The sequence below is a fragment of the Mytilus californianus genome, unplaced genomic scaffold (genome assembly GCF_021869535.1).
Source record: "Mytilus californianus isolate M0D057914Y unplaced genomic scaffold, xbMytCali1.0.p SCAF_6, whole genome shotgun sequence".
In the NCBI taxonomy this organism is placed as follows: domain Eukaryota; kingdom Metazoa; phylum Mollusca; class Bivalvia; order Mytilida; family Mytilidae; genus Mytilus; species Mytilus californianus.
The window spans coordinates 66,018,314-66,154,714 of NW_026262712.1; the positions used below are offsets into that span (position 1 = coordinate 66,018,314).

The 136,401-nt window shown below is 32.0% G+C and overlaps 1 protein-coding gene across 1 annotated transcript; it reads left to right on the plus strand.

The window, feature by feature from the left end:
- The first annotated feature begins 13,482 nt into the window (after positions 1-13,482).
- Positions 13,483-73,622, plus strand: LOC127706577 (uncharacterized). The gene is made up of 9 exons (XM_052211233.1): positions 13,483-13,545; positions 40,783-40,922; positions 59,022-59,146; positions 60,194-60,648; positions 63,049-63,102; positions 64,888-65,026; positions 69,468-69,583; positions 71,464-71,536; positions 71,966-73,622. Exons 1-9 carry the CDS (start codon positions 13,483-13,485, stop codon positions 72,541-72,543), a joined length of 1,743 nt encoding a protein of 580 aa, XP_052067193.1. The 3' UTR covers positions 72,544-73,622.
- Positions 73,623-136,401: the final 62,779 nt, after the last annotated feature.

A 136,401-nucleotide genomic window follows, 5' to 3' on the forward strand; every position in this document is an offset into this window, starting at 1 on the left:
ACTGTTTTTTCCACCAATTTTCTCAAAAATCTTTTTGCCTGAAATAATCTGGCCAATTGTAATCAAATTTGGTAATATTTATCCCTAGTACATCACATTTAAAAATAATATCTGATGTTTCTTTGACAAAACCAGGAACATATATATTGACATATATTGTTAGATATACTGTTCCCAGACAAAACCCAATGGCTGCCTCTATTGTAAATAGACCATAGGAATAGGAAAGCTAACATTAAAGGTTAGGGAGGGTTGACCACTCATAAATATGTTTAACCCCGCCACATTATGTGCCTGTCCCAAGTCAGGAACCTTAAGTTCAGTGGTTGTCGTTGGTTCATGTCTGTCATATTTGTTTTTTGTACATTATTTTGTTATAAATTAGGCCGTGAGTTTTCTCAATTGAATTGTTTCATATATTTCATGTCAGGGCCTTTTATAGCCGACTATACGGTATGGGTTTTTCTCATTGTTGAGTCTGTGGTTGCTATAATTGCTTATAGTTGTCTCATTGGCAATCACACCACGAAAGTCGCGGAAAGTGAGACATAGGGATTGCTTTTCCGGCGACGGCTGTGGCGACAGCTACGGCAGTGGCGTCAACAATTGTTAAGTTTTCTGCTTAAGTTAGTTTGATAGGAACTACTTGTGATAGATCATTGATATTTAATATAAAGTTGCATTACAATCAGTACATATCAGTTTGACGACTATTTCGAAGCCTTGGCCCCTAGGTCATGGTCCAGCAACTTTGAATTAACTAGCAATTTTCAATGTTTAGTTTTCTGCTTAAGTTAGTTTGATAGGAACTACTTGTGATAGATCATTGATATTTAATATGAAGTTGCATTACTATCAGTGCATATCAGTTTGACAACTAATTTGAGGCCCTGCCCACTAATTCATGGTCCAATGGCTGAATTAATAAGCAATTTTCAATATTAAGTTTTCTGCTTAAGCTAGTTTGATAGGATCTACTTGTGATAGATCAATGATATTTTGTATGAAGTTGCATTACTATCAGTACATATCTGTTTGACGACTATTTTGAGGCCCTACCCCCTAGGTCATGGCCCAGTGACTTTTAATTAATTAGCAATTTTCAATGTCATGAGGGGCAATTCAGGTGCTATTTGTTCAGTTAGCTGATGACATCTGTTGCATCAACATCTAATCATGACTCACTTTTCTTATAAGGTTCAATTCATAAAGACTAATGATGAATCCTGGATATTTGGTAAACATGTGTTTACATCTGAGTCATGGTCGAATTTTGACCTCTGGTCATAAATTATTTACAGTTTTTTTTTGTATAAAAATGAGGAGGTGTTGTATGATTTTCAATGAGACAACTATACACCAGATTCCAAATGATGTGGATGTAGGTCACTACGTCCTTATCAGGTTTGTCTATGAAGGGGTTCTTTTGATAGATCTTTAATATATGACAAGCTTTAAGTGTTTGGTTTCAAAAAAATTTATCAAGCAATATACGAAGATCTATTACCCCAGTGATACTTTATTACTTTTTATTAGATCTATTTATTAAGAATAATTTACATATTGTTTACCTTACATATTCGGAGTTTTGTTGCACCAGCGGTCATGCATTTCAGTTTCAAGCAGAATTTGAGAATCCATTCATCAGTCTTGCTTAAGTCCCAAGGGATTAAATCATGTTATGTCCCCTCTACACACTTTAACAAAAGAAGCAAAACAAAACCTGATACGACTTTTTTACAATGCCTTAAGATAAGTGAAGAGATCAAATTAGGTATTCCTTTCACTTTACTTATGTACTTTTGTATTCTGTTTTTCAAAGTCTCGATTGAACATTAAATGTTAGTATTGGTTCTGCTTTTGAGACGTTCTATTACATTCTGCTCATCTAATTTAAGTATTGAGATGTGATTGTTGTGGCTGAGTCAAGTTGCTGTCTCTATGTCATTCTAAAATTAATAAATTTAACTCTAAAATCATACATTGGTTAAAAAAAATACAATACCATTTTTATAAACTGGGGTTGTTACTACATCTGTATTATATAAGTAACAAGAGCTTTGATACCAATATATTCATGAATCTTTTATCTTTTGATTCGTAATATTTTTTTCTGCTAGTTTAATTTTGTCTCGTCAACGATAAAATTTGTATGGAGGAGAAGATTTTATGATAAACCATTGATATACGGCACTTGGATGTTATTCCATTAGCATCCAATCACTTAAGATTCTGAGAGAATATGATATTCTTTTCTACACAAAAACCACCATTGCTGCAACTTGTATGTTCTTGATGACAATGTCCGTAAACTTATTTTACTATTCTTACAGAAATGGAGGAACAGAGATAAGTGAAAAGAAAGCAATTCCTCATGATGATTTCTAAGCCAGCTCCACATTTCTTGAAACCTATTAAAACACCAAAAACATACATATACGTATTTGGCCTTTAAACTCCACTTTTCCTAGAAGTCCTATAGTCGATACACTGCAACACAGAGTGGATACATTGCATCAGCTTTCTTTAATTTTGATATAACACTTGCTTGTAAAAAAAATGGTGAAAATTGAAAAAAAATTGGTTCCATACACCCTCCTGAACCCCAACCACTATGAGGCGCCGTTTTACTATTTATTACCTATTTTCTGATATCAAAAAATGATTTTCTGATATCAAAAATTCTATTTTTTGATATCAGAAAATCGATTTCTTGATATCAAGAAATAAAGAATATTTTCTGATATCAAAAATTCAAATTCCTGATATCAAAAATTCATTTTTTGATTATCAGGAAATAGATTTTTTGATATCAGAAATTCGAATTTTTAATATCAGAAAATATTTTTGATTTTTTGATATCAAGAAATAGATTTTGTGATATCAAGAATTCGAATTCCTGATATCAAAAAATGATTTTTTGATATCAGAAAATAAGAAATAAATGAATGATGGCTCCCTGTGTGTCATTTAAAACATTCAGGCTCACCAATGAGGCCAAACATCAGAAAATATCTGAAATAATGTTCCCGGTAGACCAATTGTTTTATAGTGTGGAGTACCACTATACACGGTATTGGTCATTATATTGATGACATTGTGTCCCTTGTTACAAAACAAAATGCTTATACACTTCAAGTTTTATAAACATGAATAAGACTTCAAAGTCTCCGGAAAACTGCTATTTAATAACAATATTTGAAGCAAAAAAAAATATTTACACTAATCTTCAGTTTGATCAAACTTATTACGAAATTTAAGACCCATGCACTACAAGACAATATATGGAAGATTTTTTTAAATTATTCCTAAATAAAACATGTTTACTCTTGTGTCATACAATCCGAATGGGCGGGATATGTCGACCTAAGAATTTATTGCATACTGGAAAATGTTTTCAAGATTTAGATACGATGGCTCGATAATATCTTCAGGTTCAACTGGCGATATACACGATCTTTTCGCCTTATATATCTAATACAATGCATAAACAAGTCTAAATTGAAAACAACGTTCAAACCTATGATTGCGTTGGATAAAATTTTTATAAGTGTGCATGCAAAACAAATTTCTTGGTAGAGGGGTCTAAATACAGCACAAACAACATTTTCCAAAAGATCAAAAAAGTGAAAAAGTATATTTTAACAAAACGCATTTGGCTAACAGGTCGAACAAATGATGTTCTTAAACCCTGCTGACTGCCATTGGTGATTGCCAAATAAACGGATCACAAGATGTAACAAAATTGATCTATATTATTAATTTAATACCAAACAGAAAACAATAAACTTGCGGAAAAGATGGTATACCGCAATCATGAGGTGCAAACATTTGTACACCATATCCGGATTTCGACAATTAATATCTCTTCAGTGATGTTAGGAATCGAAACGGTATTTCGAAGACCATATAGTTTACCTCAGTTTAGGATAGACTCTTGAATTTTGAAGAGTCGAAATATATACCCTACTAAATTGTACTTATACCACTTTTCTCAAAATGAAGTGAAAATTTCTTGACAATCCTTTCAATATAAAGACAAACTTTTCCAAAATGAAGGTATTTTAGAGATGAAAACGTACATCCAACCTACTGAAACGTTTCATTACTTCACAGAAAAAGCTCATATGTATTTAAAATGTTTATGGACGACGCGGTTCATAAGAAATACTAGCAGTCTCGTAAAAAGACGAAATAGACAAATCTTTCGAAAATACAAGACATGCATTTTTTTTATGTTGTTGTTGGCTTTGAACTAGTTGTCACTATCGCATCTGTAATTTGTGTCTTTTTGTTGTTGTTACCCTGCCACGTTTGTTCTTACACTATGTTGTAATGTAACACCAGTGTCCCAGGTTAGGGGGAGAGTTGAGCGCTCAAACATGTTTCATCCCGCCACATTCTTTATGTGTCTGTTCCAAGTCCGGAGCCTGCAGTTTAGTGCATTGTCTTGGTTCATAGAATTGAGAATGGAAATGGGCGGGGGGGGGATATGTCAAAGAGAAAACAACCTGATCAAAGAGCAGACAACAGCCGAAGGCCACCAATGGGTCTTCAACGCAGCGAGAAAATCCCGCACCCGGAGGTGGTCCTCAGCTGGACCGTAAATAAAATTGTGTACTAGTTCAGTGAAAATGGACGTCACACTAAACTCCAAAACATATCAATGAACTAAAATTAAAAAACATACAAGACAAACAAAGGCCAGAGGCTCCCGACTTGGGACAGGCGGAAAAATGCGGCGGGGTTAGACATTTTTTGTGAGATCTCAACCCTCCCCCTATACCTCTAGCCAATGTAGAATAAAGAAAAACATAGCAATACGCACAGTAAAACTCAGTTTAAAAGAAGTCCGAGTCCGATGTCAGAATAGGTAACAAAATAAACTCAGCATAAATGCACAAAGGACTACTAGCAGTTACTGACATGCCAGCTCCAGACCTCAATTAAACTGATTGGAAGATTATGTCTTCATCATAAGAAAATCAAGTACAATTCCTCCCGTTAGTTTAGTATCATACCATCATAGAATACATGAAAAGAACATAAACCGTATCATGCCAACAAATGGTTTTAGAATAAATGTGTTTATTTCCGATGCAAAGACCCTATGAGTGAATCAATATTAATACCAAAATATTCAATCATTAATGACTAATTGACAACAGTATCGTAACTACCGGTGTATCCTTTCCGAATAAGTCTGTTTAAAGGTTTGGTTAAATTTTGAGGTGAATGCCGACATTTTTGTGCTTTGTAAAGAATATATCCATAAAATATTGGATGTGAAATACCTGAACGTATAAGAAGTCTGCATGTTGATTTATATTTACGAATGATGTCTGCCGTATTTGTTTTACGTAAATTGTTTTGTTATAAATCATATAGGCCTTTAGCTTTCTAAATTGAGTTGTTTATTTCTTTTTCATATTGGGGCCTTTTATAGGAGACTATATGGTATGGGGTTTTCTCATTGTTGAAGGCCGTACGGTTGCTTATTATTGCTTACATCAACTTCATTTGAACTTTGGTGGCTAGTTGTCTCATGGGCTATCATACCACATCTCCTTATTTTTAAACTTAACAGAACTAACTTACTTACTAAATCCTCAACATAAACAACGGGAAAAAAAATATAAAAAACAAGATGAACAAAACACTGGGGCTTGATATTTACAAAAACCTGACTGCACAAATCTGTTTCAAAGGAAACCAATAATTGCTTATAAAAGAAGTGAGAACTTACAATTGTTGACTATAAACCTTAAAATAATAAATATGTGAAACACAAAAAACACAAAACTTCTTATATTGAGACTGATGAAGCCGAACTCTGATATATGCTTTCGTATATATTACACGACCGAAACACCAGACTTAATGTAAGGGCTAATTGCTGAACGTTGATGCTTTTATTGACACACAGGGAGCAATCGTTGATATTTTTCTTATTTTCTGATATCAAAAAATCATTTTTTGATATCAGGAATTCGAATTTTTGATATCAAAAAATCATTTTTTGATATCAGAAAATGTATTTCTTGATATCAAAATATCGTCAGTAATATTTGATATCAGAAAATCTATTTTTTGATATCAGAAAATGGATTTCTTGATATCAAAAAATGATTTTTTGATATCAAAAAATCGAATTTCTGATATCAAGAAATAAAGATTATTTTCTGATATCAAGAAATCGAATTCTTGATATCAAAAAAGACAATTTTTTATATCAAAAAATTGAATTCCTGATATCAAGAAATACTTTTTGATATCAAGAAATATTTCCTGATATCAAAAAATCATTTTTTGATATCAGGAATTCAATTTTTTGATATCAAGAAATATTTTTTGATATCAGAAAATAAGGAATAAATAGTAAAACGGCGCCTCATAAACCACAAACATGCACACCCTCAAACGTATGATCTATAGCCTATGCGTTCTTCTTAGGTTTGAAAGCATTATGGTAATTGACCATAAAACATAGTCGGCATGCAATAAACATCTAAACCGGACACAATTATCCAGATATGTATATCCTATTTCTGACCTAATGCATCGTAATTGAGACAAAAATAGAATGTTGTTTTCCCTCCATTCATAAATATGAATGTTCATTCATCAAAGAGAAACGGTTAGTATGTTTGTCTCTTCCTTGTTCATTAAGCCTGATTTTACGATTTGTTTTTAAGCCATGAGAGTTGCAGAGACTGATCTTAAATCGATTGTTTTGTATAATGTGCGTAATAATGAATTATGGGACCTCGTAATTGAATTTAACACATTCTAGACGGAATAACTTGTTGCTCCTTTGGAAATCGATTCACAGATCATTTTAAATTGATAAAAAAAACATGCGATACTTTGCTATCTTTATATTTATAAAATGGTTTTTGATGTCGTTATTATACAATATTTGACCATTCACATACGATGAAAAGCTATCTATATCTAACATGGTACATCAGCACGCAGATTTTATTACTTTAATCAAGGAAGTTTAAAGTAACTTCCAGTATTTTGTTTTGGTATTATCTAGTATTGTTTACGTAAAGATGAGTTAGGTTGTATGTAACGTTTAATAATTAGGCAGACTGTTTTCTAGACTGATTTCTTCTAGCACTTTGTATCTTTTGTCATTCGTTTCTAGACTTTGATATGTAGAAGCAATTATTTGGCTTTACTGTATTGTAAGTGTGTTGTCTCAATGGCGTATACCAACATCTCTTTATTTTCATACAACAAAAAACAACACAGGTAACCTGAGGTTTCATCTTCTCAAACTATCGAAGGATTCTGATTTGGTGCTACGCATATTCTTAAACTCACTGTTTGCGATTACACGGAGCTTTGGCCCTTTGACATTTTCGGAAAGAATGCAGAATTCCAAAAGTCAGACATACTTTATATACCCGGAATTAAAATAACAAATGTAATGATAAATTCTTTCATTTTTGTTTTTTTACTAGCACTGAACTGTGTGTTGTGTATTTTAAATATCTAAAAAATGTATGATATTTTGTGTAAATATACACTCTTTCTAAATGTTCTTTATATGCAAAATCTTCATATACATGGAGGAAATAAGGATTCATTCATTCATTCATTCATTCATTCAATCATTCATTCCTTCCTCCCTTCCTTCCTTCATTCCTTCCTTCCTTCCTTCATTCATTCGTTCATTCCTTCCTTCATTCCTTCGTTCATTCCTTCCTTCATTCCTTCATTCAAGCGTTTGAAAGAAATATATAAAAGTCTATCTATCTCATTAGTCTTGATTTTTCGAGAAAAAAAAATAGAAATGTCTTAAGGAAAAAAGTATCAAAGCATATTGCAAAAAGTGTTCTTTCTCTCAAAGGCAAATGAATAAGCTTCTTGGGACAAAGTAACATTTTTGTATAGTACTACCAGATAGCATTATACAAGGTAAAAACAATTGACACAAACATTTAGAAAACAAATTTCAAAATTGTAGATATGTAAAATGCCGTAAAACATCTCAACAAGGGACATTGACAGGAACATTTACTGTTCACATATATATGATAGTGCTTCTACAACAGACCCCTTATACTCTTAATCAAAACTGATCAGTTCGAAACGATTGATCTAAATTTATTCCACTTCAACAGTTCAACTGTGAATATGCCATATACTTTATAACCCTTTGCAGGGTCAAGTAGGAATGGTTCTATTTGATATAATCGATGATATCAGAGTTTATAAAAGTGTATGTCAGCATGGTACCATTATCTGCAGTTCAAGTACTTTAAGCATTCTTTTAAGTAACATCGATTATTCTTTCAACCTACAGGTATTTTCTTGCTTGTGCATTTGTTTTATTGTCTTTTGAACCAGTACTCTATGGGATTGTCCTTTTTAAAACTCATTTTAGTACGTTTTGTAATTTCACCAAGGGGATCAAAAGGGGGAGGATAGAGAGTTAAAAGACTTGGCGTTTAAACTCACCAAATGCCCTAAGTCAAGAGTTGTCGGTTACATCTTCATATTTTTGTCGTTTATAGATTTTCTTGTTGAAAGAAGATATTTGATAGTCTATGTTAAATATATTCAAAACATTATAAACTCGGGGCGATTTTTAGCTTGAAATACTGTCTAGACACTTGTCTGTTGTGGAGATTGTAGGGCGACCTCTATATGTCCGTTCATTTTTCGTGTCATTTCTTTGTTGCCTTTGACGTGCATTATTTTCTCTTATATTGCTTACCCTCCTAGAGCACCTGAATTAAATCCAGCTTTTGGTGGCGTTCTTATTCTAAATCTTTATAGTTTTCTGCATAGTGTTGTGTATACTGCTATTTGTTTGATCGTCTCTTTTTTATGCCCCACTTAGGGGCATTATGTTTTTCTGTCTGTGCGTCCGTTCGTCCGTCCCGTTCGTCCGTCTGTCCCGCTTCAGGTTAAAGTTTTTGGTTAAAAAGTTTGATTAAAGTTTTTGGTCAAGGTAGTTTTTGATGAAGTTGAAGTCCAATCAACTTGAAACTTAGTACACATGTTCCCTATGATATGATTTTTCTAATTTTAATGCCAAATTAGAGTTTTGACCCCAATTTCACGGTCTACTGAACATAGAAAATGATAGTGCGAGTGGGGCATCCGTGTACTATGGACACATTCTTGTTTGCAATTGTGTTGTCTTTTTTTGTTTTGATCCCCCCTTTTCAGTGTGTTCTCCCCCCCTCCTTTCGTAGTATCTTAATCACCTCAACGTAGAATTTTGAAGCCTAATTTCCTCGTCAATTTAATTTGACATGAAAAGGTTCCCTATATGCATATTGATCGTTGGCACTTATTGCACTGTATGATTAAACAGAACACAAGGTGCACATAATTGTATTTCAAATTGTTCCTCCCAAATGCACTTCATTATATTTAATCCGCTTTATAATTTTTGTGTCTTGATGTTTAATTAAAGAATCAGTTTTTTTCGCCTTGTTACAAGTAACGTAACGTAGTTTGTTGATCGATTTACTGTACGAAATAATCTCATATTGAAACTGGTTCAAAGTTACAAGTTTGGAGCATTAGAGTCGTGAGAGAATGATATTGCTCTCTGATGCAAATAGTCGTGGTGTTTATGAATCAAATGAATAATTAAATCTTTAACCCAGAAACATACTTTTGATTTTATCCAACAATGTCAACTTGAATTCATGGATTAAATTACAAATGATTTCTCCTATAAGCGGAAGGCGTTTTTTAGGGGGGAGGGTTAAAGTTTTATATCAAAATACCTGTGAATGACTAAAGAAGGAAATTAGAGACATTACCAAAAACAGTCATTATTACGCCATAAAGTCAAAGACTACATTTACAAGTCATAAGAACATTAAAATCTGTAAAACTTAGCACACCTGCTCCTTAAACACATTCTTACGGCTCTCTATTGCAGTGCCGTTAACAATAACGAATATTGCTGACTAAACGGTAAATAGTCAACAAGTTACAAAAACACCCATTTACCTAGTATACTCGAGTATTGACAACCTAATTCGCTGTTGAATATTACAGTCTTCATATGACTTCTTAGCCATTTTTAACAAGAAATAATCACAATTATTTTTATGCAGAGCATCCTCTTGACATCTGCTGCTTCTTCAAATCAAACTAAAATTATACCAGATAGCTTACAAACAACACAAGAATACTCGAAAAGTATGTTTTGACATGCAAGTATAATGATACTAAAAGATATATTTAATGGTTCTTGTGGAAAATTGACAGATATACACTTTGATGTTGTTTTTGTTTTTGTGGGTTGTTTTTGTGTGTATTGTAACTTAAGGTCAAAGCTAGGTTTAAATTGAGAGTCTGAATTTTTGACATTTTAAAACTTTGAGGTTTAAAGTTAAGTTTGAATTAGGCTTCTGTGTTTTCTGTATGAATACTACAATATAATGCAACTTTTAAAGCCAGACATGCAATTGCAAAATGCTATTTTATTAAAGTTGTTACTAGTTTATATATCTAATTCAAAATTGAAATTACAAGAAATGTAAATTGAAACGAAAAAACAGACTGAAACTTAACAGCTTTCATCACATGCAATCTATATAGCATATTGAAAAATCAAAGCATTTATTTTTCAATCATGGCTGGCATTTAATTGAGTTTCATTAATATATAAAAGAAAATTAAACTGCTGTAGCGATTTACTTTCAGATAAGATATGAATTCAATAACCAATTTTGTTATTTAAGATCTCTCTTTCTCTCTGCGAGTGTAGATTTGTGTGCGCTCTTTGCATTATTTTTATATATCGCGTACCTTCTAAATAAAAATGTATAAATCAAATCCCAAACTCCGTGGTAAATTGAAAAAGGGAAAGTCCACAAAGTTCTGACAAAATCAAACGTTATCAACCAACGGAACGAGTGGAAACAAATGTCAAATTCCTGACTTAGAACAGGCATTTTCAGAAGAAAATGGTGGGTTAAACCTGGTTTTATAGCTAGCTAAACCTCCCACCTGTATGACAGTTGTTTATAGTTCCGTTATATTGACAAAATTGGGTGAGTAACCCACTAGACATAATTAGTTAATGTGACAATAATTGGGATCCAGCATCCAAAACTGAATAAACAAACAACACAACTGACTAAAAAATTCAAACAAATATACAAATAAATTTAACAGACGCCAACATAAAAAGTTGCTGTTTTCGAATGTCCCTAATAAATACTACTTAACAATCACCAAACATAATTTCAACTTGGTTTTTAGTAAGTGTTCTACAACTATTCGTTTTGTACTTATAACTAGTTCGATTAATACATTTATACGAATACTTATTTATGTTTGTAATAAAGCATATGCGAATAATGAAAATAATTATTTTTAGAGTATAAAGACTATTTAGATGTACTAGATTATTTACTTGCTGTTGGTGGTCCTTTCGATTCGTTAGACAATATTGACTTTTCAACTCTCTACACTATTCTGTCATAAAATCAAATCGAACAGAAGTGTTCTTATTTATTGAAATGGTCTTTTTGAAAATCTTAATTCAGTATTATTAATTATGTAAAGCCTTCTTCTATAATGAAAAAGGTAAATAAGATATTTATATACTTACTGGAACCGGGATGAAATGATTACAGCTGTTAATTTTATCCTTGACCATATATTTTCTTCGTATCGGCAATAAGGTTTGTTGACCGATTGTAGCTCTTACTATGAGCACTAATTGCATCCTTGAATATCAGACATGGTACGGATTTTACTCATTGCTGAATGCCGCATAGTGCAATACATCTCCTTGTTCATATTCAACAAAAAACGTGGCCATGTATTTTTTTTTCTGCTTTTCTATTTATTAATATATCATACTATTTTATTCTACAATTTTTTGCATATCATTGAAAACTCTAAATGAGAAAAAAAAATAAAAAAAGATAGATTAAGCCTTACAGTTTTTTTTTTATCATGGCAGTTAAGATTGCTATTTGCTCATGAAACCAGGACCAACATATTTTGTAATTGAAATGAGTGTGATTTTGGACCTCGTTATACATTTTTAAACCTTGACTTTCTATACGGTATGTTTTTGCTCATTGTTGAAGGCCATACTGTGTCTATTTGATTATGTCTACGTCATTTGGTCTTTTTGTACGTTATTTTATTTGGCAGCATTTTGTCCAAGGTTATGGTTGTCTTTCTGATATTGTTAAACATCTTACCACCTTGTTTTATTAATTTTGTATTTACATTGTGTCATAGATCAAATTTATTCGTTCAGTGTATGTTCACATGTTTTTGTTAATATGTCTTTTGATTGAGTTAAGCCATTTCAATTGATATTTTATAATGTGTCTTTCTATGTTGTGATGTTACACTATTGTCAGGAACCTGATGTTCAGTGGTTGTCGTTTGTTGATGTGGTTCATAAGTGTTTCTCGTTTCTCGTTTTTTATATAGATTAGACCGTTGGTTTTCCTGTTTGAATGGTTTTACACTAGTCATTTTTGGGGCCCTTTATAGCTTGCTGTTCGGTGTTAGCCATGGATCCGTGTTGAAGGTCGTACTTTGACCTATACTGGTTTACTTTTACAAATTGTGACTTGGATGGAGAGTTGTCTCATTGGCACTCATACCACATCTTCTTATATCTATTTAGTGGATAGTTGTCTCATTGGCAATCATACCACATCTTCTTCTTTGTATATTAACCAACATTTCCTACATTATGGCAAAATAAGCGGTTTCAATGATAAAACACCGGACCTAAAATATCTAAAGATAGTTCTGCTTTAAAAAACTAAATATATGATCAAAGACTTTTGAAGTTAAAACAAATAAACATTGAATTTGAAAAAAAATCAAGATCCATTCCTGTGTTTCCAATCGAACTTGTTTTCTGATCTTTAATTAATGGGTTCTTAATTTATTTGTCTCATCACTATCGCTTTACAGGGTTTCTGTTTTCCACAAATGTGTCACTTTATGATATATTTATTTTGATTTTGTCCTTGAAAAATATATTTCCCTACGCATTAAATGCGTAAAAAATAAATCATCAATATTCGTGATAAAGACCTAAGAAAAATATTACCGAATTAAAGATCCTGTAAGAAATGATTAAGATCAAGCCAAGAATTGTGGAAATCGATGATGCAAATATCCACGTGTTTGTCTAATCATTTTCACTCCTTTATTCAATTATGTTAAATTTATTTACAAGTTGTCCGTTACTAGTTTAATCGTTACGTACCATCTAACACAAATACGAATAGCAATTACAAATGAAATCTGATTTATCAAATTGTTGATTGCAGCAAGTGATAACTGATTTGATAAAAGCTCAATGTTTACGTCTTCCACGTGTAGTACTATTATTCTAATAACCCTGCAGAGGCGATAGTATTGAATGAAAATCAGCTGATTTCTAAAACGGATTTTTGGATAGAGAAACATTACTTTTATTAATATTATAAAGGATTTTTAAAAATTAATGTGAAAATGAGTAGAAGGTGGTTATCTATTAAACGAAAAGCAAATAATTCTGAAGCCAGCAGCTTAAAGGTGAGGAATACTTTTCTTTATTTCTGTATGATTCTTTCAATTCTTTTTTTCTTATTTTACCGTCTTGAAGATTTTAGGGTTTTTTGTTTAAACATGAATTTATACATATATTTTTAATTACCAATATTTTCGTTTTACGCTTTTGTTTTGACTTGTTGATTTTGTATTGTTTTCGAATATGATATACAAGCCCTTTTGCAAATATGAATATGCTTGCGTATCGTTTAATTTTGATTTTAGGAATTATGTAATATCTGATTAAAACACAAACAAACGACGGTTGCACCATGTCTCGTTTGATCATTAAAACCTCAAAAATCACCATGTTTCAATTTCTGTTTTGTGAATTTGAAACTTCAACAATTTACAAATAGGAAATATAACGACACCCTTCTTGTTTAACAAAAAGGAAAGAAAACAAGCACATATTTACAATAAGGGAAGGGTAATATACGCGCTTCACGTCTTTTGTATTCAAACATTTTTTTTAACTTTTGTATTCATCGCAACGCTTGTAATTTGTTAGTATATGCATCCATTCACTCGTCCGTAGTTTTGAGATTGTCTGTGATTCTCGTTATTTAGATAACCAGGTTCTTTGTTCTTTTCGTTATTACATGCATTATTAACTTAGTTGTGTTTTTCAGTCTGTCTTTTTACAATTAGATTAGGTAAGTCAAACGATTAATTCGCTTATAATGAAAAGGAAGAAATTATTATACAAATTTTTTTAAAAACGTAACTTTGCCGAATTAAAGATACTAAGAAAGGTTATTAAGACGATTTCTTTGATAGAATACGAATTATATTCTATTAAAGAGTGAAAGTATTTCATCAAAAACCGTAATTTTACGATTGGTATAGAAATACAGCTACAACATTAAGTAATAGCCTGCTTAGATTTACCCCGTCACACGATATAACTCCTGCTACGAGGACGTACGCTTCAATATGCTATTCGAGTCTTATATCGTCGAAATGGAGACTTAAAATCTTTTGTCCTGTAAAGTGTATTTGAAAAGTAGCTCAGCTCTCGGCTCGTGTAAGACAAAAAAAAAGAGTGGTATTGATTAATACAAAATCTCTGTCTCTCCATAGCATATATTTTGTACATGCAGTTTTGGATTTTCAAATATGTTGGTTTCGAGCATCACTGAAGAGACATAAATTGTCGAAATGCGCATCCGGTGCAGGAAAATTTGCATCGTAAATGTAATCGCTATCTAATCAATTGGTAAATTGTTTAATTGGTTCACACAACGAATATGCTCGATTAGTGGCAATAGTATTTTACCGATGTTCAAATATCGTAAATACTTTTAGAATATACAAATCATATATACAAAACAAAATCTAGGGAATCGTATTGACTCCAAACGGAGCAAGACCGGGTAAGCTTCTTGAAATATTTATTACTAGGCATGAGTTATTTTTTCTGAAAAGTGGACTTGCATGAGAAGTAGTTTTTTCCCTCTTTTTTGTTATAGGAGAATATAGATGACCAATCTTAACCCTCTTAATAAACCCTCTTTAACTCGGTATTGAATATCGTTTTGGGCCAATAGACTAAGTATGTACAACATATAAGTGTTTCACGTTTTTGAGAAAAAAAGGTTTTGCGTCAGTTGCGTGTGCATGTCTATTTTAATAAAAAAAAACAAAGGATTGTGTCTTGAAGTGCCTTTAAGTATACTGGAATTACTAGTATATAATTGTGTCTACTCTTCAAATTCAGTAATCAAATTTTTCTGTTCAATTATCTTACATAATTACGGCAAAAATAACAAAAGACATCTAGAGGGTAATATGCAGTCATCAACAATAAACAGGTGTCTATACAGTATGCCCAGTTGCGCTCTCTGGTGTCATCACATGCATGCAAGATGTCAGGAAGAGAGAGGTACATGTACACGAAGTCATGAAAACAGAACGTCCAAACATAGTTTTTGAACACCATTTCCTATTATGGCCTTTAAGTATCAAAGTTATTGATAAAAAATCCGTAGCTAGAAATATTATACCCAAATGTTTCAGAGAAATTCGAAATTTGTTGGGTGATTTTCCGGTCTATCTCTTCTCACAACCAGCCTCATTAATAAATAAATTATATGTTTCTCAAAATGGATTTACACTTTAGCGTTTAGCAAACAAAAAGTAAAATCACAAAAATACTGAACTCCGAGGAAAATTCTAAAAGGAAAGTCCCTAATCAAATGGCAAAATCAAAAGCTCAAACACATCAAACGAATGGATAACAACTGTCATATTCCTGACTTGGTACAGGCATTTTCTTATGTAGAAAATGGTGGATAGAACCTGGTTTTAAAGCTAGCTAAACCTCTCGCTTGTATGACAGTCGCATAAAATTCCATTATATTGACAACGATGTGTGAACAAAACAAACAAAAACAATAGGTAAAAATGTCACAAATAGGGGTAAATAGTCTAATTCAGTAGGTCACATTCGTGAAAAGGGAACGGGATTGTAGTTACGACATAAGGAACATATCCGATATCATCTGTGAAACGGATATTCCATAACGGTCAACCAACTCGTGATGGCGTCCGTAAAATTTACAAAGTGATAATTTCAACTTCACCATTTGGAACTCTTGGTTTAAAAAAGAAAATTCATAATAGTCATTCTTCTGAAAAGTTGGGCGCAAGTCTTTTTTCCTTTTTTTTATTTTGATACAAGAGAGAAGGTCCTTCTTTACAAAAAAAGACTGTAACACGGTAATGAATAAAGCTTTTGCCCATTTATAATATGTAGGTGTAGACAATAATGTCTTGCAGTGTCGTGTACATGTCCTTTTAATTGCCATTATATAGTATACTAAAACAAAACGTGTATACTTTCATATTCAACAACAACAAAAAATCTGTAAAAATATCGCACTTTTGTAAGCCTTGTGATATTTTTTTAGCAGAATATTATTGTCCGATTTATTAAGGAATGAACAAATTCATATATACAGCTTCAGTTCTCTAAAATTACGCTGCATACTCTGAAGTGTCCCGTACGTGCATAGCATCACAGCGTTCAAAAGTCACTTGCTCGTAATACAACACCATTTAAGGATAGGGTCTTTCAAGTAATTCAAAACATCTCCTTGTTAGATGTAGTCAAAGTACTCTATCAGTTAATATTAAGTTTAAAATTTGTTTATGTGCTAATTTGAAAGTAAAGTATACGTATTGATTTCGTTTGTCCATTGGTCACGTCCACCGTTGTAGCTATGGGTCAGGTTTTTGACCAGATTAAGAACCATTTACATTTTTGTAATTCATTTTGTCATTTTTTGGTCGATATATTAGTCTGACTTGGAATGATAATCAACTTAGAAACAAGTCTCTCTTCATTTCCGTGACATCCATTTAATTTAGGAAAAAAAATTACTGAACATTTTCAAAGGAATGAAAAGAAAGAAATCTCTGTTTGCAGACAAGTTAGGCGAGCAATTTGGAATTGTGTTATGTTTAAACAGGTTCTCATGTATAATCGATGCCTTGCTACTTCTAATCTCTGATATTGGATATGAAAGTGTTAAAAATTTTGAAATGGGCAAAATACAACTGAACATGATTTTATGATCGAATATAGTTAGATTTATAACGGTTATCATTGAACATTTCAAAGTAACGGCGCTTCTATTAGTGATTGAGGGTCATATGTTTTATGATTTTTTATATTTCAGTTACACAAAATGCATTCCTTTATCGTAATATTCATACTGAATTAAAAATCTGCATTTAGATATAGTGGAATTACAAAAAAAAATCGTTATTAAACTTGCAGATGTTACGTGAGCTTAAGTGACTTTTTATTTTTCCTATACTGTACAATACGAATAAGGAGATATGATATGCTTGCCAAATAGGACAGCTATCCACCAAATGAGCATGACACAAACAGCTATTGAGCATTGTGTGGCCTTGAAAATAAAGCAAAACCGTAACCGTACAGTAAGCTATAAAATAAGCCACTGCATAATAAAATATGAAATAATTCAAAAGAGAAAACCAACGGTCTGATTTATGCTAAAATACTTACATGTTTTATATTGGATTTCGGGACAGGGGAAAATGTGTTTTAGATTTAGCAAATATACGAGACGAACAAGAAAGAACGCAAAAGTAAGATATAATTAAATTCAAACCGAAAGTTGTGTACGAATGCCACCAAGTGCAAGTAAAAAGTAGTATTTACTTGAAGGTAATGTAATGTATATATTGACAGTACATTGATGCGACAAGGTGAGTGTCTGAATAATTACGCCAAACATTCGTCGTAGGAAACGAGTATGAGAAATATACTAATCAACGAGGCACATGTAATTTGAAGAAAAACCACAACCAACATTGTGCATATAAAACTGTTTCTCGTTTCTCGTTTTTTATATAGAGTAGACCGTTGATTTTCCTGTTTGGATTGTTTTACACTAGTAATTTTAGGGCCCTTTATAGCTCGCTGTTCGGTGTGAGCCAAGGCTCCGTGTTAAAGGCCGTACTTTGACCTATAATTGTTTACTTTTTATATATTGTGACTTGGATGGAGAGTTGTCTCATTGGCACTCATACTACATCTTCTTATTTATATGAATAGTTTCGAAAGAGATTCCCTCCATCTATATCAACAATGAGACAATTGACGTTTGACTTGGATACAGACTCTTCAGTAGCAAATGGAAGCGATCTGGTGTGATTACGTATTCGTACACACCTTTATCAACAACAGAAAGAAGTCTTATGTATGCACACTTTATACATATTTTTGTGCGCATAATACTTAACATACTTGAGAACTAAACTAAATATAGGAAATTCTTATGACAAATTTGAAATACTTGGAAGGTGACTTTGAGTGGCGGGAGATGTACGTAGGAAGGGGATAGTTAATACAAGACATGATTTATTTTTCGGAAAAATTTCGCACTCTGGCAAAAAAACAAATGGATCCAAGGGATAAATGAAAAACAAACGAGAGTTCAAGCAAAAACTAAAATAAACCAATGTAATTGTCAGAGTTTCAACTGTTAACTCTTTAGGTAATAAACAAGACTAATATTTATGTTAAAACCAAAACATTTTTGGCTTGAAAGGGGCGTAACCCACTTTCATTCTATTTTGAGAGTGAGTGCATTTGCCCGTTTCCCTCTGCCAACTGTTCCACCGACCGTTCTGCAATTCGAATATATGAAAATAAATGATAATGAATAACCAGCCAGCACTTGATGCATTGAATAAACTTAATCCTCTACTTCATTCAGTTTTTGTAAACTCATTCATTTTGTTTATCAGAAAGGTAATAAACATAACACATAAAGCTTAACTTGAAAATTTTCAATAGTTTTTGTTATTCTGGTTACTTAATTTAAAGAGAAGGAATTCAATTTTGAGAGGATTTTATAAACAAGTTACTTTGAACTAACTTTGTAGATCTATTATTGTTTTGATAGATGTATATAATCAGTAAGAGGAATAAATATTTGTAAAAAGAGAGAAAAAAAAACATATTTCCTTTTCCAAAAATGTTCTCCTCATCGCTTTCCTGTCGTCGGTTTGGATTTACACTGGAAAAAAATAACCATCTCAACACTTAAAAATCAGTACTAAACGATCTCTTTTTTCGATTCATTGCTGTTTTCTACTTCCAGGAGGTTTAAAATTGAATGTAGGAAACCTAAAATGCAAATGACGCTTAGAATTGCCATATTTTTCTCCGTATACATATTATCATTCAAAAGCTGGTTGTCTCATAAGAAAACAATTTCGTCCTTCCATGGGTTCCCGTATTTAACCGATTCGAGAAATTCTAGACATCATGCTTTTTTAATTTAATTTCATAGTTCTTGTTTTGTTTTTTTTATTTGAAGGCACCTGCCACGAGCGGGGTTCGAACTCACAACCTCGGTGTTAACAGGCTAGTGACTACTGTAGATGAATTGTAGATGTAGGCCACTCTGCCCGAAAATAATAAGAACATTCTGTCTCTTCTATAAAAGTTGAATAAACTACATATACAGGGAAAATAAAACCAAATTCCCTACACTGCTAATGAAGCACTTTATCTTGACAAATGGGTTTTGTATTGGTTATTGCATCATTTGTGACAACTCCTGACGGTGCCCTTCCTTATATATAAGCGTCGGGTAGTCTAGTATTTACAAATAATACCAATGTCCTCTTCAACAATACATTTCATGTACTGCAATTATCAATTAATATATTTTGAAAAAAATATTTGAACGATTAGTTTTCATCTGAAATGTTCGTGCTGATATACATATTTTGGTGATTAATTACTGAGATGTGATTTTCTTGTGTCGAAACTTGCATTTACCATTGTTTTGTGTTACAAAAGAATTTCCAGGTTTTGTAACAAGAAATGCATATTTCGATCAGACTGTGTATTTTTTTCACAGCTAGATCTAAACGAAAATGACACTGAATGTTAGCTATATCACCATAAACCACTAATGTGTTTCTTTATTTGATACAACTTCTGCGGTAATCTATTACAAGTCAGATGTAATGAATTTGTAAAAATAAAATTAGATCGTTATTTTTCTCATTTTAACTATTTTCACAATTTTCATGTCGGTCTTTTTTATAGCCGACTATACGATGTGGGTTTTACTCATTGTTGATGACCGAAATACTTACGGTTGACATACTGGGGTAGGAGGGGCCTCGGTGGCTAAGTGGTCTAAGTAGTCCAACTACTGTATCACTAGCCAGTCAACAATGAGGTTGTGAGTTCGAATCCCGCACGGGGCAAGTGCCCTCAACTCCAATCTTAATTAATTAGGTTTGTCAGTTTTCCTACCGAAGGTCGGTGGTTCTCTCTGGGCACTCCGGCTTCCTCCTCCAATAAAAACTGACCGCCACAAAATAGCACAATAGTGTTGAAAGTGGCGTTAAAACACCAATCAATCAATCAATCAATCATACTTGGGTAGGCCTGCTTCGAATGATTCAGACAACAAAGGTAAGCGTGTTATACACCATTGTGTAGATAAATCAATTTAGATTTACGGCATAACAAGTTTTAGTGGGGTTGAAAACCTAGAAATCGAAATATAACGGAATTTCGCGACCAGATGACATTTTTCAAAAATGCGAGTTAAGTACCTTGTGTTATATCAAGGTATATAGGATTTTTTTTTCTGAAACAAGCGCCTGTGTATATAAATTTTAGTTATGTGCACTTTTTTGGGGAAACAGTAGTCCGAGATTACTCTGACGTCCAACGGTTGTTTTGCCAGACAAGCTGGGGCCGTGGGACGTCAGAGTTCGTCCCATATCAAAAAGTGGATATTTGCCCGTCCAAAATAGATGCGCTGCTTCGTCGCTTCTGGTGCCAACGGACGGCCTTGAAATTATATAAATCGGGTATCAATTTGTTCATTTTTCATTTATCTCTTCATTTATGTAAGTTTCACCTACCTGCCACCCTTTATTTTCTCATATTTAGACAGTTTTCACAGTGACCCACCGATTCTGGCATTTTGACTTTCATTTTGAAAGATTGGCATGTGATCACGAGAAAAAAGTAAGGCACAATGGACTATGGGAAATGATGTATGCATATGACCCTAGGTCAATATGAATATATAATCTAACACCTCGCTCATTTACGATGCAAGCAATGTAGATATCCGAGAGCTTCCGAATGTTATCGTGGTTGGCACTAAATGCTTAAGTGCCAATCTGCCTAAGAATCAGGCAGTGGTGAAAACATGACAAACAAAAACCCACTCAGGTTGACATTAATTTTTGTTCAAAATGTATAATGGTGCATGAATATAACATTCGTTTCCTTGTCCTGTTCTGGTAATTCAAGATATAATTTGGTTGAAATGCACTAGAAATGAAAAATTAAGGGGAGCGAACTCCGTAATTTGCTATCATTCTAACCAAAATTTATCTAGAGATTTTTCGAATTACCAGACACGCAGAAACGAAAGACCTACCATTTCTAAATCAGGATGAGGGTAACTTCAAAATAGGATGGTTAGGTCGGTGGGTTTTTTTCGGACATGTTTTGATTTTTTTCAAAATTGCCTGATTCTTACAAAGACTTAACCCGAATAACAAAGACTGGCACTTAATACCGATCTCCTGTAAAGGAGGTGAAAAATCGTGGTTGGCTACTAAATGTTAAATATCGATCTCCTATAAAGGAGGTGAAAAAAGTATAAATATTTGCATATTTGAGTCTCGAGGTCGCGAAATCTCTCGCAACTTGACGTCCATTTGAAAATAAAAGTAAAAATGTCTGAATCGATGGGTCACTGTGAAAACTGTCTAAATATGAGAAAATAAAAGGGGGCAGTAGGTGAAACTTACATAAATGAAGAGATAAATGAAAAATGAACAAATTGATACCCGATTTATATAATTCCAAGGCCGTCCGTTGGCACCAGAAGCGACGAAGCAGCGCATCTATTTTGGACGGGCAAATATCCACTTTTTGATATGGGACGAGCTCTGACGTCCCACGGCCCCAGCTTGTCTGGCAAAACAGCCGTTGGACGTCAGAGTAATCTCGGACTAGGGAAACAGGAGATGGGAATGCATGTTAATTATAATGTCTGGATTATATACTGCAATGCTGAGAAACCCAACGACACAAAATAAACAATAAACACCTAGAGGTCAATACACACCTAGAGGTCATCAACAATAGTCAATCGTCTGAAGTATAGGTGTAATACCACCATTGTTTTTCCCCTATTAGTCTTTGTAAATTTGCACTTTTCAAAAAAATTGTGCAGAATTTATCTTTATTTCAAATAAAGAAATACTAGGCACGAGTAAAGTTTTATCCTGTCCAGTACTACAGTCAAAATTTCACATAACATTTCATTGCATATAAGATGCTAACCATCACTAGAAGTTAACAAATCAAATTTTCACCCCTTTTTTTCCTGTGTACAAGCTTTAGTAACCACGTAACCTCAAGTTTCCAAAATATTCTATAGAAACACCAAATAAAAAAAGAATGGTGCTTTGAAACACCCAAGATATATGTTTAAGACTCAGAATTTTTTTACTGCAATGAAATGTAAGATTAATTTCCTACAACTGTCAAATTCAAGGGAATATTTTTTCGAACCTTTTTCGTATGATGCAACCGGATGTGACGTACTATGATTTGGTGGTATTACACATATATCAAGCTCTAAATTTCCCGAGGAGTCTTCTCTGCGTATTTAAATATTGACGTGTAAACATTTGATTAGTGTCATGTTGTACACAGTATTAGTTGAGCTTTTGGCTGGTGGTGTTTGAAGAACATATGAGAGAAGTTACAAGTTTACACTAAATGCACTTAAAGTTTTTTATATTGCAGCATTCGTGTATTTTTTTTTTTTTTTCAAACTATATAAATATAGCAAACTGATATCAATGCCCCAAAAATAGCAGTCGCACTGAAACAACAACAGTATAATAATAACCTATATCAAGAATTGTATTCAGGTAAAAAGAAGGACAATTAAGAAAAGACAAATAGATATTTTATTACAGTCTCACCTCTCTGATGACATTAAATCTTTACATATATTGATAAAATCATAGTTTGAAAAAATCTGAATTTATTGTCATTGGATGAATTAACATGATAACAATCAATTCGCCTCTTTAAAATCTAAAGGACTTTGGGTAATTTCATTGTTCGTACACCAAAATGAAAATAACGTTACGACATTGGTTGAATTTCCATTGTTTATAGTATGTTTTTAACCAATCACAATGTTTTGGGGTACGATTTTGAAAATATTTCCCAGAATGCATTAGATTCTGAAACGGCGAATTGAACTAGCATAATTAAATAGTTCAGCACTCAAATCTGCATACACTAGACAGTTTAGTAATGCATGTTTCTCATCTTCGATAGTATCATTTTATTACATTTTGCATGATAATACAATCTATTCTCATCAACAATTCCTTCATATAGCCCAAGTTCTATTCTTAGAGGCGTAACATCACACCTAAATTTTGTATATGCACTCTAATATTTACCAGACATATTTATATATTTTTCTTTATAATAATTCTTATTCAAATAATCTATATGTAGTAGCTCAGTGGCAGTGTCCCTACCTTTATTACACATTAAGTTAGAGCCTCTCATTCAAATCGTTATTAAAACAAAATTCAACAGATTGAAAATGATAAGTTTAGCAAATGCAGAGATAAATGGTCCTCTTTTTAATAACGATTTGAATGACATTTTTTTAATTAGTTATTTTTATAAATACTTGTATTATAAAACTTGTTTGTAAAAACTATTTTTTAATGTCGTATCAAAGGAATCATGCTTCAACATTAAATTCCTGGTTTTTTTTTGGTATAAAATGTAGTAAAGGGACCCGTAGGAAATGTTTGGTGAGTTAAATATCCCTTATCGTCTCAATAAAGTATCCGCTTATTACCTATTCTTCTCACGTTTCAGAATCTACTTAATTGAGTTATTATAATCTATTCTTGTCCTAAATATGAATGTAATATTTGTTAACGGACAATAGTCAATCAATCAACCAATCACATACTGTGCATATACAAGTATTTGTTTTAACTGTCATTTTGATTTGAATGTCGATTTTGGCGTACATATGCATGCATCAGCTCTCTTCCAAAAAATTGAAAACAACACTTTATAAATTTCAAGCGTCCGAAGCGCTTTTCTGGATTTACCTTCATCAGGAACGCTCAAAGCCGAATATTTGAAAGCAAAGGATGTATAAGAACCGAAACAGTTGAAGAGCTATATAACAAAAAGGACCTAAAAAAATAACCAAATCCATCTAAAGTCAACTTTGACTGAGGGAGTTGAAACTTTAGTTTATAATAATTTCAAGATTTGTTAACGGACAATTTTAGAAAGGTTTGTTATAAATCATATCAGTACCAAAAGTACTGACTACTGAGCTGATGATACCCTCGGGGACTGATAGTCCACCAGCAGAGGTATCGACCCAGTGCTGTAAAAAATGAAAACAACACTTTGTAAGTTTCATGCGTCCGAAGCGCTTTACTGGATTTCGCTCAAAGCCGAATTTTCGAAAGCCAAGGCCAAGTTTTACAATAATACAAAATGATACATCATGCATGTGCACAATCAAGGAATATTCGAGTACTTAAAAAAATGACATGAGGTTTTGTTTCAATATTTTATATTTTGTATTCGATTCTTTATAATAATAGAATATCTTAGTCAGTGATTATTGTGTGGGAAAGTAGCTATTCGTTGATCTTTTGGTCAATAATTCCTAAATTAGTGAACTCATAAAGAAGTGATAACACTGCAAAAGATTTACTCTCGCTAATCACTGTAAACGTCTAACCCTGAAAGCATTACAAAGTTTAACTTAGCAACAAATTTTATCAAATCATGCGACAATAGAACATTTTCCTGTTTCCGAGTGACAGTAATTAACCTCAATTTGGGTGAATTATAAGTTCCTGAAGTACCTAAATCGTTTATGGTCATACATTCATGCGTTTTACTTTTTTACTGAACTTCAAAATAAACTCACCAAAAACCATTTATTAATTGCAAATGCATAATCAAACTGATACACCATTTAAACTAATAATTGTTTATTACAAGTTTTGATACAAAGGAAATAAGTATGTATCTTTTCGGAAAATCAATTTTGCAGTTAAAAAAAGACGTTTTAACCCTAAATGAAATTTCCTAGAATATTTTGAAACATTTCAGCGCATTAAAAGTCTTTTGCAAGATTGCATTAGTGTTTTATTTCTTTTTGCCAACATGAAATGAGATTTGGTGTAACTAACATTCAAAGGACTTTGTAATTGTTTTTGACAAATCTATCTTTGATAGTTTCTGCTAATGTCCGCAACGTGAATAGTCGCAAGGCAATGTACAGCGAAGCAATGTTTTCACACACTTAACTATTTTTTTGTTGTTGCTGGATTTCTAATTTACTGCTGTTTAGTCCTTTAATTCGTTTTCGATATTTTTTTCAAAGGTTGTTAATTTTTCCGTTTGTATCAAGTTTAAACGATCATTCAAATCGGAAGTTACTGACAAATCGGCTACCTTAACAGCGAAAATGAACTATCCTCCAATAAACGGTTCAAAACATTTAGACTACTTTAAATTTTGGATCGGTTATAAAAAAATGTTTTCTATTCATAAACAAATATCGTATATACAAAGGGAGTTGATTAGTTTTGCCAAGAATATGAATATCAATATTGGATCGAAGCTTTGAATCGAACATTAATAATTCCAAATGCGTAATATCTAGATTGTATAACCAAGCAGTCGGGTAAATACGTCAAATCATAATTATCCTTGACTTAATAATTTCCTTAATTCGTCCCATGTGTAACTGTCACGCCATTCTTGCAGTATGAAGTTTTGTAATAGAAAAAATGATATTTTGATTTGATGCGCTTTTTATCATATTGCTTTCGGGAAGATGACAGAGGTTTCTTTTTCTTTCTCTTATTATCAAGATGACTCAATTTTCTCGTCTTTAATCGGAAAAATGAAAATAGTAAAAAGAGATGAGAGCCAAGTAACATTTTGTTTCAGTAATTCTTCAAGATTCTTTAGATTCTTTATTTCTTATAAAACCAAGTTAATGGTACAAAGAAAGTTATTCTGGATAACATACTTCTGTATTGATAATTCTGATTAATTTACACAAAATGTTTCAATACCCGAATATTATTTTTAAAAAAATAATCTGCCTGCCGAATTTACTCGGCTTACATAGTAAGGTTTAAGAAAGCGCTTCTACTTTCTGTTAGAGCTGTACAGTTTAGAATATCCACTATCTTCGTAGAGTTTATATATATATATCTATACAAAATATTTCTCAATTTCCTATCAGAACTATTTACAATGTTAGACCAAAAGGTTACCATACGGTGTTCCACATATCCTGACATAGGATAAGCGCCGAGCTCTCCATAAACCATTAAGCTTGGGGTTGATTTTATCAAATTTAACAAAAATTTACAGAACTTCAAATGGACACTTTCTGTTGTATCAATATTGCTAAATCCCCAAATTTCACAGCCGTATAGCAGTATTGGTCTAACGATTTTATCAAAAAGATCGTACTGACATTTAACTGTCAGGTTATGTAAACGGTCCTTTTTTAGAACTTCATACATAGCTTTGATGGCTTTACTAATGAGTTGATTTTAAGCACTTGTGAAACTACCCATTTCGGAAAAAATAATGCCTTATTATGATATATCCTTGACAGTTTCTAAATTATTACCATCATGTGTAAAATTTAGATTGTTTGACAATCTTCCATTACCAAAAATAACAATTTTTGTTTTGGTTGGATTTACCTTCAGTTTCCATATGTCACAGTATTCATAAAATGTATTTAGCTGCTGTTGAAGATCTTGAGCAGTTTCAGAAAATATAACAATATCATCTGCATAAAGTAGTACATAAGGTTTCAGGTAAATATTAATTTGTTCTTCTATTTCGTCTGTCACTGTGTTCAAACCTAATACATCATTTCTATGAAAAAAATTCTTCCAGTTCATTCAGATACAAAGAAAAAAGAAAATGAGATAAGTTTTCTCCTTGTCTAACACCAACATTACATGGAAAGTATTTGGTAGTTTCACCATTAAATGAAATACGAGATTGGATAACACTATACATGTTAAAAATTACATTATACATTTCACCATTTATATCATTTAAAAGTAATGTTTTGCCACAGGCCATTTCTCCAAACGGCATCAAAAGCTTTAGCAAAATAGATAAAAGCACAAAAAAGTTTCTTCTTTTTGTTTTTCATCGTCTTAATAAGAAAATATAAAAAGAATAAATTATCAATGGTGGCGTATCCTTTCCGGAAGCCTCCTTGGTTTTCGCATATCAAGCTATGTTCTTTCGAATATTTATTTAGTCTGTTATTTAATAGAGATGTGAAAAGTTTCCCAAAGCAGCTTATTATGGTGATAAGTCTGAATTTTTTTGGATCAAAGTTTTTATTTTTGTGCATTGTTTTTAAAACAAAAATCATTCAGATAAGACCTTAATTACTGCAATAGTTCTGTGGTCTCCCAAAAGTTGTTCTTAAAATTTGTGGAAGTGAGCGGACTACATACATACGTCGTTTATTCGAGTTCTTTAAGTCTCTTAACATTTATTGAAATCCACCAAAATTGCAGTGTTAAATCATCTACAGGCATTTATTATTGATATCAATGCCATGTTCAGAAATACGTTGTCTCATTAGCAATCATATTACTTCTCCTTATTGTCCCTCGCGAAATGCGTTGTTGGGTGGGGATGGGGTGGGGGTTGGGGACATAGAAATACCGGGCGTCCGCCCGTGCGTCCGTGCGTCTGTGCGTCCATCCGTCAATATCGGATATCAGCAATTCTCATACAAGTTAAAAAATTAGTGCCGGTCAACAATTTTTAAAAGAGTGATATACCCTTGGAAATATTGATTATATGGAAAATTGCAACGTAAGCGCTCTCAAGTACGCAATTCTTGTCAGATTTTTATCAAATTTATGTCAGATGTTTATATCAGCAATGTCTCGGACAAGTTCGAAAGCGATCCCGATCAACTAATTTAAAAAGACGGTTATGCCACATGGAAATATTAAGTATATGGAAAATTGTCTAGTGAGCGTTTTCAAGCCCGGTAACATTTCTTTAGGATATTTATCAAAAGTTTTAAAGAAACACCCAAACAATGTTTTTTTTTTTTAGTTTTTGCCCTTTGACAGAGAGAATATGTGCAACACGGGGTACATTTATACTGTTCTTTTATTTTTATATTGATCTAAAATAAATCTAAAGGTTAGCACTATCATTTTTGTATCTGTACGACAAAACGTATACTTTACTACTGATACAATGTTAGGAAAGTCTTTTTTATTCATGTTTTGTATTAATTCAAAAACTTTGCCAAAATCTATCAAAAACGCTGTTTAAGCCTTCTTCGTTAGAAGCATTTATAATTTGATTAACCAAAAATGGTAACAAATAAAACCGTGATACTGTACGTTTGAGCAAATATCGATACCTTTTTTTATATGGCCTTCGTGAGAAATGAATTCAGTAGAAATTATGCAAACCTTTATGTAAGCTGAATCGTACTGTGTTAAGTGGGTATTTTTAAGAACCTTAAGGTATGAGTTGGCGGTTCCTGATAATTTTGTTGGTAGAAATTTAAGTGTGTGTTCCAGACATCCTTGTGACCTAGAACAAAAAGGAAATGCCATAACTTCTAAAGCGGCACGGTCATTTCTCTTGTATTTGTTATAATCACAATGTAAAAGTCTAAAGATTTTCGAATCATACTGGAATTTCAATCAACTTTTTTTTAACAACTTTACAAATTTCTGAAAAATAATATATTTGTTATTTAGCGTAACATGTTGCTGTTGGATGCATACACCTTATCGCTATTTAGTCCATTCCGGAAAAAAAAAACCCAGTCATTTAGATAACTTCCTGTTTGGGTCAAGCGTCGCAAAAACAAAGGTCATCAGTATTGAGCTAAGGGAGGAAAATGTGTAGAAGGTGAACATTCTGAAACTTTTATAGTTTATGAACTAATTTTTTAAACACAAATTAAAGTAATAAAAATGCTTTGTATGTATACTTACAAACTGCAATAATTCGAAAACAAACATGCAACATTTGCAATTTCGTATCTTAATACACCTTATCGCTATTTATTCCATTCGAGATGAGTTCTGAAATTTCACAACTCCTTCAAACCAGTTGAAGCTATCTTGGGCACTGTTTAAACAATGTACTGTGCATAAAATTTTTCAAAGAGTTATGTTTAAACCATTGTAAAAACTTCAAACAAAGCATTTTTCTTACTTTGATTTGTAAGGTCGTACTATTAAGAATAAGTCATTATATTGCTAGAATTTTAAAATACACACATTAAGCTGTGAGCGAGTAAACTTAAGATTGAAAGACTTTTCGATACTGGTCCTGGTTTTAATTAAAATTGGAGAAGAAATTGGCCCTACCTCGTAATTGATTTCTATTATGAGTTGGAACTTTATTCCAGTAAAAACCTGAAACCGTCGAAAAACTTCCTATATTTTTATTAGAAGTTCTGTGGTTTTTTATCTTTCGGAATGTATTTTTTCTCAATTGAATTGGCGTTAATAACCTAATTATACTCTTCCGTGTTTTTCATAGTAAAAACTCTTGTCTAGGTAAAGTGCACAGCACTGATAGTCTAGTCAATTTAGTGAACAACCTGCAACTAATTGCAACACAAAGTTTTTCTGTGAAAAACAAGTCTGTTACTATCTATGAACAACATACTAAAACTATACAAAAATATATTTTGCGGAAAGTGGTGTAATTAATCAAAAATTTTTGTAGTAAAAGTAAGGTTATATGAGTTGCTTCCCCTTATTTGCCAAAGTTGGAAAAATAAATTTATTAAAAAAATGTTCTGTATTTTTCAAAACAGTTGGAACAAAACATTACAATACATAAATATCTCAATTCAAAAGAATAATATTACAAATGCATCACTTTCATGTCTCAAAATTTGTATATTTGAATAAAGATATAGACCGAGATAGTGTTCTGCTATTTTACAATCCAAGAATCTAATTCACCACCACAGTGTTGGTATATGTAACCTATAAATGGTAAACTGTACTGAATTAGATTATCCAACTTAGTCACAATCTTACTCGGTATCTGAAAGAATTCAGCCCCTGTGTTAAAGGCACCAACAGTTATTTTTTTTTATTGGGGAGGGGTTCTCGAAACACATGTTTTGTCCTTTATAAAACAAATGTTATTGCAAGACTTAATTTTTGAAATTCAAAGTCTTTAATGTATTTTTTTCCACAACTTAATGAGGAAACGATTTTTTTTTTTCATTTTCCTTCTGGAACAAACATGATAAGATTTAGAATCCAACAATGTTTTTCATATGAGTGTTAAATGATTGTATTTTAAATATTTTTTCACAAATGAAAATTTCAGGCTTCTTGAAGCAAACATATATAGCTATAGCTACTCATGTAATTAGCGATGATCTCAGTACTCACACACCATATACATAAAGCTTAACACTGAATCCACTTTTCACTTTGGTTGCTAATTGGATGTGTACTGATTTATATTTTAGTCGGTGCCAACAGTATTTATTCATCAACTGTAATTAGCTTTGAACTAGCTATTAGAACTCAGTGTCGTTTTGTTAATTGGTTGTATACTCCGTGCTGATCTCTTTGAGTCCAGCCCTTTCCAACTGAGTTTTACAATTTGTTCTTATGTTGTTTGCTATTTCAAAACTGTTTCTGATCATGGGAGGGTTGAGTGCTCGCAAACATGGTTAACCTTGCACACTATGAATATGCTTATCACAAGTAAGAGGCCTTTTATTACTTGCTGGTTATTGTTTGCTGTCTGTCATATTTTTTTTTTCCCATTTATTATCTTAACAGTTTTATATTTTAATGATGAGCTATTATAGTTGCTAACATCCACATCATTGTGTTCTCTTGTGGAAAGTTTTCTCATTGGCAATCATACAACATCTTCTTATGTTTTAAAGTGGGGAGATTTTACAATAAATTATGGTTTCACTGGCAAGCGATCAAACATACTACCAAGCTTAAGAGATCACTGATAGAGTTTAGTGGACCTGAAAAGCTAAACATTTATATTCTTTAGGCAAGAGTTGTATTTTTTATATATTTTTCTAAGTTTCGTTCAAATGAGTTGAATACAGGTCAGCACATTCCGGAAGCAAAAAACGGCGCCTTTATCATTGATATTTCTGTAATAGAGTATAATTATGAATAAAGAGAGATTTGAGGTTTTTAAAGTCAATGAGAAAGCAACCCAATCGACTAACTAAAACCAACAGACATAATTTCAGATTAGACATGACTATCTAAACGTTATCTCTGGCCAAAAGACGCCCACTTTTTTACAGTTTTTAGGCTGAAGCTAATTACCTTTTATTAAATTAATTCAATGAGATATCTTAAAGACGGAACTTGGTAATGTTTTTTTTTATATATATATATCTTTGATCATAATATTTTCATACAGCAGACAACCCATGTTAGTTCTTTGTCATTATCATTTGGTTGATGTTTCAGACCACCACATACAGGTTTACAGGGTACACACATAAGGCGCTGTTACTATTAACACTTCCTCCAGGAAGTGATCCCATCAATTCATTCAACAGTGCTTATCTCATTTTCAACATCCAAAATTGGATCACTTTGGTACAATTACTATTTAAATTCAAGCTCTTGAGGTAAACTTATAATCATATTGACAAAGCTTCCCTTGAAATTGCCTTAAACAATATCAGATCTACATTTCATGCTAATTCAGTGAACTAGTATATGTTCCCTAATTTAAAAAGCTTATATATTTGAAATTAAACGTGGATATTGATAGAAATTGCTAAATAAAATTAGTTTGTGTTTAACTGTGACTTTATGCAATTCAAATGTTGAAAAAGTAGCTAATGAAAAAATATACAAAAAAGGACTACAATCAATGACGATGCAAGGACACTAGAAAAATAACTCTTCCAGCAAATTAACATGACAAAATCAAAGTCAGTAACCAAACTGATTTACAGTTATTTTTGAACACAATAATTTTTTTGTTTATTATACCTACATGTATAATTACTATAAATACAAACAAGAAAATGTACATAACAGAAACATAAGATACAAATTTCAAACTTTCACAAAATGCACTTCTTTAAAACTGAGTTTTACTGTGTGTTTATTTATTCTACATTGTCTAGAGAAACTAGGGGAGAGTTGAGTTCTCACACAACCTGTTTTACCCCAGCCACATTATTGCACCTATCCAAAGTCAGGAACCTCTAGCCTTTGTTTTCCTGTTGTGTTTTTTTTTATAATTTTGGTTCATTTGTATGTATTGGAGTTTAGGGTGGTGTTCTTTTCGCTGAACTAGTGTACAAAATAATTAAGGGGTCAGCTGAAGCCCAACTCCGTGTGCCGGATTTACTTGCTATGTTAAAGACCCATTATAGTGTCCTTGTTTTCTCTTTGATACATTCCCTGTTTCCATTCTCCATTTTACATTTTTAAAAATCAAACTGGAAATAACCAAGGTTTTAAAAATTTCATTTTTTATGCCCCTCACTTTGGGCAAGGATTTGTATAGTAAAACTTACTATACAAATCCTTGCTTAGGGGCATTATGTTTTTTCGGTCTGTGCGTCCGTTTGTTGGTCCGTTCGTCCGTCTGTCCCGCTTCAGATTAAAGTTTTTTGTTAAAGTTTTTGGTCAAAGTAGTTTTTGATGAAGTTGAAGTCCAATCAACTTGAAACTTAGTGCACATGTTCCCTATGATATGATCTTTCTAATTTTAATGTCAAATTAGAGTTTTGACCCCAATTTCACAGTCCACTGAACATAGAAAATGATAGTGCGGGTGTGGCATCCGTGTACTATGGACACATTCTTGTTATGTAATTAGTTCGTAAAACAAAATAGTTCACAACACAAGTTGATTATTATTGATATCGACAACAATAGGAATACATATGCATATGCATATAAGCATAAAATAATATAGTCTGTCTATAAAGATCCTATGTTAAAAGTTTTAACCATGAATAACCAAGCTTTTCATTTCCATTTTTCACAATTTTTCTCTTCAAATCACATTTTACACAAGAATTACAATTTTTTAAAATACTAATAACTATAGGACTTCTTAAGATAAACATCAGATAGTATATTCTATTTAGATCCCAATTCGAAAGTTTTAACCATCAATAACCGAGATTTTTTCATTTCCAGTTTTCGGGTTTTCTGTCTTAAAACATATATTCAACCAAAATTACCCAAATACTAATATTGATAAATGAAAGACTTCACAAAATAAACATAAGATAGTATGTTATTTTTTCTATATAGATCAAATTTCAAAAATATTAACCATTAACAACGGAGATTTTCTACGTTTCCATATTCATGATATTTCGATGTTTTTTCACTAAAAATCACTCATTTCATCTCAAAATTACTTCAATATGAATAATAATAACTAGAGGGCTACATAAAAGTCTATTAAGATAAGGTTTCTTGTCTTCAACAAGCTTTAGGTCTAAAAATGTAACCATAAATAACAACTTTTCTTCTTTTCCAGTTTTTAGCATTTTTTTCTCTAAAAACCACATATTTCACCCAAAAATAACCTTTTCCGCAAATCCTATCAATGTATAGTTTTAGTATGTTGTTAGTACAAGTCTATATTATAATTTGCACTAAAAAAACCTTGTGTTGCAATTAGTTGGAGGTTGAGTGATTTTAGAGCTAAATTGACTAGGCTATGAGTCTCAGTTCGAAGTAAACACTTTAAAAAATGGAATACAATAATTCTAAGTTGAAATGAGTGTCTTTATTGTTCTGTTGATAATCTGACTTATAATTGAAAATCGTAATAACACTTGTTTATGCATTAAGTTCAAGGATTCTAAGATTAATCACGGAATGACAAGCCTTTGTACAATATTTAAGCTGAAATCAATTACATTAAACTCATATATTGACAGATAACAATGAAACACTAGAAGACAATCATTCACTCTACTGTACTGAGTATCTTAGGGTTTCTTGAATATCTTGCCCATTTTTTTATCTTATATATTCCTTATTTTATTGTTCATATATTGCTTTTGTATTTCCACAAAACTGTGACCATTATTTTATTTATGTCAGATGATGACTTGTATACAATCAACAACATAATTATTAATTAATAAAGTAATTATTTCATGGTTAAAGTTATTGCGTAAAGACAACCATCTTTAATTGATTTACACTTACAACCATTTTTTCAATCAAGTAAATGCTTAGTACTTAATTATGTGACAACCTTTGTAATGATTTAGTTCCTAGTCGGTAGACAAATGTTCTAAACTCTATCCTTTGTATTATTCTTTAAATATGACTCTGATCAGTTGTGGCAAACTCACCTGTTAACTGTACCATAAACTGTACAAGTCCGTAATTGTGACTATAAAATTATTCTAATGATAACAACAATTCAGGCTGAATACTTCATCGGTTAGAGGCCAGCTAAAGCCAGTCTCCGCGTTCAGAATTTTCTCGCTGCGTTGAAGACCCTTTGATGACCTTGGGCTTCTTTCTGCTCTTTGGTTGGGTTGTTATCTCTTTGACACATTCCCCCTTTCGATTCTCTATTCTATGAACATAGGTAGCCCCGCCTTAATTGTGAGCTCTCTGTATAAAACACAAGCTTTTGAGGAGCGAATTGACTGTAATATATATTACGTAATTTACGTATGTGACGGAGGGATACTGCTTCTTAGAAAACAAACTTTCGCCATTTGAAAAAATTACGATTGACGTACAAGTTAGAATCAAAATATATTGTATCATATGTCACTTGTTGGATGTTCGTCCAGGTATAAATCAGAACTTAGTGTTTCAGTTATGTTTTTTGTTTACTTTCTAATTTATTTGGAATAGATAAGATATAGATTATCTTTAAATTTATTGTTTTTCGAAGAAAAAATATTCTTTACGTGCAGTAGGAGTTATAATTTAAGATATATTGATATATTTTTAATTTAGTCATACTCGAGTCTTGCTCTAAGTCATAAATGACAAGTTCATGCAGGATAAGAAGCAAACTATCGGATGTTAAAGTCTGCGGTTTGACTTGACTTGGATCAAACACATGACATCTCCCTTTCGAAGCGAAATCGCTACCACGAGAGCACAGCGACGATAAACGTTAATAAATTAATGTCAACCTAACTTTTATAACTTTTAGTAAGATCACCAATAAATATGATGCATCTGTTATATTTCCTATTTTGTAAATTGGAAACCATCGGAGGAAATCTGTTATTCGAACTAGATTAATGCAAATAATCATTCTAATCATGTTGACAAGCTTTTATTTCTATTTAACTATAGAATGTGTAACTTAAGAAAATTGTCAATGATTTTTATTGATGCAATAATTAAATAATACTGCAGTTTGTAGACTCATGGGGCTGTTTATCAAAAAATATTCCAAGACATGAATCTTAATCCACGATTAAGATTGATGTTCTCCGTGTACTGAAAATAATTATTTTTAAAACAAGGTAACCAAACGCAACCATGAATAAATACATGATTATTATTTTAGTTTTTCATCATTTAAGCCTTAACATATTCGATTTTGACGACAAATGGAAATATAGACTGAAGATACTTAAGTGACATTCCGAACATATAAGTCGAAGAGGAACAAACTGACAGAGCAATGGCATAAGACGAAAAACGACAAAAAGAGAAAACTCTACATCGTATTTACAAACTGTAGAGCAAAACAATACTAGCTTTTATCAGACAATAGAAATTGGAACATACGTTAATGATGTTCGCTACTCTGTTTGAAAATAACAAGCTTTTTATATGACTGTTATAAATTGATAGTATTTAAATAACAGAAATCAAAAAGCAGAAAAAAATGATAGGGCCACGATCTTGTTTTTGAGATATACTAGTAATCAATTGAAAATTTGGCGGGAAATGATTCTCTCTAGATTTGTCATACATTTAACATTGGCACCTTTTTCTTTCAAAAACTATGAAAAAATAACAAGCATTGTATAAGATTTTCAAATATGGCTTCTTAAACTATATGTAATAAAATTATAAAAGAAAAGTAGGGGTTAGCAAGCAAAATGTTTTAATGGCAATACATGGATAAAACCAGAGGATTCCCAAAATCTAGCAAAAATTCAAAAACAATAGGAGCGAACATCCTTAAAGTCGGGAGTTTGGTCTTTCATACAGTTTTGGTTTTAGAATTAAGTTAAAGGCAATGTGAACCCCTATATTTCTGCCTTCAGTACACCGGCCATATGCTCACGTGCTATTTAAAAGAGAAAATACAAAATGACAGTTGAAACATATTTGTATAGTAATATAAAAATGAGACAAAGTAATCCACTAACTATTCCTCAACGACACAGGATTCCTTATACTAACTCTATTGTGATACCTGGTCACGTTCGTTCATGTAAAGCATATAGCCGTTATAATTGTTTTGAGGAAAACTAATAGATTACAAATCAGATGTATAGTCTTCCTAATACCAATAAGAAAATTTGTTTCATTTTTTGTGTAGTGCTTTGTTGACTGCTGTTTTTACTGTTTGTCTATTTGTCTGTTTGTCTGATTTGATCTTCTTCTTTTTTTACTCCAATTCTTCGACTTGTGATTTTTTTATTCAGTAAATGCTGTATTATTGGTGCCATTGACCAGTACTTCGTCGGAAGTAACATTTGTAAAATAGCTAGTTGATAGTTGTTGTTCGTTAATTGTATGCTTTTATTTTTTGGTAAAGTTACTAAACTAAAGATTACAACTCCCCCTGGCAAATCACCCTTTACTGATTTAAACTCTCATTTTTATGCCTTCTTCAAAAACTTTTTGGACTTTTCTGACTTTCCTTAATGTAGTATCTGTTACTTTAAAATTGTAGCCGTAAATGCCACCTAATTTGTCTGTCTAGTACAGTCATAAGTTTTCAATAAAGTTGACTACGTGAACCTTAGTCACACTGATAATCGTATACGTCCGTCAATTCAATGAATATCAATAACGTTAGTGACCATGTGCACCTTACAAATAGTCTGGCATATAAAGTAAAATATCTCTCTGTTTGAACTAGGAGTGCAGTAAAGTCGATATACAAATTATGTAATTGACTTTGTGTAAATTATTTGACTTGTATTCGACAGCAGGACGTGCAGGAGGACAGGAGCACCTTAGTTGTCAGTAACTTCATTCAACGGATGACAATCAATACATCTAAGTGAATTAAACGTTATCTTGATAAGACCTCGTTGTTACCGAATTAGATCAAATGAAATACAGTAAGAATTGTAATAAAATGGCATTTGCTTGTCAATAGTTAGACTATTAATGCGGTTAGAAGTTAGCAATTTGTATATTGTTGAGCCAAACACTGTTCTTTTCGTAGACAAATGAGTTAAGTTTAATTAAAAGCTAAAGAAAATGACATTTTCTATTTAAAGAAATTTTACATCGAAATCTATATTGAAATTGTTACAAAATGAATAAATCACAAAATTATGAGTTTACAATCACAGGTCCATCCGACAAAGTACAAACTATCCCCACAAGAAATATTGACATATATAAAAGAACGGTCACATTTGTTATGGGTCTTATTTAAATGGTATGTTGTAGGTTGTACCCTTACTTATGGCGTTGAGCCTGATACGTTTACATTTGTACATGAAAGTCTTCATGGTTTCATTTGTAAAAAAAAAAATTGAAGCATAATGAGAAAAAAAAACAAACGTTATGAACATATCAAGTGAAAACGTATCAAAGAACAAGAAGAATGAAATAGAAATAAATAAGTAAAATAGATAAAAATATGATATTGGCACTTGTGTATTCATTACAATTTTATTTTGATCTTCAAACGATTTTTGGTTTTATTATACACTTAAGTTCTCTTACAATTTTTCCTTACTAATGATGTGAATTTTAGAGTGTATCTAACGAGAATAAGATTGTCTTCACAAAGTTAATTTGTTGAAACAGGCCGTTACCACGGTGTTGATAGATCAGCAAGAAAATGAACTCTCTGTACTTTTTAATACAATAGAGGACGAATTTCATTTCATTTTTCAGTGTGATTGTTATAATACAATACGGAGACAGTACATTAAGCCATATTGTTATAGGCGTCCATCGTCATTTAAGCTTGTACAGTTGTTAAGCTCAGAAAATGGAAAAGACACATGTAACCTTTGTAAAAAAAATGTCCATGCATTTAAAAGTAGAACAGACTTGTAATGATCCAATACTTAATATAGATCATTGTTCTTCTCTGATATATTCATTTATCAGTTATGTATTATGACTTGTGTTTATTTATCAGTTATTGTATTTGCATATATGTTTTACATGTCATTGTGCTGATGAGCATTATTTGCTTAAAGTATTAAAGAATTGATTTGAATTGAAGGTGCTGTCTCATCATCTTATGGCAAACCTAATCAAATAAAACTTTCTAAGCCAAGTCATACACGTTACAAATAATCACAAGGTATTCTGAAAAGTATGAAATAAAATATGTTTGTCTATGAGACAAACATTCATTTACCTAAAGTAAAGGGCGAGAGAGGGAAAATCATCAGGTCATCGTAGACATAAAAAATGAAAACAACACTTTATAAATTTCATGCGTCCGAAGTGCTTTTATCGATTTACCTTCACCAGAAACGTTGTGAAGTATGACTTATATTAAACAAAAAGACACACAAGTAAATGTTACTTTGTAAGCAATAAAAAGGGTAAATCAGATGTCAAAAAAAAAAAGAAGTATCAAAAGAAATTATATTGGATTCCCTTACTATGATATAAGGTTTTATTCTTTGTGAATAGTCTGATTTCTCCGCGAACATATTTACTATTTTAGTGGATCGTGGTCTTTGTTTTATTTTTGTTCTTGGACTATTTCTGAATAAATTAATTTACTTACTCAAATAATTACTCATCTCATTACTTTATCCATCTATGCATCGCAGTTGTCTGTACTCGTCCAGTTCAATTTCTTGCACAATGTGTCATTCGTTCTAACCATATATAATGTACATCGCATATTATATTGATAACGTTTGATTATGTCTATTTTTATGGACATGGATTTCCCCTTTATGAATTTACCTTGGAGTTCGATATTTTTATTCATACTTTTTTTGAAACTCTAGTAATTGTTTCAAGCGGCAACACTATAGTTACGTACTTATCATGCTTATAGGAATAACATTGTTGTACTATATATTGCTGCGGTGTAGGGTTTACTAATCATTACTGGATCTTTGTTTATAATTCTTATGTTTGAGTTAATATCATTTAGTATGGTATTACGTCACAACAGCAACATCCGGTGTACAGGAATAATTCTGTCAACATAAATTGACCTTGTTGACCTCGACCTACTTCGCAAATAATTAATTTCTCAACAGAATTAATAATTGACCATTTATATGTATAATTTCTCATAACAATGGAAAATTTCAATTACGACATTGACGTGTGTACGGCATTTTACGTTGAGAAGTGCTGAAACAAGTTCCCAAGAGACAAAGTTGACAAATAAATTAACATTCTGATGCCCGTTCTCTTTGGTGGGAGGTGAGAAGCATTCGATCCTCTAAATCAAAATTGCATAATACAATGTAATTTCTACAACTAGTTTTCAATATATAATATTTAGATAGAGCATAAGATGGAATTTGATTGTCTTAGTATTGTGATGTATTTGTCTGTTGTTGTCGAAAACATTTAGATTGGTTAATAGCTCTATTATACAGTCAGGAATATTTGAAGGAATTTAATTTGACGCATTTCTTCTTGTGAAGTTTGCTATACTAAAATGCCTGGAACTATGTTTGATACTGTTCAGGTATTGTTTTTTTTTTATGTTTGTCCATTTAAATTATTTTACTATTTTTTAGTTAAAAATTAAAAGAAGAATTTATCATACTATTAATTTTTTATCAACTAATTATATATATATTTGGGTTTTTTTAAAGGAAAAAAGTACAAGAAAATAAGTACAATGTGGCCTGAATGAAGTGTTCTCAAATAAGAATCAATGCCGAAAGGATTAAATAAAACATATCATTTGTGAAAATTGAAAACAAAAAAGTTTTACCGGCATTCGAATAAACATTCGGCGAAAGAAATCAGCTGCTTTCTTTATAATATGATGCATATATGCTTACAAAATACTAATAAGACTAAAACACACACAAAAAAACACACTTCTTTGTTGAATACATCTAGCAAATCAACATTTAACTATACAACTATAAATTATAGAAATAAGACCGAAATTCGTTTTCTATCAGTCCACACTTAATGTGGGTGGATTTTTCGAGTTTACTTGTATGCTTTTTAACTCCTTTTAAAATGATTCGTTTTACCAACATTCTTTCATTTTTTACCCTTTTTTTCTTTGGTTTTCATTTACTTTATCTTATATGTTTTTGGTAGTTATACAGATAAAATGATCTTTATTCTGGGATATATATATATATATATATATATATTCATAAGGTTCATCGTTACTTAAGTTTTGTATATGCTAATATAAAACAAATAAATTTCTATTCATTTGTCTTTCTGTTGCAGAAACTCGCAGCTGGTTCACTCACATTTGCCAAAGCATATTCCAATGGAGAAGCCAAGTCACAAATCGACCATCTTGAACAGGAACTTGAAGAAGAGATTAAAAGGGACACTAAATCAGTACCCGACACCAAAGTAGCGAGGTAACTTACAAAGAGAGTCTCACAATGTGCAATGACGCTTAGTTATTTTTTCTTATAAAAATAATGAGACGAGGAATGATTGCCAATGAGAGAACTATTCACCAGAGATTAAAGTAAGTGGATCTTATCAACTATTGATCACCATACTGCCTTCAACAATGAACAAATCATATCGTATAGTAAGCTATAAATGCCTCAGTATGACAAAATATTAAATAAACGAAAAACAAATATGCCAGACAGCAACCAACGACAACCACTGAATTACAGGCCTCTGGCGTGGACAGACACATAAAAAATGTGACGGGGTTAAACATGTTTGTTAGCACTCAACCCTACCCTAACCTGGGCCAGTGGTGTACAGCACAGCATAAATATAAACTGTAACAATCAGTTGGAATGAGCTTGACTCATCAGATGAGTGTTGTTATTGACCAATGGAAAGTAAAAATATTAAAGATTTTCTTTGACTTTAATCGATATAAATAAAAATACACAAAACACTCGTAAAACACAAACTTTTGAAATTATATGTTTTAGTTATATTTTGTTCATTCGTGCCTTAGAAATTTCATAAACGATTCAACCCTATTTAACAGTAAGAAAAAAAAAACGGAAATCAATAATTACATCTTAGCTAAATCATTTATAGCTTCATATATAGGAACTTGAAGAAACACCTATATTACTAATAAGAAATTATTAACAGAGCCAAAGGAAAATTACTATGTTCCGACTGAAAAGTAAATAATAATAAGGGGATTTAGAACAACTGTATAAGAACGTCTAATATAGAGATATTAAAAGTTGACATAAGACAGAACTGTTTTCTGATGATGTAGAGTCTGTCTAGACATGGTATGATTATCTGATCTCATTTAAAGAAGAAAGATTTGCAATATTTGTGTTTGATTTCAACTTGAAAGTGATAGTACTTTTTTCCGTTTACTTAAAACAAGCGTTGCCCTCAAAACGTACATGATGAATATTATATTAGAAAAAAAGCTGTGTACGCAGTTGATTAAGAAACTTCTACATGTACCTTTGTGTTTGGATTTATATGAATATATAAAGGATTGTATATTATATTTTATCAGTAAAATATTGACATACGACAATGAGTCAGTAACTTACAATAGCAACAATCATTTAGATAATATTGAGAATGGAAACGGGGAATGTGTCAAAGAGACATCAACCCGAACAAAGACCAGAAAACAGCCCAAGGTCATCAATGGGTATACGAATACGAAAGTTTTATTTTGATTCGGTTCACATATAACAATACAAACATTAGCTCTTAATAGCTTTTTACCGAATATAAATAACATATACATAACATTAAAACACAGAACATGCAGATAAGATATATAAGCAGCAATTATTATTTCAAATGCATAAATACAGCACAGCCATATTGAAATACATGCAAATCACTACTAACTACACATCTAAACATGCCAAAAGCTGAAGCATAACTAAAATTGAAGCACAGCTAAAAGTTAAGCACAACTAAAAATTTTAAAGCACAAATAAAAAAAAACACACATGCAAAATTTAGGGCATAATGCAAACATTTAGAGCTATAACTTAAAAAAAATATTTGAAAAGCTTATCTACATGCAGAACAACGGCATTCCGATCCATCCCAGGACTGTATAAGGCTCTTAAATTGAGAAAAAGCTATTTTCAGTCCTGAAATGGTCAGGTAGGCTGTTCCACAGAGTAGCAGCTGCAAATTTAAAACATTTTTCTTACCAAACTGTGTTGTTTGTTGTGGGTCTTCAACGCAGCGAGAAAATCCCGCACCCGGAGGTGGGCTTCAGCTGACCTTTAAACAATAATGTATACTAGAGGAGGTCACTTTTCTGAATTGGCACTTGAAATGTAAAAATGTTTGTCTTATTTTTTTTCGCATTCGAATAAATCTCGTGTTTCTCATATATGTCGATTAAAAGAGTTTTTTTTTCTTAAATCCCGAGGTTTATTTGGGCCATGTGGGCTATGCAAGTAATTGTTATCAGTTAGGGTCCCTTGTAAAACCTACCTATTGCTTTAATTTTAAATTTGTTCTTGTCCGAAGTATGTATGAAAAATCAAATTGTCACTAACCAAACAGCAATCAATCAAGTAATAGATATCATAAAAAATAAGCGTTTAAATTTATTTCTATCCACTATCTTTTCACTTAAAACTACAATTTACACATGCTACTCTTGTTAATTCTTCTTCAAGTCTTGAAATAATTAAACTGTAACTTAATACGCAAAAGGGACATCAAAGACAAAAAGTCGCGATCAACGAAACAAAAACAAGTATACTGAAAGCTTCAAACCCTAATGAGTACACCAATTGTAATCGGATATCTTCAAAGTTAATAAAAAGTATGTCGATATGTAACCTTGTTTTAATTTTTCTATCTGCATGATTTTTCTAGCGACAAAATAATAAAATGTCTAGTCCATAGTTGCATTATCCTTTGTACAAAAAAAAAAAATTATGAAAAAAAAAAAAAAATGTGAAACAATGTTGCAACTCACTTTCAGTTAGCAAAGACCTGTTTTGATGACCAATTAAATAGTTCTTTTTGGTCTGTAACTTCAAAGAAGAAGTGTGAATCAACATCCCAACGACACAAAAACCAACCGACATTCTCATTGAGAGGATATACAAATGTCTTTAAAAAAACGTCAGAGGCCAACTCGCCCCTAATCTTAGAAAAAGTTGGAAACAAAAACAAAAACTATCAAAGATCTTCTATAAATACCAAACTTACTGCAAAACAAAAATCATGTAGATATAACTATGGATAACCGCTGACGATGCAAAGAGTTTTGGAGTTTTTTTGTAATTAACGTTTTCTTTGAAATCTTCTGATATTAGCATGATGATTAGGATGGATTGCATTTATAGGCTGAAATTAGGTTACCACAAAATAAACTTACACTAAAAAATATATTTTTTATTTTATATGTTTCCTAATTAACCATTTCATAAAATGAAGGGGATAACAATATAAGTGTAACTGATTTACTATACGACCTCAATGCTGTATTACGTGTCGGTAATGTAATAACCATTATATAAATGAACCGAAACAAACATGAAAGATTTTTCAGTTAGGGAAAATTATTGCCTTTGTACAAAACAAAAATTATAAAAAAAACACACAGTAGAAGCATGAATCAATGAATATTTTTTTTCATCTCCTTTGAGATAGAAAAAAATTCCGGAAACAAATTATTTATCTTAATATACAATTTTGATAATGATTCAATCAAAAATGATCAAGGCTAATGAATTATTTTTTTAATTCGGTGCCAAGATCACAATATTTATTTACATAAATATCAGGATAAAAAAATGTAAACAAAATTTTCAAATCTCCTCCGTTCTGGCCAAGGTCAAATTCTTCATTCAGCACGCATCGGAATATTAACGACCAATGCAATGATTTTGATCTAAATTGTAGTTAATCTGTTTTGATGTTAAGCAGTTTCTCTTTATCCATTAGCGGTTCCAAGATGATAACCATGAGTAAAAGTTCATACAAACAATCATTAAATGGCAACAACTCCAATAAGGAGACACTGGACAATTTCGATTGATTTACAGTATATATATATCTTGACTTTCCGATCATTATTTTTGTCTGCTAGATTTCCCGAATTTTCTACACTTTTCAAGGTTTTAGGCAATCATTTTCTTTTTATCTGTATGGTTTATATTTTAAAATAGTCTTGCTGGTAAAGATTGGTTGAATCACCGAGATATATTTCACAAACAATAATCTGCAAACACTAATGACTATATTCGTGTCAAGAATATAAATTGTTTTTGGTACTTTCAGAAACCAGGATGCAAATTATGGGTTAAAAATAGTCGTTTATCAGCAATGACAACCTTGGTCATGTAACTAATTTGTAGATCTTGTCTTGATTATCATTTTTGCTGTTTACCGTTTCAATCCATCTATATTTATAGTTTAAAAGACAATAAACAAAAATGCTAAAAGTGAGAAAATTGTCATTTCAGTGCAATAACTGCTATAAATTGTGAACTGATGGTCATCCTTTTGGTGTATTATTTTTCAGTCACTTTAGCAATTTGTAGATTATGCATTGCTGATAATTTTGCATTTTAAAGTTTCTGACTTCCATTTCAAATTTTGAAAATAGTAGGCAAAACAAACTGCTAACATCTGTATATTTTTTTTTCATTTTTAAGCAATAACTCCTATAATGGGTCGCCTGATAATGTTTATAGAAATTATATCGAAGTAAATCAGTAAGTCTGAACATTTTTACCACTGTAAGATTTTATGATTATTTTAGACAATTACTTGTATTGTTCATTGTAGTAATGTCGGTTGGTTGACAGGTGAAAAATCACAAACTTTATACTATATACCGTAAGGACCATTTAGGCGAAGTTTGGTGGAAATTGGTATAGGGTTTTAAATGAAAAGATGTTTAAAAAAGTTAACGACGGACTGTAAAGTGTTCTGCCGGTGTGAAGGGCAAACATTCTGACTGCCTCTAGAAAATGAGTACATGTTGGATTATGAGCTGACGTTTCGACTGGCAACAGACCACCTACGTACCCTTCACAGAGTTGCTGCAAGGGTTCTTTAACGTGCAGAGAGCGTAGCACTCTTTCTTTACGGGATCTCATATTAAACATTCCAATTCCGATCGAAATTGGCTTCGTAATTATAAAATTCTCATGTCCCACTTTAGCTAAATGTTTACTGTTGGGTGGAGAATTTCAAGGGATGATCAAATTTCTTTACCAAAGTCAAACCTTGGGTTTCTTGAGTTTTTCATGCCGAAATCCGTATATATAGCTTTTAAAGAGGTAGGGCCAATTTCCCCTGAATTTTTTTCACAGAAGGGCCAATTTCAAAAAGTGCTGAAAGAATAAAATTTACGATAAAACATGAAATAAAAATGTTTTTTGGTCAAAATCTCGATTTTTATGTATTATATTATGTCTGGAAAATAGTTTATTTAACCTTCAAAAAAGGATGAAAGTCAAATATGCGGAATTTACCGTGTTTTTAGGTTGGAAAAACAGGGAATCCCCCTAGAAGGACACTTCAAACCAAAACAAAGTTATGTTTTTTGTTGTTGTTGTAATTTGTACAACTTTTCCCCTCAAAAATGAAATTGGTTTAGTGTGTCCTTAATACCTAAAAAACAACTTTTTTAATAAAAAGTGGAACATCACTAAATTTTACCTGTATAGCTGCTTAATATAGACTTTGTTTTCTAGAGTCGCCGTGGCTCCATCGGTAGCGCTCAAAACTGTAAATAATGGATTGTTTTTAAGATGGGGTTCAAATCTCACGCTAATTTTTCTCATTTTTTATGTTGAAATATTAAAATGTTATGTTTCTATCACATTTTTTCGGATGTTTCTTTAATTCAAAGAGTCACACTGAAGTAGGTGCTTGTACATAACCAATAACACGAGAATTGATTATATAGCAATGAAGCCCAAAATAACAAAAAAAGGCCATAACAGAAAAATTTCAAAACAACAAAAATATTTTTTCTAAATCTTGAACAAGAAGGTTTTAGAAAATGGTATGATATGTAACAAATGCAGACAGTAATTTTATCGCAAATTCAACAACTGTGTAGATACTAGTACTGGCATTGTTATATTGTACCACCATCCCTACACCGGAACCTAAGTCATCAGGAAATGAAACAACACCATAGAAAAAATCAATTACACTACCAATCGTGAATGTAGGTAAAACATCAAGAAAGTGTTGAATCTGTATCACAACATAGGGTCGATCCATTTGGTACAATGCCATGCAGAAAAAAATAGATTACATGTGTTTGTTACGCAAGCCGTTCTAGTACCAACTGGTGTAAGCTGTTGTCCGGTTCATATAGAAGGTAATTTTAAAACCTTAAAAGCTGGAACAGTGTATAGATATGGATTCATCCAGATTGAGGGAAACAACATCCCAGTAAAATGCGTCCGATATTTTTTGGCTTCTTGGCATTAAAACAGAGACCGATCTTGAATTAGATTAGCTGATTTATGTCAGATAATTAGATTATTAAATGTTTCTTGTATTTATATTTAACCCCCTTTTTTAGGCGCAACTCTGGGGCATTCAGTTTTTTGGTCTGTGGTCCGTTCGTTTGTTTGGCCGTCCGTCCGTCCCTTCGTTCGTCCGTCTGCCCCGTTTCAGGTTAAAGTTTTTGGTCAAGGTAATTTTTGATGAATTGGAAGTCCAACCAACTTGAAACTTAGTACACATGATCCCTATGATATGATCTTTCTCGTTTTAATGCTAAATTACAGTTTTTATCCCTATTTCATAGTTCACTGAACATAGAAAATGATAGTACCAGTGGGGCATCCGTGTACTATGGACACATTCTTGTTTAATATTTTGTTAGTTTTGAGTTAAAAAAAAGTTGTGAAATACGTGTACGCTACAAATCACCTACCAACATTAACACGCTAACTGAAGCACCATGTTTTTTAAATACAAAACTAATTTTGAATATCTATTAGTTGATAATTCATAACAAACAAAATCAATATTGATTTTGATAACAACAAAAAAAAAAACAATAGTCTTGGCCTTGATTATTGTAGGATTACCTGTTCAAGGTATGAAAATAGATGATGTGACGTATTTTCATATACTATAATTAGTATCTATCGGGCTATTTAAAAACATGATTTACCTAGCTAATCAAATGAAAAAAACTCACGGGAAAATGGCCCTACCTCTTTGCGAAACGGTTTAATCGACATTCATAGAAAAACAATTCACAAGCTTCAGGCGAACGGACTGAATTTTTACACATATTAGTTGAAGAATTCTTACCATATTTCCGTCAATGCAAATGAATATATTTCAACCAACTTTTATTTTTTTTAGAAAATATGCAATAACTGTATTTCACACTCCTTGACTTGTTAAGTAAATTTTATTGAATTATCTTGGTATCATGTCTTGTTCGTATGTCGATTTGTCTAGACTGAGTATCCATTTCGTTGTTTATGATTGTGAGAATCAATCAAATGTACCGATTAAATACATGCTTTCATGTATTTATGGACAAACAACTATAGATATAAACATTAATATCATGCACCTTACTTTTTCGAATCGTCAACTTAATTACACTAATAAACATACAATACATAAAAACGTATATCGATACAGATAACGCATAACTTAGAGGCAGCAGTAATTTAACGATGTTCAAATCTCATAAATCCAAATTAGGAAGATACAAATCAAGGTATAAAAAAGCAAAACCTGAAGAAATCGCATGAACTACAAAAGAATTGAGACCTGGTGCATCAACAAGCTAAATAATGCTCTCTTTAACATAAGTCGTTGTACCGATCGTTAGCGTTTCTGTCAATGATTATCTATTGATTGATTGAAAGAAAAAGAGACAAAACATCCGTTTCAGACATTTCAATGGTTATTTTATCTTCGAAGCATCATTATTTTTGTTTTTAAAAGATTGTATTAGGACACATGAAAGAGGGAATATACTATATTATTTACTTTTTAGTTTTCTCTTCAAATGTCAGGAAATATGACCTTTAAAAAAAGATTAAATCACCCTTGAATCATTTATTCATTGTTAGTTTTTAAAACTTGCACTTGTTCTCTTTCGAAATTTTCCCAGATATGAAGATTAAATGACGACGAACATGGGGTTTCTAGTATGACATATTCCATGAATTTTCTTTAGTGAAAAAGATTGAAGGAAAATTGTTTGGAGATTGCCTTATACTACGAAAAATGGTTCAAATTGCAAAAATGGGAAAGTTGCAATACTATATATTTGTTGTCATCCCAAAGAGAACACACCATATGGGAATACATGTAGGATTGTACCCGAAAGGAATTGATCACATACAAATCATTAATGCACATGCCTACTGAAAAGTGATATAAATGATATAGTAGTATTTATATATAACAAATCTGAGGCAACAACAACTTAAGAGAGTCTTAAGAGAGACACGAAATGATTTCAAATAATTCTATACCAGACAAAACAAATGGTTTTTACTTGTTATAATCTGATTAGATAAGCGACCGTACAGCTCTTTCGGCGATTAAATCACACTTACTTTGATTAAATCGAACAAATTGATAAAATCTACGTCAGTTCTCTAGACAAAAACTTCACGTAATCAGCTGATGACGTCAGCTAATAGGTTACAATTACTATAATGGATATGATCCTTGCAATTTGGTGAAAAATGATTTATGGTACACCATATGCGAAATCATTATGACCAATTCTTTTTGTTCAAAGATAAACAATCGATAACAATATTGTATATTTTTTGGAATTTTTAAGAGAAATGTATTGAACATCTAATAAATCATTATAATTACAAGAATACGTAAAACGTAAAATACCTACAATCTTCACACTTATATAACTGTATCCCTACAATACTACTGCTGATGTTCATTGGACAAGTTATGACACTTGGCTTTCAAATATTTGGCTTTGAGCTTTCCTGATGGTAAATCCAGAAAAGCGCTTCGGACGCATGAAATTTATAACGTGTTTTTATAATTTTTTTCAGCACTGGGTCGATACCTCTGCTGGTGGAATATCAGTCCCCGAGGGTATCATCAGCTCAGTAGTCTGTACTTCGGCACTGGCATGATATATAACAAACCTTTCTCAAATTTTCCGTTTATTAACTTTAAAATCATAAAGAAACTAAAGTTTCGACTCCCTCAGCCAAAGTTGACCTTATATGGATTTGGCTATGTTTTAGGTACTTTTTGGTTGTTTAGCTTCAACTGTTTCGGTTCTTATACATCCTTGGCTTTCAAATATTCGGCTTTGAGCGTTCCTGATGACGGAACATCCAGATGAGGGCTTCGGACGCATGAATTTTATAACGTGTTGTTTTCAATTTATTTACTGAAATTAACTTATTCAATATTGATTTATGAAAATTGGCGAATAAAGGGGATTTTTTCCAGAAATGTTAGTATGCGCAAAGATTTAGGTACAGAAAACTAAAATAATAAAAAGGAAAAGATAGTCGTGTTTCAAACCAAAAAGAAACAAATCGATACAAATCACCAAAAAAAAAAAAACAAGATATAACGACTTCACAATAATATGATTATTACCGAAGTCGATAAACCAAAAAGATAAGTTTTGAAGTATAATTCTTACATTTAATTTTCTTTATAAATAATATTACTATAAAAACTAGATCTTGAAAATTTTTGACCAAAGAAGTATATCTATATCTGTTTTAAAGTTTTGAAAATATTACCATCATTGAAATCTGAGAGTACGCGGAAAGCTTACCAACTGAGTTATGTACATTGTATGTGCTAAACATGTTCTGTTTGGAGCTTTATTCAGTCGTCATGAATTGCGTAGGAACAAATTTCCACCAGACATAGCTAGTGCCCATAGAAATACCAATGATTTAAAGACGTAATTTATTAGATTTGGCAAATTTCATAGAATGAATATGCTATGTCGATCTGCAAATTACTGCTGACGAAATGTTGATAGTTTAACATATTTCGTAAAATTTCAAAGAAAGACATCTTGAACTAGAAAATTTATTCTTTTAATTTAAAAGACAATACGTGAATTTATTTTTGATGAAAACGATTTTGCTTGGAAAATGTTTTCTTCTTTTTGAGATAGACACTGAACTTTCCAGTATTTCAAAGTATGCACATGATGCGGTGATCTTATCAATATTAGCCAAGGCTGTAAGCTTGTGAAATTAATTCTGGCGAAATAAGTCCATACTACTCTTTAATCAATCTATGTTGATAAGGTATGGGCTTGTCACAAAGCTTAGTAACAGATGTAAAAATTGACCATAAAAATATGTCATTACAAAGACATAACTAAGTCTGAGTTTGTTTACTATCATATATTATGTAATTTTCTTTCATAACCTGATTTCCCGTATATCCAAGATAGTCTTTGCGTTATATTACATAGCATATACATTATTTTTTAGGGTTAAGAAGAAAAATGTCCTGCTTGCAAAAGTCTACTCACTACTATAATATTGCTAATAGATTCATTCAAGTCAACATTAATAACTTACTGGCATTTCAAATTAACTGTACTATTTGTCATCATGTCATTGATATCATAAATTTACTGTACTATGCTTGGTTGACTTCTTTTCTTTCGTTTCCGTTTTATACAGTTTGCACTGCGTGCAATATCTGTTTTGCCTGTTTAACTGTTGACTGAATTCAAGATTACATGTTTACTCTAAAAAGTATAAGACAATGATCAATGATAAATAGAAACGACTGGTAATTTTGACGAGTAAATTGCTTGATACCACTGATGGTAGAATTTCACCCCCCGATGTATCACAAGCCTAGGAGTCTAAATTCTTGTGTTTTTTTTTATTTTCTGATAATTTGCGTTCCATTATACCATTCGAAACACTAAGGGTTTTTTACACAAAGCATTCATGACCATAGTCATATTGGCCCAATTGTTGGATTGTTATTTTGTAATGCTCTTTCAACTTAGTATTTGGTTTTCCTTCCAAATAATTCGATTCGAGCACCGCACTGGTGACTCAAGTATGTTCACGTAACGCGCGTCTGACGTCATAAATTATAAGCCTGTGACTCTTTTCACAAAAAATCTTACGACTAAAATTGATTGTAAGTTATACTGAAGTGTGTATGACTTACAAGTATTTTTACTCTTAAGAGTTTTCGTGAAAAGAGCCGCAGATATCTTTGTTTACAACCAGTGGGTCAATGACGCTGCTGGTTGACGTTTTCTAACAAAGGGCACCACCAGACCGGTTTCAAAATTACTGTGCTATCTTGCTATTTTTTTTATCCCGAGGCATACCACATCACCTTATTTTTATACAGGTGACCTTATCCAGATTGGCACCAGGTTTTGGAATGTTTGGTGTTTGAATGCTTTGCAACTGTGTATTGATTTTTTTTGCCTTTGTGGTTTTCGTAGACGAAAAGCGCTTCTGGTGTAATAAAATCATTGAAGAGTTTTTACCAATAACTGACGTATGTAAATAAGATCTTCATAAAATAACATAAGTCAGATCACAGTATTATTAGTTGACCTTCATTTCTGCACAATGAGTTTGTGGCCATATGTTGGTAACTGAAATAATAATGCCGTGATTATAAGAAACATTCCATTGTATTTAACGACTAGAAAAAAAAATAACCAGCAGAATGTCACATCATAGTAATATATCTAATGTATTTTTTCTTATAATCGGCTATGAAGTTTTATAGCCGAAATATCGCAACTGGTTAATCGTCGAAGAGTGCTCTTATGTGCGTCTGGGTATGTTGACAATTTAGACAATGTTCTCCATAACTCAAAGTGTGACGCAAGTAAACATCAAACTGTTCATGATCATATCGATCCAAATGTAGTTGAGAAATTCCACTCGTGTAAAATAAGTTGTCTAAGTATACAACCGAATTAAACTCGTAACGCTCCAAAATAAGTGTCTCAAGAAAAAACTGAAAAAAATCCTATTAATCTGTAGAAAGAATAAAATATAAATATAATGGCTGCAAATGATATGTCTTAAAAACAGCAATTGGCGTAAAAGGACTGAGGCCGATAAAGTATAGCCTGGTTGCTGTCTCCGATAAGTATTGGAATGTGTACAACTGGAACATAAATTTAGAACGACTAAAAAGGGGGAAATACGATAAAATTAAACTCGAAGGCATGATTTTAGGACAAATCTTTTTTAATGAATAAAGTAAGGTTACAATGAAAGAGTGAACATATATTTTGCAAGATATGAAATTGATATATTAATTTTGTTTTACATCTGGTTACCAAAAGCACTCGAAGTAAGTGGTGTTGGATTTAGATGTCCCCATAGAATTTGTTTGAAGACAATCATACCGAAGCTCACGCACAGTTTCATAACACTTACAGTTTTAAATGAATTTAGTTTAATGTTGTTTTATTGTATTTGTGCAGAGCAAACATGTCAATGTCAGTTACGGAGACTAGTCATTATAGTTATCGCGATAATAAATCGTCAAAATATTGACAAGCACTTACAATCGTCATGGTATATATTAAGAAATGGTTTATACACGAAGTGTGGGTGTTCACAATTTTTTGTAAATTGTTTTCAGTGTTTAAGGACTGCTTTCACTTTCTATACGTTGTCTAATTTCTATTGGCTATAAATACTTTTACCAGTTCGTTGTCATTCAGTATTGTATTTTACTGTTAAGGTTTTAGTTGTTTTGAGTATGGAACACGTAGAATACCTAGACTCTGGACGTTTAGGTTTTTGTCTGTGAACACTTGTCTGTTGTTGAGTATGGAAAACGTAGAATACCTAGACTCAGGACGTTTAGGTTTTTGTCTGTGAACACTTGTCTGTTGTTGAGTATGGAAAACGTAGAATATATAGACTCTGGACGTTTAGGTTTTGGTTTGTGAACACTTGTCCGTTGTTGAGTATGGAACACGTGGAATACCTAGACTCTGGACGTTTAGGTTTTGGTTAGTGAACTCTTGTCCGTTGTTGAGTATGGAACACGTATAATAGCTAGACTCTGGACGTTTAGGTTTTGGTTTGTGAATACTTGTCTGTTGATGAAGCTATGTTTTGTGTTGAAGGGTATACCGTACCGTACACACCTACAATATCCACTGTATCTAAACTACCCCGGCGAAAAATGTTTGGACTCAATAGCATCTAATGTCCGGTACGGTGACGGACAATCAACAGACAGAGAAATGTAGAAATTCTGTTTATTTATTTGTTGTTTTAAGTATATTGAAGAATATACATACACATATAACTATTTTCGATAGTGTGATGTAATATTTTCTACCACCGTTCTAGATTTATGGAGAAATAAGTAAAAAGGCACATCAAAATGGTGAATTGAGTGAACCTTGCCTCGAATTTGTTTAATTTCTCTTTAAATTGAGCACATTGTATGGAAAGAAAGGTACGGAAAGAAAGATATTAACACGGAGATGTCAAGACTTTTCACTATGATCGCCTCAATGTTTGCATGTCTGTGCATGGAATGAAAGAAGTGGATCATGTCAAAATTGAAGCACCCGGTTTTGTCAATGTGTACGACCCGGTTTTGTCCTTAAATTTCACAAAGCACACCCGGTTTTGTCATAGAAAATAATGCATAATCGCATGACGAAAATAAAAATATGGCGTTCAACAGCAGTTTGAGGGATCGTTGAAAAACATTTTCTTTCAGAGGATAACTTATAACCTTTTTGAATCCGTAAACACTTGAATTCCTGCTATATTAGAAGAAAGCAAATTTCAATTTTGTTTTGTATAAAAAAAAAAGGAAAAATTAAAAAGAAATGAAGGTTTTGAAACGGAATTAGATTTTTTTATATCATCTATACAAATTTAAGTGTTCAAACTTAATTAGTGTACGGCTTTGAAAATTTAAGGACGCACATTTGATATGGGATTTTCTGGGACAACAAGATGGTTATCTTAGTGTCCGCTCTACTTAAAGGGAAGACAGTATAATCGGTTGAAAATAAATATTCTGAAACTAAACGTTCATTATAAAGCAAGAAAATAAGACAAATGTATGTGCATGCAGAATCGCCCAAGAAAAGGAATTTCCATGCGGCGCAAAGGATCACAATAATAGTGCGTTAAAAATCTGTTTACCCTCCTTGTTACAATAATACTAAGTATAAATTAGTATAAAAGTCTTAGGCCATCCGGAAATTGCAATAATGATTATTTGATTAGTAATTTTTATAAATAAACGATGTTTTATCTCTCTTTTTTTTCTTCTTTTTTTTTAACATTAACAAATTCTTTAATGCGCTAGTATCAAGTTGTTAACAACTGTCCTATATAGTACAACTATTATATATAGGTTTATCTCTTCATTGTATAATGATCATCGTACATTGACAAATGTTCTACAATTTAACCAATTTGGTCAAGTTTTAAATTGTCAATATGCAAGGGCGGACCGAGGCCATGACTTTTTTAAAGGGGCGTATTCATAAACGGATTTTATACCGCCGAGCGTTGCAAGGGGAACTTTTTTTTAACGATTTTATGCTAAATAAAAAATCATATATAAATCGTAAAAAACATGATAAAATAATTATTTCTAGCCACCAAAAGGGGGGAGGGGTCGGCGTTCTTCCTCTACTCCCCTGGATCCGCCACTGATATAATGTAACTATATCGTATACCATCATAGAATTTAATAAAAGACGAAAAAACAGAGACAGCCGCCAATCGCATATTTACTATAGGGGCTCTGTAATCAAATGAGTTAAGCCTTTTTCAACTCACTGAATTTTATAGTTTGTTCATATGTTGTGCTGTTATACCAGTTTTTTTTCTTGTTTTTTTTTGGAGGGGGAGCTGGGGGGCTTACACGTTCAACCCCGTCATTCTGTATGTGCCAGTACCGAATCTAGGAGCCTGTAAATCGGTTGTTGTCTTTTTTTGCTGTATATCATACATGTATTTGTTATTCGTTTTTTATTTTGTACATAAATCTAGGTCGTTAGTTTTCACATTAGTTTTTGTTTTTACAGTTTTCATTTCGGGGCCTTTTTTAGCTTTCTATGCCGTATGGGCGTTTCTCATTGTTGGATGCCATACGGTGTTCTATATTTGTTAACTTTTACATCATTTGGTCTCTGATGGAAAGCTGTCTCATCGTCATTTTCACGGGCTAAATTGCCAATTAGGTTGTTCTACGAAGACGAAGACGAAGATATTGGACGTTATAATGTTGCAAACCAACTTTTATTTATAAAAAGAAATAATTCTTTCATGCCATGCTCAATGCTCATTTTAACATAGGAAGGCATTATATTTGTTAAAATTTTTAAACCAAGCGTTAGCCAGGTATAAAATATTGACAAATATAATGCCTACCTATGTTAAAATGAGCGTAGAGCATGGCATGATAGAATTATTTTGTTTCTAATGGGGAAGTTTAGAACTTGTGTATTTCGAAGCGGACATAAAATACACGTTCGAAAGGCAACCATATTGATTTGAGATATCCAAAACGTTCTAATAGATGTGGTATGAGTGCCAATGAGACAACTCTCCATCCAAGTCACAATTTGTAAAAGTAAACCATTATAGGTCAAAGTACGGCCTTCAAAACGGAGCTTTTTCTCTCACTGTCCGTCAATGGATGAACGAATGAGTAAATATATTGTAAACATAGTGTATAGTGTAGTAAAGCATACTATCCTTACTCTTTTGATAAATTGATATGGTAACACAATCATTCCACATCTTCTTATTTTTACATCATTACAGTAGTATAGAAAACAAACAAACATTTTTGAGATGTATTTCTATTTGTACCCATCTGATGACTTAAGCCTTTTTCAACTGATTTTTATAGTTTGTTCTTATGTTGTACTGTTACACCAATTTCCCAGGTAAGGGGGAGGGTTGGGATCCCGCTAAGATGTTTAACCCCGTCACATTCTATATATATTTACCTGTCCCAAGCCAGGAGCCTGTATTTCAGTGGTTGTCTTTGTTGCTGTGTTACATATTTGTTTTTCGTTCATTTTTTTTTTGTACATAAACCAGGCCGTTAGTTTCCTCGTTTGAATTGTTTTACACTTGTCATTTCGGGGCCTTTTATAGCTGACTATGTTGTATGAGCTTTGTTCATTGTTGAAGGACGTACGGCGACCTACAGTTGTTAATTTCTGTGTCATTTGATCTCTTGTGACGAGTTGTCTCATTGGCAATCACACCACATCTTCTTTTTTCTATCATAAGGAATTAATGTAAGTACATGATATAAAGTATTTATTTCCATTTAAACTTAGATCGAAGATAAGATCAATAAGGTATACGTATAGCATTCAAAAATGTCTACTCCCTATTTCGAAAAGTTCCCGTTTGAAATATATTTTAACACATGTTTGCATTGCAATAACATCTGTATAACATCTTTTTGACTCAAATATTTAATTTCTTCCGATGGGCAATGTCCAGATCCGTGCTAAAGTAGCTTTTCATATATTTGTGGTTTCAAAACAAAACAAAACCGGGTCCTATACTGAGACAAAACAGGGTCCTTGTGTAATAAACAACATTGACGAAACAGGGTCCTTCCATTTTGACATGACCCATTTCTTCCGTTCCATGCACAGAAATGCAAATATTGAGGTGCTCATAGTGACTAGCCATGCAATCTCTGTGTTAATATCTTTCTTTCCGTACTTTTCTTTCCGTACAATGTGCACAATTTAAAAAGAAATTAAACAAATTCGTAGCAAGGTTCACTCAATTCACCATTTTCATGTGCCTTTTTACTTATTTCTCCATTAATCTAGAACGGTTGTAGAAAATATTACATCACACAATCGAAAATAGTTATATGTGTATGTTTATTCTTCAATGTCATTAAAAAACAAATAAATAAATAGAAATTCTACCTTTTCTCTGTCTGTTGATTGTCCGTCACCGTACCGGACATTAGATACTATCGAGTCCAAACATTTTTTGCCGGGGTAGTTAAGACACAGTGATATCATTTATTCCGGTTATTTAAAGAAAATAAATAAATCGTCCAATCAATTAAAGCGATCTTAGTAAACAGGAGCAATCTTAATCGAGACTGTTTCCTAAACGTAAAATTCATGTTATCCTTTTAATAGAAGACTATATGTCGAAAACTTTCTTTAATTATTATAAGCCAAAAAAAAAATGTACGAAAAGATTATAATGCACTTAAAGTTTATGTTTATATGTAAACATAACGTTTTTCAAGTTGCGATTATATGATGATCATCAAATTGGTATTCCTTATTAAATGCACAGTGTGGTCCTACAAAAAAAAAGAAATCGTGATGTATATGTATTATCAGGTTATTGTTCTGATGTAGGTAAATTGAGGTTATAAACAGATACAAGCAACGTTAATTAAAATTCGTTGTTATGTTTAGAAAGTAAATTGACGAATATTGCACGTGATGATAAGCTCTATCAGTTGTAATGTGATAAATTACATATGTTGGTGATCACTTTCATAAAGTAAACATGTATCATATAATTCCTATTGATACGATCGATTTAATAGCTTTTGATACTGCACACCAATTATAGATTGCAGTGTTGGTATCAAAAGAGCAGACATCACGCGAGTACTGTAGATTCATTGAGTAATGACATAGTTTTATTATAGTCTGTATAATACTAATTGAACATTATAATTCCTCTAAAATATTTTGTTGTGAATTTTTTTAAAAAATAAGAAAAACATTTTCCATATATATTTAACTAGAAACAAAGAGAAGAATATACCATAGTAGGGACCAAAAACTCATAAGTTGAAGATACAAACAATCAAATGGTCAAAAGAAAAACATACATTGGACAGACAACCAATAGTCCACAGAACACTACACAGATTTTTAACATGAACACATCCAAAAACTGGTCATGTACTCAAGTGCTCAGGAATGGAAAGCGATTTCCTGCTCACTTGTGACAAACGTCTTATTCGGCGATGTCATACACGGAACAGGAAAACTTGCTTGATAAATAATTATTGTTTTGATTGGCATTTCCCCATGAAGATGTATAACATGAAATCTAAAATGAACAAAAGAACATAAACAATTTCACATTTCAACATAACAACATTACAAAAACAGTTTGAAATATTGGAGATGTGTTACTGGAATGTCTGCATAAAAAGTCTTTTCAAACTATAAAGACACAAAAGCTCCCTAATACATTTTAATGTTGGTCACTTTTGTCTAAATTCTTTATAATTTTATCCTTCACCTCGATCATAACTAGCTTCAGAAAGCAATAAAATGTCTGAACGAGAGTCTTACATTGATTTCCATTTATTAGATATGTAAGGTATCTGGTAGTGTTGTACAACTTAGAAAGTACTTGCTTATTTCGTCTTGTTATTAAGCCAGGAAAAATAGAAATCGAAAACGTCTTAGTCTGTTTGGTATGCACTCAATTTTTCTGTAAAATAAATAAATTCTTCCATTAACAGACGCACTTCGAATATTTGTTTTTCCTTTTTTTCGACAGGTTTCTCCACAAAGGCCGGAAGTTACTCCGCAGCAAAAATGTTTTAATGATGATTGTGATACTCAACGTATTTGACTGCGGGCTAGTTCTTGGTGAACTCATACTTGATCTTCATCATGTGAAAGGTTATAAACATTTATTTAAGGGAATGTTAATTGTTTATAAATTGCAACATAGTTTAAGTACATCAGATTCTTTAACGTATATTTTGTGTGATTATGTTGCTCTTCCTTTCAATCTGAAACATTGCACATTGTATCTATTAATTAATAATGTGCTTATTCTGTTTATTGGTGTAATAAATTAATGTTTGGAAATGTTTGGCAGCCAATACATGATAAGAATGATCAAAATAAGGCCAATTAAGATAAAATTTTGTCCTTATCACACATAACAATTTACCATTATTGTTTACTACAAACGTGAACGCAACAGTAATGGTAACAACAAAAATAAAAGCCTTTGATCTGATTTCATACCACACAAAATTCCATCGAACACATGGTGTTGTTCTCGATTTCTAGTAATCAAAACAATTTGAAACTTATTTTTGCTTGAAATATGTTCACATAACTTTTCTTTAAGATGACGTCAGTAATTATGTATATATTTTTCTGTATCGAAGACAAATCAACAAAGAAGTCATTCATCAGGTGTTTTATTTTCATATCTACAATGAAAAATGTATAATGAAAATTAGACATGAAGTCGAAAAAACAAGGAAACGATAGTGAAGAAAACTAAAAGAGAACGAAATGTGTTGGCAGTGCTCATATTAGCTTTTTGTGCTACGTATGTTCTTTAATAATATGCAGAAGGGAATAGTGGAAGGGTATTCTGTTTATGCATACACAATACATTGATTGAAGATTTTAAGGTGGTACATAACACTGCAGGGAGATAACTCTGTAAAAATCAGCTCAACGTTTTAATCACGTTCTATTGTTAGGAAATATTAAGCTTCTTAATGATCAAAATTAGTGTCAAACTGCTATATATCGAATGAAATTTTTCCGATAAAATGTGTGGTTCAAGTTTTTTGAAATTTTTATCTTTTTGACAAAGGGTCAAAGTAAATATTTTGTCAAAATTTTATGAAAATTAAACGAGCCAAATTAATTTTAGTCAAGGTGTTTGGTACCACCTTAATTTTGAATCTAATTTTCTTTCAGATATACTGACAAATGTAGAACAATCTTCTTCAACATTCCTTGAAAACCTGCAAAATAAATATCCAGATGAAATAGAATATACTGATCTTTCTTATCTTGAAGAAATATACTCAAAATTATCTAACGCGAATATTGAATGGATAAATGACACATCAATTGACCCTGTTCCGAAAGCTGACAGTCAAGATTACATTGGATACAAAGTCAGGAGATTTGTTTTCGAAGATATCAAAATTACCAATGAAGTTAGAAACAAAAATGAAAGGTTACACAAAAGACATAGAGGTCAGTATTACTCCGGACAACATAGGTTAAAGAGGTCGTCTGGAAGTGATGACATTAATTCATCACAGGACAAAGACCACAAACATAGTACTCCTGAGAGCACGGAAGAAGAAATTGCTCGTGGTTTCCATGCAACTAGTATTGGTATTGTGCTTATCTTATTAACAGAGGTGAGATAAGTTCCAAATTAATCAAATATTCTGTAATATTGATGAAATATAGTGAACGGACACGTTATTGTAATTTCGAATACAACATGGTCAATATTATTTTGTTTTGAGCATCACGGAGGAGACATTAATTGTCAAAACTCGCATCTGGTGCCGTAAAAACGGTACCGTAAATATTATTTCAGCATTTCTATCTATACAAACAAAGCTACCAAGGTCATCTTTCATTTTAAAAAGTCTATATTGACATGAATTACCATTGATATGGTCAAAATGTATAAATTAACTATTTACAAAACTAAATTCTTAGGATTTTCTTCCTCAGGAAAAGATAACCTTAGCTTTATTTGGCAAAACCTTTCAGAATTTTGTGTCTTCAATGCTCTTTAACTACGTACTTAATTTGGCTCATTTACTTTTTTATTCGAGCGTCACTGATGAGTCTTTTATAGACGAAACGCACGACTGGTGGACAAAATATTAATCCAGGGGCCTGTTTATCGGAGCAGTCTTAGGATTAGGACGTGTCCTAAGACCAACTTAGGACATATCTTAGTCCTAAGTGGGTTTATCAAACATATCGTAACTTAGGAAAATCCTAGGAATTGTCCTAACTTTAGGATACCAATTTTGGATGGTTGTTTTATAAACAAATATGGCCTGTATTGGTTGCATTTACTTTAGGGAACTACCATTTGATTTTTATGACCGGGGGGGGGGGGGGGGGGGGATAAAAAATGTTGTTCTGCCTTTTTTTGTTGTTGTAATCTCTGTCCTTCCTTTTTATTTTTCACTCTATTCGGTTCTGCCTTTTTTTTATTAGTTTATCCTGACTTCTTTTTTTTTTTTTACATACATGTAAATTGTCATCCTGCCTTTTTTTGCAAAGTTCCTCGTCCTGCCTTTTTTATATCCCAAATTCCTGTCCTTCCTTTATTTTATTAGTTCATCCTGACTTTTATTTACATAAATTGTCATCTAGCTTTTTTTTTTTGCAAAGTTGCTCATCCTGCCTTTTTTTTTTACTCCAAACTCCTGTCCTGCCTTTTTTCAAATTTCATCCTAGTCCCCCCTCCACCCCCGACTCCCCCCCCCACCCCATAAAAATCAAATGGTAGTTCCCTTAATGCATATTAAAACCCTATCCCTCTTTTCAGCACCATTTGTTGCAACATTTGGCAATTTACCAAAAAGCAAAGTGTTACTCTTGTCCACGTCGTCCAGGAGAGTCTGTAGTTTTGCATCGGTAGAATTCGAATTTCGTCTCTTATATTAACACGTATTATCGCATGTTATTTGCAGTAATAAAATAGTTGAAGTACTCAGTATTTATATGAAAGATGCACGAGATTTGCCTTTGAACTTTTAAGTATGAAACCGTGACACTTCGAATTCAGCTCACTAAAAGCATATAATGATTTTACCGATTATATATTTTATTTTAACTATTTACAATTCGTTTGTTTCAATTCTTATATAAAACGTAGTTATATTTTTTGTCTTATGTTTTGTTTTATGAGTTTAAATGTACAATTATAATATAAAAAGTATTTATCACCTTTAATTTAAAACTAATAATTATTTTCTAATTATTATTCTTTTTTTAAAATTATAGTTATTGGTTAAATTTGATACAATATTTTCATTTTTTCATTTTTAATTTGTTATTTTCTTTTACGCCAATACTTAGGACAGCGGTTAGGACATCCTAGCTAAGATAATCCTAAGATAGCTTCGATGTGCATGCTGAGACATGTCGTAAGTCGGTCCTAACTTTATCTTAATTTCTGTCCTAAGAAATTCTTAGGACCGATGTTAGGACAGTTTCGATAAACAGGCCCCTTGTATCTATGATGAGTTTATTCACATTTTAAGATTATCGCATCTGTTGTGATTGAGATTGAGTTCATTTATTTTCTTTTCGAAACCTAATACAAATGAAATACACATTTAACGCTGCAAGAACAATTAAACATTACATACGAGCAAAGAAATATAAAAATGGAACCCGGCCTTTTAAATAGGTTCTACTATCATGATTGTATTTATTCAAATCGTTGGTACTGGAATTGTCTTTTGATTTTTTGTTTTGGTCGTGTTTAATCATTTTTATGTTTATTATTATTAATTGAAACTGTCTATTTTTACGCAGTTACTGTTTCAAAGGTGCTAGTAATAGTATAAATTTTCGAGATTACTATGACATAAAAATACATTGTTTTCTTTTGTTTAATAGGAAAAGAATTGTTTCTAACACTGCTGAACTGAGATGTACGCAATATTTGAATAAGTTGCATATAAAATTCTGTTCTTTTATTGATTATTATTTTTTTAAATTGTTATTCTTTTATATGTGACAGTGTCTTCATATATTAATATAGCAATGTTTTTATTTTTCAGACAATATTCAAAGTTATATGTTTTGGGAAACAATTTTTTGAGAAAAAATTGGAGGTATGTAGAGTTCTAATACGTGTATATATTCTTCTAATTCTTCCGTTATTTGCATTCCACCTCTGCATGTTCTATTATCGCATATTGGTTTAGATGCACACGACAAACACGATAAACACACTGAATCAAAGAATTCATCAGTGGCGCTCGAATAAAAAAAAGTTAAAAAGGCCAAATAAAGTACGAGGTTAAAGAGCACTAAGGACCCAAAATTCTTAAACGATTTGCCAAATGCAGCTAAGGTAATTTTTTCCTGAGGTAGAACCGACATTAAAAGCGCTCTCAAACCTAATGTTGTTCTCAGATTTGAAAAGAATGTATGTCAGATGTTAACCTCATTAATATATCGGAAGAATTAGAACATCTTGATAAATCAATTTTTGGGGAATGTATGCCCTTGAAAATATAAAAACATACCTACAGTTCTAATCGGAGTTTAAAAAAAAATGTATAAAGGTCTACATCAACAAATTCAAAAGTGAGTTCGAAAAACACGGCTAGTAACATCAACAATTTTTCTGACGAGTTTGAAAATAAAACTCTGATCAAATATTTTAGGAGTGTTTATAATTTTTTTTAGGGAGCTATTCCCCTTCTAAATGAAAACAACTTGATATCAGCTTCTGAAGCCGTCCCTTGTTTACATTCTTTAGCAGAGTTAAAAAAAAAATAACGCTACATGTTTAAATCAGTAATATTGCAGATGGATTTGAAAATCGGTGTGGATCGATTTCTATCAGTTATTTCCTGTAGAATAAGAAGTCATATGAATATTATGTCCAGTATATTGGCGGTAGCAATCTGGTTAACATTACTTTTTCGTTTTTAAACATTTGAATTATAAGGCGATTTTTGTCAATATAACGGAACTATAAACAACTGTCATACAAGTGGGAGGATTAGATATCTATAAAACCAGGTTTAACCCACCATTTTACTCTTTTGTAAATGTTATTTCCACCTTGTCATGATCTTTTTTTCAAATTTTGACCTTATTCGTATCAATTCGTTCAAAATACACTAAGATCAAATGTAAAAATCCCAATATTCGACATCTTTGCGATAAACTGACCCTTAAACAGAAAATATGAATAGAATGATTCATTTAACAAACGTTACATTTTGTTGGGTTTTTTTTCTGTAGAAATTATCCACAATATCATGTACAGCGTTTTAATAAACAGGTCACTAAATCATCAGCCTGCTCTTTGAATTGCCAGCTTTTTCATATTCTTCCTTTGAGATAACAGTCATTAGGAACGACAACAATCCAACTGGGAACAATAATGACTATATGACAAAACAATCAACTTATTAAAGCATACTTTGAAACAGCGACTACGTAGCTGCAATACACATCCTACGTCAAGCATGCGTAAGAAAGACCACGTTATTTCATCTAATTATTATAAATGAAAGGAGGACAAAGGAGAATATTCAGAAAACAAAAATGATCCAGTAGATTCCGAATAATTTGTATTTAATCACACATAAAAGAGAGGCGAAAGATACCAGAAGGACATTCAAACTCATAAGTCGAAAATAAACTGACAACGTCATGGCTAAAAAGGAAAAAGACCAACAGACAAACACTAGTACACAAAACACAACACAGAAAACTAAAGACTGAGCAACACGAACCCCACCAAAAACTAGGGGTGATCTCAGGTGCTCCGGAAGGATAAGCCGATTCTGCTCTACATGTGGCATAAATCACAGTGCGTATTGAACTAACCAGGGTTATTAATACAATGGGATAATATAATTTTTCCATTTCTGTTATAGGTTTTTGATGCCTGTATTGTAGCATTGTCCTTTGTGGTTGATCTCGTTTTTCTAAAAGGCCTGTCGGTGTATACTATTCAGGAATTTGTTTTCATATTAGCCTTCATGTTACCATGGGGAGTTATTCGAGTAGTTAACAGTAAGTTAATTGTGTATGCTATATTTCCAATAAATCTGATCAATCTAATTATATAAGATTGATACGGTAATATAAGTTGCGAGTGTCAAGTCAAATTGTTGATGATTGTTTTTCAGAATAAATAAAGAGTAGCTAGAAAGATATACGTGAACTTGTATTGAACTGTGGAAGTATGTAAACAATGTGATTTTCTAATGAATGACTTATGATAGATATGATTTTCAATTGCATTAAATCAAAACATGATTTCATAATTTTATTTGAAGCCATTGGTTTATTCAATAAATGAGGTAAAATACATCCATAGGTGCATATCATATTCAGCAAGCAAATAGTTAAGAGTAGTAAAGGGGTTTGTTATACGATGTTGCCATTTTTTGTTGTTATTATAATTGGGATTATCACTGCATGGTTGTTGACAAAAACACTCAAAAACACCCTTGCCAATTTTATAAGAAACACATGTTTTGTAAAGATTGCCAATATCTGATAAAGTTTTAAGAGTATTGGTTCCGACTGTGTTTTTTTTTAATTTGATTAAACACACACAAAGGCACATACGGTAACGCAAATGATTAAAATAATGAATTATACGACAATTAGGATACTAACGATATATGTTAATTTACATTATAAAATTCCTTCCTTCACCTTCTTCAAAGAGAGACAACTTCTATAAAATTATGGAGCGGGAAAAGTTTATTATTATAATGAATAACGAAAAGAGGAAAAACCCTTAAATTGAAAAACAATCATTATGACTAAAGCTTGTCCTTCATAATCAAATGTTTTCAAAGAAAGAGAGAGACGATAGATACCAGAGGGACAGTCAAACTCATAGATCGAAAACAAACTGACAACGCCATGGCCAAAAATAAAAAGACAAACAGACAAATAATAGTACAGATGACACAACATAGAAAACTAAAGACTATGCAACACGAACCCCACCAAAAACTGGGGGTGATCACAGGTGCTCCGGAAGGGTAAGCAGATCCTGCTCCACTTGTGGCACCCGTCGTGTTGCTTATGTTATTACAAATAATATTATTACAAATGTTATTACAAATCCGGTAAATAGTCTAATTCGGTAGGTCACATTAAATTATCTTTCACTTTAATTTTAGTTAATTTATTTCATTTTCCCATTGAATCAAAATAAACTTGGGCTATTTAATAGAATCCAAGTTAAACAGTGTATGGATATTGCTTCATACTTATTCTCAAAAGACAACCAAAATGAATCAAATAACTAACTGGATGTCTATCTTAGTCATTATCAATGTCAAGAAAAGTGATTAAATCATTAAAAAATATATATCAATATGACATTTATATTCTTTAACACAATTACAAATTACTTGTGAATTCCCAATTTACCATTGTAGCTGTGACTGACGTTCTACATTTCCATAATTATTTGAATCATAATTGATTCATTGATTTCATACAGGAATAAAATGTATCTCTATCTTTTCCATTTACTTTCTTTAAAATTTATATATTGTCATTCTATTTAATTTAAAAGCATGTGTGCTATGTTGATTATACAATGAGCAAAGACTATGACAAGTAAATTACTTTCCTATTTTTCGACGAAATTCGCGATCATTATTTCAGGCAAATTAATGTCAAAATGCAGCGTAGACAAGTTATGAAAAAGTTAAAACTTGTTTTATGAAATAACTCCAACAACCTTCATTCAAATTATGAATTGAGCATAGAGTTGGTTTTACAATTTCATGACCTATATAATGTTTAGTTATTTTAACAGCTGTTTATACCAACAGATAACATATTTCATGTTTAAGAGTTAAACCTTTACAGTCCGTAAAGCAGTAAATGTTAAAACATTATTCACATGTAAATCTTTCCAAAAAATATAATTCAAAGTTTCATGTTTCCATTTAAAAAAAATAAAAAATCGGTATACTATGTCGTAAAACTCACCTTAGATACCAGGATTATAATTTTGTACGCCAGACGCGCGTTTTGTTTCGTCTACATAAACCTCATCAATGACCCTCGAATCAAAACAGTTTGAAGGCCAAAGCAATAAGAAATAAGCTATTCTTATAAATGAACCAAAGCTGAACAAAATAGAGGCAGGAATTTGTAGAATTTCATTATATCAAGGGCCTATCTGTATGCATTTAAACATGTACTTCCAAATCATATATCCCAGTGAAATTAAGAAATAAGGCTACAGCTAAGGCTACAATGTCTGGGTCTTTTTCTTGATATTGACACAGTTGCACGACGTCAAACTAGGATGTATGACAAACATGACGGTTTCAGTTTTTTCATTGTCACTTTCCAATATTTCACCAGCGACACACATTCTGCATATCGTACGGCATTTACATATCTCAATTGTTATTTGACGCCGCACGTGCGTGCTCACATTATAGGAACTTTAAAAACAGGTGTGTGGTCATGACTCAAAACAGTGATTTAGCAGGGAAAAAAGATTAAAATTGACACTACATCAGTGTCATGGTCACAATCACAAATCAATTGACTGATACGATGTCCCTGTGCCTTTCCACATAGGCCACACGTTTACACGATCTGAGATCTTTAGGTAGCACACTGGTCGTCTGATTAATAGATTAATTGCGGTTGTGTTCATTCCTTATTGTGACATTTTGACTGAGTGTTTATGGTTGGTAATGCATGCATAGCAAGAATATCTTTGAAATCTTGTCGACCCACCCGATCTCGCTCCGTTTATGTAGTTCATATTATGCCCCGAGGTTTCTATATTCTAAATGAATTAACGAGATTTAAACATCGGTTAACTCTGTTATCTCTATTATAAACAAAATGTTTAACAAATAAGCATTTCAATTGATAAACTAGTTTAGGATTGAAAAATAAGTACAAATGTTATATTTGCTACACATAAAAATGTACATGCGCTAAGGATAAGAACATTTGCTCCATTATTAAAGAGCTAATTGGATTTCCAAATGTTCGTGTATCTGTTTCAAGTCAAGAACAATGTCAGTTGTGGTTTTTAGTCATCTGTAAATGTGTTTGTCCCTCAAGGGTTTGGTATTAATGGCAGATTAGTATACCCTCCATTGTATTTATTAACATTATTTCTAGACTTGGGACATTTTAGGCGTTGCTATATTTGATATACACATGTCTATTGTTGAAGACAGATTGTACTTCTACTTTTTTTTCATGGGAAGAGGAGGGAGGTTAAGTTGCTGCCACTTTAGCGTATATCCCATCTTGTAAACCAAATGATCGACTTTTTGCGAATAAAAAATCGCCGCGATTATGTCAAGTGTGGATGTTCTTTTATGTGAATTAACCAATAAAGTAAAAAAAAATCGTTAAGAATACGCGTCACAGATTGAGCTAAAGGCTGAACGAGAAAACAATATCCGCGAAAATAAGTGGGTTTACAGTTTCTCCTGGTATTCCAATACATAAGATTTCGTATATTTTGCAAACTGTCTGCTCGAAGTGCAATTCGGATATTCGATGTTTTTTGTGGATAAATATTAAAGAGTCTGTAAAAAACTTATAAGTCCATTTTTGACTTTGACATCTGATTTTTAAGACGTTATCTGTTAAAAAGATTACCATACTAGAGGACACATATAATTGCTGCCATCCTAAAACAGCAATATTTAACTGGAATGAAATTAGATCGATACATTTTGACTATCAAAACTGAAAATACTTGCAATCGTTCTATGTAAACACACATATTGTGTCTTACTTTTTGCTACAGATAAATAAGATAAGATGTATCTGAGTCAAAATTAAAATGAAACAATCGAAAATTAAGGAAAAAACCCAGCCTGTTAGTGTACATCAGACTCGTTATGTCTAATGTTAACTGATTCCATCTAGTAACTTGACAAAACAATATTTCAACATGTGCTATATCAGTGAAAACTATGGCAGTACATTCCTATGTTAGTGATACATGTTCAATTAAATAATTCTTTAAACATTTTGTTTTGAATTTTCATACTCTTTTATGATGCAATGTAGAAATGAGCTTTATATAACATTTAAAAAATGAATTTGATAGCATGCAATATACAATGAAAGACAAAATACTTAATTGATGTAGAACTCTCTTGCATATACAACCCTATATCTCTATAGTTCATGAACCATGAAATGCATCATAAATAGAAACTAAATGTATTACCGAGTGCTCTCAAACAAAAGTGAATGAAATTGAAGCACGTCATAATTTTAAGATACATGAATGATAATCTCAAAAAGAGCAACTTCATAATACAAAGTATGGAGATCTTATATGTGGATCATATATTAAGTTTCAAAGGCATGTCGTAATACACTACCTTTTCTTAATATGATGTCATATAATCATTATTCAACATGTTATTCCTATTTTGTTAACAAGTAATAAGAGTGGAATTACCTCAAAATATATCTTTTTGTATAGGTCTTGTTGTTGCTGTTCGGGATCATGAATGTTTTCGACTTAAATTGTTATTCACTCAAAAGAAACGAGTTGACTGTGAAAACAACGGACTTAGACAGGAAAAAGCAAAATTACTTGTGAGTATATATCCATAAATGAGTATGAAAAGACATTTGTTATCGTCGGTATTGGTCTTTAATAGCTAATTTTATGTTTTATTTTCATGAAATGTTTATGGGATTATGTTTGTACTGTTCATTTTCGATTCTATAGCAGATGGGCGGATTTTTGCATCTCCGATTTATAACTTCGGAATCACTGATTATAAATCTACATATATATCATTGGTACTCAATTCAACGTTACCTTAAATGGCTCTTCTAACTTTTTATCTACTTTTTTCGAACCAAAACAAATAATTTCACTGAAAATATCTTGCCATACACGTTATGAGTATGTGAAAAATAAGTATGAAACCTACAATAGCCTTCCTCGTGTATTTCTAGTATTAAAGAAATGGAACACTCCATAAATCAGAGAGCATATCTGTTTATACATTGAACGCGGATATGTTATAAAAAAAGAGGTAGCTTTATCATAATCAGGTGAATAATCAAATGATGATAGGATAAAGAGTGGTACGGAGTTTTTTGTGGTAATACATTTAAAAAGTATTACTACACTCAACCGATAAATAAATACATTTATGATAGAAAAAAACATTGACTGATTAGGAAAAATATGGGAGTGGATAGAATACATATTAAAGATATCGAAAGTTACAAAAGCTTTCGTTATAAATAAATGTGGTCAAGATGCCGGCCAAAATTTATTAGATGAATTATTTGAACAAGAAGAATCCAAACATGTCTATATTAGACAAATCACAAATTGAATAACGCATGAAACCTGGCAAGGAAGATTTTTATTTTGGATAGGGATATTTTCCTAAAATATGGTAAAAATGTAGCTTAACATTGGTGTCCACACCAATAAAATCTATGAGTCAAGTTAACAAAGAATATTTAAAGATATATATACCGGTCCCTGCAATCTCTGAATACAGATATACCAAACTTGAAATGGAGTAGGTCAGTTGAACGGACCAATCCTCTGTTTAAAGCTGAATGTTTTCACCTTTAATATTACGATCTCAAGACAACTTATGAATCATGTCAAACACATATTCTACCATCTGTGCAACACACACTTAGATATTTACGTTGTTTTTAATGAAAAACGCAAAATATACAAGTGTTTACAAGGCAATGACATTTCATGCCGACGATCATATCAATCTTTTGTTTTTTGTTTGTTATAACATATACTTCAGTATGAACATTCGATTGGTTTTATCCAACTTCTTATCTGTAAGTTTACATATAATAGGTATTCGGCAAAAACATATGGTCTTTATTAAACAATAGTAGCATGTAAATAAATAAGAACAAAGTCACTGCTCGTGTTATAAGTACATAGTTACATTTAGTGTACTCATTATTTAATTCATTCTCATCAATAACATAGATGTAATAGACGAGCTGGCGTAAGATAAGTCATATTCTATGGCTTAAAACAAATTCTTAAACTCAGTGAACGGAACTTTTGTTAAGTGCTAATAGAAGAAAATGAACATATAGCTTACTAGGCGATATGGGTTTTGCTCTTTGTTGAAGACCGTACGATGACCTTTAGGTGCTTATTACTTCTACGTCATTTGGTCTGTGGTGGAGCGTTGTCTCATTGGCAATCATACCACATCTTCTTATTTCTATATAAACAAATGCATGCATTACCATGTATGCATTTTGCATTTAAACAATACTTAATGAAATTCTAATTGTTACTGACACCATGTAAGACTGCAAAATCATTCCTTTTCAGCAAATTAAATGTATATAGCATACTTAAGTCATTGCCAATCAAAAATGCATAACTCTACGATAGTTTAAAGGGTCTAATGATTTTAACTGGTACATTTTTCTGATCAAGATTTTAAAAAATATTACATTTTCAGGAACAAATAGAGTTGCTGAAAAAACTATGTCTTGTTGAAGGTATTGATGAATGGAAAATCCAACAAAATCTAGGTAAGAAATTTACATAGTGAAACCACATAAATCTGCAGTTAAAATAAAAGTTATATTCCAATTAAAGAGTCCAGTTTTACGGTTATATAATAGACCAAAATATTGGTTTGAAAACAGAAACGTAATGATATATGAAACCATTAGACTGGTGCCAGTCTTCTGCTATGAACTATCCATTTAAACAAACATTAGAAATTGTAAAAATGCCTGAAAAATTGACTCATTCTTAATTATAAATGTACGCTGTCATTGTGTTCTATAAGTTTAGTATTGAATTCATATTTTGTATATTGTATCTGTTGGAGAGAGGTGTCAGAATAAATAATTTCTATTATTTTGGATGTGGGTTTTATGTACTAATACTGCATACATTGACAATATACATATATTTTCAATTTCCAAAATTACTTATCTTTTTCTCATTTTTAGTTCCAACGTCAACTAATAAAGCACGAGGATTAAAAGGCTCATTTGCCAGTCTAGCGTTCGGCTCACTTGTCGGCACAAAAGAAAATGGAAGAAGTTTTTGGAATATGTTACATGCACCAAAGATGCGAAGAGGAAAATCTGAAGAATGGACAGGTAAACTAGGCGTTTCCAAAGAAGATACAATTTCACTTAAAGACTGTCATAAAAATTCTGTAAGTGGAAGTACACAAGATTTAAAGAAAAACAGAGTTACAACTCAACAGTTATCACATCAATTTACTGTTGAAAGTGACCCAGGAACAGCAGAGAAGAAATCTCGATTCAAAGCAATAAAACGATTTCTTAAACGACAAGAGACTGTATCATCGTACTCATCAAACGATACTATCGATAAATTATCGTCAAATCATACACCTTCCTGTAGTATCGACGACGATAGTGTGGGCGTTTCCATTCCTAGTGGTATAAATATTGCGTTTGAATTACAGCGATCTGACGATGAACACGACGAAACAACAGAATTTATTGAACAAACAAACGACATAACTCAGAAATCAAATGATAACGAAGAAGTGTAAATTACAAAAATACGTTATTTTGATTATAGAAAAGGAACAAGATATGCCGGCAGCATATTCATGCATATGTACATTGATCTCAAAGAGTGATTTGCAGATTCATACGAAAGGATGCACTTTTATAACTGTTGATATTTAGTTAGATAGATATCCATCAAGTTATTGTATTCAACTTTGTTTCATGATACAAGTGTAGCCCTGAATGTGTTATATTTTTTTATACTGAAACTGAATTGGGGATGTTTTGCAAGTTCTGTATCCTATTCAAAAAGATGACTAATAAAAGATTGTAGTGTACTGCTGACAATATTTAGAGACAGACATGAATTATGGACAATGTGCAGTACATTAAATGTGTGATTTTGAGAGATCTTTCACATTTTTGTTTTAGAATGCAGTGTCTACGAAATCAATCTAGTGATTATAGAAATTGAAAACTTCAAATTATATTCATCAATTATTGATGGATCGTTTTAGTTGAGAACGAAAACTATAAGTGCAAGATTTTTGTGTTCATAGTAATTATAAAAGTCAATATTACTGCACAACAATGGCAAATTTAGCCCATTGACTTGTAAATTATCTTAATTTGCATATTTGGTAACAAAATTTAGTATAGTATATATTTTAAAGTCGTATTAAAAGATACGCAACAAGAAATCTTACTTAAATTTTAACATTTATCTGCATTGACATAAACATGTACATATATTGTTTTTTCATTTAAAGCTTTAATGTGTTTCGATACCCTTTGGGGGAACAAATATAATTCGTGTACACAACATTTGTTTAAGAAATAGCCTTCAGCAGTTAAGCTCGGGACAGTAAATTTAGAAAGCCAAACATATAAAATGTTTCAGAGCATAATACCAAAACGGTTCTAAAGACAGCCAAAAGCCGTTTTTAACCACCATTGATGGAGGTGCTATATAAATATATTTCGTAATAATGACACCTTATGTCAAAATAACGACTTCCTATGTCGTAATAACGACAAAATATATCCGTTTCATGTATTAAAGATGCGGGAGTCCATTAGTTTCAATTTTTTCCGTTTGTCCGTCTGTCCGTCAACAATTTTTGTAATCGCAAAAACTCCAATGTACGGATAGGACGCTTATGACATTTAGCACAGTTTGCCTCTAATTTACCAAATTAATAAAGTGCTATTTTCTACTAATTGCTACTAAATATAAAAAAGGTGTGGCATGATTACAAATGAAACACATCTTTTTTTACTCATTTGAACTTTTTAATATTACAAATATGGGATTTCTAGCTGGTTATGGAATCTACATAGAGGACATGGTTTTGTGATTTAGTTGTGTCTAATGCCACTCTAGTCATAAAGCGTTTTGATTAGCTGGATGTCAGCCAGTTGGGGAATAAATGATTAACATGTAGCAGGCATCCGATGTTTGATTGGCTAATGTCGACTCAGCTGTGAGCCTCGCTAGTAGAGAGATTACTCTTATATATCTTGTTTTGTTTTTTTCACACACTTCGTGTTTTCATGATAACTCAAATTTTGATGATGCCCATCGAAATCTAGTTCAATAAAATTGGTACCGTTTATGTTGTTATTCTACGAGGCTTTCGTGACGTGACGTTCATAACCTGGTTGCGATTTTAGGATTTTTCTGATACGTAACAATATTGTCTTTCTTTGCCTGATTTATTTTGTGTTGCCTTTAATTTTGCTTGGTTTTACCGTAATTCGTTTTTAAAGCAATTCGGTAGTTCTCATGATCCCGCAGCTTCGAATTAAAACAAATGAAAACAAAATGGAATCTTTTCATAATAGAAGTTGCAAAACTTCGATATAGTTTACAGATTGGTAGATTGATTATTGGTGTTATATCATAGTGGCCAGATTTTTTTATTGGAGGAAGCCGGAGTACCCCGAAGAGAACCACCGACCTCCGGCAGGAAAACTGGCAATCTAAGTCAACAAAGATTGGAGTAGAATGTATCTTACCACGAGCGAGATTCGAAATCACAACCTCGGTGTTGACAGGCTAGTTATCACTGTAGATGAACTGCATAGACCAATTAGCAACCTAATAAAAATAAAAAATGAAGTCGTGTATACGGCGATCGAGGTTTTAATCTACAGTTGAGAGCATTCTCCGTTACATCTTCCATTTTTTATAAGTTCGTTTACTTGAATATTTTGTGGTTTTCTTTTGTTATTACGGAAGACATTTTTCATAGTGCTCGTTTTTTAAAGTAATAATATCGATCGTTTAAATTGTTCTATCAATACTGCCTCTTTCATCTCCATTAACAGTACGAAACTTTAGCTATGGAATAATTATCATTCATTCTGCAAATTGAGACACTATTCACATGTAGAAGATGTGAATTTTGCCTAAATACAATTACAAAAATATTTCCCAAAAATATACATTTATATACATTCAAATACATATAATGTAAATGACTTTTCTGTTTTTGTACAGAAAAGCTTAGTTTATTTTATCTACTAGGTTTGACGGGGTTAACTATCTTTACTAGAATATACTTAAAAATAGATATTCAACATGTTATAAATTTCATGCGTCCGAAGCGCTTTTCTTGATTTTAAAACGCTCAAAGCCGAATAAATGCCGAATGAATGTCGAAACAACAACAAGATAATGTTAAGGGTATAAGTTTCCTGGTTGACATTCAATTTTGTCGTAAATTTACATTATATTTTCATTGACGTATCCCCCATACTTCATTTATTCATGTTCCAAAAATTAAACAATGTCGTGTTGATATTCAACTGTTACTTATTCTTTGTTCTATTGTGGAAAATGTTGAGAGTGCGTCACTGGTAGACCAGAAACTACTGACCATACCATACCTGAGCATCTGAGTGTACACCCAGTTTTGGCGGGACTCGTATTATTCCAGCTTTCTTTAATTGTAGTTAAGGTTTTTTGTTGTTATAATGTCTGTTAATACCCGACTCATGATTTGTGATTGTTTCTTGATATATCCTACCTCATTTGTTTCTTTTTAAAAAAAATGGAAAGTAACTTTATAAAAACTGCTTGAGCAGAGTTATTAAGAACGACTAACTTCGACACTAAGTTTTAATAATAAGTTTCAGAGGAATTGGTTTGAAAACTTACTAGATTGCGACATGTTATTGCGGTCTTAAATCTGCGTACACCAATTAGGTTGTCTGGTCTGTAATTTTACCAACTGTGTCATATTCCCGATCTTGTGACAATTTGACTGAGTGTGAATTCGCATGGCTGGTGATGCTTGCAAAGTAGGAGACGCTTAACCGGGTTTTTTGTAAAATGTTCCCTTGGTCCATGGCATGACCATTCTGTAACAAGTTTAAAGTTAAACCAAATAATTATTTCAGAATTTCGATAACTATTAGTGAAATAAAGAAATTGACAATATTTTTGCGTCTATTCAGAAGTGCAGAAAAAGTTCGATCGTTGATTTTTTCCTAAAATTTTGGCGGAGCGTTCTTTAAACATTATTTGATTGATTGCAAAAGAAAAAACTGGGGGTCCATGTGCTTGTTTTTTCAATAAAAGCAATAAACCTTGATTTTGTAATGACAAACCAATAGGTTGCCAATAGGGCGGTAAACTACGTTGAAATAAGTTTTAATCGCAATAACGCCGTGAAATCATTCCCGCCGTTCACGATTACGCTGTCAAGTTCATTGGTATAGCCAAGGTTTTTTTTCGAAAACAATGATACAATGTATTAATCATCAAAATTTCAAAGCTGGTTACTCGTAAAATAGCATAACATATTTGCCAAACTTTTATGAATTGTTACGAAACTCGGATACAAAAAGTAAATACTTTTAGAAAAGAAAGGTGCGGAAACAAAAAAGATAAATCTGATAAAAAAAAAAATTGCATCTCTGTCCGACATTTGTCCGTCAACTCATGTAGACAACACAGCTTGGGCATAATTTTAATTATTCAAATAGCCCCGACATGACAAAATATGAAACAATTATAAAGTAAGTGGGATAGTATAAAGATAAGGACAGTTGGTACCATTGCCAATGAGAACAACTATCAACCATAGTTCAAATTACGAAGATAAACGAAATTAAAGGTCACCGTACAGCCTTCAACAAAAAAAAAAAGCCACACTGTAAAGTCAGCTTTAAAAAGCCCGACATAAAAATGTTATCAATTTAAACAAGAAAACTAACGGCCTACTATATAGGCATTATATGAACACAATACCATACCCACATTAACTCGGGTCAGCTTAGAACTACTCTGAACATGTTTAAAAAGTTAATATTTAGAGCTGTTTCGAGCAAATTCATGTCGTAATTATCTCAATATAGTCCATTACGGTGTAGTTTAACATTTCATAGGAAGTACAGCAGTCGGTATTAGAGCATGAAATTGCATTATTCTGTATTAATAGATAAGTTGCGTAAGCTTGTCTTCAGGGTATTTCTATACCCCTCGCCCCAATTCCGTTGGGGGTGGGGGGGGGGGGGGCATATTGTTTTACCCCTGTCTGTATGTCCGTCCGTCCTTCTGTCTGTCATTCCGTCTATAATACGGGGCTTATAACTGTGTCTTTTTAACTGACAGTTCTTTTTCATACACATATACACATATATATTCCACTGGGTTAAATTCTAAAAATGCCGTTTAACTTTTTAGTGTACTTATTCAAAGTCAGGAACAGTATTGGGCGTTGTCTTTATTTATCATGCTAATTGTCATTTTGTTGATAGTCTCCGTTAAATTTATCTGTAAAATTTTCCATACGATTTAGAGTTTGCAAAATGGTGTAGATACTATGTTTTGATCAAGACAGTACGTTAATATCTAAATTACTTATTGGGCTTTTTGTGTAATTGGATTTCTGTCTCATCGACGTATTATTATTTACCTATCTTTTATTCATTTCTTATATGAAATAAAACGCATACAAAATTATGAATGTGGTTTGATTTTTTTCACATTTCAAGTTAATACTGTTGACCTCATTATTAATGAATAAATAAAACAATTTTCTCGTGATATGGCCGATTTTCTTAGTAGGTACTTTGTTTCAAATTCGCGCAACCGGAATTATGACGCGATATGGCCGATTTTCTTAGCAGGTACTTTGTTTCAAATTCGCGCAACTTGAATTATGACGTCAGTGGATTTTCCCCAAATCACGGTGACTACATTTAACTCTACGTCGCGAAATGTAATCGTTCTTATTAGAAACTTCGCGAAATTACAACGTTCTGATTAACAACGTCGCGAAAACAACACGAACAGATTTGAAAACGTTATTATCTGCCCCTGCTACTGTATCGTATTCCCTTAATTTGTCATTGGTTCTAGTTTGACGTCGTCTGTCGTTATCGACGAACAGATCAAGTTTTGAAGCGGACCTTCTAGTTAAGGTAGTACCCTTAATCCCAATCTCACTAGGATATATGAGATGCAAGCACTCACTTAACTGAGGGTAATTGAGTGACAAGGTGATGATGATGATGATGATGATGATGATGATGATGATGATGATGATGGATGGACGTTTAACGTCCAGCGACAAATTTTAAAAATGCATATTCAGAACGCGAACAAGGTAATGTAATATGAATAATAACCATGCTTTGTACTAGACCGATACGCTGAGCCGGATTATAAACGTTTTAGTTCACAAGGTGACATGTCAACCTACCCGCACATGTTATTCTGACTCCGAGCAGACCAGTCTTTGATCTTATTCCTTAATGTTGCTTGCTTAGCGGAAAAGTAGCAAATATCGTTTTTAAAGTCTTTAGTTTGACCCGGACAGGACACTATCAATTTAACTGAAGTGAAATTAAAGAATTTTGTAAGATTTTTGTTTTTTGTTTTTTTGTATGAATTCTGCTTCATATGAGTACATACACTTATACGATACACAATTAGTACACATTGGAATACCGACTGGCTGTTAATATATCAACCCACCAAACTCAACAAATATGTTATCTATCAAAAAGTCCAGTATTTTGATAATAACAACCTATGTGTATATATTTTTTGAATCCGTGCGGTTTTTCTCAAAATAATATTTTTCTTGATCTTAAACAAGAAACAAGACATTTGTATAATTATTTCCTGAAGTCTTTTTATAAAAGTTATTTTTCATGTCCTATGTTTAAGTGTTGCAACTAGTTTCTTCTGCATTGGGTAACTTATAATTATAATTAATTGTTCTGAAAACGCATCTGGAGGAACATAAGACAATTCCGACAAAATAAGACTTTCTTATCTATATAACAAGCTTTTTCAATTTCTTTATTCGTGTGCTTGCTTTTCATTATCTTATATAAAGTGACATACAATCATAATAGACGAAGTAACGATCGACTTCAGTGTACAAAAAAGACTATAATTACGATTTCAAATAAGTTTAACATAAATATTCAGTTCTATAAAAAGATTTCTATAAAATTGACACCTGGGAATTTCAACCAAAACTTCAGCACGATAAAAACCTGATCTTTGTTGCGATCATCGAAAAAGAGAGGCGGATGATACCAAATGGTTATTCAAACATAGTAATCGAAGACAATCTGATAACGCCATGGCCAAAAATTTAAAAAAAACGACGAAATTAACAAAAGGCATTGTACGACAATTGAAAAATATCCGTCGTCTGAATGTGCATGTGATGCCGGCCGTTCAATTTTAAAAGACAGATTTCAACCATTATCATTTGAGGCCTTTGGTCTATAAACTTCCTTATAAGCATAAACAATCTATCCAAAAAATCGAAGTGATAAAGCCGGGAACCAGAGGTAGTTGTAAAACATATGGAACAGAACCTTTTTATACTCTATTTAAAATAAATTTAAATCTAATTCCTTCACTTCTACGGTCAGAATAATCTTTTCCTACGACAATAGTAGGTATATCTTATGTAATGTTTTCATTCGAGTGTTTAATTATTCGTAAAACTAATGTTATTCTACCCCAGCAATAAATAGCCTTACCCGTTTCCATTCTCAATGTTATTAGTTAAATTTTTTTAACTTTAGCACAGATTTTTTTTTTAGTATCTCTTGTTTTTTTTTTTTGCTGCGACACCACTCGATGATCGAAACCAGGACCTACGGTATACCGTACTTAATCAATTTGATGCCATCCATTTTAAACTATCTTTCTGATACGGTCTGAAGTGCAAATAGATGAATTTTAAACTGTATCGGCCATAAAATGGAATGAAAAGTATGAGCCAGAATATATCCGGTCATTTTCCCTTTTCAATTATCAGTACTGCAGTTAATTCCACATTGTCAAGACACTTTGCATGCTTTCAAAGAGGAAATTTAATGAACATCAAAAATATTTGGTGTATCAATACATGAGACAAAGTCACTACGCAAAAAAGTAAAAACCAAAAAAAAAGGAACAGCAATCTTTTGCTGTTTTTTTTTTTTTTTATCTCAAGTCTGGTTGCTATCATACTAAAAAATGCTTAATGCGCCATCTGAAATTGTTTATTTAAAGATATCGGTATTGAAAACCTATTGAATCTCTAATAAGGAAAAATCAATTTTCTTTGTACAAATGGTCACATTTAACGTAGGTTTTCTACCCTGAATGAGTTTACCACAAATATAAGTGATTAAGTAGGACTTATTTTTTTTTTAATTTTCTGTAGGGCCCTGCCTTAGGGTTAGGTTAAATTTCCGTTAAAATCGTCGCTATTCTCTCTCTCACACGGAATCTTCGATGTAATTTGTTTTCTAGTGAACAGGATGGTTCTTCAACCAACATTTAGTTGAAAGAAATGTTTTTTTGTCCCAACTGAAACGAAATTTACAAATACGAGACATAGCAATCCTACATTCTGTCGCCGTCGTCGACGACGTAAAAATGAAGGTTCTGTCGGTTGTTAAAGTTTAAGTGTTTTTAGATATCAACAATTTTTCACACTTTCATAGAACCGGACATAAGCGTCTTCAAAATCATAGATATCATCTGGAGAAAATTTGAATATATACATTTTTCCTTTTTTTTTCGTAAACTTATACATTGTCTTATCTCGGTGGTCAGCATTCAGTACTTGACTTCAATAAAACAAGATGACATCTATCCTCTGGTAAAGTACTTTGCACAACCATTTATCATGCAATAACGTTGACAACTTACCGTCCAGTGTTTGTTCAAGAAATGACCAATAATAATTTAAAACTAGCAATATTGTTAGACTTTATAAAAAGATTTTGATCTGGTAGATCATGACATTCGTTGTTTAAAGCTTGAAATTTACGGATTTAGTTAGGCTACTGTTAGTTTTTTCAAGTCATACCTGAATAACATAACACAGTAGGTAAACATTTGTAATGTTTATTCTGAACAACAACATGTAAAATTTGGTGTCTCCCAAGGTTCTATACTTGGTTCTCTATTGTTTGTGTTATTTATAAACGAACTTCTGTTATACATTGCAAATTGTGAAACAGACCTGTATGCTTTTTATAAATTTGGGAAAACATAGAAAATACACATAATAATGTTCAAGAAGATTTATAAAGAGGTGCAAAATGAATAACATGTTCATCAATACATATAAAAGAAAATGTTTGGTTACTAGTGACTTATCAACAAAACTTAAAAATAAATTCAGAAATATTACAACATTCTTCATGTGAACAATTATAAGTGTTAAAATTGACATCACACTTAGCTTTAGAAATCAAATTGACCAAGTGTGTGCTAATATATCATCCAGAATATACTTTCTTATTTTTTTTTTTATATATTAGTGCTAGGAAGACATATTACAATGGGTATATTCTGCCTCTAATCGACTACTGTTGTATTATTTGGGGAGAATATAAAAAAGAAAGATTACAAGAATATTAAAACTTTAAAGAAGGACAGCAAGATTAATATAAGATCCCCTTCAGCCCCATTATTTAAAAGAAATTGGGTGGATGACAATTGAAAATAGAACTAAAAACCACAAATATTTACTTCTATATAAACGTGTGCATATATAGAAGCATCAATGTACTTAGTTCCAAAGTTAAGACTGATATCAGATAATAATCCTTCCTCTTTGAGAGGTGTTTCTCAGGGTAATCTGATAGTCCTTAAGCCAAAAGCTGTACACCTTTCTATTGTTATAATTGTTAATACAAAGATGGGATTGCAGCTACGACAGTTAACTTATCCATGGTCCTTAAACATTTCAGAGCATACTCTCATTGACATAAAGAATCACAAGTTAACTAGCATTTTCTTTCAAAGACCCATTATTTGTGAACAATTAAATTTGTTTCAAAGTGTCATTGCTTTAACCCAGTCAGAAGCAGTAAATTGTCGTTCGCATTTTGATATTGTCGGACATAGTTATCGACAGTCTCTTAGAATTATTCAGTTATTCTTATTCTATGACTCATGGTGTATCAGTCCTTTGGCTACCATGTATCGCAGTCAAATGTGTAAACAACATTAGAACTGTCCGTAATAGCGTATATACCAGAAGTAAAAATAGGCTCAGATCGTATTCTTCGTAGTTATGCGTAAAATAACTGCCAATTACTAACTCAGAAACACGTTAACTTGGATGGATTTGGTTATTCTCTTCGGTCAACCTTGACTTTTACAGTACCTCGAACATTCAAACATTTATAGTATCCGTAGGCTAACTTTCTATTTTCGTGTTCAAGCGATCGGATAAAAAAATAAATCTAGGAAAGCGCTTATAATTAACTAAATAAATAATGTGATATTTTCTACTAAGGGACTTGTCATTTTGAACCTGAAAAGGGGGTGGGGTGGGAGGAAATTAGGATGGAGGGGTTTAAAAAATTGGGGGATGGAACGAGGGGTATCCAGTTTTTTAAACCCTTCAAATAGGGGGGGGGGTCGAGATTTGAGCAATTCTGTATTTCAAATACGCAAACATTTTGCCTATTTGATTAATACACTAAATCAGTTTCTGATTGACTGATTGATGGTTTTATGTCTTTGCAGGTTTTCTCTAAGTTTTTCTGACTATACTCCTATTCATATAATAAAATCACTTATAATATCAATTGCTGATTCCTTACATGATTCATTGTAAAACTTATGGTTGAGCATACATATGATTATATCAATGGTATAAAATAATATCTAGGAGTAAAGCGTGGCATTTCAACATGTCTTTACATAAATAATTTTCCTTTATCAATTTGAGCGTAATACCCCACACCCAATGATTAACCCTACAATACAAAAAATGTAATTTTTGGCTCAAAAGAAATGAATTCTTAGATCCCAAATCCAAAGTTTCAAAATGTTCTGCCAGGACACTACTTTTATCTCAAGCTAAAATGGAATACAGGTGTGGTAAATTTCAATGAGACCTAAACCGGCATATAAAAAACAAAAAATTCCCTGAAGTCATAAACAACTAACCCACTTGAAGCACTGGATCCACTACTGATGCAATATTTTATTGAATAATAGCAATAATATAATTAAAAATTGTATAATAGAAAAACAAAGGATATGTGGTATCCATCCATAACACAAAATCAGTACAGGCACAGCAAATAACACACAAAAACAAGGAACAGCGATTTTATACATTTATTTTTTGTTATAACGAACAAAAGGATTGAGAAATGAGGGGGTTAAATCTTTATATCTTTGGAAAGGGGGCCTTGAATTTATTTACTTTCTTCAAGATGGTGACTTGAAAAAAATGACTTATGTACAAAACAATAAACGACAAACAGATAAAATATATAACGACAAACAATAACCACTTAATTACAGGCTCCTTAATAGGGACAGGCGCATGCAGAATGTTTACAGGCGCCCAACCCTTTCCCTATCCTGGAACGGTGGTATAACAGCACAACACAAGAAAATAACTATAAAAATCAATAGACCACTTTCGAGTTCATCCTTCACCGGAAAAAGCTCGTCAATTATGCGCGCCTTTTTGACGTCATTTATCAGATAGAGGGGATCGCCTGTATCCCTGCACTATTAACGTTCATCAAGCGTCTTTGTGATCGTCATTGTGCAGGATAAACTAGAAATAACGTTTGTTTTGTAAGTACTTAATCACAATTCTCTAATGACAGCAGTGCTGGTGGTCAATTATGAGAATTTAATTTGCCGAATAATTCGTGCAATATAGCATTATAGTTTTCCAACCACTCGCTCAACATTGGAACGGAAGTGACGATGCCCCTAAACGCACGAATGGTGTTCACTAAAGCCAGAGTTTTTGACGGAAATGCATCGAACTCGAAAGTTGCCTATTGAAAAGGGATTCCGTACAAACAACGGTACATTCCCGGCTCATCTGCATGTTCTACAAAGGAATTGTCCATTAGATTGACAAAAGTTCTGTGAAAGAAGGTTTTCAGAAATACTGTGAAACTGTTTACTAGCGTAGTGATATGATTAACCATATGTGGCTCTTAAAAAGCTCTAAAGAACTTCTAGATAATTTTAAATCTCAATCTTTCTCGGAAATTAATTCTATCAAATCCTTTGATTTTTCAACCCTTAATACCACCACTTTCCATGTGAAATTGAAAAATCGTGTAAAAGAAATAATCCACAATGCTTTTCAATAAAAAAAATGGTAGCATTCGCTATGAATTTATTGCTTTGGGATACCATACGGCATATTTTGTTAATAGTGAACAAAAAGGTAAAACATGCTACACCGAGGAATAAGTGATCAGTATGCTAGAGTTTCTTTGACATATTTGTTGAATTTGGAGATAGACTTTTTCAACAGATTGTCGGCATTCCTATGGGAACGAACTGTGCGTCTCCCCTTTCCGACCTCTTCTTATTACTATGTGAGTCAGAGTTCCTTCAGACACTTGTCAAAAACAAGAAGATTAAAAAAGCTAGATCATCTAATTTCTTATTCACATTCAGATATTGATGATGTTCTTTCCATTAACAATCCAACCTCTCCTGATTGGGTTCCATTTATATATCCCCCAGAAATAGAAATTGAAGAAACAACAGACACGGCTTCGTCCTCCTCATTTTTAGACTTAAACCTCGAATTTGATATAAGCGGTCATCTCAGTACCATAATCGATGACAATCGAGACGATTTTAATTTTTAAATAATTAATTTCCCCCACCACAGCAGCAATATACCAACTTCACCTAAATTTGGGATATACAATTCCCAACTAATTCGGTATGCAAGAGCGTGCAGCTGCCACTCAGACTTTTTTTAAACGTCACCAGTGTCTGAGCAGAAAGTTGATGAACCACGGTTATGTCAAAGAATGTCTCGTCATTTTTCTAAAAAAAAGTTCATCGGAAGATACCAAGACCGTTTTGATAAATATTCCGTAAAATTTCAAAAAAAACACATGATGGTTTTGAAGTATAGATTCTAGGTACTGACGTTGTTTATCATCTTACTTATAGTGTTCATTCTATTTGCCATTGTATATTTTTAACCTTATTGTTTAGTCCGTGTTTGGTAATATCCTTTTGTCGTGGCTAGGTATCTACACATCCCGCCATTGCGTTATTGTGCTATGGTCTTTTTTGTATTCTTGTCTTTCATTTTTGCTTATGTGCTTTGTCTATATGCCATTTTGTTTTTCTTTGTTGACATAGCCTTTTGTTTTATAGTGATAACGATTATAACACAATGTTGACTGTTGTATCCCAATTTTTGACATTTTTACCTATTATGTCTGTTTGTTTTGCTCACACATTGTTGTCAATATAATGGAATTCTATGAGACTGTCATAAAATGAGAGATTGAACTAGCTAAAAAACCAGGTTTAATCCACCATATTTACCTAAGGAAATGCCTGTACCAAGTCAGGAATTTGACAGTTATTTTCCATTTGTTTGTTGTGTATGAGCTTTTAGTTTTGTCATTTGATAAGGGACTTTCCGTTTTGAATTTTCTTTGTAGTTCGATATTTTTTGTTAATTTACTTTTTAGCTAATCAGATCGATACAAAGCCAAAATAACACAACTTAAGAAACCACCAAAGACACAAAGTACAGATCTGATAGTACTCTCAATTACTGAAAGCTTCTAGTAGTTCAAAGTGAAACCCAACTAATAAACAAATCTTGTATCTAAGACAAAAATATCAATCAGTACACATCCAACATTCAATGTATTTAGTGTATAGATGTCAATGACAGCCATAAAAAAAACATGATCAAAATACAGGTACAGACAGAATGCATGACCGTGAATGTTCATATAGGTGTAAAGCTATAATATTTAGTTGTCTTTTAATTTATTGATAACAAAATCAATATTCATACCGATAAAAACAATAAGCAAAGCTCTAAAATAAAATAATGTACTAAAATGATAACCTTTAAGTATTAATTTATTTAAAGGATCGATAAGTTTCCTCGGATTCTATCTACAAGACAAGTAAGTGCCTTCCGTGCCTTTTAGTTTAAGTTGTATTTTGTGTTTACCGTAATTTATCTGCCGTCTCATTTTCAGAATATGATATAATAACTGACACAAACAACTGTGAGAAACTTTATCTCAAATATGAAAACAATATAAAAACATTAGTTACGTTTTAATCTTTTATGGGTTTTTATAAGTTCTTTTTTCAAAGTAGGTTTATCTAGATGTTAGAAGCACGGATTTTTTTCAATAATCCTATTAACTGTTTGTTATATGTTATGAAACCCTCTTTATTGGTGGTAATTTTACAACCTGTGCTGCTGATCTACCCGTTATTCGACCGGATTCAGATGATCGTCCTGACATTAGAATTGTTGGTCCAGACCCTAGCGTAAATGGAACTGATCTAGATGATCTTCCTGACGGTAGACATCTTGGTTCATACGTCATATTAAACAGGGTATCAAGTTTGATGTTAATTTCGTCCAGTTTGTGTTCCATTCGAATATTTTGCCTTTGCATATATTCACATTTTTCTTCAAGGCTTTGTTCTTGAGATGCCGCAACTTCATCAAGTAGTAGCGTATGTTGTCTGACAAAATCCTTACTTTCAATCTTTGATAAATTTTTTTCAGCAAGTTTTAGCTTGTTTTTTGTTCGATCTAGTTCTTTACATTGCTTTGCATAAATTTCGTCCTTTCTTTGCGAAAGTTGTAAACTATAAGCTTGCTCCCTAGTCCTATAAATCAAAGTTTGTTGTTCGTGCTGAAGCTTACTGTTTAAATCTTGTAATTGTTTAATGTTCTCTCTCGCTTCTTGTAAATCTGATTTCAGCTGTGCATTGATTGGTTCTCTTACTTTTTCTTCTTTGCTGATCTATAAAAATAAGAAGATGTGGTATGATTGCCAATGAGACAACTCTCCACAAGAGACCAAATGACACAGAAATTAACAACTATAGGTCACCGTACGGCTTCAACAATGAGCAAAGCCCATACCGCTTAGTCAGCTATAAAAGGCCCCGAAATGACAAATGTAAAACAATTAAAACGAGAAAACTAACGGCCTAAGTTATGTACAAGATAATGAACAAAAAACAAATATGTTACACAGCAACAAACGGCAACCACTGAATTACAGGCTGATCTACACCATATATATATTATACAAATAAAAATGAATTATAAAAAGTTGCATTACAAATATACAATGGTGTAGTTCATTGAAAGTTCAACTCAGAACATGTAAAATGGATTGGACGCATCTTAGATCCGTTGCAGATAAATGGAAGTTTAACTCAGAACACGCAAAGGGGATAGAACACACTCATATAGTTTCGATTACATTTGATTCTATTTGATAAAAGTGTTCTGAGGAAAAAACATTTATAAAGTGTTCGAATAAACGTAACATATGACCTGCACACATGCGTCTCTGTTCCGTTATATTTTACAATACCATTAGTTCGTCCTGAATATGCCTGCAATATGTGCTTTTGGACATTGAGTAAACAGCAATCAATCAATCAATCAATTATCAATCAATCGTGCCTTTATAAATCTAGGCTAAACACCTATATTCTCTACGGTTGTATGATAAAAATAGTTAAGAAAAATGCAAGCAAAGAGACAATCAATGCTTTGTTAGTGTTAAAATACTTTAACCATATCTTACTTTTTTTACATTGTTTATTTCTCAACTGACACTCAATATCGAGTTATTAGTGTCGATTTGAGGTATAGTATCGACTTCATTCAGGTTTGATAAGGTAAATGAAATCTAAATACGTTATACAAACTGTGAATGCAAGTAACTATCTTTGGAATCTTAAAGAATGTTGTGATACCCTTTGTGGTGACATCGACCTGCGACGTTTTTTTGTCAAATTGCCTGTAATTTTTATGTTTCACGTTTATCTAATCTTACAATCACGTTTCCCTAATCAAACGAAACAGATGTCTTCCATTATTTGTGATGTTGGTTTATGTATAATTTGCCTATACCTTAATTCATCCCTTTTAGTCACTTAGAAAGAAATGTAACATTTCGAATTTCCTTTGGTCCCTTGCATCCGAAATCAATAAATGTATAACATATCAATGAAAAAAGTTTTCTGTTTATAGTTATGATTTCTGTCATTTAATATGGCTTTAATATGTCCTTTTAATGAAAAAAACGCCTCAAAGGTATCAGGCTTATCAAAAGAAATTGATAGCTAAAATATCCTCCACGAAAAAAAATTGGCATTACAATTTAAATACGAGTCAAGGCCTTACCTTACAAAATATCTAGTACAAGAGGTCTTAAACAAAGATGTTAATGTTCATGGAATACATTTTTTAATAAGGCCTTAGCTCATATTAAATTTCGCCAAAGGTATATGCAAAATTTTATTTTAAAGTAGATGGAGATCTAAATAAAAAAAAATGAGAGAATTTTGCAAACACTTTTCCAACATGTTGTTGATATAGTCCTATTTTCCAAATCATAATAGAAGTAATAGGTCAAGTAGCCTTTTTCAGGCTACAGATTTTGCAAAATTGTCTGAAGTTTTTAAGATTATACATGGAATGACGACTTTTGATGACTAAATAATAAAATTTCTCTCAAAATTTAATATGAGAAGATAGCTTTTATAATGTGCTTTCAGAAAATAAAAATACGAATTGGGATCAGAGTAGTTGTTGTCTTGGTACAACACAAAATAAATATAAATTTACTATACATTCCGTTAAAAATTTAAGTTATCTGAGTTATATCCCTTTATATGGGTAAATTAAAAAAAATATGAATCAAACAATCAAACAAAAGTCCTCTATATTTAAAAAAAGTCGTATATTAATAAAATATGTGTTTCTTCATTTAATGATAAGTCTATCCGATGAATTGTATTCCTTTCTTAAAATTTTCACATTTCATTAAAGACCTAGAACGACTGTGTTCTCTTTTTTAACCATTAATGAAGTCGGATGATACCCAACCTTCTTGAAGTCAAATGTGTCAATTTCAGCATCACAGTTGACATTTAAGTATCCAGATTATATTACCCTATTCATTTACCAATAAAACGGGCATAATCATAATGAACAATGATTTTAAAGATTCTGGGACCAACTCAAACTCTTATCATTTCTCCCCTTATGACCGTAATTGTATTATCTAATTATCATCTTTGAAAGAGAACGGGAAATGATAAAAGTTTGAGTCAACCAGAAAGTGCTTAATAGTATTCGAAACCGAATAATGAGTGTAAAACTTAGGATGTTGAATATTGAACTTGAATAGTGGCCGCGGAACCATCTCGCTAGTAAATTGAGAAACAGATATATTGTATCAGAAAACCAATTCATGATGGTGACCGTAAATTTTATGTAGTGTCTATCTCAGTCAAAATCAAAAGACGTGGCATGAACATTAACGAGACAACTATTCATCAGAGACCAAAAAGTATGGATGTAAGCAACTATAGGTCGCCAACAATAAGCAAAACCTATACCGTATTGTTAGCTATGAATGGCCCAGACATGACAAAATGTAAACGGACTTATGAAATGTTTTACTATTGTTGCTTCTTATTTATTTAACAACTATTGTCACTTTTTCGTTATCGCGCAGCTCAAGGCAGATAAGCCATTCTGTAGATATGAGATAGAAATTAAATTAATGCTTTGTATGAAGGATAAACATGTACTTCGCTTGTGACCAAACTTAGTCACATTCAGTTTGAATCCCATGCGATTTCGATTACTTTCACTTTCATGTTTTCGTTTTTATAACCGGATCTTAATCTTCGGCGTGGAGTTAATATCCGCCCCGTTCAATGTTACGTAATTCCTTTTTTGATTGATTTGATATCTGCCTTGACAGAAAAAATATTTAGTGAACATCGATATTAGGCCTGCATTCAAATATAATATCTTAATCCAATCATTGTCAAGTCTTCAAGGTGATAAAATACATACCTCAGCATTGCCTATAAAACAATTTTTTATAATGTCGATAAGGTAGCAATCTATATTAATGTCATGGAGTGTTTTAAATACTTTTCATATTAAAGGAATACATATGATATTAAAATTATTGGGGTTTTTTTTAACACAAAAATCCAAACAAATATTTAATCAAACAAATGACGTCTTTTCAGTCTGGTATCTTTGATGATATTTTTTAAATGTTCTATTCATTATTCAGTTTGACACCTGCAATGTCATATTTAAATTATGTTAAATTTATATTTGTTCAATATAAGAACAAATTACTAAAATTGCCAAAAGTTTTAGTTTTTGGTCAAAATTTTCTAACTTGACATGTAAATAACGGCACAGTAAGATCATTTACCGGCAAAAACTCATCAAAGATTGCAGGCTTATATTGATACGACAGATTCGCGGTTTGTCATAAAAATCTGTTTAAAGATGTTCATGCAACAACTTACCCAACACGATATCTTCCCATAAAATATTTTATATACAAAAATGTCCCAAAAGTGCCCAATACTTTTCCTTAAGATTGGTTATTAAAAAAGGTTATTTTACTTATAGAAAAGTCTTCCCTGTTGATAAGTTAAGAATGGAGTTTTGTCTCTGTCTATATTACATTGAATTTGTTGTTGGCACAGTGTATTAACAAAGTTTATTTTTGTTTGAAGGTAAATTTCTACATTTTTAGTTTTCTTATTCATGTTAGATTTCTGTTATTTGAGACGGATTGTATTTTATTACAGGATTTAAATATTAAAATAACCCGAAAAGTTAACCTGTTATGCTAACTAAAAAAACAGCGTCAAATATCATTCCATCTCGTCTTCTAGCATAAGTGTTCTACAACTAGTCTTTTTTCCTTCTTACAAGATCCATGACCTGAATTAAAGACTTTGTTTCAAATTTTGCAATAAACCAAATGAAAATAAATGTATTAATTGTATTTGCGATGTAAGAAAAGTCTTTGTCAGTTTTAGATACATAACGTGCCAGTGATGATCCTTTCCAACTCTCTACACTACACTTCCACAAAAGCCTACCAAACATTGTAGGTACTTTTTTTTTAACTAATTGTGGCATACAAAATCCTAAAGACAAATTAATTTTCTGAAATCTATATAAAATACCTTCTACAATGCAAAAGGTAAATTTGCTTCATGTTGATAGAACTGCAATCCGATAATAAGAGCAGTTATTTTTATCCTTGACAACATTTATGTACGTTACGACCACAAAGCTTGTATGTTTTCTTATGGGTTCCAACAGTTGTCCTTATATAACAAGTTTGTACAGGTACTGTTACGAATCACAGTGTTTGGCAAAATTCAGTGAAGATACGTCTAAATTCCATTTAATAGAAACATTTTGTAACACATAACCGTTACCTTGATGACATCTTTTCATAGCCTAATAAAGAATTTTACTGCTCAAAATCCCCCAAGAGAACTGATTTTCAATAAATCTGATATAAACAGCAATATTTTTTTTCTTTATAACTGCATATTTCAGTTTCACAAGGGAAACTCTATAAAAAAAAAAACACGACGATAGGGACGATTTCTTGTGCCTTTTTATCAATTATCCTTTTTGGACGGTAATTTTCCTTTAGTCTTTCTTGCGGTGTGTATATTTCCCGTTTCATACGCTATGCCTGTGTGTGTAGTGAAGATTTAGATTTCAATAAACGTTATCTATATATATTACTCGTACCACAAACTTCTTAAACACCTTGATAATTTCTTACATAGAATCACAGGCTACGAACTTTAGATGTACATGCCTGTAGAAACATCATTTAAAAAAAATATCAAATCCTGATACATTGTGATGCTGCTTATAGAGTTCGTAAATCTAAATTTGATGTAAACTCATAAATTCATATGCTATTAATTTAACAATGTAATAAATTCTGTGAATACTGTTTTATCGGTACTTCTATTGATTTTTTCCCCCATTCAAATAAAGCATAATAAAATAACAAAACCAGGAACATGTAATCTAGTGTTTGTTTCCGGCTGCCTTGTTTGTTTGATCTGAGATGGTTTGCTTTCTTTTCAGGTTCCATTGGCTCATTAGCTTCTCGAATATTCAAGAAATTATACATTCTCGCCTACATTTTTTTGGGATAAAGGTAAATCCAGAAATGCTCTTCAGTACTCCAAAACTATAAAATATTATTTTCAAGCACTGGGTCGATACCTCTGCTGGTGCAGATACCTCATTTGTCAGTGATGACATTATAACATACTTTTCCTAACTTCGACGTCGATAGAATTAAAAATTGTCTGTCTAAAGTTTACCAATGGTGGATTTTGCAATTTTTATGTCCCTTTTGGTCATAATCGTCTCACGTATTCAAGTATGTATATATACATTCTCCGCTTTTAAATTTTTGGTTTGAGCATTTCTGATGACAGTAGATCCAGAAATCGTTTTCGGAAGCGCCTCAATTTTAAAGGGTTATTTTCAAATCATATATGGTATGGGTTTTACTCATTGTTGAAGGTAAATACTCATACGTGTTAACATCATCCTCCATTGGTCTTCAACTTGGACCTTTATTTGACCTTTTTTACTTTTTTGATTCGAGCCTCGCTGATGAGACTTTTGAAGACGAAATGCGCATCTGGCGTACGAAATTTTAATCCTGGTACATATGATGAGTTTATTGGTCACTGGCGGATAGTCATTGGCAATCAAATCACATCTCCTTATTTTCATATATTACATGTACATGTATATGGTATTGTGTTTCTTATGTATGTTGATTTTGAAAAGACATATTAAAGTATTTCCGGTGGATTTGCTAAAAATAAATCGCACATTGTTTTACCATCAATAATAATGGGATAATTACTTTTATACTCGATCTGGAATATTACTATTTCTCGGATTTTTATAAAATTTAAAGATTAAAGATCCTACATTTATGTAAATGGCTAATTAAAAGTAAAAACTTAATAAAAAAATTAATAAAATGAACCAGAATGTCTCATTTTATAATATGCAAATAATATTCTCCCATAAATAGGGTAAATAATATCTTGATAATATTTTTGTTTCGTTTTAAAATCAAACTGAGTAATACATGGCATCATCAATTCATAAAACTACTTATAAAAAGTCTGTTTTGTTTCTTTCATGTTATTAAGCAAATTAGTGATACAATAGTGTTTTCTTGTTCACGTTATCAAAACGATATAAGGTGACAGAAAGCATTCAACATCTTATAAAAATACCTCGTTTGTGGCCGTATCTGTTGTATCGGTCAACCTCAATTTATTCAAAACACTATAATTTTTTTTAATTATGATAAACTTGAAAAAGATGGAATAGTTTTCAAAATGGTTCAGCTTTTTAAATACTTACCTTTAATAATATGTACGCATTCGTTAAATCCATATGCTGATAAAATATTAATGAACTGTTTTAAGCAACATTTTTCTTTCACAATTTCGAGAAGTTTTTTAACACTCTGTTGTTAATTCAGAAGAAGAATTTGGAACTTTTCGTCTGTGGTTATTATATTCTCCTTTTGCATTCGCTTTACCAACTCTGACACTCCTCCCTGGTAAATATATTTTTCGATGGTTTCCTTGTGTTTTTCAAAGTATTGTAGTATCCTGCCATTTTCTCACTAGACAAAATAATACATAAATATATAACTTGAAATCTTGAAATTGAAATAGGAAGATACTCTAAAATCATAGATTTCCCCTGATTGTTTTGTTGTACTGCAAACCGAAAGAAGAAGAAAGAAAAGAAAAAAAAATGGCACTTGGTATTAAAACTGTTATATTCCTGATATTACCTTCTGATTTCACAGTTGACAACAATAGATTACGACAATTTTATACAAAGGTAACAGGTGCGTCGAGAAGGAAAGCAATAGATAAAAATGGACAATAGAAACGTAACATTTCACTAATTACGGTGATGAGTCTATCCCTGTTATCTTACTTCGATAACCGCACTGTTTAAGAGTAATTTCAAAACAACGATGCCCATCCTTTTAAATAATCTGATACACGTATTTTGCTAGGTCTTACCAGATCTTAACACCTTCCCGTGGATTTTGTTGTTCTTATTATCTTTGTTCTGCCACTTTACATTCTTTCTTGGCTTTTTTTTTTATTTCGCAAGATGTCGATTAGGGAGCTACCATTTGATTTTTATGGGGGGAGGGGGGGGGCTAGGATGAAAAAGTTTGTCCTGCATTTTTTTTAGTTGTTATCTCTGTCCTGCCTTTTTATTTTTCAGTCTATTCGGTCCTGCCTTTTTTTTTATTAGTTTATCCTGACTTTTTCTACATAAATTGTCATCCTGCCTTTTTTTTTGCCAAGTTGCTCATCCTGCCTTTTTTTTTACTCAAAACTCCTGTCCTGCCTTTTTTTCAAGTTTCATCCTAGCCCCCCCCCATAAAAATCAAATGGTAGCTCCCTTAGATATTAGGTACATACAATCGAACAATGTGTACACCTTTGAAACTGACAGCGTGTAACCGAACACTTTTCTTTGTTATAGTTATAAAATATTATGACAAAACGGTTTTCCGAAAAAACTCGTACGTAACATCATCAGGATGTCTGTCGATAATCATTTAATTTAAGCGATCTCGAGACTCCATATGAGAATTATTTCCCATCATGTATTTTTATAAGTGATATGTATTTGTAACTGGTAACAATAAGTGATAGTGACCATTGGTATTTTGATTTTAGGTCCTTGCCTCATGAACTTGTAATTGAGGTCAAGGTATAAGGTAAATATCACGTTCTAGATTTTTACCTTTGTTTCACTGCTTATTAAAACATGATAAAGGCATGTGATCTTGTGCATTCGGTTTGAAAACATCTGACCTTTAAAAGGTCTATAAAGGTGTCCTTTTATAAACCAGAAGTAGCCATGTTAACCATTATTTTAATGTAAAAGTACCTAATATCATATACTTTTGTAACCAATTGTGCAGTCACTATACCTTTGAAGCCGGAATTGTTATTTTTTCAAACTGAAAGTTGCAAATTATCTCCTTAAATTCATACATTTTTGGAATCACTGTTGACTAGCATATTATTTGGCAACGGAAGTGACTTTAACTAGCCTGTAGTGGCTTATTGTCATCCTTATTTCACGTAATAAGTTCCAAAAACGTATTATTTTTGGAATCAGTGTGATAAAAGCTATCCTCTGACACCAGGGCAACTATTTTTCCTCGAAATTTTCTTATCTCAAATGCACATAAATCCGAAGAAATACCTTCAATTATTCCTTGAACAATTGGTTTTTAATTCTTGATCTGCCGTCTGAGATCTGTTTTGCTACCAGACATATCGAAAGGATTTTTGGCACGTGATATCATGCAGTGATTATGGTTTCACCATTGACCCTCTGTAACTTAGCATTTATTCTTAAAGATTATCTCCCTTCGCATTTTTTTCTCATGATCTTTATTCCTCTTTAACCGTAAAAGGTATCAACAAAATTGTTCTTAAGGATGCTTTGGTCAATTTTGACCGAAGTGATCCAATGACATCTAATTCGAGTTATTTTCCGTTTCAATTTTGACATAAGTGAAATGTCGAATTAATTCATACACCGTAAGTCAAAGATACCTTAAGTCTTATGATATGTGATTTTTTTGGTTATTAGCAGGAAACTAAGGTCAAAGTCAAAGGTCAAGGTCATGTTCAATATTTTGAAATTTGCTTGTTATCGTTATTCTACATAAACTGTAACAGTTAACAACAAACTGATTGAGTAAATAAATTGGTCAAGAATTACAGACACTTCATGCATTTCAGTCGAAGTGTTTCATTGACATTGTGGGAGTTCTGTCTCCTTATTTGTTAGAAACTTACATGTGTGAGACTTGCGGTCTTTTGATTTTAGATTCTTATAAATATTTTTACCTTTCAGTGCAATATATTCTTACTGGTTCCTGATAAAGCATAAGGTCTTTTTCATAAGGTTGAAAGACACATGACCTTCTAAAAGGGCAACAGGAAATGACATGACTTAAACCGGAAGTAGCCATTTTGCAATAATCTATAAGGAAAATAATATCCAGAAACCATATATTTTTAGCATCATTAACAAGTAAAAAATCATTTGAACCAGAAGTGACATTTTGTAAACCGGACGTATCCAATTATTTTCTCTCTAATTTCAACAGAAAATATACAGAAACCATTTTGTTTTTATATCAGTAAAAAGTAATCTTTTAATTGACACCAGAAGTGAAATTTGAAACCGGAAGCAGCTAATTATCTTCTTGATTTCAAAGAAAATAACGACAAACTTTAAATAAGCCTCAAATATAAGGGCTTTCCTCAAATCTGTGTCCTGTTCTTTATTGCATCATAGATGTCACAAATCTATATCCTTTCGAATAAGTCATGCACTTACTTATGTTGACGTCAGAGCTATCAAAACAACTTCGAGGACACTTTTTTTGTTGTCAAAGATTTATCACCAATTTAAAAAAAATTATGAAAGCCTGAAACAAATAAACATTGAAAACAATCAGAATATTAAAAATATGTTTTCTTTCAATAAAGACATATTATAATCATAAAGGTTCTTTGGGGACTCGTCAATTAAATAACGAAGTCTTGTAGGCCAACAGTGAAATAAATTTGTGTCTTTTGTCTTGAACTTTGTGCCGATCTGATAAGTCAAGCCCTTTACAAATGAATTTTACAGTTATTATGTTGTGTTGTTACACAACGGTCCAATATTAGTGTAGGGATAAACGATTTAACCCCGCTGCATTTTATATATGCCTTTCCCTAGTCACGTGACATTACTGAAAGCCTTCTTAACAGGACACGGATTTGAATAAACAAATGATTTGAAATGCATGACATCACGTGACACAGATATGAGAAAAGGAAATAAATTTGAAACTGGACAAACAGCCAAAGATTGGATTATCATGACGTCACAGAAAAAAACGATCGGTAAATATCATTCACTGTCAGAAATCCCCTGTTTATCCCTCTACATAAGGACTTACAGTATCTCGCATATCAAAAACTTTTGAAAAAAAACTATTTATTTTTCAGGTATTAGTTTGCCTTGTCATCAAGGTTTTTAAGTCATTATTAAATAAAAGAAAGAGAGAAAGAAAAAAAGTGAAAACAGTGAATTTTTTTCTCTCTCTTTCTCAATACTGTAAACACATGAGCCATCCAATAAGTAGAGAAGTCTTGAATGCCAAGCAAACTGCGGTAAAATAACTATGTGTTTTTTTATGTGTTTTTTTTTCTATTTGAATTGTAAGTTTTGTGTCGATCTAATGAGTAAATGAAGCCCTTTCCAACTGATTTTTACAGGTTGTTATTATGTTGTGTTGTGTCACAATAGTCCCGGATTAGGTTAGGATTTACCCCCGCCGCATTCTATATGTGCTCGTCCCAAGTCTCATAACATATCTACTGAATGTCTACTTTATATAAAGGACACGGATTTGAATAAATAACGAGTGTCATGACGTCACTGGACACAGATCTAAGTACAGGACACCAATTTGAATGTCATGACTTCATTGAACACACATCTTATGAAAGGACATAGATTTAAGGCTGGACAAAGATTTGATTCTTACAGATATATTTTCGAATCTGTGTAAGACAAGTAATCTTTTGACATCGTTTATTTAAAATGAAGGTTAATTAATAAAAATTCATCTTATCCTTTATGATCAACAGGTGAGGTGGAAAGACCTTACATTGTTTTCTGAACAATTAGTTTGTCAATTAATTCTTTCCTTAGACCTTTTGATTTTGTTAAGATTTTTGTTCTTTTTATTTTCTTTTCTTCTGCGATTTTTCTTCGTAAGATATCGCTAACATTTTTGGCGAACGATATATATCGAACAGTGAATACGCTTTCACAGTTGACCCTTTATAACTGTTATTAAAACAATGGGAGTTATCTCCCTTTTTTTGGAAGTATAACTCTTAAACCATAAATAACAGAGACCTAGGGTATTTCGATTCGAGAGCCATGACCGATGACCTTGAATTTGAGGTCAAGTTCAAAGGTATATTTGACGTCCAAATATTGACCTTTGCTATAATTGTATACTAGTATGATAAAGCCATAGGATTTTTTGCATTGGGTTGGAAAACATATGACCAGTATGGAAGTGACCGGAGGAAGCTATTTTTGCACTAGTACAAATACCTAGAAACAATATATTTTTGAAATCAGTGTAAAGTAACATACCATATTAAACCGTATCAAAAGTATCAAATTATCTCCCTTACATCCCAGCAAAAACTCTTAGAAACAATGTTTTTTTGTGAAAATTAGGAAAAACTATGATCATCATCATAACCGAAATTGCCTTTCTTAAACCATAAAATTAGCTCCGTAATTTCATGATAAAAGTATCCAAAATCGGTTTTGAGAATCGTTGTGAGATATCTATTTTCTTCGCACCTCCTCAGAACCTGTAAAAAATGTCGCTTAAAGTTTTTCTTCAAAATGCACATTAAATTGTTTAACATTTCACAGCGGTATAACATGTTACTTTAATTCTTCCCTTAGTTTATTTATTTTGTATTTGCATTGTATCATAGATCAAATTTATTTGTTCAGTGTATGTTCACTGGTGTTAATATGTCTTTTGATTGAGTTAAGCCATTTCAATTGATATTTTATAGTGTGTTTTTCTATGTTGTGATGTTACACTATTGTTTCAGATAAGGGTGAAGATTTGGTACCATTAAAACGTTTAAACCCGCTGCAATTGTTTGCACCTGTCCTAAGTCAGGAATCTGATGTTCAGTAGTTGTCGTTTGTTGATGTGGTTCATAAGTGTTTCTCGTTTCTCGTTTTTGATATAGATTAGACCGTTGGTTTTCCCGTTTGAATGGTTTTACACTAGTAATTTTTGGGGCCCTTTATAGCTTGCTATTCGGTGTGAGCCAAGACTCCGTGTTGAAGATTGTACTTTGACCTATAATGGTTTACTTTTATAAATTTTGACTTGGATGGAGAGTTGTCTCATTGGCACTCAAACCACATCTTCTTATATCTAATTACTTCATCAGGACAAACTGTTTAATTTGGACCGAAGCTGTCTGGTTACATGTATAAGAGTTACTCCCTTTTTGTGTTGACATGAGTTGTATGTTGGGTACCTCGTAAACCGTAAGTCATAGACACTTGGTGGCTTTTGATTTACGATCCTTGGTCAATAAAGAGGTAAATTAAGGTCAAGGTCAACTTTCAAATTGTAGGTTCCGACATGAAGCTTCACCAATACATATGGGTCGAAGTGCTCTGCTGACTTTTTATAAGAGTTTTCTTCCATGAAGTATTTGAAATAAGTGAGTTCGGTACGATAACTTATTGGTCCTGGGGTCTTTTGATAGAAGATTCATGACCTTTGACCTTGCAGTTGAGGTCAAGATCAAAGTTTAATTTGACTTTCTACAATTTGATCATTGCTATAACTGCATACTGGTACGTGATAAACCAAATGGTATTTTGCATTCGACTGGAAGACATATGACCTTGAAAAAAGTCAACCAGAAAGTAGTATTTTGTGCACATATTTCATGTAAATTACCTAGAAATCATATATTTCAGAATCAGTATGAATCACCCTTGCATAAGAACTGGAAGTGACATTGTTTAAACCAGAAGTAACAATACCTCTCTTTTTTGCATTTGAACGTAAATGAAAACCATATAAGTTTTGAAATCACTGAAAAGTAAGCTATCAGATGACCAAAAAGGACTTTTGTCAAAGAGACCACAAGCCGACCAAAGAGCAGAAAACAGCCAAAAGCCACCAATGGGTCTTCAACACAGCGAGCAAATCCCGTACCCGGAGGTGGTCTTTTTTGTAATAAAAAAGTTTCTGCACATCTGTATATATTTTCATTTAAAAATTAGTTATCAACATGTGAAAGACCTTTAATTTTTCTCTGAAAAATGGTTTTAAATTTTCATTGAACATTTAAATCCAATGGGGTCTTACTTGTATCATTAAAATGCACTTATTTGATAAACACTGTCCATCCTTATTTCGTATTTAATTATAAGTGCGCTTAATCTTTCAAAATCCATTGTGTACTTTGATGACTTAAAACGGAAAACAGTGTAATCTCTCACATTGAGTAAATTTTAAAGCAAGTTCCTCATTATAGGATTTATCTTATTTGGATGAGAATTAACGTAAAATTAGCTTTTTTACAAAAATGGATACATGCATTCAGGTTATGGCAGAATTATTTTCGAAGAGAGCGGGTCAATTTACCATTAATTTATCTCACTCCGTGAAATGAAATCTGTTGATCATAACTCAAATTCACAGAATAACAGCTTCATTTGTAAACTCTGGAGTTTTAACAACACTAACAGATATCTTTTTAATAAGTTGTCATGATTAAGAAGTGCTTAAAACTGCACTTTTTTTGTACATTTTGCAAGTTTTAAAAAATTTAGTTAAAAAATAGAATCAAAAGGATAATCTTGACCTTACTAAACTAGTATTGGAATAAAAGCTATACTTTGTCAATCAGATACGAATTTATTTCAAAACGGGAAGTTGATAATGAGGAAATTGAAATGTTCCCGTCAAAAACCTAATTTGAAGTCTTCCATCAGTGTCAATTATAAGAAAAAAATCCAATGTTAATCAAACCCTCTAGTTTCAAGTGTACCTTACTGTTAGGTTCTTTTGGATATACAGAAACGATCCCTTGCTGAAATGCAGGTTAGTGAGTGACAGATCATAATTAATAACTGAATGTGCAATCGTGTTTTTTTTTCTTTTTTCTCCTTTTTTTCTTCAAAAAATTGTGTATGTTTTCTGCATCATACGAATAGACAAAAAGGTTTGCCAGTATAAAGAAATGCAGAATTGAACGCATTGGAATACCAAATGTTTGTTGAAATATCAATCTTGCAAACTCGACAAATAGTCTATAAATGAAATATGTAATCAAACAATTCCAAAATGTTCTGTGAATTCTGCTGTGAGGCAATCGAAATTATGAGTATGAGAAAAAAACGGTATTCAACGATAATGTATAACGCTGAATTAAGTTTTGATATTATGGATATGTATGAAACTATAAAAGCTAAATCTGTGATCTATATTATTTCGGTTTGTTGATATTCACATTTCAATAGATAATGATCATTTCCGATTTTTCAATACTGTACAATTTTTGTGTGTAATAACGTTTTTTTGGCATAATGTGTTTGATGTGTGTGTGGTTTTTTTATTTTGTTAAAAGACTTTAGTTCCTTCAAATCAAGACATTGTGTCCTATATGGTAATCAGATATAATCTGTTCTAATTTTAAAATAAGCAAAATAAAATGATATACATACAAGATTCATATTCATAAATTTTCTCACCTGAGAATGTGTTTAGATTTTAACTTAGATCATTCCAAACTTCTTCTCGTATTGTCACCCATTCTTACAGCAGAAATTTTGCAATCGTGGCGTAAAAGATCTTCCAAAAGAGATTTAATTTTTGATAAGAAAATGCGTTGTATACAATGCAAATATTGTAAGATATGTTCCGCAATTGACACCTTCCTTTAAACAGATTAACTTTCGGTGTATATTTTGGCAATTGTACAATTTAAACGTACAATATTTATTGAAGAAATTTATCACAAGCAATATAAATTTCGCAGGAAAATCAATATGCTTTACAAGTATTATCAAATTAAATTTTTGTATGTTCTACATTATGTTTTCTATAGAATACGACAGATATATGGACGTTGTGTGACTTGGCCGAATATTTGGTTTCAGATTTATATGAATGCTACATCAAAAAATATATTAGCATAAAAATTGGCCGGAGGAAAATTATTCTCGTGTCTAGACTAATGAGCATGTGAAATATATTGACCTTTTTTATATAAATTTTTCGTTTCCAAAGTTCCATAATAGATAGCGATAAGATCTTTTTATTTATCTCCTTTTTTATAGGTTATACATACAAAGAATCAGAGCATTTTAATCATTGACAGACAGCACGACTTTCGGCTCTTATCTGCAGATAGATACCAGATCAAAATATTAAATTTTAATTCATTAACTTGCATGTGAGAATTTGACAATGCAATTTCACCATTTATTTATAGGACAATTAAGGATGTATTCTTCTGAGGTTTCAGTCTCGTTGAGATCTCGTTCTGGAATTATTTCCAAAACATGCGATACAAGTCGAAAATATCAATGAATATAACAAATATTATAATCAAACTATACTCTGTGAAAAAATTGTGTACTTACAATAAGTAGTTTTTGAGTAATACAATTTTCAAATTTTATAACAAATTTGATTAGTGTCATCAGCCAAAATGTTGAGAAAATGGGTGAGGGCACAAAGAAATGATTTTACCAAAAATATGTACATCCCATATCAATTTTTTCTTTTCAAAATTCTTAGATATGTATTTTTTCAATTATTTATAACAAAGAAGTTTAAATAACCAGCTTTTTGTACTAAAAAAAAGAGAAAAATCCAAAATTTACAAAATTGACAGCATGGTCAATTTGACAGGAAAAAGCAACTAAATTTTATAATACTGTCTATTATTAACACCAACCTAAAGTTTATTTTAGTTAAATTTATTCAGATTGCTTCACTTCATCTTAAGTGAAAGTATGAAAAAAAGTTTAATTGTGAAATTGCGATTTTTTTCATGATAATAGCCCAAAAATGGGAAAATATTTATTAAAAATGGAAAAATCATAAAAAATGGGTAATTTCAAATGGCCGTAGCAAAAAAAGAAGTGCACCCCATTATGATTTTTTTCTTCATCAGTTACTTTCTTACAGTCATATAAACCCAAAAATCAGGTTAAGAAAAAAAGTTTAATTCTAGAAATTTTTTGGCTCCTCAGAGGTGTACATCCTTAACAAAGATACAAATTCTTTCAAAACCAATCTGGCGGTCACTAAAAGAAAAAAAGATGAACGAAGGTCAATTTACTAATACCACAATCGATGAATGTTTTAAACTATAACATGAAAAAAATATAGGCCCAGACAACAAATTCAGTAAAACAGGTATTTTCAAACTCACTCTTTTACTAGATGGGCAAGGTGGAAAGGATCAATTTGCTTGTATTGTATTGATAAGTTAATCTGGAGATCCTAATAAATGAAGTAACTACAGGGGTATAGGTGTATAAACCTGTTCGGGAAAATTATTTGTATGTACTTCATTTCTCCAAAACAGTCAGGAAATTGTACCGTGATTAAAACTTGTAAGTTCATAATCAATGCAGCTTCAGTGATGGTTATAGAAGCATTGCTTATTTTTGTGTTTTGAAAATATTAATAACTAGTTCAGCCCGGTTTTCGGTGGTGTTCGTCTTGTTCAATCGTCAGTTTTCTGCGTAGTGTTTTGTTATTGTAATTTTGTCATTTATCTTTTTGTTCGTGCTACCGTCTGTTTTCAATGGATTTGGTTGCAACCTTTAACGTAATTTTGCATTGTTTAAAAAATAATTGTGTTCCTCCCCTAATACGCAATAAGACATTAAAATCATAACTTAAACTCAACTGAAAGAATTATCGGAATTGTGATCTTTGATTTGTTGATATAATTTGTACATTAAATATAGTTTCATAAATTATGATTTATAATGCAGTCTATATATGCTAAAAAAATTACAGGGTAGACTTATATATCAAATACGAAATCAGGTTTAGGATTGACAGAAGAATTGTTATATCATATGTTTTAAGGACTTGAAAAAAAACCTCAATAAACAAAGGCAGATTTAGAGGGTGGCGGTGCCCTACCCTTTATGCAGCTTCATATAATGTTTAATGCATAGACTTTTTACATGTCCCACTCCTAACGTTACCTTGTTAGTGCCCCCCCCCCCCCTTTCAAAATCCTGCATGTGCGTTTCCTCAGAAGGTGAAAGAAACAACAAATTTACAGAAATAATCTTTAAAGAGTTTTAATAGCACAAACTATTACAAAGAAGAAAAAAAACCAGATGTCTAAAATTGGTAGAATATAAATGTACTTTAGAGGAACAAACTTTATTTGTCTTAAATTGGTATATATGAAATAAATCTAAATTATGTAAATGTGACTTTTTGGAAAATTAAAATTATTGTTGTGATTACCGTGAACTGCTTTTCCAAGTCAAATGACAGACGAAATTTAGAGGAATCTGAAATTAGCCGAAAACAATCATTGCAACTTATCTAAACAAAATAAAACGATCGGAAATTAAGAAAACAGCAGCTATTTTGTGTAAATTAGACTCGATATGTTTGATGTTCATTCACTCTATATCACGAAACTTGGCAACTTAATATTACAAAACTTCTGTCCACAGTAAAGGAAGGTCTTCAAAAATACCGTGAAACTGTTTACTCGCGTAATTTGTATTAACGATATGCGGATTCTAAAAAACCTCTAAAGAACTTTTGGATAATTTTAAATCTCGATCTTTCTCTCAAATTAGTTCTATCCAAACCTTTGATTTTTTAACCCTTTATCATGTGTATACCACCATTCCCCATGTTAAATTGAAAAATGGTCTAAAAGAAATAATCCACAATGCTTTTCAATATGAAAATGGTAGCATACGCTTTTAAATTTATTCCTTTGGGATACCATACGACATATTTTGTTAATAGTGAACAAAAAGGTAAAATATGCTACACCGAGGAACATGTGATCAGTACGCTGGAGATTCTATTCTTATTGACAACATATTTGTTGAATTTGGAGGAAGATTTGTTCAACAAATTGTCGGCATTCCTATGGAAACGAACTGTGCGCATCTCCTTGCCGACCTCTTCTAATTTTTATATGAGTCAGAGTTTCCTCAGACACTTGTCAAAAGTAAGAAGACCAAAGAATCCAGATCATTTAATTTCACATTACAGCTAGCCATAAATAAAGACAACAGTGGTATACCACTGTTCAATAGTCATAATTCGATTAAGCAAAAACAAATCCGGGTAACAAACTAAAACCGGGGAAACACATCAACTATAAGAGGAAAACAACGGAACAACAGAAACACTGAACTACAAAAGAAGCAAACGCCAACATACATAGAAACGGACTGTAGATAACAACTGCCATATTCTTAAATTGGTACAGGACATTTTAAGAAAAAAATGGTTGGTTGAACCTGGTTTAATGGCTAGCCAAACCTCCCACTTATATGACAATGTTAAAAATACTGCTAAAATAACAACACTACGAGACAGGAATACAGTACAAACAAATGCAAGAACACTCAGCACAGAGAAATACATAAACAAATAATATAATAGTAAATAAACTCATCATAGATACCAGGTTTGAAATTTTGTATTTGCGCCAGACGCGCGTTTCGTTTACAAAGGACTCACCAGAGACGCTCATATCAAATAAAGTTAAAAAGGCCAAATAAAGTTCGAAGTTGAAGAGCATTGAGGACCAAAAATTCCTTAAAGTTTTGTCATATACAGCTAAGGTAATCTATTCCTGAGGTAGAAAAGCCTTAGTATTTCAAAAATTCAAATTTTTTTAAACAGTTAATTTATAATTATGATCATATAGAACATTACAACATGTAAACCGCAGAATAACAACAGACACCTCCCATGAATTTACGATAGCACACCAGGACACCATAAAACCAGGTTTAATCCATCATTTTCTACATAAGGAAATGCCTGTACCAAGTCAGGAATACGACATTTGACAGTTGTTTTCCATTCGTTTTTATGTGTTTTAGCTTTTGATTTGCCATTTGTTAAGGGACTTTCCGTGTTGAATTTTCCTTGGAGTTTGGTATTTTTGTTATTGAATGTAAATGCTTAATAGTAGACAACGACTGCATGTTCCATTCTAAGGTGCTGGTTATGGAAATAAGAGGTAACTTCCTGGCTAAAGTCGAAATGGGAATGTGAAAACAGTCTTTGTTTTGAAGAAATTTAATGAAATTTGTCATGATTATTTGGTTTTGCAGCCAATTTGAAAATGGTTCAAAGCCCTGAGCTATATTGTTATTTTTTCATCCCGAACTAAAACCGTTTTGAAAAACCAATTACACTGGTTTATAAGGTTTTGTCATTGGCTATCATATTCAAGATAAACTTGATCTCAAATTATTTATACCCCCAGGCAACAAACTCCAATCAGGCTTTTAGAGTAGAAACAGTTTGAAACCTCAACTTTATACTTAAATCAGTTTGTTCAAACAGTCTATTTAAATAACATAAATATTTTTATAACTTAAACGTTCATTAGAAAATAAAATGTTTCGTTGTATGTAGTAGCATCTTATATCTACATTTTACACATCTCAACGATTCGTTAAGGTTCAGTGTGTTTTTCTGTAGTTTATTATCTATTTATTTAAGTTTGTATTTTGATAACGATGAATTATATTTTGTTCCAATATTTTACCAATTAAATAATATGTGATTGTAATAATTCCATTTTTGTTATTTTAATTAAAATAGGAACAATTTTAGAAAGTCTTTGTTTTTTTGCTTGTCATCATTCTTGAACTTAGAATTCTAATTGCTGCTTAAACTGACTTTGCTCTTTTTTTAATTTCGCAAATATCTCTCGGTTTTAAAATCTTAAAAACGCCCTATCCATTGACGGTCACTTTTTTAGCTTAAAATCTAATCTCCAATGTGAACACATGTTCAGCTTGTATTTCAGAAAACTTAACATATGCGACTCTAATTAAATCAAGTAATCATGTAGGATATCAATCAGTCTCGATTAACCCTTCCTTATCTCTATAGCAACCTTAAAACGCTAATAATTATTCATTAGATCAATCAATGACCTATTACGCGAATGGCCATAGAAAAGAACAGATGTATTCCGAAAAGACAGTAGGCATTTCCGGTATTCCTAAAGACTAGAAAAACAACCAATATATATGGGTGAACCCTCGGGGGGTGAACACAATAAAATATACGGCTCGTAATGAGAAGTGGTTAAAGTAAAAACACAGCTGCATCATACATTAAATGTAACGAACATTCAGACTATCTGCTAGAGTTCAAAAACAATTAACTATGACCTTATTAATTTACTATCGTCAATTAATAACTGATTACAGATAAAAATACAATTTATGAAATTACTGTTCCATGACAATATGTTTAGTTTCAAAGGCATGTTACAATACACTACCTTTTCTAAATATGATCTCATATTAACTATTAATTAGCTGTTAACAAGTAATAATTGTGTAATTAACTCAAATCATGTCTTGTTGTATAGGTCTTGTTGTTGCTGTTCGGGATCATAAATGTTTTCGACTTAAATTGTTATTCACACAAAAGAAACGAGTTGACTGTGAAAACAATGGAATAAGACAGGAAAAAGCCAAATTACTTGTGAGTATATATATACAGAAATAAGTATGTAAAGCCATTTGTTTTCTTTGGTAGTGGTCTTTATTAGCTAATTTTATCTTTTATGCTCATGAAATATTTTTGGGGATTATGTTTATACTGTTCATTCCGGATTATATAACAGAAAGGAGTACTATTGCATTCGGACGTCTCCATCTCCGATTTATAACTTTTGAATCACTGATTATGAATTTAATTAAATTAGTACTCAATTAAACGTTACTTTAAACTCCTTATTTTATTTTTCGAACCAAAACAAATAATTTCATTGAAAATATCTTGCTATACACGTAATGACTATGCGACAAATAAGTATAAAACCTACCATAGCCTTCCTTGCGCCAAACGAGTATTAAAGAAAATGTAACACTCCATCAACCAGAAAGCATATCTGTTTATACATTGTACGCGGATATGTTAAAAAAAAAAAGAGGTCGCTTCATTATAATCAGGTGAATAATCAAATGATGATAGGATAAAGAGTGGTACGGAGTTTTTTGTGGGAATGCGTTTAAAAAGGATTACTATACTCAACCAAAACAATAAATACATTAATGAGAGAGAAAAAACCATTCACCGATTAGGTAAATTCCGGGAGAGGGTAGAATACATATATTTTAGATAGTGAAAGTACGAAACCTTTCGTTATAAAGGCAAGTATGGTCACGATGGCGACTAAATTCCATCAGATTAATTATTTGAATCATAAGTTGTTAACAAAGATTTCTCTAATGTTCATGCTTTTTTCACATTTCTCGATCGCCGTGAGAGAAATATTTCTCATCTCTAGAGAAAACTTTGTTCTCGGCAAATGAAATTATTAAGTCAAATTTTCTTGGTTTCTTCTGAAATTCCTATTGTGCCGTCATGAAAAAAGGCGACCATGTCTGCTGACGTCACATATGAAGAACACAACTTTCTACAAATCTTTAAACTTTGTTTAGATACCGTCTAAAAATCATTAGAGAAACAGATTCCACCACTATAACTCATGTATTATATCTACATTAAACAATCCATCAGTTGAATAACGCATGAAAACCCTGGCAACGGAGATTCTAATTTTAAAAGGGATATCTTCTCCTATAATATGGTAAAAATGGAACTTAACATTGGTTTCCACACCAATAAAATCTATATTGGTCAATTTAACAAGGAATATTTAAAGATAAATACCGGTCCCCGTAATCCCTGAATACAGATAAACCAAAAACTTGAGAGTTCGGTAGGAATCCTATAATATGAAATGGAGCAGGTCAGTTGAACGGACCAATCCTCTGTTTAAAGCTGACGGTTTTCTCCTTTAATATTACGATTTCAAGACTACTTATGAATCATATCAGATGGATATTTTACCATCTGTGCCACAAACACTTAGATATTTACGTTGTTTTTAATGAAAAACGAAAAAATATACAAGTGGTTACAAGGCAATGACATTTCGTGCCATCGACCATATCAATCGTCTGTTTTTTTGTTTGTTATAACATATACTTCAGTATGAACATTGGATTGGTTTTATACAATTTCTTATCTGTAAGTTTACATATAATAGGTAGTTGGCAAAAACATATGGTCTATATCAAACAGTAGTAACATGTAAATAAATAAGAACAAAGTCACTGCTCGTTTTATAAGTATATAGTTACATTTAATGTACTTATTATTAAATACATTCTAATCAATTACATAGATGTAATAGACGAGCTGGCGTAAGATAAGTCATATTTCATGGCTGAAAACAAGTTCTTATAACTCAGTGAACGGAACTTTTGTTAAGTGCTAATTGAAAACAATGAACTATAAACTTACTTGTACTTACCAGGTGAGTATTTTGCATTTTTTTTATTTATACAATACTAAATGATATCCTAATTATTACAGACAGCATGTAAGACTGCACAGTCCTTCCTTTCAAGTAAATTGAATGACTTGTTTACTGTGAATTCATTTATATTCGTGGGTACCAATTTTCGTTGATTGAGGAAAACTTGCATTTTCGTGGATATTTAATTTCGTGGTTTTGCCAAAGTTGGCATACAAGCCAAAAGAAAATATATAATTCTTTTAACATTTAAATTCGTGATTCAACTGTTCCTACGAAATCAACGAAAAATGGTACCCCTCGAATAATAATGAATCTACGAAATCAACGAAAAATGGTACCCCTCGAATAATAATGAATCAACAGAATAGCATACTTCGGTCATTTTATATCACATATTCATAATTTTATTTACTGATAAAAATGTTCTGATCAAGACTATAAAAATTATAACATTTTCAGGAACAAATAGAGTTGCTGAAAAAATTATGTCTCGTTGAAGGTATTGATGAATGAAAAGTTCAACAAAATTCAGGTAAAAACTTTACATTTTGTGAGCGCATTAATTTTGCTTACAGGAAAATAATTTAGATGTCTGTATGTTAAAGAAAACTTATTCCAATTGAAGGATAAAGTTTTACGGGCATAGATTAGACCAAAATATTGGCTTGAACACAGAAACGTGATGTTATATGAAACCATTAAAATGGTGCAAATCTTCTTAGATGTGGTATGATTGCCATTGAGACAACTATCTAACCAAAGTTCAAATGAAGTGGATGAAAGCAATTGTACGGCCTTCAACAATAAGATAAATCCATACCGTATAGTCGGCTATAAAAGGCCCCATTATGAAAAATATGAAACAATTCAATGGAGAGAACTAACGGCCTAATTTACAACAAAACAATTTAGGAAAAACAAATATGACAGACATAGACCAACGACGTACGCTGTCATTATGTTCTACAAGATAAGTATTAAATTCATATTTTTAACTTCAGTCTGTTGGAAGAAAGGTGTCAGAATGAATAATTTCTAATAATTTGGATGAGGCTTTTATGAACTAATACTGCATACATTGACAATATACATATATTTCTAATTTCCAAAATTACTTATCTTTTTTTCATTTTTAGTACCAACCTCATCTAATAAGACAAAAGGATTAAAAGGCTCATTTGCTAGTCTAGCATTTGGCTCACTTGTCGGCACAAAAGAAAATGGAAGAAGTTTTTGGAATATTTTACATGCACCAAAGATGCGAAGAGGAAAATCTGAGGAATGGACTGGTAAACCAGGCGTTTCCAAAGAAGATACAATTTCACTTAAAGACTGTCATAAAAATTCTGTGAGTGGAAGTACACAAGATTTAAAGAAAAACAAAGTTACAACTCAACAGTTATCACATCAATTTACTGTAGAAAGTGACCCAGGAACAGCGGAGAAGAAATCTCGATTCAAAGCAATTAAACAGTTTCTTAAAAGACAAGAGACTGTGTCATCGTACTCATCAAACGATACTTTGATAAATTATCGTCAAATCATACACCTACTTGTAGTATCGACGATGATAGTGTGGGCGTTTCCATTCCCAGTAGTATTAATATCGGATTTGAATTTCAGCGTTCTGACGATGAACCCAACGAAACAACAGAATTTATTGAACAAACGAACTACAAATCTCAAAAAACAAATGATAACAAATACGTGTAAATTACCAAAAAAAAACGTTATTTTGAATATAGAAAAGGTACAAGATATGCTGGCAGCATATTCATACCTATGGACATTGATCTCAAAGAGTGATTTTTAGATTCTTACAAAAGGATGCACTTTTTTACCTGTTGATATTCAGTTAGACAGATATTTATCAACTTATTGTATGCAACCTTGTTTTATTCTTCAAGTACATCCCTGAATGTTCTAATTATAATCGCAACATTAATTGTGAATGCTAGTTTGGTTCCATGGTCTAAACAATGGTGTCTGGCAAATCAAACTTTTGTGAGTCATTGTTCATAGATGCAAAATATAGAAAATATGCAGCAAGTTGAACGTTTGATTTTGACAGATCTTTATTTCTTTTAGAAATCCATTTCAATGGATACGAACTGAATCTACTGATTATAGAAATAAAAACCTAACACTAATAGCGCTTTTAGTTGTGAGCAATAACCATCCGCGTATTCATAATTGACAATAATTAACATCGTATCACAAAGATCTTAAAAACAAATATTTTACACATTTTGACATTAACATGTTTTGACAAATCAGATAAAATTGTTTTAATGGGATCCTTTATTACTATATTTTTTTATACAACTTCTGTTTTTGGAATTAGGTACGATCGTGACTGAAAATTTGGAAAGCCAAAAACTTCGTAAAAAGATTCAGGAAAAAAAAAACTAAGAAAAGTTTAAAAACAGGAAAAAATCGTCTCCAATCAACTATGACTGAAAAAGAAGAGAACTGAACAAAACGGCTACGCGTAACTGGAATTACACGGAATATGCTGTTTACTTATATTTTGGCATTTTACAGGTTCATACGTTCTTACACTTTTAATGATCTCGTTACATTGATTCGTTGTATGTGTAATGATTGATACTTTAGTCTTGGAGAACATACTTTCTTTATTAGTTGTTTATGTTTCAAACTAGCTTTCAGTTATTGTGGGTAGTCTTATTTCGGTGCTATGTGTGATTTAATTTTTTATGCTTTGTACCGATGTATTGTGAAAGCCTTTTGCAATCGATCTTTACAGTTTTTTCTTTTGTTGTGCTGCTACACAACATTTCAATGTTAGAAGGAGGGTTGAAGTTGAACGCTCACAATCATGTTCATATAACCCAGCCACATTCTTCACGCGCCTGTCCCAAATCAGTGATTGTGGTTGGTTCATGTCTGCCATATTTGTTTTGCGTAAATTGTATCCGCTGTTTGCTTCTTATTTGAATTGACTTATATTTTTCATGCCGGGTCATTTTATAGCTGACTATACGGTATGGGTATATTCATGGCTAAAGGTCATACGCTTACCTATAGTTATAGATTATAACATGCCCTTTTTCCATATTGGCCCTGGTATCATCCCGAGGCTTTAGTGGAGGGCCGATATGGGTCGAGGGATGATACCAGGGCCAATATGGAAATAAACTCGTCATAGATACCAGGATTGAAATTTTATATTAAGACATGTTATAATCTATTTATCACATATTTAAGTTCTGCAGAAAAAAGAAAAACCTTCAATTATAACTTAATGTATGTGATTAACCACAAAAGGTAAAATCTACAAATATTTATCACATTTTCCAATTTTTTTTCATTTACTGCATACAAATTTATTGTAACATTTCCTCTTATTTTTGAATATGTTTTGAATATATAAATACACAAAAGCAATAATTTGGCATAACTGAGGCTACATCGATCATAGTTAGTTGCACATTGTTACCAGTATCTTTTGTAGCAAAATTCTCATAATTTTCAATACAAACACCGTCATTGTTCGCCAATGTCGTTAAAAAAGCAATGACGTAACGTCATTGGGAAACGGAGCACAATAACCTATAACCACTTTACAGTATGAGTAGGACAATTTTGAGGTTATTACATATGCAAAACCCAACGATTTCGTAACAAATATGTGATAATTGTTTATACTCACGTCATTTGAACTCTGGTAGAAAGTTGCTCATTGACAATCATACCACAATCTAATTTTTATAATGAAAACTTTTCAATAATTTAGAATTTAACCGTAAATCAAGGTGTTTGTCAGTGCTACATATTGCTTTCGTAGCCAATTCTAATACGTTATTGCAAGGATATCCTTATCAATAATAAATAAGTTTCTGAAAAGCATAATAGAATTTTAGTTGTTTAAAAAAATGTTATATTATTCATTAATTAGAACAAATGTTCAAGTATGCCATAATCTATCAAAATTGGGTATCTAGCTGACAAAAGTAATTCATAATCTTGTCAAACTAAAATACGTAGAAATACGCATAATAAAGCAAATCTACTACAGTATACAATTAAAGCGGTGATAATAACCAGAACTTTTGTAATGACATAATGACCCTCATGAAAATTGACCTTAGACGTATTATTTTTAGGGCCTCATTGGTCATATAGATCTTCAACTGTTTCGTTTCTTATACATCATTTTTTTTCTTTTTCTTAAATATTCGGCTTTGAGCGTTCCTAATAAAGATAAATCCAAAATAGCGCTTTGAACGAATGCACTTTATTATGTGTTAGTCAAAACTTCATATATAATATGCCGTGGCGACGCTTTAGTTTAAAAATATCAATATATAGTCGTATTACACATAATAAGAGAAAGGCAGTATCATGAGTATGGCAGACAAAGACGGAGGCAAGTTTTGGTGACGAATGTGCCTTCCTATATAATATCCGTTTACCAAGTATATCTATTTTCTGTTATATCTCCTATTGTGCAGTTTTCTTTCATATACATATTTTGAATGTCTGCAAAGGAAGGCATAGAGCACAAGGAAAAGAGTCAACGGCATACTTTGTAAATTCATAGTTAATAAGATACAAAGAAGATATACTGTCCTTTAAATGTTATTTACCAACTATAAAACCAGGTTTAATCCACCATTTTCTACATAAGAAAATGCCTGTACCAAGTCAGGAATAGTACAGTTGTTTTCCATTCGATCGATGTGTATGAGATCTTGATTTTGCCATTTGATTACGGGTTTTCCGTTTTGAGTTCGACATTTTTGTTATGTTACTTTTTTTCTAGATATAAGAAGATATGGTATGAGTGTAAATGCGACAACTCTCACAAATTTGTAAAAAATTGAAATGGCTTCACTCAATCAAAAGACATTTTAACTGAAACAAGTGAACATGCACTGAACGAATAAATTTGATCTATGACACAATGTAAATACAAAATTAATAAAAAAAAAGGAGGGTGAGATGTAAAACAATATCAGAAAGAAAACCATAACTTTGGACAGAATGCCGCCAAATACAATAACATACACAGGTAAATAAAAATAATTTTATTGTACGGTATACATGTAGTACGGAAATAGTTTTTACAAAATAAATAATTTGTTGTTCATAGTACGAGAAAATAAGTGAAAATTTGTCATTTTGTTTAGGGTTTCTTTCTCATTCATTTCACATCTGTTAATCATAGTGTTTAATCTTAGTTTTGGGGATTAATTCCAGATTTCTACCATATAAGTCATGTAAACTCAATCAATATGTGCTTGCCAATGGCTCATAAGGGCATTTTGGGGTAAGTGGATATATGGGGTAAGTGGACACGTGAGTGTAATATTTCAAGTAAAGTAATTTTGTAAGAGTGGTTTCTCTTAAAACAACGAATCAATTGAAAATTGGGACATTTATGATGCGTTGACAACTGTAGAAATACAAGATCAGCACTAGTCTAAGAAGCAGCAGCACAGTTTATGTTCAATTGAATTGTAAGTAATGCAAAAACATCAATCCTTAGTACTTCATTATTATAGTTTTCTAATTTCATTCAGATAGAAAGGAATATCAAGTGTATTTTCTCTGAAAATATTGCAGAAAGCACCCGAATTATATATCTTTGGACCTTGAATCCCCAGCAGCTAAACCAATAGTGCTTACAGCTACAGAGGAAGCAAAACTTGTTGGTCACATATTGAAAATGGAAGAAAGAGGTTTTGGACTGACCATAAGCAACGTTCGTAAACTGGCTTATGAAATCGTTTCTATATTTGGAAGAAATATTCTTTTAATGAAGAAAAAAGACAGCCGGGTATAATTGGTGGCAGGGATTTACAGATCGTCATCCTTGTCTAGCTATTCGGAAACCTGAAGGTTTGAGTGCAGCTGGCAGTACTATGCTTCATCCCAATAATATTTCAGCATATTTTAAAAAAACTTGGTGATCTGATGGTTAAACTAGACCTTAAGAACAAACCCCAACAAATTTTCAATGCTGATGAGACCGATATAAGTACAGTTTATGACCCCTCAAAGATTGTTGGCAAAAAGGACAAAAATAACATTCACTCCAAAACTAGTGGTGATCGTGGTGAAAATGTTACTGCCTTATGCTATGTGAGTGCAGAAGCCTAAGTTCTAGATCTGCAACCAATGATAATTTTCAAAGGTCAAATAATTAGTAAAGCACTTATGGTAAATGCACCAAGGAAAACATTATGTGCCTGTAGTAAAAGCTCATTCATAGATGGAGAGCTTTTTGGAAGATGGTTTGAAAAACATTTCATACCTAATCTCCCTCCAGAGCCAGTATTGCTAATTTTGGATGGCCATGCTTCCCATATTACAATTAATCTATTAGAAACTGCTGTAGCTAATGAAATTGAAATTTTCTGCTTACCACCACACACCACTCACTGGACAAAACCTTTAGATAGGAGAATATTTGGTTCATTGAAGAAAGCTTACAAACAAAACTATGAAAATTTCCTTAAACAAAATCTCGGAAGAATAGTTAAACGCTATGATTTTTGTGGACTTTTTAACAGTGCTTTCAGTGAAACAATGAATATTGTTTAAATCTTCAGTGGTTTCAGAGCTACACGAATATATCCTTTTAATCCTAATGCTATTCCTACCAAAGCTTATGGTCTATCAAAAACATCTTTATGTGCAGAAGATGATAATACACTGTCGGAGGGGAGAAGAATCAGACCGAGTCTGAAGTTGACAAGTCGACTGACAACGGAGTAGATTGCAACATTCTTCAAGACATCAGTTGTACACTTACTGCAGATGTAACAGAAATACGTCAATCAAACTCTGAGAATAGCTATATGCATGATATTCTCAGAACTCCAAAGGTTGTAACAGCAACAAAAATAAGGGACAGAAAAACAAGATAGTAACCGAAGCGAGATTTTTAACAGAACTTGAATTTATGAATGAACTTAAACACATAGAAGATAACATCATTAACTGGAAGAAAAAGTAAAAAGGAAATTGGAAAGAGAGGAAAAGAAAAAAAAACCAGAAAGAAATGGATAAGTTGCAGAAACAAATGAGAAGGAAAATACAAAATTTAAGACCAAAGAAAAATACAAAAGTTAGCACATTGCGCAATCAGAAAAATCAGTCGGCTGACACTCAAAGTGGATCCTGAAGCTCGTATTGTAATGGCAATTATTATGATATTTGATGATGAGGACTCGATAAAGTGCATAAAATGTGATGATTGGTACTATGAATCTTGTACCGGGAAATTTGGACGTGAAATAATAGACTTTGATTGTAGCAAGCACTCTGTCTGGTTTTTTATTTGTTCTTTATTAAATTTATGTTGATTCATATTGTCTTTATTTCTATTCGGTTAATCGTTACAATCACTTCTCATTACATATATAGACACATAAGTACAAATTATACAAGTAAAATATCTCAGGACAGGACGTCGAGGTCATTTGAAAATGTCTTGACCACATTTCAAACCAGTGAAAATCACATTATTCTACTGACAATTTCATGAAATACAAGGACGGATATATTAACTAGTTATTTTTAAGGAAATCGGTTTAGTTGCTGTTTTGAATCTTGATTGTTGCAAGACCGCGAGGTTCATATAGCTTTTGCACTCCCTAATGATCTCAACAGACATTCCATTTTGCCCCCTGTATGATGAATAGTTTTTTTTTGTCGAAGATTGCGGTCTCGTTGACGTATATCCCAGACCCATTTTTATTCATGCAGCGAGTTTTTGCATGTCTTCCCATTAATAGGTTTACTGTCAGGGTGCATTTGAAAATTAATTTACAACAATTTAATTGAGTATTTCGTTTATGTTATTCTCTTATCTCTAAAAACTGTTTAACTTGAAACTGTAGGCTGTATTCCACACCTAATATTATATCGATCAATTATAAAACCTTAACATGATACAACTCCGACAAAAAAGAAGCAGAGGAATCTGGGAACAGTATTTTGAAGAATCAATAGGAAAATGAATAGAGGTAAAAAAAGTAGTTTAGCTGCTTCAATTATGTGTATAAGCAAATTCAGAATGACATGAGTTTCTTCGTGTCGATGTTTCCTCAGTCTTTATTGCAAAATTGAACACTTTATATTTCAATTAAGATCAACTATACATTCATACAAAGGTGATTACTTGCCCCAATAATTGGGGGAAGTCTCGGGGGGGGGGGGGGGGGGGGCACTTCCTATATACAAAATGATAGGACGTGCCCCTGGATTAGATCACCTTTTCAAGCTTGAAAACAGGTGAATAGGTCGGAAAACTATCAGATATATATGATTAGGTCAATAAAGTTCCCGTAACTTCTTCGTCTCTCATCTTTCGTGGTGTTCCCGGCTGTTTTTATCAACCAATTTTTCTCTTTTGGCACTTTGGTATTCCACTCTTACAGTACAGACTATTACACACCACATGAAACCCAAACAATATGGGAAAAGGTTACATTTTTACCTACGCAATATATGAAAAGATATACATTTTTCAAATCTAAATTATATGAAAAGGGTGGGGTAACACAAACCCAGAAACACCCCTATCAATTAAGTATTGAAGTAGCACCCCTCCCCCCTCTTTTGAGGGAGAAGCGGTCACATTTGTTTGTCTTATGTCATCAAAAATATCCATATACTGGATTTACCGAAGTGCCCAAATTTGCCACCAACATGTAGGCAAGTAAATGTGTTATAGATAGGTACATAGGCATTACTTTCTGCAAACTGCTTTACGGTGAATTATGCAATTCTTTACTGAAGTGACCACTTAACTCAATCCCCCATTTAGCATACCTATTCAGGACAAGAATAGTTAACAATAAGTTAAGATATGTAAAGAGATTCGACCGCAATAACATGAATAAAGAAAAACAAAGCGTTTATTTGCACATGTTTATGCTTATAAACTATAAAGATCTTTAAAGTTGATTTTTATACAATTTTTTTTTACCAAATGCAGAAGCTAATAACACTGATTTATATCGTTAGAAATCTACTTTTCTACATAAGAGTTGTCTGCCTTCTACTAAAATTTGTCTAGACAAAAGAACAACCCCGTTCTCTGTTCCTGCTTGTAACATCACACAATGACACTTATCGCAGGATGTCTACTTGTATGAGCAACATACCGGTTGTCACATATGGAGTAGTAACTCCTAACTCTTCCGGTACCCCGGTGTACCAACGATTCTTTTTTGCTGCGGTTCGTGCTACTCAGTCTATTTTTCTATGTAGTATTTTGTGGAGTCGTCATTTTGATGTTTTGTTATGTTCTTGCCATGACATTGTCAGTTTTTCTTTGAATTTCGTATGATAAAATTTCAATATCAGTATTAACTTCCCGGTGTTAAAAAGGTTAGTAATTAATATCAATGATAACCATGATACCTCTTTTCACTTATTAACTTAATTTACTATCATTTTTCCACATCTTTTATAAGAATAAAATTATGTTCCACACAGTAATAAACATTTCATTTGTGTCCATAGAATTTGTAGTTTTTCCTCAACAAAAGGATTCAATATTTATTATTTTCCTTTTTTATTGGTGGTAATTTTGCAACCTGTGCTTTTGATTTAATCTACCATTTATTGGAACAGAAGCTATCCATGATTATTCTTTTATTGTTTCAGAAACCAATTTTGTTTTTCCAGAAACCAATTTTATCAGGTGGTCAATCTTGTCCCCCATTTGAATATTCTGCTTTTTTATACCATCAGTTCTTTTCTAAGGTATATCACTTCTTTCTTTGTTTCTTGTAGTTCTCCGCGTAGTTGTACTTTGTCTCTGACAACATCTTCACTTTACAAATGTGTTAATTGCTCTTCAGCACCTTCTTTCTTGTTTTTTATTTGTTTCAATTCTCCCAACTTTTGTATGTTCATGTTGTCCTTTATATCCGTTTGTAATTCTCTAATTTCTAACAATGGACATTCCTTTTCACGCTGCAGCTTACTGATACTTTCCTTTAAATGTTTAATTTCTTCTCTCGCTTCTTGTAAAGCCAATTCCAACTTTGCACTGTCTCCGGTGATCTACATCATACATGACATGTGTTATATGAATAAGAAATTAATTAGATAAAATAAATCATTGCAAACGAGCATATCTATGCCACATTTAATGTTCCGTTTCTTAATGTCAATATAGTGATAGAAAAACCATGGTATAACAACGTGTATTATGTGAAACGAGAGGGAAGGATGAGACAATTGTTTTGCTCTATTAGTTCAGGGGTCCTTTATCTTTGCTTCTTCAAAATGTCACTGTCCAACGAACAATGTTTTAAAGAATAAAATCCAATTATAAGTTAAACAGACAAGACTTTTCAGCGTGCCCATTCTTGTTAATTTTGACAATTGTGTTGTTTTACAATAACTATGGTTTGTATTGGACCTTTATTGTTTTTTATCTGTCTTTTTGTTTTAATTTAGGCTATACCAGGGCATAAAGAGAACCGATATTGCAAGCACAAACAAATATTAGACTTTAACGGGGTGTCATCTATTTATAAGCCTAATTGGGAATGATATACATATACTATGAGCATTATTACTCGATTACTCTTCAAACGTTTACACTACGTGATTAGGGTTTTGTTTAGTTAAACATGCATGTTGTCGAATAACAAGAAAATATACCATGGCTACGTTTACAGGAATTTGCATGTATCTACGTTACTTTTCCTGTTTTATGTATTTTGAACTCTTATTTTATTTGGATAACCGGTCTTGGTAAATATGAACTTATGAATTAAAGTACTAATTAGAATAAGACAAGATTTATTTTAAAGAAATGCAATAACAACGTACCTAACACTGTGTCTTCCCCTGTTTCTCTTACATCAAATTCTGAAGTCGCTGGCTATTAACGTATAACCTATACGCTCATATCTATTATTCTATGAAGGCATGCATGAGTACAATATATATATAGTATTGCCGATAGCCTTTCAAGCATAGAAATACCAAAGAGAGGGTTAGAGCGTAGTAAAATGACGTCAAAGACCCAATTTTTGTGAGACTGAAATTCTCTTTTCCAAAGTATCTTCGATATAACCATCTTTAACAAAATCTGTTTTCCACCTCCCATGTCATTTACATTAGACTTAGCAGCTGCAGTTGCACCACCCGATCGTAAGTAATGAAGACCAAGATTTAATCTTGAGGCTACCAGCTTAAGTCTCTTTACAATGTTTTCCCTAGCTGCAGTGCAGCTAATAGGTTAATTCTTATATATAAGTTTAGCTACACCTTTGGATCTAAAAACAGGTTTAAATCTGAAGTGGTCAGATTGTGCGTCTAAACCAGATAATGACAAATATTTTAAATACATGTTAACTAAACAAGGAATAGTGATACCTCTAGAAATAAGAATTTCATTCCCTTGTCTGTATTGATCTGTTTTGCTATTAGAAATAAAAAGTTTTAAATGATCTTCGAAAATGCTTACATCTTTGCACATTAATTTACTTATCTCATCAAACCTGAGAAGCCCTTAGTAAGACAACAAAATCATAGTTAGATCCCTAACTATAAGTAAATCTGCATTATCTATGTACATAGAGCATAAATCAATTAACATGTCATTACTTACTGGATCTTTTTTGTTTACAGGCCTACCGTTACGTCTTTTAGCGAATTCTAAACGGTATATACAAATGGATCATTAAAATCGTTTAGATCGAGAGCCTATTTGATTGAATAAACAGCTGAGTTAACGACGCTTGGAGAACATTGTTCATCTATTAATTTTGTAATGTAAAGTGCTATATGAATAGGCTCGGCAGGCAATTCATTTAAAAAGTTTTCGATTGCGAATTTCTTCCATCTATTGAAACTTAAAATACTTTTTACAGGTATTCTCACTTCTCGAATCAACAAAGAATTTAGTCATCTTTCCAGCTAAGTTGTACAGTTTACTGTTCTCTGAAATGCCACTCTCTACGATAGAAGCTTCAACATTTCGTGTAAGGTTCACTCCTGCAAATAACAATTGTATCATCAAAAATTTATTTTCAAAGCTAGCATTTTAAATTTCATTGGCAATTTCACGAACACTCCGTTGTTACCTGCTCCTTTAACTAATATCCTTTTTCCCGAAAGATATTCTATGTCTTGTATAAAATGTGCTCTACCTTTTGATGTGTAAATCAGCGGTCAAAAAGGGGCCGATTTCCATTCCGAAATAATTAAGGTACATGTAGCTTTGTCATGCTGTATTTTTTGTAAAACAATAGGAACAAGAGACGGTGGTGGGATTAACCAGTTCGTGTCGTTACCCAAATTTTGAGAGAATGCGTCTATGCCTTCTGAACCTGGGCACCAATGTTTTGAGTTGAAACGTGTGCATTGTGCATTATAATGTGTAGCGAACCTGTCAATACTATATGGTCCCCATTTACCATTCAAATATTTAAACAATTCGCCGTGAATACCCCAATCATCGTTATCAGTGTTTCTGCTCAATTTGTCTGCATACTGATTGTCTGCCCTCGGTAGCCATTTTGAATTTAAAATGATGTTCTTATCTGAACAAATATTGTGAATATCTACTACTATGTTTTGTAGTATGTTTTTCTTGCTGCCGACCTTTAGTATATGTGGAACGTTTTTATTATCAGAGTTGACGTTAACCGACTTGTTATCTAAACTAAATTTACTTTCATAAGTGCATAATACTCGTCTTACGATTTCTAATTCGCAAAACATTTTTAACTTTCCAACTTTTCATCGCTTGTCTAATTACCCGACATTTCACCGTTGTCAACACTATTAACAACGCTACACTGGGTGGATAAATAAGCACCGAAGCCTACATCTGAGGCGTCACAAAAATGTCAAAATCTGACACAAAATCATGATCAACTCTGCAAATGTCAACACCATGTTCATTTAATTTTCTGAGCGAGCTATCCCAGAATAAAATTTCTTTGAGAGCATCTGGATGCATCTTTACAAGAGCATCCCAACTTGCTCGTCCCATGATACACTCATACAAGTATCTGGTGTGCAATCTCACCTTGTCACCGATAACAATCATCATGGAAAAAAGTAAAATCACAAACATACTGAACTCTGAGGAAAATTACAAATAAAAAGTCCCCAATCAAATGGCAAAATCAAAACAAAACAAACACATCAAACGAATGGATAACAACTGTCATATTCCTGACTTGATACAGGCATTTTCTTATGTAGAAAATGGTGGATTGAACCTGGTTTTATAGCTAGCTAAACCTCTCACTTGTATGACAGTCGCATCAAATTCCATTATATTGACAACGATGCGTGAACAAAACAAACAGACACAATAGGTAAAAATGTCAAAAATAGGGGTACAGCAGTCAACATTGGGTTATCATCTTAATCACTATAAAAACAAACAAGTGTAACGAAGAAGCACAAAAAGGCGTACATCAAATTTAACATCCTCATTTTGCTTATATTATACGATTTTATTTATCTATGTAAAATCCACCCATAAAGGATGGAAGGTTTTAAGTACTGGCGTAAAATCGCGCGTTTGAAATTCGCACAGGTAGACATAAAATAATTTTGTCGTTCAAAGTATGAGGGGCTACATAAATACAGAGTCACGTAAAATGGATATAACAAAAAACAGACTTAACAGTAAAAGTAATATTAATAAATAAAATAAAATAATTGTGTGGTACAAAGTATGACGATATACATAAGTACAGAGTCACGTCAAATGTATATCACAAAAAACAGACTCAACAGTAAAAGTAATATTAATAAATAAAAAAAGATTTAGCCCAATATACTAGCTAAAAATCTAGCACTGAATAGCAATCTACCGTTCGTAATTTCTTTGCATAATTTGCGAATACTATTTTCGGCTTTCTCAATTCTCTTTTCCTTAAGGTTCCAATAAAGTCAAAATATAGGACACTTCATAAACATGTAAACTTTGCGTGTATTTTTCAACCTATAATGAGTGAAGTCCTTAACTATGAGAACATATGTTCATTTAAACATACTTAACATATACACACTGTGTAAATTGTAAATAAACTTGAAATTGTTATGTTGTGGCCAAACCGGTTCTTGGGGTGAACACTAAATTTTAAAAAAAATCTGGAGGCCTGCGAGACGACTTAATTTGTTTAAAATTGGTATGGACGTATACTGTTATATCTAATGCAGGGCAAGCTCATACTCAGTTTGGCCACAGCATAACAATTTCAAGTTTATTTACAATTTACACAGTGTGTATATGTTAAGTATGTTTAAATGAACGTATGTTCTCATAGTTTAGGACTTTACTCATATAGGTTGAAAAATACACGCAAAGTTTACATGTTTATGAAGTGTCCTAAATTTTGACTTTAGTGGAGCCTTAATAAAATTTCTACCTATTTTGGTATCCCATATGTAACCCAAAAAATCCTTATTCTGACTAGGTAACCAATGACATTTCTCATGGGCTATTAAAACTCCTAATTTTTCGAGAGTACTTTTAACTTCAAGACTACTATTCATAGCATTTTTAAAACCATTGTCTCATCCGAGACCGTCATCTAAAACATGATGACACGTTTACCTTCTGTTCTCATGTGTTTGACAACTTCTCTTAGCACTTTGGTAAATATATACCCAGCTGTTGCGATGCCAAATGGCAACACATTAAAAACAAAATATCGCATGACACCGTTAAAATCAAATACAAAACTAAGAAAAGATCTGTGTATTTCTGCGATCTCAATATGGTGATATGCGGATTTCAAATCGTAGCTAAATAGAAAATCACCCTTTTTAAAAAGGTCTCGTGCGTTTTCTGTATCTTCGTACTTAAATCTAAATTTAAAAAGATGTGGGTTCAAATGTCGACAATCTGGAACCAGTCTCGGTTTGTTCTTACTGTAAGCAACTGTAAGAGGGTTTATAAAAAAAGGCTTTTCATTTACTTCTGAAATGCATCTCTTCTCTATTAATTTTCTTATCTCATCTTTTACAAATTTTGGATTATCAAGTGAAGATCTGTTATTCTTCAACAAGTCTGACCTTCGTTCTGTCTTAAATGGTATCTTATATCCGTTTTCAATAACATCTAAAATATGTGTATTACTTGTAATCGATTTCCATTCAGGTAATTTAGATTTTAACTGACCTACAGTTGAGAGAATACCTGTAGGCTGGTCAACCGTAACATTTAACGGCGATTGAAAACTGACCCTATTATTAACCTCATCATTGCAATAAAATGTCATGTGACCACCAGTTTCTATTGAACTCTGTTCAGTATCATTTAAATTTGAAATTACACTATTAGTCAAGATTGGCAAATTGTATAAAGTTTTAAAAGTACTTATCTTCTTTTCTTCTTCAGCAATTAAAGCTCCTGCCAGGTTTCCAAGATGAATTGTTATTTTCTCCTTTTTCTCTCGTGTATTGAGTTTTTCTTGTATTTTGTTTCTTGGATTTTTCTGCTTTCGGTTTTCTTTCTGATTTGTTTTGTGCCCGGATTATTTTCTTCTCATCTTCCGAATCGTCGGCGATAGGATTTGCCACGTATTCGCCTACAACCTTCCACCTGAGTTCTGGGGAATCTGCCATTTTAATAAGTTTCTGTCTTTCTTTCACTAATTCGATACCTTTTATTATCTTGGATTTGGCTACTTGTACGGAATCTACACTCAATTCTGGTCCTTCTAAATTAACGTCTGCTTCTTTCAGCTTCGATAGTACTTTAGACTCGTGCTTGTACTGGTTCTCGTTGCCTTTTCTCATGAATGAATAATTATCAGTGAAGGTCTGTTCGACTTTTATAAATCTGAGACCGTGAAATGCTCTGTTGAGATTGTCTAATGTTGGATTGGAAAGACGATAACCTTGAATCCATTATAGTGGAAATGCTATTCAATATATCTTGTTGAATGGTAGAAACTGCATTTTTAACTTCTAAAGATATGGCGTCTTTAAGTGATCTAGATATTCCGATGTCCATTATGAATGTTGCCCTGTCTGTGGCGGGCTAGAAAATGATAATCTCTGGGAAAATATTTCCCGCTATAAAATTAGTCACGTGTCTTATATCTAGTGACGTAAAGTTATAAAACTATACGCTACACAGGCAAATTTCACGTTAATCGAGCTTATACGCGTAATTCACGAGAAATATTTCACGTGAATATCGTGTTAAACTCACGTGAATGTCACGTGGAATACTGATTCAAGTGAAATTCACGTGAAATTTTTCATGTGAAATTCACGTGAATTGAGCCTTCACGTGAAATTAACATGAATTGAGCTTCTTATTTCTTAAATCAAATTAAATTAAATTCAGCCTCAATCACACATATTTCACAGTTTTGAGCTCATTTATGTAAGTCAATTCTAATCTAATACAAATTCTGTCTTGATATATGTAAACATGAAAAATATTCTTCTTGGTCTTGACCATGTGTTCATACTTCCATTGTATTTTACTTTCTTCGTATTCAAAACTTTTTGGTCATAAACAAAGAATGCAAGAAAAGGTTATAAATGATATCCAGGGCACCTTAGTTCACTCCTAGAACTTTTTTGGTTGTGTTCGAGTCTCAATCCTTTTTTGTAAATGATTTATGGACTGTGGTCATTTATAGAAGATGTTTGCACTGAAATATATTTCATTTGAGTTGATTTTTATTATGTATGTATAAGTCATATTGTGAGGTCATCAGTTTTGACACAAACCAATCACATTATGGAAAAGACCTACTTACAAAAGATGTAAATTCTTTTTAAGAAAGTTTTGAAGAAAAAAAACTAGTTCACCTCGCCACATATTCATGTACCCGTTTAAAGCCAGAAACCTTTTCAGTGGTTGTCTAAAATCTCATCTTAAGTAAAAAAAAATTGTTCAGAGAATTTGGTGTTGATGGCTATTCTTGATTCATATTGTAATTGTTTATAGCCTCTGGTCAATTAAATAGATCATGGCATATCTGTTAGACACCTGTCTTTTGTTGAGGACTGCATGTTAGCACCTAAATGCCTTTCAGGTGTTTTTGTTGTTGTATTGCTGTCTGATTGATGTATACCTCATATCTCATTGTACTAATAAACTAAAATAGAAAGTTCTGTGAAATATGGCTGATATACAAATGTACCATATTGAAAGTCTCTCTGTAATTTACAACCATTTACTTCTTATTTCATATATGCAAAAATAGGTTTTATTTTTCATTTTAACACACTGATCTAAAGGTTAAAGCAAAATGTTGACAAACAACAGGCATATACCATTAAAAGATCTCAAAGTTTGGGTGCACAATAAGCTAAAAATTCTTGTTATTTAATTTTTTTTAAATAAAATTCATTTTAAAACATGCATTTTCATTTTTTTACTGTAACTTGTATGTTGAAACAATAATTTGAATTTTAATTGTATCATATTCTGAAAGTACTTATAGTTGAAAAGTTATATACCATAGTTAATTCCAGGTGGTTTACATTTCTTGAATACACCACTACTATGACTACATGTCTGTTAATAATGTTTGAGAATCCTCTTCTGCATATAATTACTTTTTGTACCCAAAGATTCCTTCAAACATTTGCACTTATCCTCCTAAGATGTTGCTTTAATGATAAAATCCTGTAATGCATACATAGCAATCAGACTCATGGAATACTTCTACAGTTCCTGTAATATAATAAAATCAGCATGTTTGTTTCTGTAGTCAAGCAAAAAAGATAACATCAATTGAATCTCCAATGATTTACCAAACTTATAATTAGGAGATAACTGTATTGTATTTTAAGCTCCGACATGATCAATCGGTGATTTGATGGTGATTTACCCAATAAAACCCAGTAAAACCTTGGTTTTCCCAGTATTATCCACTGGGCTGGGCAATACTCATAAAACCCAGGTTTTTGCCAACCCTGTTTCAGGACATATTATAGCTCGCTATGCTGTATCAGTTTTGTTCATTGTTGAAAGCTGTACATATGGTCATTTATAGTTGGCAATATTCAGTCATTTGGACTCTGGTGGATAGTTGTCTCATTGGCAATCATACCACGTCACATTTTTATTATAAATTACTTATGAAAACAAACTCTATTCATGTATGTGAACTACACATTACCTGTATATATAAGTATACTTAGTGCCTATAGAAACACAACTCATCATTTTCAAGCCCCCTTCTTACATGTCTTAGCCACATTTAAATTACAATACTAACATAGTATGTTTATGGCTCTATGCATTGTAGAACATCTGGTTACTAGATACTTTTCCAGTTAAGAAATTTGTGATCAGCTTCCATAGGGGTATAAATCAAAACTCTAAATGCTTTGAAAATTGATAATCTAGCAGACTGTACATTATTTTAATTACCCCAGCAATGGAGGTGTGAAGGTTCATTATGGGTGAAATTTCCCATGTTAACATTACAAATTATAAAAGGTGTACCTCCGAAACTGTAGGAGGAGATAGCCAGACAAACAAAGTATCATAATCCGGACGGACAGGGGTAAATTGATATTATTTCCACCTCGACTGTTGCTGGGGCATGATTACATGTACTGTAGCATGTGTAAGGGGACCAGAATTGTGTTTTTATTGGCACTCAGTATAAATTTATATAAAATAGATATAACAAGAGACCAAGAAACACGCTGAAATGTCTTGTCTGCTTTACTATTCATTTTTTATGTTGATTGTCCTAAACATGCTTAAGATATAATTTTACTATAAGTATCATATAAAATTAACATAACAAATGATCCATAAAAAAAATACTGTCCATCAAATAATGTCGAGGTCAGAAAAACCAAGCCAGACAGACATGTGCACCTCACAATCATTGCTTACACCAAATATAGCTGATCTCTTCATTGATTATAGCTTGTATAGTAAACAACAAACAGACCAAAATATGAAACTTTATATTGACCAATGAACCATGAATATCAGGTCATGGTAAGATGAACCCTGCCCAGACAGACAGGTTCACCATACAATTAGTTGCAGACAAGAAAAAAATGGCCTAATTCATAATACCAGTAATTGTTTAATCTTGGTCAAGCTATTTTGATAATTTTCCTCAAACTTCATGCATAACACATGGGAATATTAATATGAAATAAGAATTGAAATCTTAGGAAATCCAGATTATAAAATTCTATTCTCAAAAATTTACATGGACTGAAAAGGGGTAAATAAATGTAACTACATGCCTATTCCATACATGTATATAGCAGAATAATTTAATTTTGGATGTAACGTGTCTTCTGATTGGCTAACAGTGTTTTTTTTATCATCTCATAGATATAATTTTGTCATGTGACTGTGACGTCTGCAACGTTTTTTCATGATTTACGCCGGTTTAAAATGGAATTTAGAATTAAATTATAAGGAATGACTGTAATATTTTTTCTGTCTATTCAAAATAACATAATGTTATTTCTTCATAGACAGAAAAAATATTACAGTCATTCCTTAATTAACTTTTCCCTTGATCTGTTGATTGATAGTGACTGTGTTGTTTTTATTTTGTCAGTTTGCGTTAAATTTGCACAGGATTTTTCCTTTTTGTTATACCATTTAGACTACAAATACGGTAGCAAATACATAGCAGTTACATGTACTGTAGCTTTAGGGTATCCTATAAATGTATAATATATCTAATCAAGTCATTCATTTCATTGAAACATATAACATGTATAACTTCACTTCCACTTACATCTGGGCAGCTACAAATGTGTAATTCAGAAAATTTAAATTCCAGTGATTATTATAAATATAAGACCTGAACCTGATGAACTGTTTTCCAAATAATAAAAATAAAATGCTTCGCTGAGCGCAGCCTGATACAACCGCAGTGGTCGAACCCTGAACAGTTGGGGCAAATTTGGACACAATATTCAAGCTTGATACTATTTGAATTTGGATTGTGATCAAATTTTTGACATAATATAGGTTTCTGACACAAAATAGATGTGGTCAAAGATCTTACAAATCTAATGCGCAATACTGTGCAATTGAAGATTTCTTCTTGAAACTTTTCAAAAATTTGAAATTTTGAAAATTTTAAAAATAAATATGAACCCTTTTAAAAAAAAATTGGAAACCCCCCCTTCCCCCCATACTTTTTGAATCCCCCTTTTAGCATTAACAATCAAACTCAATTGCAGTCTTTCCTTTGTAGTATGGAACCTTGTAGTACAATTTTGGAGAAATCCATACACTTAATCACAAGTTACTGTCTGGAAACTAGAATATTTTTTTTTAACCATAAAAGCCCATCTAAATACACCATAAAAGTATTAAAATAGAAAATGACATTACAGTCATGGCTAGAATTAAAAAACCTTCATCAGCAACTTTTAATAGTAATATCTAAAAATTAAATTCCTTCATCAGCATTTAAAAGTAACTTCTAAAAATAAATTGAAAAATTAAGAATCTAAATACACGGTTAGATTCAGCATATCAAAGAACCCTAATATTTCAATTTTTGATGAAATCAAACCATAACATTATTATTTGCTTTAATATGTAAATCAGAAATAACCAATTTAAAATGGAAAATTTTACAGAAAAAAAAAGGGGGAAAAAAAGGAAAAAAATCCCCCCTCCCAAGTTTTTTGAACCCCCTTATGATTCATCACCTCCAAACTCAATTCCAGCCTTCCCTTTGTGGTATAATACCTTGCAGTACAATTTCAGAGATATCAATACACTTGATCACAAGTTATTGTCTGGAAACTAGAAAAATGCTTTTTTTTTTGCCCCTTTTGACCCCAAATTCCTAATATTTTGAGGCAATTACCCCCAAAATCAATCCCAGCCTTCCCTTTGTGGTATGGTACCTTGTGATACAATTTCAGAAAGATCCATACACTTACACACAAGTTGTAGAAAAATGCTTGTTTTTTGCCCCTTTTTGGCCCCTAATTCTAAAATTTTGAGGCAATTACCCCCAAAATCAATCCCAGCTTTCCCTTTGTGATATGGAACCTTGTGGTACAATTTCAGAGAGATCCATAAACTAACACACAAGTTATTGTCTGGAAGTTACAAAAATGCTTATTTTTGGTCCCTTTTTGGCCCCTTAATTCCTTAACTGTTGGTATCATAACCCCCAAAATCATTCCCAAGCTTTATTTTGTAGTATTAAACCTTATGATAAAATTTCATAGAGATCCATTCACTTAAACTAAAGTTATTGTGCGAAAACCAATGTGTCTTCGGACGACGACGACGCTAACGTCATACCAATATACGACCGCAAAATTTTTTTTTGCGATCGTATAAAAGTAGCAATACAACTGAAAATTCACTTAGATATATGTCAAATTCACACAGGCAACTGTTGTAAAAAATATTCACCAAGAGAGAAAATTGATTTTTTTTTATAACCAATATGACCATAGTACTAGTTTTCTAGATTGAACTGTTGCGCATTTTGTCAGGATCTTTAACAGCTGATTAAACAGTATTGTGCTGTTCATTGTTGAAGATCATAAAGTGGCATTTTGACCGTGGCTGATCATGATAGTTTTCTTATTGGAAATCCTACCACATCTCCTTACTTTTATATTACTAAAAAATTTCAATCTGCAACAATTAGATTCTATTTATATACACAACAACTTTGGCCAACTCTGTACCAACAATATGTAGTACTGGAAATCTACTTTTAATATTCAGTACTATTTTGTTACTTTAAAATTATTGTAATATTTAGGTACCTGTATTTTACAGTACTTGATTTGTACTTGAAATCTAAGTACGTACTACAGTTTTTTATTCATGTTATTGCACCGTTACATTTTCAGCATTTTGAAAGTTTGTCTATTTCAAATCTCTTAAAGTTATGATTTTCAAACATGGAATATTGTGATGACTGTGGGTATAATTTCTGTACCAAAATTTTTAGTACAAAACAAGTACTGTATAATACAGGTACCTAAATATTACAATAATTTAAAGTAAAGAAGTAGTACTAAATATTAAAAGTAAATGTCCAGTTCCACAGATTTTAAGTACAGAAATAGAACCTATGCAAAAGTAGCAGTGTACATGTACATTGTTTATATAAGTGCCTGTAAATAGCAACACATGACATACAAATCTATGGGAGTGTGGATTAAACAGTACAATACAATTACACAAATAAAATTATAGATTGCCTAACAATGTAATTTTAACACACTACTTAGTATGTAAATATAAGAATGTTTAAAATATTTACAAAACAATAAAAATAAACGCAATATTTTGCTAGACAAACATTGTATATATATATATATATATATATATATATATATATTTATTAAAGAATCTGACCATCACTATTGACTATGAAGCAATGTTCAAAACACTCTCAGTCTGCCATTATCATAAATCAAATTTATTTAAACTCCAATGACAATGTATATGTGCAAAACACTCAAATTGTTTTTATTAAGTACCACAATCTGACAGAATTCATACATATACACAATCAGTGGGACATAAAATGAAGGTCAAAAAGATATACTTTTTGTTGGATGCTGCATCATAATTATTACAAGTTAAATGAATACAAGTCATTGAGTACATGTAGTTATTAGGACATAATATTTGAACTTAAAATAAAGGATAATCTGATTATTATCAGTCTCTGATTAGAAATGAAGCCACACAACAGCGAAATATAAGTCTTAGAGATGCACATACAATCATTGTATATATGTTTAAGATTAATACTTAGGATTGGCTGTTAACGTACATTTTTTTGTACATGTAAAAATGGACTGTCAGGCATGGAGTCATTGGACACTACATGTAGGTTACTTCATTCCAGTATCAGTCATTATCAATAGTCAACTCATCCGCCCATTCCTTGTAATACTGCTGAAAGGAAGAAAACAGTATTTAGCATCATGTGGACGCAATACTATTCAAAGAGTTTTGCAAACAATTAGCTTAAAGTATACATGTATTTCTTGCTATTTATATTAAACTTGGAATTGTACTATCAAATATCAACTAGAGGCTCTCAAGAGCCTGTGTCGCTCACCTGTATTCACTGTTGTTTTGAAAATCATAATTAATAGTATTAGATACCTTTTTAATGATTGAGGCAACGATCATCCCATTGTAGTCTTATTTGTATTTTTAGCCATCTGATGAGTTAAGCCTCTTTTAACTGATTTTTATAGTTTGTTCTTATGTTGTACTATGACACCACTGTCCCAGGTTAGGGGCAGGGTTGAGATCCCGCTAACATGTTTAACCCCGCCACATTCTGTATGTATGTGCCTGTCCCAAGTCAGGAGCCTGTAATTTAGTGGTTGTCGTTTGTTTATGTGTTACATATTTGTTTTTCGTTCGTTCATTTTTATAGTACCGTACATACAATAATTTCTCCCTAAACTAACGAAACGTGAGAAATTATACTACGCATCCGTCAAATTGAAGGAAAAAATAATCAAACATTAATACTATTTATATTGCATGTATCAACTTTACCTATGAAAAAAATATCTTCCTTCGTTCAGTAAAATCTACTCTGAACATATTTCATGATGACAATCTATATTTATATAAGGTAGTTTATATCATTTGTAAACATAAATGGTTATGAATATTGTTAATATCGACAAAATGATGTATAACAGAAATCAAAGTAATGGCTAAGTTTATGGGTATTTACAATGTCTCTTCTTTTTATTAATTTTTTATTTTATTTTGAATTCGACCTTGATCAGTTAAATATTTCTACACAAAGACTAAAATTAAAGCAGTAATTGAAATAATACATATGAAACGAGCAAACTTACTATACAAGATCCCAGTGAAATGATTGCTTTTGAGATTCCGTCAAAAATTGTCAGCAAAGGGTATCCGAATTATCTCTTTTATCGAATTTTTTTTTGGATTCAATTCGATAGCCAGGATTTACACACCGCTGTACAATTCGATCTGAATTGACCATCAAAAGGTAAGATATAGAAGATATTGCAACATACAATTAGTTACTATATAATTCATTTTTACAATATGATAGTGTAAGCTACCATATACTTTTCATACAAGACTCACAAAGGCCAGAGGCTTCTGATTGTGGGACAGGCACAAAAAATGCAGCGCGGTTAAACATGTTTTGTGAGATCTCAACCCTCTCCCCATATCTCTAGCCAATGTAGACTATATGTATATATATAAACACATCACTCTAGAAAAATTGTATACCGACGAATTTTGGCCATATTGTTTAGACACGATTGGATCTAATCCTTTTCAACGTGTCTGCTATTTTGAATATCTATCACAATTGTTTATTCAACCATTTTTAGTGAAAGGTAAATAACATAAAACCTGTTGTTGTATCCTTTATAATTGGTGGCATAATTTTATTAACATTGCTAGCTAAGTATTCGTTTATGCTTGGCTATATTAAAATTTAAAGTTACAATCAGTAAATAAGCGAGTAAATTATTGATTTCTTGTGACAAATAAAAATTTCGATTATTAATATCAAAATGTAAATGATAAATTTGAATTTTCTCGATTTTTAGCTCAAAAAATTATGTAATTAGAAGTAAAACTGAACTAATTATATTTCCATGTCTTGGATGATCAACGGTAATGGTTTGGTTTCAAGGTGTAATACCACCATTGATTTCCCCTACACATCTTAGTTAAATTTGCACTTTTCAAAAAATTGTTCAGAATTTATCTATGTTTCAAAAAAAGAAATACTTGGCATGAGTAAAGATTTATCCTGTCCAGTACTTAACACAAAATTTCACATGACATTTCATTGCATATGAAAAAATAACCATCACTGGATGTTAACCAATCAAATTTTCACCCCTTTTTCTCCTGTGTACAAGCTTTAATAACCATGCAACCTCAAAACTCCAAAATATTCTATTTAAACACTAAATAAAAAAGATAATGGTGCTTTAAAACACCCACGATATATGTTTATGACTCAGAAATATTTCTTTGCATAGAAATGTATGATTAATTTCCTACAACTGTCAATATTTTTTTTCGACCATCTTTTCGTATGCACCGGATGTGACGTACTATGATTTGGTGGTATTATTCCTAAAGAAGACTTTTTGGTTGAATAAACTGAATGTGATTTTTTCCCTTTGTATTACTGGTTATTTCAAGCATTACGGTCAAGTTTTGTCATAATCAGTTCAATAGTTTGAGAAAAATCTAGTATAACGTAAGACGACATCTACAGCGATTCGAGCAAAATTTCTCCGAAATATCCAAATCAAGCCGCATCATGATAGAATATAGTGTGGACCACTAAATGATCAAATTTTTATCTCATCTGCCTACAAACAGTTGAATATGATAAAAAAAAGTAAAATCACAAAAACACTGAACTCCGAGGAAAATTCAAAATGGAAAGTCCTTAATCAAATGGCAAAATCAAAAGCTCGAACACATCAAACAAATGGATAACAACTGTCATATTCCTGACTTGGTACAGGCATTTTCTTATGTAGAAAATGGTGGATTAAACCTGCTTTTTAGCTAGCTAAACCTCTCACTTGTATGACAGTCGCATCAAATTCCATTATATTGACAACGATGTGTGAACAAAACAAACAGACATAACAGATAAAAATGTCAAAAATAAGGGTACAGCAGTCAACCTTTGTGTTATAATCTTAATCACTATAAAAAACAAACAAATATGTAACAAAGAAGCACAAAAAGGCATATAGACAAAGCATATTAGCATAAATGAAAGACAAGAATACAAAAATTTACAACAGCACAATAACACAATAAAATTGAGAATGGAAATGGGGAATATATCAAAGAGACAACAACCCGACCACAGAGCAGACAACAGCCGAAGGCCACCAATGGGTCTTCAATGCAGCGAGAAAATCCTGCACCCGGAGGTGGTCCTCAGCTGGCCCCTAAATAAAATTGTGTGCTAGTTCAGTAAAAAGGGACGTCACACTAAACTCAAAAACATATAAATGAACTAAAATTAAAAAGAAACATACTAATGCGGCGGGATTAAACATGTTTTGTGAGATCTCAACCCTCCCCCTATACCTCTAGCCAATGAAGAATAAAGAAACACATAGCAATACGCACAGTCAAACTCAGTTTAAAAGAAGTCCGAGTCCGATGTCAGAATAGGTAACAAAAGAAACTAAGCAAAATGACGGGATGTATAAGTACAGAGCCACGTCATATGCATCAATACACAAAAAGGCATATAAACAAAGCAAATTAGCAAAAAAGAAAGACAAGAATACAAACATTATCACAGAACAATAACACGATGATGGGATGTATAAGTACAGAGTTACGTCAAATGGATATCACCAAAAACAGACTAAACAGTAAAAGTAATATTCATAAAGACAAATAAAAGAATACTATAACACGTTATTAAGATTCTCAATACCAAGAATTTATGCTTAAAGACCTTAGTGTATTATTTGTGAAGTATCATTATGACTCTAGGCTGATAAATATCACAAATGGACCTTCTGTCTCCAATATAGTGTCCTTCTGGTTCATTTATACCTCTTTCATTTCAATAAAATTTCATTTGTTTAGGCCAATGAATAAAAGTTTTGGGGTAACTTTAACTCGTTTATGAAGCGTTTATGAAGGAAATGTGATAATAAATGAGTAATTGAAGTATTCAAGCTGAATGAACTATCCATATAAATGTTTATTGACTCCAAGGAGGTTTCAATAAGTTCTTACGTAGAACATAATTTACGCCGCGTTCCAGAGAGGGACATAAAAAGCTTACATTTTTGTGAATAATTTTGTTGTTACTGCTTCAAAAATAATTCTATTTACTAATGATACTATGTATCTATTAAAGTATAACTTAGGAGAAAGTTTTGTATTATAGTAAAATATAAGAAATAAGGAGAAAAGTCATAAGAAGCTCCTCAAAACAATGCTCTGTCTACTAATATTCATTTTAGAGTCCTATTTCAAGGCAATTTTCTAATAAAATGTGTTTTTGAGACTCAATCCACTCATATTTCATTTTTGGAACATTTCACTTAAATGACATGAAATTTTATCAAATGAGAGTACACTCAAGGTCAAAGGTGCATGTGCAGCTTCCAATACTAGGTGTAATACCACCATTGATTTCCCCCTATTATTCTTTTTCAAATTTGCACTTTTAAAAAAATTGTGCAGAATTTATCATTGTTTCAAATAAAGAAACACTTTGATTAGGGACTTTCCGGCATGAGTAAAGTTTTATCCTGTCCAGTACTATAGACAAAATTTCGCATAACATTTCATTGCATA

Excerpts from the sequence above, each read along its gene's own strand:
- LOC127706577 (XM_052211233.1), top strand. The coding sequence starts at position 13,483 with ATGAGTAGAAGGTGGTTATCTATTAAACGAAAAGCAAATAATTCTGAA. Across the intron at positions 60,649-63,048 it reads TGCTTATCTTATTAACAGAG|ACAATATTCAAAGTTATATG; the intron begins GTGAGATAAGTT and ends TTTATTTTTCAG. Across the intron at positions 65,027-69,467 it reads AGTTATTCGAGTAGTTAACA|GTCTTGTTGTTGCTGTTCGG; the intron begins GTAAGTTAATTG and ends CTTTTTGTATAG.